General features: G+C 38.2%; 1 protein-coding gene across 1 annotated transcript; it reads left to right on the forward strand.

Annotated features, from left to right (window-relative positions):
- Positions 1 to 9,939: 9,939 nt before the first annotated feature.
- LOC308345791 (ubiquitin-conjugating enzyme E2 E2-like) lies at positions 9,940 to 120,724 on the forward strand (the record flags this gene model as incomplete). Its single annotated transcript, XM_080808283.1, has 5 exons — positions 9,940 to 9,960; positions 30,871 to 31,019; positions 39,219 to 39,351; positions 75,135 to 75,282; positions 119,397 to 120,724. 5 exons carry the CDS (start codon positions 9,940 to 9,942, stop codon positions 119,492 to 119,494), a joined length of 549 nt encoding a protein of 182 aa, XP_080664409.1. The 3' UTR covers positions 119,495 to 120,724.
- Positions 120,725 to 144,179: the final 23,455 nt, after the last annotated feature.

Raw genomic sequence — 144,179 nt, forward strand, 5'->3', positions numbered from 1 at the left:
ATTAAGGACAGGACAAGTGTTAAATGATACCTGGGCACGTCAGGTTAAGGAAAGGACCAGGCCAATTCTAGACCAGGAAATTGATTTTTATACTCTCCCACCTCATCTTTTGCATACTTTATTATCTCTTATACTCTTGGTCTTCCCTTTATAGCTGATAAAAGAGTTCTTGTAGAGCAATGGGGTAACTGTTATAATCAGGAACTCTGGAACCACTTGGCAGTGTGAGCTTGAGGAAATTATTTAACCTTTCTATGCCTCAATTTCCTTGTCTATGAAACTGGGATGGTGTGCAATGGTAATCCACCCCAACTGGGATGTAAAGTATATAAAATAGTGCCTAGCACCTAGTAGACACTACGGAAGTATTAGCATTAGTGATATTATAATAAATTATTCTTACTGCATGTTAGATGGTTAAAGCTATGTACGGGGGAGACCTACTACTCTCAATAAACAGGGCTCAATAAATGTTGCATTTCCTGATACTTTATTACTGAAAGACTTGCCTTTTCTTGTAAATGCGTCTTGCTCAAAATTAATTCTCAGTCTTTTTCCTATAATTCTTGCAGTGTACACCCTTTTTAGGGTACAAAGAGAGAAAAAATGATCATCAACTAACCCAAATCATACTGGGCAGGTACGAATATTGGCCCCACCCTAGCAACGTTTTCTATTTAAATGGTATTAATTGGCAGAATTACAGGAAACTTGGAATTAGGAAGGAGAATCAGAGCCTCTCTACCTGGAGGCCCGAATCCATTTTGCTTCTCACATCAAAGAGGATATTGCCTTACTGTAAACCATAAGAGATCCAAGACTCAGTTTTTATCATATATTCCTAGTAACGAGGAGTAGTCATAATCTGCTGGTTATGGAACATTAGGCCAATAGGACTTGAGATGGCTGACCTCCTGGGTCCCTAGATGCCAGATGTCTGCAGGGAGGGCCTTAAAGCGGCTTCTGGATCTGATGAGTTATTCTCTCTCCTCTACATTGTTTCTTTAAAATTTTTTGCGTGGGCTGGGGGTGGAGGGATGTGCACAGAGGAGATGCCTGGGTGGCTCAGTCAGTTAAGCATCTTACTTCAGCTCAGGTCATGATCTCCAGGTCCGGGGATTGAGCCCCACATCAGGCTCCATGCTCAGTGGGGAGTCTGCTTCTCCCTTTCCCTCTGCCCCTCCTACCCTTTCCTCTCAAACAAATGAATAAAAATCTTTTAAAAAGTAAAGTAAAATTTTTTGCTGGCTTCTTAAAAATAGTACATTAATAAGCTGCTTATTATTTATCTTTAATTACTACTACCCAGCATAATTTAGTAATCATTGATTACATCTTTCTACTTCAGATTAAACCCATTGTAAGTTTATTCCAGTATAGTTACAAACTCCTTCATGTTTAGTGGTTGTCATTTATTTTATTATAGAATGGTCCTCTGCTTTTAACTCAAAAGAAATAAAGAGCTTCATGCTAGCCATTTTCATTAACCCAATGTTAATATTTTAAAGATCATAATGTTCTTGATAAATTAAAATGTACAAAATATATGAACTGTGACATTGGACTTGATTTTAAAATAGCATGTTTGCATATCACTGTTGTGGCTGTTTCATACCTCTAATGGCCATAAAGTCCTGGCTTACATTTAACAGAAAGTCAGCAACTATGGCAGAGGAGCTTTGCCTCATAGCTGCATAAGTGAACAGTCATCTAGTGATAAAGTTGGTCTTTGAAGGATAAACCAGAACCTGACCTGCAAAGTCAATGGTATTAGCAAAGTGCCTTGTATCATTTATGGTAGATTAGTGTTTAATTCATTATTTAAATGTACTTACTACTTTTTTCCAAGGAGACAAAATAAACTCCAGTAGAATCAACTATTAACATAAATTTTTACATTTATTTTTAGGGCCTCTCAAACACAGCGTACTTTTCTAGAACCTAATAAGAAGATATCTGAAATTTTATTGTGCTGAAAAATACTTTGTCAATTCTACTTAAATCTAAAGCAATGCAAGTAAACAATAATCTTAAATCAGAATTTAATTATGTAATACCTATTTTTTTAAAAGATTTTATTTATTTTTATTTGACACAGAGAGAGAGAGATATCACAAGGAGGCAGAGAGGCAGGCAGAGAGAGGGAGGGGGAGGCAGGCTCCCCGCTGAGCAGAGAGCCCGATGCAGGGCTCAATCCCAGGACCCTGGGATCATGACCTGAGCTGAAGGCAGAGGCTTTAACCCACTGTAATACCCATTTTTTTATCCTAAACTGTTAAACAAGTAAAAGTTATGAGAGGCAAAGGTGATGTACTAAGAAAGTACTTCTCCACTTACTGTAACTATGGTAATTAAATAAATAGCCATTCTGAGTTTTAGTTTCCTCATCTACAAATATGAATTGTGCTTGTGCTGCTTACTTCTTGGGCTTTGTGGTGGGAATCAAATGACATAATATGTGAGAAAATACTTCATTAATTACCAAGTGTTTTTCAAATGTATGTAAATCTTATATACAAATAATGCAATTAGCAATATGTTCATCTGTATCTTAGAAAATAATTTGCTTAACATCCTCTGAAAAGCAAATATGTTGTAACCTGAGCTTTCTGGATACTTAAATTTTCATTTCCATTTTTGCTCATTAAAGGAGAAGTTCCTTTACATAATCGATAGCAAAATTTATTGACTTCTTACTATTATTCTACACATTATTTGTACTCTTCAACTATTATTTCTACATGTCCTATTATTTAATCCTCACAGCAATCCTATGATGTAGGTAATGTTATCACCATTGAAGGAACTGAAACAGAATTGCTTAAAGAATTTCCAAGGTCACACAGCTAATGAGTGACAACTAAGATAGATCTGCATGAATCCAGAATCCAGGCTGCTCTACCTGTAGTAGGCAATTTGAATCACACTAGGTGTAGTATAGTTCATCTCATTTTAAAACCCCCAAAGTCACAAATTTCCAAAAGACCATTGTCACAAAATAATTTTAGAATAGTTTATCATAACTTTTCCCCACAAACAGTCCCATTAGCTCTTGCTAATAACTAAGAGTATCTCACAAATTCATTTCCTGACTTTAAGATGAAGTGGGTGATCTTGTGGCTTCTCAGAGACCACCAGTGGTTATGCAGTGCCTGAATTGAAAACCCTTTAGCCAGAACAGAAATGTGGGCAGAAGGAATCTTCACTTTTGCTGTTCCCCAGGCCAGGTCGATAGAGCTCTATACTTCACATCTGCAAACCCTACTTACCCTTCAGCCTCCCAGCTCTAGCACAGCTGGCATTTTTCCTTAACTAATGACAAGTATTGTGACATATTTATAGAATTACTTAAGCCATTTCAATTGAACGCCTAGAAACGCCCTCTTGAACAATAGCTATCAAAGGGAAAATATATGTTTAACTGTAACTGAGAGTTAAGTAGTATGCCTCACTTTTTACAAAATTTCTGTTTTGACTGAGTTTCTAGTCTCAGAGCATAGCATGCATTTATTAGTATAGGCACATGTTCTTTAGAGTTGAGCAAATTCCTATAACAGTTTGCACAGTAATAGTAGAATCCTTTTTTTTTTTTTTTTAAAGATGTTATTTATTTGACAGAGAGAGACACAGTGAGAAGGGGAATACAATCAGGGGAAGTGGGAGAAGGAGAAGCAGGCCTCCCACTGAGCAGGGAGCCGGAGGTGGGGCTCCATCCCAGGATCCTGGGATCATGACCTGAGCCAAAGGCAGATGCTTAACGACTGAGTCATCCAGGTGCCCCAGTAGAATACTTTTTAACTGTCTTCCCCCATCCCATTCCCCGCCTACCACGTCTTAGGAGAGTTCCTACCTATTAAAGTGGCTTCCAAAGCATGATGCTTTATACCTGAGATGGGCAGGATGATTACAGAGAGTACAGAATAAACATTTTAAAATGTATAATTACCCATATTAATTTTAGTTTTTATTGGGAAAAATATAACTAGTAATCAGAACTGTGATTTCATAGTTTTTTTAATTGAGGCTAAACTAGGTTTTTATTTTTTTAAAAAGGCTTAAATAAGCATTTTGCTTCTTTAAAATTTTTTTTAATTTGAAGAAAATATTAAATGAAGGATACTACAGTTAGTACCTAAGTAGATAGATACCCATATAAATGGTAGGTGGAAAACATTGACCCCTTTTATGCACAATTAGTTCACAGCTAGTTTTCTACCAAGTACTATCCTATATAACAAAGTCTTTATGATCCTTGCCTATGTGACAATCTGTAATGATAACTTTGGATTGGTCATTCATTGCATTATAGTAAATTCTTTACAGAATATTTTATCCTGTTGCAAAATAATGGTTAACCTCTGAGACTTGTTTCTTTACTTCCCTTACAACAATATATTTATTATTTGCTTCCTCCTTCACAGTAGGAGAAGCTCCATAGAGTTCAGTATGTGTTTGCAAAATGAATTACAAAACAGTGATTATATTTCTTGGTAATTTAAATGAGATCTAACTACGGAAAGGTCTGAAATAAAAATTCAAAGCAGTTTTTCCCTGAAAAAATAAGGTACTCAATTAAGTTGGCTAAAAGGAATATGTAAGGGCTCTATTAAATATAAAATGTGTGCTCCATTTGGATTTCAAAGTCACTGTTGGTCACAAAATATACTTTATTACATGTGTTTATGTTTGCATTTGGCTGCATGAGAAACCTCAGGCTTAAAGTTTTTCTTTTCTTGGCTTTTTATCTTTTAACTATGTTTTTCCCTTTGTGGTTTACTTGTATATGGCTTATGTTGAAGGCCTAAGATTTGTGCTTTGAGAAAGTTTTTTGTTGTTTTATCTGTTGGTTTTATCAGAGAAACAACTGCCAGAAAATAGTGTGGATTTTGGAATCCAAATGATATGGTTTAGAATACTTATCCTCCACTTACTTTTCCAGTGACTTTTAAACAAGCTGCCTGACCAAGCCTCAGTTATACCAACTGAAAATGAGCCTAATAATCTTTACTTCATGGAGTTACAATCAAGATTAATGTGAAATACTAAAAGGGTTTAGTGCAGCATAGAGACAGAGTAAGTAGATAGTAACTTTTGGTTTTTAGATAGTAACTATTAGTTTTATTTTCAGCAGTCAACAATGACTCCATAAATCATGGTCATGTAAGCCTCATATTCAAAGCCTCACTATACTGGGCAGCCTTCTTTCCTTGAACTTCTCGTACAGAGCCTACCTACTCTTGCTCCATATAGACCATTCTGGATTTTGCTGTTCACCTACTGTATTTTCACGCCATGTTTTCTGCCTTCCCTCAAGGCCAGTCCTCCTTGTCAGTCCTATGTGTTGTTTGCCCTGATTTCATTCTTTACTGCTGTTTTATCTGGACTTTCAGTTGATAACACACAATTTAGCAATTGTTTTTCTCCCTCTACTTCGTCTATTCAAATTTTAATTTCTACAAATTGTAAGTATTTATGGATAAAGAAGACTATCCTATATTTTCCCCATATTATACACAGTTGTTTGGCTTAATGCCAGAAACAAACAAAAAGACATTGAAGCAGATCCATGGAGAAGAGGGGAAAGTGGTGGTCAGAATGTAAAAAGAGCATGACACATTGTGATAGGGATGTAAGTTATGATACGCAGACCATCCACCATTGTACTTTACTCATTGCAGTCACTAGGAAGTAGTCAAAGTCTAAAGTCAAAGAGATACCTAGCACTGCAGTGGAGAAGAGAAGAGGAAACACACTAAATCTCTGATGTCAGAAGACCTGGATTCAAATTTTATTACTCAGTTGCATGACCTTGGATAAGTCACTTAACGTTAGATGTAAAATTAGAGGGCTAAAGAGGGTTGGGAAACAAGCCAAACAATTAATAAAAAATTAAAATAGACTTGGACTCTGAAGCTTAATCCTGGCTCTGGAACTAATTGTGTATGTGTTCTTGATCAAGTCATGCATCTCTTATTTGCTCATCTCTAAATGGAGGGTGATGAAATCCATCTCACAAAGTTATTAGGATTAAATTAGAAAACGTGTATATATAATGCCTGGTATATTGTGGTTCCATACTAAATTTTGTGTTTGTTTGTTTATTTATTTATTTATTTATTTAAGATCTACCTATCTGTTTGAGAGAGAAAGAGAGTGCAAGAGCTGGGAGGGCAAGGGAGAGAAGCAGACTCCCATTGACTGCCAAGCCAGATGCAGGGCTTGAGCTCACCACCCTCAGATCATGACCTGAGCCATAATCAAGAGTGGGACACTTAACAGACTGAGCTACCCAGGCGCCCCTGTTGTGTTTATTTTTAAATAAACGTCAGTGGATCTACATTGACTTAATTATAAAATGAGGGACTTGAGTTAGAGGAGCACCAAAATCTCCTAGTTTTGACATTCTGCACCCTTTACCTTGGGAAGAAGTTAATGGGTAAAGGATGGATATTGTTATTTTTCAGCTCATCAGAGGATTATGAGGATAACTTAACCTAAAAAGAACAGTTGCTACAAAAAATGGATACATCTAAATTACATAAGTCACTAATAAAATGTATTTTCTTATTCGCATTATGGCTTTACCTTTATATTCCTATCAGTGGTCATCTGTGGCATCTTCACCATGGATTTTGACATTTCATTCCGCACAGTAAGAACTTTTGCATATTGTGCTTTTAGGATGATCAAGTACCTCAGTTAATAACTTAAAGCAAAGTTGAACCTGTCAAGTTGACAGGTAATTCACTGGCATATATATATTTTTAATATACTTGTCAAGTTTAACTTCTTAATATTATACATGATTAAACAAGTTCCAAGAGAATGTAACATTGATTCACTCTATTTTTCAGTGAAGGACTCTGCCTATTGCAGAGAAAAATGTAATCTGTTGACTGTGTGTGTGTGTGTGTGTGTGTCTGTCTGTCTGTCTTTTACTTGAGGGCCTTTAATTTCTAAAATAAACGCAAAATCAGTTTTCTTTTCCCTCATCTTCATAGATTTCTTATATACACAATCCTTGAATATTGTTTCAGTCTGGCAAGTTTCTGAATAAGGATTTATAGTGCCTTGTTTATCTGGCCTGCAACCGTGTAGGCAAATGTTACAAGGCCCAAGTAGTACTAATCTGAATCTTCTAGTAAAAGAAGCTGCTATCTGTCAGGCAGGTTGGAAAGTTTGAAAGTATTACAGTAATAAGAGGTTTCCTGGGAAGGCCCTGTTTTCCAGAGATCAAATGTGGAGGTCTCAAATGATACATTAGAATCCACCGACAAATCTTAAAACTGGGCCTTATATATCTCTGAAGGGTTACTGTTGCTGTGCCCCATTCTTTCTTTTCTGGTTTGCCAGAATTCTAAGATGGCTCTACCCTCCTTGCTTCCTGGGGAATCTCACCATCTAGGGAAATGAACATTTCTTTGCTTACCAGAAGGTTACGGATCTTGATCTCTTGGATCCAGGGGACTGACAGGTGGATCCATGAGGTCCAATTTCATGGGTATAGAGTATACTGTAGTATCTACCACAATGATTGGCCTACAAGGAATCAACAAGCACTTACATTTAGTGTCCTGTTTTTATTTTTTCTTAAGTTGTTCTTGTAAGCATTTCATTCATAACACCTTTAAGGGAAAATGAAATTTTAAATAGATAAGACAAAGTGGAAAAATTGAATTTGGTTGAACATTTTTGTGATTAAGCATACGTAACTTTAAATTTTCATATTTGTTCTAAGTAAATAGTTGGACAACTTAAGAATTATATTTGATACCATAGTTGAAATTGTTAACGGAAATGTAAAGGAATATAATAAATGCATACTTTTTCCTCAAGCCTTTGAAAAAACGTGAGGGATTATTGAAAGGTACTCCTTTTTTTTGGCTTGAATTCTGGTTGTAGTTCTTGGCTCAAATTATTTCTCTGAATACTAAATCTGTTTTATGACACTTTACTTGGGTTTTAAGTACTGATTTTATTTTTTTTTATTTTTTTCTTTCTAAGATTTTATTTATTTATTTGACAGAGATCACAAGTAGGCAGAGAGGCAGGCAGAGAGAGAAAGAAGCAGGCTCCCCACTGAGGGAAGAGCCTGATGCAGGGCTCAATCCCAGGACTCTGAGAGACCCGAGCCGAAGGCAGAGGCTTAACCCGCTGAGCCACGCAGGTGCCCCTTAAATACTGATTTTTTTTAAGAACTTTTTTTTTTAATTTTATTTATTTATTTGAGAGAGATTGAGTGAGAGAGAGCATGAGAGAGAAGATCAGAGGGAGAAGCAGACTCCCCAAAGAGCTGGGAGCCCGATGCGGGACTCGATCCTGGAAGTCCGGGATCATGACCTGAGCCGAAGGCAGTCGCTCAACGAGCTGAGCCACCCAGGCGCCCTAAATACTGATTTTAAAAGATGACTCCTGAACAGTGGTATTCAGACAGTTTTAACCATGTAATCGTTTCTTCAAACAGAATATTTCATGAAAGCTCAGTATCTATAGTGGATCCCCTCTGTTCAAAATGGGGTGAAGAAAGGAAAGCAGAGGTGCACCTACACACACGGGCATGCATACACATATGCGTAAATATCCCATGGTTCCAAGGACTACAGTTTGTAAATCACCAAAGTTTTACTAACTTTTTGTTAGAATGACTGACAGCCCCAATTCATATTATTCTGAAGCAGACTTTGAACAATAATTATTTTAAATAAAAAACACAAATTTCAGGAAGAAGATCCCTGAAAGGTTGGCAGCAGTGGCATTATTCTTTAATTTCTTCATAAAAACAGGTAGAGCAACTAGGATATCAGAATCAAAATCTATATATAGCAGCTATGTCAAAACCAGGTACCCCCTCTAGCCCCCAGATATTAGTTGGTAAGGACCAATTACCAACTACTACAAGATTCAGATGGTTCCAGTAACTGTGTGGGAGGGGGCAGAGGAAAAGAAACAGGACAACTGATAGCCCTGAGAATAGGAAATCCCTCAAATTGTCAGCAGCTACTCACTGGCAAGCACATTAAGCCAATCAGAGTAGATGCTGAGATTAGATAGGTGTTTTTGCAAGATCTAATTCATAGGTGAATACAAGGGGACTGAGAAGCAATTCATCTTGATGGTGCTGGATCATTCTGGTTCTTACATACTCTTGAAACAAGCAAACCAAAGCTCCCTTCCAAAACAAATCTCAAAGAGAAAAGCTACTTGAAGTAGAATCCAAATTGAGCAGTGCAGGACAATAGGGGAGGAGGGGAGGAAAAAGTCCAGATAAAAACCAGGTGATGGCACAATGACACAATAAGATATCACTTTAACACCTGTCAGAACACCTAGTATCAAAAAAGATAAATAATCAGTGTTGGCAAGGATGTAGAGAAAAGGGAATCCTTGTGCACTGGCAATGAGAATGTAAGTTGGTGTAGCCACTGTGGAAAGCAGTATGGAGGTTCCTTGGAAATTTAAAATAGAAATACCATACAATCCAGCAATTCTACTACTGGGTGTTTACCCAAAGAAAATGAAAACACTAATTTGATAAGATACATGCATAAATTAATAAACACATACTATATTGACTATAGCATTATTTACAATAGCCAAAATATGGAAGCAATCCAAGTGTCCATTAGTTGAATGAATAAAAAAAGATGTGAGATATGTATATGGATATCTATCTATATATAAAAGTAGATACATATAATATTCCATTTTATATCTATAGTAGAGATTATATATATGTGTGTGTGTGTGTATGTATATATATATATATATGTAGGGGATTATTATGTTAAGTGAAATAAGTCAGAGAAAAACAAATACCATATGACTTCAGTTATATGTGGAATCTAAAAAACAAAACAAACCAAAAAGCAGAAACAGGACTATAAATACAGAGAACAATTTGATGATCACCAGAGGGAGTGGGGTGGGGGAACAGGCAAAATGGATGAAGGAGAATGGAAGGTACAGGCTTCTAGTTATGGAATGAATAAGTCATGGGAATGAAGTTAAAACACAGGGAACATAGTCAATGGTATTACAATAGTGTTGTATGGTGATGGATGGTAGCTACACTTGTGAGCATAAGATAATGTATAGAGTTGTGAAATCACTATGTTATACACCTGAAACTAATGTAATATTGTGTGTCAACTATATCCAATTATATATATATATATACACACACACACACACATATATATAGAAAGCTCTTAAAAATGATAAACCATAAAAAATGCTTTCAATTCTTTTTATAAGAAGGTTCAGTATAAATAAAAAAGGTAAATTAATAAATAAGTAAACAGATAAATAGGGGCACCTGAGGTGGCTCAGTCAGTTAAGCATCTGCCTTATGGCTCAAGTCATGATCTCAGAGTCCTGGGATTGAGCCCCTCATGGGGCTCTCTGCTCATTGGGCAGCCTGCTTTTCCCTTTTCTTCTGCAGCTCACCCTGCTTGAGTTCATTTACCCCCCTTCCCATCAAATAAATAAATAAAATCTTTTTTAAAAAGATAAATAAAGCAGGTGGTGACAACAGAGGCAGTCCCACAAAGTAGAAGGCCATTTTTTAAAAAATCACTTTGTGAAAACAAGAGAAGAGAAAGTTCTAGAATCGTGAAGTTGGGAAAACTATTCTGGGCTATTCTTTTCAAAGAACAGGAAACTTATTTCATTAAAAAAAGAAAATTAAGCAAAGATTTTTAAGGGAGAAAATAAAGAACAAAATAATGTCCCAACAATGAAAACATGCCCCCAAAAGTCTACAAAATAGATGGAAACTACGAACTATTATTTTAAAACAAAGTGAAAGAAAATGTTTAATGCTATAGGATAGGAAAGAAAACATAAATTGGAATTTGAAAAGATTGAAAAATTAGTTGATTGAAGAAAAATCCATGAAGTACTATATTTAAGATACTCAAGGATGGAAAACATGAGCAACTGATTTTCTATCCAGCCAAACTTACCTTCCAGTGTGACTACCATAGATAAATTGTTATGGATATTCCAAGAATTGAAGTGTTGTTCTCTTGAGCTCTTGCTGAAGAATCTACTAAAGAATGAGTTTCAGACAAAAGCCCTCCCCCCACCCCCCCAAAAAACAAAATGAAACTGGAGAGATTTCAGAGTAAGAGCTAGTCAAATTCTGTTTCCTGGCACTAGGTAGTGGTCCGTATGACTCAGTTCTATCCGCTGAGGTGGGATGGCAGAAATACAAAGTACTTCCAGGCACCATGTACATTCTCTTCACTTATTGGCCTGCTGGGTGCAAAGGGTCTTGCACAGTGTTTCTTGACACCAGTAGAAATTGTACTATTTTTATTTCAGATACCTCAAAATAATATCTATGCCTCACTGCTTCAAGATTACAATAATTACTGAATTCACCAGTTCAGATTAAATTTTGTCATTGAATCTAATAAGGAAGCACATTTGTAACACCAAATTTTTAAATACTTGGACAATCATATTTTAATATAGTGTTTCCTTTGTAATACTATGCATTTTATAGATACATTTAAAAACATTATTCTGAAAAGAGGTCCATATGCTTCATCCAACTGCCAAATGAGTCATGGAACAAAAAGAGGTTAAGAACTTCTGATTTAAATGGAAAGAGATGGGGTCTCTAAATTAAACAGAGTGCCTTTTCCCCACTCTGTCAACACACATTGAAAATAGCTTGAGTAAGAAATAAACTTTTGTTATAGTTAAATGAAAATGATATTTAAGAAAGGAAATTTTAAAAACATAATGGAGGTAAGATCTTCCTTGATTTCATTTAAATACTTTTGTAGAAAGAACTTTAGTTTTTCTGAATATTTTAGTAGCTTCCTGTTACTCAAAATCAATTTACATGGTCTTTACTGATTATCTCCAGGAGTCAAAAGAAGCACCAACCTGTCTCAGTTTTTGTGGTTGGGCAGACAAGGCCAGACTGAACATTTCTGTTACATGCCTGAGCCACACAGTGAGTCTGGTTTTTTCTTTACAATGTAAGTCTGGTTCGAAGTGCTTTTGGCTGTGTGGATATCAGACAGAAGTAAGTCCATTTCTCTACATTTTAGTATGTTTTTATAGTCTTCTATCACCAACCCCCCCCCCAAAAAAACCCTCATGAGATTATAACCTAATTGTAATTACGGACTTTATTACTGAAGGGCACTTTAGAGGTTATCTACTCTACCATCCTCATCTTTAGAAGAGTAAACTGAGAACCAGAAAAGTTTCAATTTGTACATGGTCAGATTTACCCATGGTCACACAACCAAGGTGGCAGTCTGGGCACAAACTGTGCTGCTTCTACACATGTGTTGCTAACATTGTACTAAGCCTCAGTCTTCTATCTTCCTTCTCTCCTTCCTGTCCCGGTAGAAATTTCAATGCTCTGTCTATGATTTCATTCTCCCTCTTGCCTAATACTTTGTATTCATTCCCTCTTGAGTCCTCTTCAAGCCACATTCCTTTCTGTCCCTTTCCATCCAGACTTTGAGAGAAAGAAACACATTGTCTCTCTTTTAATCTTTTATTGTGCATTCTTCCTTAATCCACAACACGCAATGCCAGACATTTCACTTAAACTGCTCTTCTCAAAGTCACGAACGTCAGTTTTCACTAAAACTGATGGACCATTCTCAGTGTTATTTTCTCTACCATTCTGCAGTATGTTACACTGTTGACTTCTTTTTTTTCCCTTCAAGTGCTTTCCTCACTCTTAGCCTCTGTAATATCATGCTCTCCTGACTTTCCTCATTTGGTTCCTCATGTTAGGCCATACTTTTAAATGTCCGTGAGTGTTTCTCATAAGAACACCCTCCTAATATCTCCCCATTTTCACTGCTAGATTTCTCATAACTTGATCTACTCCTGGGGCTCCGAATACCCACTGTGTACTGTTTTTCTCACAAATCTAGTCTGCAACAGTTCTTTCACCTAAATTTCATACTTGGCTGGGCATTGGCACCTGGACATCCTATAGCCCATTCAAATTCAGCATGTTCCTTTTGTGTCTTGGCTCCAGAATTCAGACTTCATTCCAGGGCACTGTCATTACCACCATCATCTTCTACCTTGAGTACTGTAAAGCCTCCTGACCGGTCTCATGTCCCCAGTCTCCCCTTCCTCGCTGCTGTCAGAGAGGTCTATCTAAAACAAAAATATGTTCATGTTCACTTCTCTTTCTAAAACCTATTTGTGATTCCATTCCCTTCAGGGTAAGTCCAGTGGAGCACTGCATAAAGGTGCTTTCTTGGTCTGACTCTGCTTACCTTTCCTGCCTCACCCTTTCTCAAACACCATACAGCGCCTAGTTTTCTGCAAGAAACTTCCTCTTGTCTTTTGCCTCCTGCAGTTTGCCTGTGCTCTTCCCCTACCTGCCTTTCTCTCCCTGCCTTTCCTTCCACTTCCCGTACTCTTGGATAACTTCTTTGAATATCTCAGATCTCATCTCTCGAAAGCTGGTTGAGGGGCCTTTTCTCTCTGCTTTCATAGGTGCTCCGTACTTACTCCTATTACAGACAGCATTCATCATAGTACATTGCAATTGTCCCTGAACTTGTCTGTCTTCTCCCTTTATTTGTAAGACTCAAGAAGAGCAGCTGTGTCTTACCACCATGCCCCCAGGATCTAGCATCTACATTTTCTTTTAATGGATGAATTAATATACCCTTTGTTATAATAAAGACGTTTTGTTTTCTTCACTGAAGTAAAACTAAAGCTAGGCTACAACCAGCCTTTGGGAGCCACACCATATCCCTACCTTATAGGTGAGACTTAAGTCCTCTGAAAAACTAAATAATTATATAAGCTCTCTTGGACCTTTGAAATAAATAGAATAGTACTTTTCCAGTCTAGTGAGTTATAATAAGGGAACACAAATTTTCCGAAGTGTTAAATGAGAAGAACCTTAACTTCAATAATTCTGTGAAAATTCTAGGAAAACTTTCCAAGTTCTCTTTCTTTTTTTCCTTTAGAACCTGGGAGAAGATTTTCTTTCTTTCTTAAGGCTGTGTATAATTCTTTTCTTTACTTCATGCATCTGGTTCAGTGACTTTGAATTAATTATAATGAATAAATGAGAAACAAAAGGATCAAATGACCTTTATTATACAAACACATCTGTACTTAGATGTTGCCTAAGAACAGGTGGCTAAACCTCAGAAGACCCACAAATTTATCTGGTAGGCAAATTGTGAATACAAAAACATTATCTTACTATTTTTTGTTTTCTAGATATAATGCCTAAAATTCCAATTAACAGTTGTTAATCATCCTACCACTGAGATAAATGGCTTTTAAATCTACCTTTGTTACTTATATGCAGAGAAACATAACATTTTAATGTTCATGAATGCTGGCCATGAGTTGAAAGAAGTAATACACTTAAAAACCTCTCTAACACAATCCAGTGTGTGTATTCTTTAGGTGTTCTCTTTCACCTTCTTGGTGACCACCCATTTCGTAGGTTGAACCTGGACTCTCTCCTCAGTGTCCTTTTCTCTGTTTGGTCCCTTTCTGGTCCACATCAGCCTCTGGTTTCTTCCCATAAGGTTCCTTCTTAGGAGTAACCCTGTGATGATTATATTTGTTTCCTGGCCTTTACATTATCAGGGGTAGGTATCCTTTTATCTACTCACCATGGCTTTGCTCAGAGAACTGATGTTTTTTAAGCCCTCTTGATAACTCTGTTACAGTATCAGAAAGGTCAATCAAACCTAACAGGATCTCATCTAGATTTTTCTGTTCTTGTTATGCTTCTAGCTTCACTGTTTCTACTCCCTGAGAGTAAGCATTCTCAGAGGTTCCATCTCTGAAACCATTTTTCTAAATGAAGTCCTTTAACAACATTGTTAGGAAGAGTAATAACCCATTCTCTTTTCAGTTATCCCTGAGTATATTTCTCTTGGTCTCTGTTTGTGACTGCATTATTAATATGTAGCATAGTTAAATTGAACAAAATGAATTTCTTAAAATTCTAATCAATAAATCAAAACTTAAATCAGCTAGGGTTTATGTTGGAGCAGGAACCTGCCAAGATATGAGTTTGAGCTTTTTCAAGAGTTTATTTTTAAAGCATGATTAACTATGAAAGGAAAACAGATCTCAATTGTTTTGTGCTGGATTTTTCAGTTAAACATACAACTCTCTTTGAAATCCATGTGAGCCAAGTTTACAAACATAGTAGCAGGTCTTTAATATTTTCCTGGCATTGAGACTGTTCTAGTAAAAGGAAGAACACATTTATATATGTTTATTCTAAGAGAAATATGCTTATATGTGATAATATAACTACCAAAACATAGACCCTTCTCCTCAACTGCTGCTTACCTTAATTGCCATACAAGGCCACTGAGTTGGTAAGCTGAGCATTAGAGGTGAACCTGTAATACTCTTAATGTGTCTACAGCAAACTGAGTCTTTTTGAACAAGCATGAGTTGATTTGTCATTTGCCATCTAAATAAGAGTGTAAATTTAAAATTAGAGGATCACTTTCTCTGTGGCGATCTTTTGGGGATTTCAAAATGAATTACTGCCAATCCAGGCAGAAGCATGGAATACCCAAGGATTCCCATTCACTATATGAGTTATCACCTGTTTTATAGTATTTGAAGTTCGCATGCTTCTTCCTTCCCTTTCCTTATTGTTTTTGGCATTCCCCAAATAACCCAGCAAACGGATTTTCTTTTTAAAGTAGATTTTTGTTCCTTTCCCAACATATTTTTATCAATATTGGTTTGCTTTTCTGTCTGCTACCTGGTGGGATTATTTTAGCTGTCTCTGAGGTTCTTTTTTGTTGCTGTTGTTTTGAAATTTAAGAAATAGTGTTGTGTTTTGGCAGTTCAAATATTTTATTAATACTGATAGTGCTTCTATGAGCAAAGACATCGGATATATTTATTATACTTGATACTATACAATTTATGAAATTGGCAGTAGAAAACCACTAGATACTTACCACTAGATACTTACCCACAAAGATACTTACCCACAATTTAAATTTAATGAATCTAAATAATTTGATTTTTTATTTCTACTGTGTTCAATGTTTAATAAACTATTTTTATTATTATACATCCATGTATACTATAAAAACTGCTACCTACATCATATGTAAAGTTATAGGAATAATCAAACTGGAATGTTCTGACATTAACTGATAAGTTTCAGAGCTTATTATTTCCAGTTCTGTTGATTTAACTTTGGAAGTTTGTGTGTTAAATTCCTTATTTCTTTTACTAAAAACATTTTCTGTCTTTAAGATTTAGCTGAAGAGGTGTAATCTTTACCAAAATTGTCATTTAAAAAATTACATTGTGAATATTTAGCATGCTCTGGTCCTAAGCAGTATAATTGTATTTGCAGTGGATAAATTGTTAACCTGAAATAGAAAGAACTCTTACGTGGATTAGGATAGTTTTTCTTGATATTTTGCAAATCCTTAGCCAGCTATGAACATACAACTAAATAAGATTATAATTCACAGAGAAAAGAGTCTATCATGTGCTAACATATTTTTAGGAGCTTTTACATGATTGTTTTTGGAGTGGGAAAATACAACTTAATAGAAGTAGATAAATTTCATAAATTAATACCTAAATGTTCTACATATGTGTTTTAGGTTTTATTTTGTTTTTAAAAATAATTTGGAATCATTGCCTTTACCAAACCTGTTTGGTGTTCTCACCATCAAACTGTGTGTTTACTTTTTTATTTGCTTAGTGTTATCTTCTCTTCATTAGGATATGAATTCCATGAAGGTAAAGAGTTTGGTTTTGTTTGATGCTAAATCTGCATTACCTATGTGACCAACACACAGAAGGAGCTTAGAATATATTTGTTGAATACATGAATAAATAAGTAAATTGACTTCATTTATATCATTTTTCCTTTTTATTTGACATTTTAAGCATTTCTTTATATTATTAAAGAAGAAAACACCATTTTTAAGAAGAAGTCATGGTATGCTAAAGCAATTAAATGTAAATCAAATCTGGTGGAGATGTTTTAGTTACTGGATGGTGGGGCGGGCAGAGGGAGAAGAAGAGAGACTCCACAAGCAGACTCCCTGATGAGCGCAGAGTCAGAAGTGGACTCCATCCCAGGACCGTGAGATCATTATCTGACCCAAAACCAAGAGTTGGCTGCTTAACCAACTGTGCCACCCAGGTGCCCCTGCTTTTATAAATATTAAAGAATATATTCTATCTAAAAAAAATTAGATTTTTATACTCACTGGGGCTTGAACTGGAATAGGACAAGAAAATTCAATTCTGTCAGCTTTTAAAAATATAATAGTAAATTCTAAGTGTATTCTGTCACATTTTAGTGGTCTCAGACCTAGTTTTTACTCCTACTCTCTTATCTTTCTTTTATCTCCCACTTCCTTGTTTCTCCCTTTTCTTTTCTTCCTTCAGAGTAAATGAGGGGATAAATGGTCAAATGTGCCAGTATGCTGGAGTAACTAACTGTTGCTCAGTCAATCCCACTTCTTTCTCAGGTCTCTCAAACAATCCCATTTTTATCAGTTTACATTCTGTACTGATCTCCTTTATAACTTCATGGACAGGCATTTGATAGGCAGTTATAACATGGAAAGTTTGGGAATACGATATTAAAAAGTAGCTTTACTGCCTATTAGTAGTTATATTGGAGCTGTGGTGCTGTCAGCAATGCATTCTCCACTGCTTGCTTACCGGAAGTTACAAGAATGGACATCTGGACAGTTTGGAGTGTGGCAGAGCCTGCGGAACTAATAAATCACCACGGAGCAAATCTTACCTATTTCAGGGGGTGGGGATTGTATCATTTCTCTTGAATTCAATTGACATATTTGCTTCAAACAAAATCTTGAATGACACAGCCTATCCATAGTCTTTGGAAAAAGGGGAGATGGATTTTAGAAGGTATTTGGGGTTCCTAAAATGTCATGATCTCATTCACTGGAAAGTAGCCATTGGCATTTCAGCTAACTTTTCTTTTATTGGATATCCATTTTCGTTGAGCTTAGTAATGTGAATAAATAACTAATATACCATGGAAGGGTTGGGGGTCTGGGGAACAAAGGATCAAGCAAACTGAACCTGCCTATACTCAAACTTGAGTACAGAACAGATCTAGTTGAAATATCCCCACCCTCACTTTCCCTATGCTTCTCCTCCCCAGAAAGCAAGTAATTTTAATGTTGATATTTTACTGATATTTTTGGTCAGTACTATCCTATTACCAGTATGATTAATAAAATTAGAATATAGCTAATGTAAAGCATTTGGCAATATTTTGGGAAAACTTCCATGTAGAGAGATGAGTAATCATATACTTAAATTTAAAACTTAAACTTATTGGGGCACCTGGGTGGCTCAGTGGGTTAAGCCTCTCCTTTGGCTCAGGTCATGATTTCAGGTCCTGGGATTGAGCCCACGTCAGGCTCTCTGCTCAGTGGGGAGGCTGCTTCCCCCCTCTCTCTGTCTGCTTCTCTGCCTACTTGAGATCTCTCTCTCTCTGTCAAATAAGTGAATAAAATCTTTTAAAAAATTAAATAAAAATAAAACAAACATACTTTACAAGATGAACATTTGTACGTATAGGATTTTTTTTAAGGAAATTCAAGAAAGACATTGCTTTTGTTGTTTTATTGTTTTGTTGTTTTTGTTGTTGTCAGTTCTTAAATTAACTTTTTTTTTAAAGTATGGAACTCTTCACGAATTTGTATGTTATCCTTGTATGTTATCCTTGTGAAGGGGCCATGCTAATCTCTGTATAGTTCCAATTTTAGTATATGTGATGCCAGAGTGAGCACAAATAAACTTTTATTTTGGAAAACTTTAGATTTACAGAAAATTTGCAAAGATAGTACCAAGTATTTCCATAACACAGTTTCTCTACTTAAGTTTTTATTTTATTACAAGCATAGGTTAAAGATACTGTAGGTTTGATTCCAGATCACTGTAGTAAAGCAAATATAATAGAGTGAGTCAAATTAATTTTTTAATTTCCTAGTGCATATACAAGTAGTGTTTATATGATGCTATAGTTTATTAAGTGTGCAATAACATTATGTCTAAAAAAACAGTGTATATACCTTAATTAAAAGATATTTTGTTGCTTAAAAAGTGGTAACCATCATCTGACCTTTGAGGGAGTTGATCGTTTTGTTGGTGGAGGGTCTTGTCTTATTGTTGATGCCTGCTGACTAATGGATGGTGATTATTGAAGGTTGGGGTGGCTGTGGCAGTTTCTTAAAATAAGACAGCAACGCAGTTTGCTGCATCTCTTGACTCTTCCTTTCCCGAACACTTTCTCTGTAGCCCGCAATGCCATTTGATAGCATTTTACCCACAGTAGAACTTCTTCAAAATTGGACTCAATCCTCTCAAATCCTGCCACTGCTTTATCAACTCAGTTTATGTGATATTTTAAATCCTTTGTTGTCATTTCAACAGTCTTCCCAGCATGTTCACCAGCAGTAGAGCCATCTCAAGAAACCACTTTCTTTGCTTATCTGTAAGAAATAACTCCTTATCTGTTGAAAGTTTTATCAAGATATTGCAGCAGTTCAGTCCCATCTTCAGGCTCCACTTCTAATTCTAGTTCTCTTGCTATTTCCACCACATCAGCAGTGACTTTCCCCACTAAAGTCTTGAATCCCTCAAAGTCATCCGTGAGGGTTGGCTTACTCATGTTGATATTTTGACCTCTTCCCATGAATCATGAATGTTCTTAATGACATCTAGAATTGCGAATTCTTTCCAGGTTTTCAGTTTACTTTGCCCAGATCCATCAGAGGAATCATTATCTATGGCAGCTATAACCTTACAAAATGTATTTCTTAAATAATAAGACTTGAAAGTCAAAATGACTCCTGATTCATGGGCTGCAGAATGGATGTTGTGTTAACAGGACTGAAAACAACATTAATCTTACTAGAAATCTCCATCAGAGCTCTTAGGTGACCAGGTGCATTGTCGATGAGCAATAATATCCTGAAAGGAATCATTGTTTTCTGAATAGTAGGTCTCAACAGTGGAACTTAAAATATTCCGTAAAACATGTTGTAAATAGATGAGCTGTCATCTAGGCTTTGTTGTTCCATTTATACAGCACAAGCAGAGTAGATTTAACATAATATGTAAGAGCCCTAGGATCTTCGGAATGGTCAGTGAGTATTGGCTTCAGCTTAAAGTCACCAACGTGTTAGCCTGTAACAAGAGAGCCAGCCTATCCTTCAAATCTTTGAAGCCAAGCCATTGACTTTTTCTCTCCAGCTATGAAAGTCCTACATGGATTTCTTTCCAGTATAAGGCTGTTACGTCTACACTGAGAATCTGTTGTTTAATGTAGCCATCTTCATCAATTATCTAGATCTTCTGAATCACTTGCTGCAGCTTCTACAGGATCACTTGCTGCTTTACTTTGTTAACAGAAGGCTGTGGCTGGTTTGATCCTCTGTCTGGACCATAGAACTTTCTCCATAGCAGCAATAAGGCTGTTTTGCTTTGTCATCATTCCTGTGTTCACTGGACCAGCACTTTTAATTTTCTTTAAGAACTTTTCCTTTGCAGTCACAGCTTGGCTAACTATTTTCTGTAAGAGGCCTAGCTTTCAGCCTATCCCAGCCTTTGACATACCTTCCTCATTAAACTTCATAATTTCTAGCTTTTAATTTAAAGTGAGAGATATGCAACTCTTCCCTTTATGTGAACACATAGAAGGCATTGTAGGGTTATTAATTGGCCTAATTTTATTACTCTTGTGTATCAGGGAATAGGGAGGCCCACAGAGAGGGAGAGAGGGAATGGCCAATCAGTAGACCAGTCAGAACACAGTTTTTATCAATTAAGTTTGTTGTCTCATATGGGTGTGGTCATGGTACCCCAAAACAATTAAAATAATAATACCAGAGACCACTGTAACTATAACAAATATAATAATAATGAGAAAGTTTGAAATATTGGGAGAATTACCAAATTGTGACTCAGAGACATGAAGTGAGCTCATACTGTTGGAAAAATGGTGCTGACAAACATGTGAGGCAGAGTTGCCGCAGACTTTAAATTTGTAAAAAATGCAGTATCTGCAAAGTGCTATAAAGCAAAACATAATAAAAATGAGGTATGCCCGTATTTTTATAAAAAAGAAAGGAACATAAAAAGGCACAACTACTAAACAATATGTATCCGGGATGGAATCCTGGAACAGAAAATGGACATTAGATAAAAACCGAGGAAATCTCAATAAACTAAGGACAATAATAATAATAATGTATCAGTATTGCCTCATTACTTGTGACAAATGTACCATACTATGTAAAATGTTAATAATAGAGGAAACTGGCTATAGGGTATATAGGGACTGTGTACTCTTTACCTTTGCAATGTTTCTATAAACTTAAAACTTTTAAAATAAAAAAGATTAAAATAAAATATAATTCCATCCTTCCCCTCCCCCCAAAAAGTTAATCATATATTTATTCAGTATCTACTCTGCCCTCAATACTTTTTGGTCACTATTAAAATGTCAATTCTTTGTGAATTCACATTGAATCAAAAAATGTTCTCTGGGTATTTGCTGGGTTCCAGACACCATTGCAGCTGACAAGGATGCAAAGATGAGTAAGACATAGTACCTGTCCCCAAGGGACCCCTCTGCTGAAGGCCAAGAACAACATAGCCTGCCTAGGTTAGTGTTGTCAAGGAGGCAGAAGTCATGGCTTGTGGGAAACCAAGGGTAGGGATCATTTATTTTGCTGGGGCTGAAGTGTTAGAAAACAGCTAACTCTGAGAAAAATACAATAGACTGAATACCAGAGGAAATTTAAACAAGTATCTGACAATTTGAGAGTGCTGACAAGGTTGTAGTGACATTCAGAGGAAACTGGAGTAATGAGAACTCTTTCCAGTGGTGACTAATTACAAGTAAAACTGTGAAATTTTTAGTTCCAATAGGAAACAAGTTCAGTATAAGCCAACAGTTTTCCTATATCAAAAATTGATGTGGTACAAGAAAATATTAAGAATATAACCTACAAGAAAAAAAAATAGTATTCTTGTTCTCCCAAATGAGAAGCTGGTCTATACCAAAATAGCAAATCCAATTCTGTTCTCACTTGTCACCCTTTTACCTCTTATGTACAGAGAGTCATCTGTAAGTTAGACCAAAAATTAGAGAAGATTCAGAGAACCAAAAAAAGCATAGAAATGAAAACTAAAGTCATTTTAAAAGCCACAAAATTGCTTCATATAGAAGAACGGTTTCTATCTCCCTAATTCCCAGTAATAGAAATGTTATTAGGAGAAGGGCACTGACAATAATGGTTTTTTTGAACAGAGGTAAAGGAAAAGACCTTAAATTTAGCAAAATATAATTAAGTGCAAGAAAAACTCCCCAATTTGAAGAATCGAAGATACATGTTTTAAAGTCAGTAATAGGAGGAAACTGCCCTCCTTGATTTAAGGAGATGTCCTGCCCTTTGCTGGAGGTCTAGTAACAGAGATAATTGTTTCCAGCTATTCAGATAAAGAGGGTCGTCTTTGGTTTAAAATCGTATTAGATATTAACAATTATTAGCAAGTATATAAAATAGCAACAACTGTTTAGTGATCTTAACACATAAATATGACAGCTACATTAGATTTCGGTTCCCAAAGGAAAATGAAATCCATCAAAAGCAAAGAAGAATCCCAGCTGGCATAAGCACTTGACAGATTGAAAGAAGGTAGATATTTCCTGTAATCTATTCTATTCTCAATCTTTTGTTTCAGCTTTAACATTTCTATCCCTTTGAATGCTATTCCAGCCAGTCCACCTGTATCCAATGTATAATAGCTTTTTATAAGTAGTAGCAGTTTTTTCTATATGTAGACAATAAGAGTGCCCATCTTCAGGAGTAATTGTTTTTCTTTAGAATCAGACTACTCTTACTTTTTTCATTTTAGTTGATTACTGGGTGCTTTCAGAGCTTTTCTTTTCATATACTACATATATTGTAGTCACACTACGTCCTTAGCCTTTGTTTCAATTTATAAGGAATACAATTAGCCTTTTTAATGCTGTAGTCACAATTAAACCTCCCCTAATGGTTAGGAATTGGTCTTTCCAAGGCTGAGGAGGTGTTTCTAATTATTCATTCCTCGGTTTGTTTCTTACAGCAGCCTCAGCTGTGCATTATTATTCAAAGGTTAATGCAAGCTGAGAAGTGGGTAAATTAAATCTGCTTGGCCTCCAACAACGCTGTGTATTAGCAGACACTAAGATGGGGATGGGCAGTATAAGGTATTTCCACCATTGTAGCACTGCCAAAAGCAAAAACCACTAAATCCCTCAAAGATACCCTATATTGACAGGAATTATTACGGATACTACAAATGGGTTGTTCTTAAATAGCAGATCTTCAATAAAATCTGTGTTTGTTTTGCTTAAAAAGAGAGAAGGCAATGGCTGAAATCAGAAAGGTTATAATAGCTTCTGTAGAAAATTGATGTAGCAGGTGCCTGGGTGGCTCATTCGGTTAAGCAGCTGCCTTCGGGTCGGGTCATGATCCCAGGGTCCTGGGGTCGAGCCCAACATTGGGCTCCCTGCTCGACAGAGAGCCTGCTTCTCCCTCTGCCTGCTGCTCTGCCTATTTCTGCTCTCTCTCTCTCTGTCAAGTGGATAAATAAAATCTTTTTTAAAAAAAGATGTAGATACCATGACTAATGAACTTTGTATAATATTAAATCACTAAGTTGAGTGCGGGAAGTCACTTCTATAAATGTTTTACAAGGGCAGACTGCAGAAATCTCTCATGAAAGCAAGGACATAATGGGCTGTTCCTAGACAACTAGGCAAAATGAAAGTGCTGTCATAGCTACACCTGTGCGATTATTGTGAGGAACAGAATGTTTCTAGAGCCTTTCATTTGCTTCCCTTTTAAAAACATGTATTCTTTATAGCTATGGAATCAGGAATTTTGTAGATTCTTAAGGATGCCTCAGAAATGTTGGTACAAAGGATGTGGGAAGTAGAGGACATACCTCAGTAGATTTAATGAATACACCAAAAGCCAAGAAGTAACTTCTTAGTCTTCTGTTTGGTTACTCATTCTCTCATTTCTACTGAGGTGTTTTGTGGGGATGATCTCTTAAAAACTCTCCTCCAGTTGGGGCAGCACTTCTGCCAAGAACCCAGAGAGCTCAGTCAAGTACCTTCCATTCCTTCACTGGAGCAAACAAGCTAGATATACCTATGCTGCCTGCCCTGTCCTTATTTCCTTTGACCAAAAACCGGTGTATCTTCTGACCTCTGATGATGGGCTAAAGGGGAAAAGAATAGGAGATAAACTCTACTACGCATGTCACTGAAAATCTGGATTTTTTTTTTTTTTAACACAAGGCCTGACATGAAAGCCACTATAAGGTATTCAAAAATCCAGGTTTATGTATTAAATAGAGGTTTAAGGAGGAAAAAATGGAGTGATCTCATTTTAGAATAATCATCCCATCTTGCGTAATTGTGGTGAAGGTTAAAGACCATGATGCATATGAAAGTGGTTTGTGAACTCTATAAGCCTATCTAGAGATTAAATATTTTTAAATACTAACAAAATATATAAATATTAACTAAGCTGCTTAGTGTTTACATGATATCAGGATTTACATAACTCAAATCTGCTTTTTATTCATACTTGTCTGTAATTTTGGCCAATTCTAATCTCTTAAACAGAATTGTGAAGCTAATGCTAGCACCAGTTAGTTTATCATCAGTACTGACTTGTCTTCCGTCTCTCCCACTTCCAGTCTACACTGAGCCTTGATGTCAGAGCGTTGTGTGGGAAAGAAGAGAAGCTTTTGAATGAGACAGTTCTAGGTTTGAAATTTAGTTCAACCACTTACTGTGTAACCTTTGTCAAGCCATTGAACTTCTTTGAGCCTTAGTTTCATATAGCAATAATTTTGCAGGATGGCAATAATTTGAAGAAATATATGTTAATGGTAATAGTTACCGTTTTAAAAATGCTTTTTGCCAGGCACTGTACTTAACACTTTATGGATATCTAATTCTTATGACAGCCCCACAATGTAAATCAAGTTTCCTTTTCCAGATAAGAAAACTGAGGCTCACAGAAGTACAAAAAGTACCCAACATCACATCTGACATGTAGAAGATGACCAGTAAATCATATCACATGGATTTCATTGTGTGATCCCTACTTAGAACCTTCCTTCAATGCCTGTCAACCTTTAATGTACATACTAATCATCTGGAGATCTTCTCAAAAATGTAGATTCTGGTGATGCCTGGGTGGCTCAGTCGGTCAAGTGTCCACCTTCAACTCAGGTCATGATCCTGAGGTCCTTGGATCAAGCCCCACATCAGGCTCCCTGCTCCTCAGAAAGTCTGCCTCTCCCTCTCCCTCTGCCTGCCACTTCCCCAACTTGCATGCACATTCTCTCTTTCTCTCCCTCTCTCTCTCAAATAAATAAATAAAATCTTTTTTTAAAAATGTAAATTCTGATTCTATTGGATTGCATAATGCTGTTGCTCTCTGGACTGCACTTTGAGGCCCTCAGTGACTCCGATTAGTGGTTCTCAATCCTAGGTACTCGTTAATTTCTGATCGAATTAGTCTGGCATGGGACCCAGGTGTTTTGTTTTTGTTTCTGTTTAAGTTCCAGAAGCAGTTCAAACTTTTCTTTTAATACACTGGACTGCCTTTATTCATGAAATCATGTGCTGAATATATACATATGCATGTGTGTGTGTATAAACAAAGTGGAGTTTTTCTAATTGAAACTCGGGGAGGGAGCAGAGAGATTAGTGATCCCAAAAGACCTCACTGGAGCCCTGCAGCTCCTAGAAGGAACAAATTTGAGAACCATAGGTCTCCAGAATATATTTCCAATTCCTGTCATGGCATTTGAAGCCCTATAGTATCTAACCTCAGTCAGCTGGCATCTTTGCTGTTCTCCCAAAAAAGAAAATCACTTACCTCCTCTCTGCTTTTTTCCGTGCGGTGCCTTTAACCTGTTATGCCACATCTTCCCGTACCATGTTGAAATCTACTTTATATTTCCAACCCAGTTTAATTGCCATCTTTTTATGAAGCCTTTCCCTAGAGAAGGTGCAGTTCATGTCAGAACCACCTGTGGGATATGTTCAAACCATATGCTTACTCGGAGTAAATCTGATGTTTCTTCTTCTCAGGTCACTGCTGAAATGAGACCTGCTAGTGCTTTGGTGTAAGAACATCTACCCACCAGGAAATGAAATCATTCTTTTTACAGGGCTCCCATAGCATCCTAATTAGGAATACCATGAGCACATTATCTTGCCTTCTCCAGATATGAAGCCCCTTGGGGATCAGGGCTGATCATAGCACAGTGCTCTGCACATAATAAGCAATGAGGAAAAGGTGGGGAACTCTTGAAAATAAGTCTCCGCACCCAATAACCAGCATTTTGGTCTTGGTGGAAATCTTGATCTCCTGAAGTAATCATAGGGAAATTTTGAATTAAGTCCGCTAAATGCCAACTTTTATTGACAGTCAGTCAGTGTCTTTTAATGTGGGATTATTATTTACAGTAGGGTTTATTTTTTCCACCTAGCACCTTCCTCTACAGAGCTGACATTTAGCTTTTCTTCTCCTGAACATGGGGCGGGGGGGTGTCTCTATTTTGTTATTTGTTTTTGTTGAAGTGGTAATTTGTCTCTATCATAGAGAGGAGAGATAGATTTTAATTTTTTTTTAAGATTTTATTTATTTATTTGACAGACATCACAAGTAGGCAGAGAGGCAGTCAGAGAGAGAGAGAGAGGAGGAAGCAGGCTCCCCGCCGAGCAGAGAGCCCGATGCTGGGCTCAATCCCGGGACCCCGGGATCATGACCCGAGCCGAAGGCAGAGGCTTTAACCCACTGAGCCACACAGGCCCCCGAAAGCTTAGATTTTAAAGCTACTATTATATAGCATCTGAGAATTTGGACTTGGTGGCGTCTCAGATGTTGTTATGGGATGGAATAGGTGAAACTGAAGTTATTCTTTACTGAATTATTAACCAAGAAAGATGGGACTCAGCAGTTACTTGTCACTTTCTTTCATGAGCTCTGTATTGAGTAGGGAGAAGCATGGGGGACAGAGAGAGACATTAGCATACAAGGTGTCATACAGCAGATACAGAAGAGGGAAGTCAGACCCCCTAAAGAGAAACCCTTCTTATTTCCATGTCTTGGGTTGAGGAGTAAACGATGAGGTGAGCTTCAGGACCCTGATTCAGCCCTGCTAGTTTCTCACTTACCTGAAAATATTAAGAGCATAAATTGTATAACCCTTTACTATGGGCCAAGCACTGTTCTAAGCTGTTTATATATATTAATTCATTTATTACTCACATCAACTCTATGAAGGAGCCATTTTTCAAAAGTGAAGTAACAGTAGAAAACTAAATAACTTGCTTTAATTCACTCTGTTAGTGGCAGAGCCAGGATTCAGACCCCTGGCTGTCTTGATCTGAAGCCCGCTGTCTTTACTATTAAGCTATACTAACAGACTGGTGTTTTACTAAAGATGTTTGTTTATTATTTTTCAACAAACATTTATTGTGTATCTTCGTGCGCAGTTTACTTTTGCCATTGGCCTTCTCGTTGACCTGCTGGAAGAGAACCATGATGGTGGGTCTTAGAGCCAGATAGCAATGTCAGGGATACAAAGGAAAATGCAGGATATCACAGCCAACATTTTGGGGAATAAATTAGCCATATGAAGAAATTATTGCTTACCATTTTTCTGTCCAAAAACAAAAGATGTTCTCAGCCAAAGAAAAGTGTATCAAGTATATTGGGGGTATTTAATCTACTTGGAAAACAAACTGGCTTGGTAATAACTCTACACAAATAAACTGATAAACCGTAACTATCCTGTCTAAGAATAGTTAGCTCCTGCTAAGATCTGCCCCCTGGTAACTTTCAAATGGAATTTTTACTTTGATACAGTATTATAAATGTTAGAAAACAATAAAGCTGCTTTTGGAATGATACCAGGGAACTTTACATTCTGTCCTCTGTGAGTAGTAACATTTTTGAGAACTAAAAGATTTTGGGAAGGATGTGGCTTCCTCAGAACTCTGTAGGGCAACAGTGACTTGCACTCTGTCAAAAGCTTATTTAACCTGCCGGTAAGATTAATAGACACGTTAAAGTTCTACAGCCTTCCTAACACATGTACGGGGGAAATTTTTAAATAATAAAGAAACATTACCTGCTACATTGGGTAGCTCACATGCCAAAATTGTTCTTACATCGCAGGTAAGAGAGGCTAGTTCTGTAAGTCCTGAGTACCTTCTGACCTTTCATCTCTTACACAGAATAGAGAAAAGGCACAAGCATCAGGGTGGGAGGTGGGCAACAAAAGTAGTGTTGCAAGAAGTTGTAACGTTTGCTAAGGAAGTGGAGAGAGTAGCATAAGATCAGTATTTCGGTTTGAAAAGCTTAAAAAAAAAGAAGAAGAAGAAGAATTGGGTAGCTAAAATAAAAATGGCTTTTCACCAAACCTGAATCTAATCCTTGAAACATGCCCAGGATAAAAAGATAAAAGAAAACCTGGGTATTAGTGTCGATCTCTGGTCTCCTGTCTTACACCGGGCAGTTCATTATAATAGTAACTATATGGTTTTTCCAGGTGAGTCTTCTTATCTAAGTTGACAGCAAATTAAGATCCTCTCCTTAGGATCGGAAGGCTCAGGTTTCTTCTATGGGTGGGGTCTTGAGCAAAGCACTTCACTTTGTAGAACCTTAATTTTATCACTTTTGAAATGAAGGCTTTGGTAGACATGATTTTCAGTGGGAGAGGAGCTTCTACATTTTTTCAAATTATCACCGCCCCCAACACACACACACAAAATACACGCTAAGAATCACTGCTGAAGGAGGTACTTTTTTCTGTAAGAGGGTATGTTGAAAAGGGAAAAAAGGCTGCGAATAACTCGGTTAACTTATTTCTAGAGTCCTTTCAGCTAACTAAAGGATTAAAAATCCTATAGCAGTATTTTAAGTAATTCTGATTGATTTCATGCCCAGTTGTCTAACTCAGTGAAATTCCAGTCCAGTTCTAATGCTTCTGCTTCTTCTGTGTTATGAAGAAGTTGAACTAGATGGTCTCCCGAGTCTTTATAATTGTAATCTTATTTCTAACAACCCATATATATAAAATAAGATTTGGTTCTTTTTGACTATAACTGTCTTTGTCCTTATAAGTGAATGTGTCTTATAAAGATGCAGCTTGGGAGAAAAAGGAACTATCAGCAGTTTTTCCCTGTGGTCTTCCTTCCTGCTTCCCAATTTCTCTGTTTCTCCTTGCTCATTATTTCGTATAGTTACGTCTTAAAATTTTAAGTCTGTTGCAAAATTGTATACTCACTGCAATATATCCCACATTGGGCAAATTAAATACACACACACACCATACACGTAATATATAAAGAAGCAAGAAGTCTGAGGTGTCATCAAGTCACTGAGTCGTTCTTCAGTAACTTATAGAAGGCTAGTTTTACTCACTAAGGATGCTATCTTATTAGCTACTGCCTTCCCTGGGAAAAGGAAGTATTGTGATTATTAAGTACTAATTATTTTTTTGTTTAAAAACCTCTTTTTCTCCAGTTTCTTCATCTCTGCTAAGTTGTTGACATTATTAACAAAGATTACAAATTATATGACCATAATGACTTTAGAGTATGATTTGGGGGGCGCCTGGGTGCCTCAGATGGTTAAACATCTGCCTTCAGCTTAGGCCATGATCCTGGGGTCCTGAGATCAAGCCCCACGTTGGGCTCCTGAATCAGTGGAGAGCTGCTTCTTCCTCTGCCTCTCTCTGCCTCTGCTCATTTGCTTATGTGTGTGTCTATGTCTCTCTCTCAAATGAATCAATAAAATCTTTAAAAATAAATAAATAAAAGTAAAGTATGTTTTGGTAAAAGATACCTACAGTCAACTGAAATCATGTTTTGTTTTGTTTTTTATCTTCACATCTCAAATCTGGAAAATGTGATTGAGGACAGAGATCCTTCTCATTAATTAAGTACTCATTGACAAAAAGTATAAGATAATTTTTTCAAGAATAAGGACCAGACTGCTAACAACTAGAAAGAAAAATATATGAAGGAGAAAATATGAATCACTCAGTCCTCCTTAGAGCTTAGTGTACAAAGTGGATCTTTTCTATCACCGCTATTGTTCCTAACCTCCTAAAATGTGGTGGACTTTGGTGTCATTGGTCTTCAAAAAAAATTACCACATACAAATATAGAAAACCTCACGACTTTATGAAATACCATTCTTCATTTGTTCTCTCAAGAGCTATAATCCTGGCCTGTTTACTCAATACCCTTTTAGCTATAGAGGATGTTCTTTCACTATCAAAATGAGTCCTTTTTTTCCTATGACACAGATAATGCTGTTTCTTAAGATTTTTTCTTTTCCAAGTATTAAAGTCCCATAAGTGACTTTTTATAATACTGTGTTTGCATAGGATGTTACCACTTCCAAAGAAGTATTTAGCCTTTGATGGTAAAGGAGATGTACCAAGAAGAATACAGCTAACTTGAGGCCTAAAGGACATATAAAATGGTCAGACCTACAGAGCATCTTATCCAAAGCCAGGAGGCAGGAAAAAGTCCAGCTCTCTTGAAAGTTTTATAAGTAGGTCCAGTATGACTAGAAAATGGAGGTGGAGGATGGGTAAGTGGTAAGGGATGAGACCAGAGAGGTCAACTGGAGCCACATCTTTTTGAAAGACTTTGTATATTTCAAAGGAATTTGGGCCTGATCTTGAAGGTATTAAGAAGGCAGAGAAAGCAGGAAAACAGAAGATCCCACTTAAATGATTTTCTGGAAATTGCCCTATCCACAGTTTGATGGATGGATTGGAAGAAAGAAAGACTGGAGGCAGGGAAACCTGCGTGCTGGTACCATCATCAAAGTGAGAGCTAATGCAGCCAATAAACAGATTATAGAGCTAGAGTCTACAGGCTTTGGGGAAGAAGAGAAAGAGGAAGGAAGGTACAGTCAAGGATAACTCTTGAGTTTCCCACCTGATTAGAGGTTCCATCAGTTTTGTTAGGTTGATTGTCAGAGGTGGATAATGAGATATCTAGAATGAAGATGAACAAACAAGGTAACTGGCGGTAGAACCCCTAGGAGAAGTTACCCTAAAGTGTAGAGAGAGACTCTTAGAGAGATATGTGGGCAAGAGAGCTTTTTAGGAATCAGGTAGTAGAAGCTACAGTTTCAGTAAAATGAAAACAAAAGGCACTGTTGAATTTAGCAACAAATAGGTCAGCTCGTGACCTTGAGAAAAGTTTGAAAACATTTTCCCCCTTGAAACTCCCCACTTCCACATGTTTTTTCTCATTTCGTTCATACAGTTTGGTGGTATTTCCCCTCTTTAGCTGCCTTTCCTACTATCTTTATCTGTAACTGGTCTGCACCTTGCTTTCTTATTTTTTTAAGTGATGGGACTATGCTTTCCTTCCAGTTTGACATTAGAGAAACCTACATTATTGTATTATAAGCAAAAAGCTCAATATTCCTACAGCTGTTTACTTTGAAAGGGACTGTGGAGATATGTGCAGCATGTCATTTGCCTGTGAACATTGTGCTCACCACCAAAAGGGATGAATTCAGCTATGTGGAATCTGACATATAAGCAGAGATTTCCAGAGCTCCTAAAAAATCCCTTGTACTGTTTTCTCTTCACCATTCTGTCCCCATCAATTTCAGGTTAGTGTTGGCACATCAGACATTCTACAAAGGCAAGTTTCTTGTCCTTTGGAGCCAGGATCCCTACATTGCCTGGGCTGCCTTACTCTTTTTCTATCTCAGAGTCGATGTTAAATGTAAAGGCGACAGGCACAGCCAAAAACTCTTGGTCTTAGAGTCACATCTATGACACAGCACATCGAAAGTAGTCAGATGTATTTAAAATATCTTATGATCTTAAATAAAGACAGTGAATGCTTAGTCCTTTTCAGCATTTTTATTGTACATGTGTAATATTTCATTTGTGTAGAAGGGGTCATCCACTGTAGGCCACAGCATAGAACGCTGAACACAGTTTACAAGGTTGATTCTCTAACAGAATTCCTCCAAGGGGCAACTTTTGTTATTCAACTAATTAGTAATTTGCTAACTGATATTTGCATTTTAATAGATTTATCTAATTATATTTTATTTTTAAATGACTCTGTTAGCTGTGTTCATCTTTCTTCTTTAAAAAATAAAATCTGAAGGGACATCTGGGTGGCTCAGTGGGTTAAGCCTCTACCTTCAACCCAGATCATGATCTCAGAGTCCTGGGATAGAGCTCCGCATCAGGCTCTCTGCTCAGCGGGGAGTCTGCTTCTCCCTCTCTCTCTGCCTGTCTCTCTGCCTACTTGTGATCTCTCTCTCTGTCAAATAAATAAATAAAATCTTTTTTAAAAAATAAAATCTGCGGGACGCCTGGGTGGCTCAGTTGGTTAAGCAGCTGCCTTCGGCTCAGGTCATGATCCCAGCGTCCTGGGATCGAGTCCCACATCGGGCTCCTTGCTCCGCAGGGAGCCTGCTTCTCCCTCTGCCTCTGCCTACCACTCTGTCTGCCTGTGCTCGCTCGCTCTCTCTCTAACAAATAAATAAATTAAAAAAAAAATAAAATAAAATCTGAAAATAAAACTAAAGGGTATTTATCACTAAGGATGCTGCAAGTGGGAAAACATTGCTAAGTAACCTCATACCTAAGAATCCTGAAGTTAAGTAAACATTCCATTGAGTGCAAAATTGGATTTCCTGGAAGTGGCAGCTTTGATTTCTGAAGATTTCTAAAGTTCTGCCCTATCTACATACATATCCTAAGATTAGACTGCAGGATGATGATGGTGATAATGGTGGTAGTAATAATGATTATTAATGTCTGGGTCTTAGTAACCTGTTTTCTAGTTCTGGGATCTTAAAACCCTTATAAAATCACCAGGCAGTTAATCTTGTGAGTGTGTTGATAAGCTTCTGTATCATCCACGAAGCATAATAACATCTAGAATAGCAGCTGACATTTGGAAAAGTACTATTTGAGCCATTGCAGGCCCATTTTCCAAGCTCTGGGAGTACAGCTCTACTAAAATTTCCGTTGCCACACAAGGTTCTTGCTGTAGTTGCCTCATTTTGTGAGGAAACTAAGGCACTGAAGGATTATACGGGGAGATTACATATTCACCAGGGCTCTACAGGCCTTACATGGTAGGACTAGGATTCAGAGAAGGAAGTCTGACTTAGAGTCCAGTCATGTTCGTCATCATCACTCTATAATGCAGGTGTCCATGGCACTAACTTTTATTTGGTCAACTTAAGAGGGAAGTGATCGTTAAAAATATTAAATTGTCTGCAGCTTCAGCACCTCACTTTTTTGGTCCAAAGTATATAAAAGCCCATTCTTCTGTTTTATGTAAATGGATTTATATAAATTCAAATAATTCTGACATATTAAAAAAAAAGATTGATTTGGTCAGTATGGGCTACTGGAGCCTTTAGATCTGTATTGACCACTAGCCACATTGAGTTGTTTTGATTTAAATTCATTAAAATCAAGTGAAATTGAAAATCCACAACCTCATTCTCACTAGCTCCATTTCAAGTGCCTAAAGGCCTTGTGTGGCTAGTGCTTACCATACTGGATAACGATAAGAACTAAAACATTTTCATTATCACAGGAAGTCTTATTAGACAGCACTGCTCTAGAACAGTATTGTCAAATAGAACTACAACATGAGCCACATGTGTAATTTAAAATTTTCTAGGAGGCACATTAAAAAACAAAAATTCGGGGTGCCTAGGTGGCTCAGTCCATTAAGCGTCTGCCTTCGGCTCGGGTCAGGGTCCCAGGGTCCTGGGATTGATCCCCTGCATCAGGCTCCCTGCTCGGTGGGAAGCCTGCTTCTCCCTCTCCCTCTCCCCCTGCTTGTGTTCCCGCTCTTGCTGTGTCTCTCTGTCAAATAAATAAATAAAATCTTTTTAAAAATTAAAAAAAAAGGTGGTTACTTTTAATATATTTTTAGTCCAGTGTGTCTCAAATATTATTATTTCAAAATGTAATTAACAAAAAGTAGTGATGTATTTTATTTTTCTTTGCATTATCATTGAAATTTGGTATATATTTTACAGTTACAGCATATCTGAATAAGTAGCCACATTTCAAGTGTTCAGTAGCTACGTGGCCACCATATTGTACAACACAGTTCTGTACTTTTATTCCAGAATTTCTCAACTGGAACATATCAAAATGGAAGTGGAGCAGAGGGCTGTGTAGTTCAGGAACCACTGCTATAAGCGTTGGGACTGCAGGTGCTGTAGACATGACACTTCCAAGATGATAGACTTAATCTGTATATATTGGAGAAGTATTATAAGTTTTAGATGCATTTTAAAACACCAGTCTGGGGGCACCTGAGATGCCTCATCTCAGATGGCTTAGATGGCTCAGTTGTTAAGCATCTGCCTTCAGCTCAGGTTATGATCCCAGAGTCCTGGGATCAAGCCCCACCTCAGGCTCCCTGCTCAATGGGGAGCCTGCTTCTCCCTCTCCCACTCCCCCTACTTGTGTTCCCTCTCTCACCGTGTCTCTCTCTGTGTGTCAAATAAACAAATAAATAAATAAATAATCTTTAAAAAGAAATTAAAAAACACCAATCTGTGTTTAAGATAGTTTGTTACTACTAGTCTTTTTTAAAAGACACATTTGGACAGTATAAACCAACTCAGAGTGATAATGTTAGCTGCGTTAATTAACCCATTGCTCATAACTGTATAGATAGCTGACTGACTTAAGAGAACTAATAAAATATGATATTCTCACTGAGAGCCAAATAAAATTTAAAACGAGCACTAATTGAAAATAAATAACTTGGGACACCTGGGTGGCTCAGTTGGTTAAGCAGCTGCCTTCGGCTCAGGTCATGATCCCAGCGTCCTGGGATCGAGTCCCACATCGGGCTCCTTGCTTGGCGGGGAGCCTGCTTCTCCCTCTGCCTCTGCCTGTGCTCGCTCGCTCTCTCTCCCTCTCTTTCTCTGACAAATAAATAAATAAAATCTTTTAAAAAAATTAAAAAAAAAAAGAAAATAAATAACTTACAGGCATTGCCTGCTTTTGTGAGATATCTCTTCACTTCTACTTCTGAGTCCCTTCTGGTGGCACTATTTGGTGACTTCTCAGTTAACCTAAATTATATAACTATGTGATGACCATTCTTGGAAGGTCATCTTAAAATTTCTCAAAGTGACTCAGAGAAATTATATCTTGGTATTTGGGAAACGTGTCTACACACACTGTTTTATACTTGTGTTCTCTCTGTGTGAATTTTTTAAACTAAATTTCTTCATCTACCTTGAAGTAATGTTGTAACTACAAACCTATAATTTACTCTACTTTTAAGTTCTTCCTTCTGATAAACTTATCTATTCATATTGGGTCTAATTATAGCTCAGGGTGTCACCATGTATATTATTCATCTGAATGAGTGAGCTCGTCTGGCAACAAGGGGCTGTTGTTGCCAAAGCTTTATTGTCATCTGGTTTGAATACATTCTGTCTGTACCTCACTATCAACTTCAGGAGAGGTTAGGTGAAGAGGAACACGGGGCAGGAATGTTACACTCTGGCCCCTTGCCCTGCTTCTCATTATATTTCAGCACTTTGCAATAAACTTAGCTAACTATGATTTTATTTTTTCTTTTTTATTTCATCCTTTTTAAGTAAGATATCAAAACTAGGGATAAAACCGAACTCTTCTTTGTTCCCCTCTTTAGAGATATCCCACCACCCTACTCCTCTTTTCTCCTGTTCCCTGCACAACCACTGTCATGAATTTAGGCCTGTCTTTCTAGTTCATTTCTTCAAAGACTTTGACATAGATATATATACATAAACAATATAAAATATTATTTTATATTTCTAGTTTATAAATAAGATCACACCATACATATGCTGCAACTTGCTTTCCTCGTATAGCATTTTAGTAGACTTTTTGGGTGTACTTGTTCTTAATAGGAAAACTTGGCACATATGTAAGAACATATCTAACACATAAGTAAGTTATGAGATGTATAATAAAACCGGTAACTCCTGAATCCAACATACATACTGAAAAGTAGAGCATCACCAGAACTATTGAAGCTCCTGTATGCTACTCCTCCACCATCTGCTTCTTCCTAGGAAGCTACTCATTGGAGCTTTGTTCTCATTCATTTTCTTGCATGGGGTCAGATGTTCCCATGGACATATGTTCGTGTCCTCAATAAATTTTTTTTTGCTTGTTTTTAAACTTGGTGAAAATAGTATTATACTGTATATAATTCTTTAGGCTTTCTTTTTTATTCAATATGACACTTTTTAAGATTTATCCATGCTTATCAATATGTTTTCACTGTTGTGTTGTATTCCTTTGGGTGAGTTTATTCCTTTTTCTGTCAGTGGACATTTGTGTTGTTTCCAATTTTGCTATTAAAAGTAGTGTTTCCATGCACATCCTTGTATATGTCTTCTAGTACACATGTGTAAACATTTCTCTGGGGTATGTACATAGGAATGCAATTGAAATGTTATAATATAGGAGTGTATAGATTCAACTTACCTAGGTAAGTCCACATTCTTATCCAAAATGATTGAACACTCTTCAGCAACGTATAGCTTGTTTTTCCACATCCTCATCAGCACTTGGTCTTGTCACACATTTATCTTTGCCTAGATATTGTGTAAAATAATATTGAACTATAATTTTAAATTTCATTTCCCTGATTTAATGCAATTGGATATTTTTCTTACCCCTCATTGGCCATTCATGTTTCCTCTTTCTCAAAATGCCCATTTATTTCTTTTCTAAGGGATTGGTAATCTTTTTCCTATTGATTCATAGAAATTTGTATGCTCTGGACACTAAAATTTGGTCAGGTTTATGTGCTCCAAATATCTTTTCTCAGTTTGTGGCTTGTCAGTCTCTTTAGGCAACCTCTAAAACTTCTGACTTTTGCATTGACTGCTTAATCCATCCACAATAAAGGTTTGTCTATTGACATAGAAATCCAGTTTCTTTATTTGCCATATATAAAAACTGTTTTCTTGGCCCCATTATTTCTGACATAGATCAGATTCCTTTAAGTGTGTGGAAAAGTTTGAGGGATTTCTTTGAGTTTCCAAACACATTTTAGAATCAAATTGTCAAGTTTCATTTTTTTAAATAACTGTTAGACTTTTGATTGGAATTGCGTTGGATCAGTTTGGGGAAAATTGACATCTGTGGGATGCTGGATCTCCCTACTCATAAACTTGGTGTCTCCCTCCATTTATTTAATTCTCTTTGTATTTCAATAAATATAATTTCCTCCATTAAAATCTCTATGAAACTTATTCATAGGTTTTTTTGTTATTTTTAATACTACTATAAAAGATATTTAAAATATATTTTCTAATTTTGTTGGTGTGTTGAAATGCAGTGGATATTTCATATTGATTTTAATCTAGCCACTTTGTAAACTCTTTTATTAAGTTCCATAAATTGTGTATAGATTTTTCTGTACATAGATACTACAGATGCCCAGTTTTATTTTTTCCATCCCAATCTATATGCCTTTTGCTTTTTCCTTCCTTGTTGTGTCTTTCATACCTTGATGAATATGATTACTGCACTCTAGTGCAGTAATGATTAGAAATAGATATAGTGGGCATCCTTATCTTGTTCCTCAATTTTAAAGGGTATGCTTTTGGTATTTTGTCACTGAATATATTAGTTGCTGTGAGGTTTTTAGTGGATGCTCTTTATCAGGTTAAAGGAGTTTCCATCTATTCCAGTTTTGCTAAAAAAAATTTTTTTATCATGAATAGCTAATATTATTAAGCCTATTGAGTGCTTTTCCTACACCCATTGAGATTACCCATTTTTTTCAACTTTAATCTCTTAGGTAAATTACATTAATAATTTTCTATTATTAAATTATCCTTGCATTCCCAGAATATATCCCAACTTAGTTAAGATGCATGTTTTTTTGATACACTGCTTAACAATCAAGTTTTGTAGATATAAACTAATTTCAAAATAAGAAAGAATAGTAGCTAAATTTTTGTTGACAATAAAATCTTCCCCAAAGTGTTGCCCACTTTGCTACAGGGTGTGAGGGGAATTTATGGCTATTAGATGTAGGTATCAGCTTGATGTAGCAAAAAGAACACTGAAAAGCTAAATTATATCTCATTTTGCCCTTCTTTTCAATAGGGAGATTATAATTCAGTTGACTCATGTGGGCCTTATTTCCTCAGTGAGTTTGTCTGAGACTCAGGGACAGATGTTTACTACTAGTAGTCATGTGGCTTCACTTGCTTTCCTATTAATCCATCGTCATCAAACAAACATGTACTTACTAGGCCCTAAGACAAAGCAGAAATCTGTTCCTCAGGGACCTTCTATGGAGGGACAGAAAAGTAAACACTTTAAAAACAGTTATAGGGATGCCTGGCCGGCTGAGTTGGTAGAGCATGTGATTCTTCATCTTGGGGTTGTGAGGTCAAGCCCCACACTGGGCATAGATCTTACTCTAAAAAAATTTTTTAATTAAAAACATGGTTATAAAATGAAATGATACATTTTGTTTTCTATAGCCCACACTATTTGTGATACATGGGGATTGAGGGGGCAGAGATTCTTTGACTGGAAAGAGAGAAAAGAGGAAACTTGAGATGGGATATGATACTTGAGCTGAGTTTTATGGATGATGAACATTTACTGATCTCCATGAGCCTCATTTGTATTCTCAGTTGTTAACAAAGGAATTAGACTACTTTTTATCCAACTTTTTTTTTTCTCTAATGACCTTTCTGTCTTCAAAAATGTATCTCTTTCACCTTATGACTATGTCATCTTTTCAGGATCTCACAAATAATTTCATGCTTTATTAAATATTTGTGCTTCTACCTCTGGTCTTTGGCCCTAGGAATCTTTTGTTCAATAGGTACAGGGTTGTGAATGGCAAAACAGGATCTTCCTGGTTCTGTTTTATTAAGTAATACAAGCATCTTTTCTTTATAGAGTGTTGATGATATTGACAAATGAATCATCATATAGAATTACCCTATTTGTTATGTTTTTGTGGATTTGCTCAATTTATTGTTACCATAAATAGAATTTTTTAAGTTCCAGGGTTTACATAATCTCTAAGCACATTTGATTTGTATGTCTTATTTCAGTGCTGGACCCAAAGGAGACAACATTTATGAATGGAGGTCAACTATATTGGGACCCCCAGGATCTGTCTATGAAGGAGGGGTGTTCTTTCTTGACATTACCTTTTCACCAGACTATCCGTTTAAACCCCCTAAGGTCAGTATGAAGTATTCATCCATTTTTAGCAATATGTATTGTTGTATATGTATATACATATACATATTCTTAAATATACATATCTAGGAATGCATGTCTCTTCTGTTAACATAAGACAACTTCTCAGGGCTAATTATATGTGAAAGGAAACAATGTAAAAAATTACAGGCTATTTCCCTACCTCATCCCCTTACTCATATTTCATTGCTTTTTCTCATCCTTTCTCAGTGTCTCCTTTCTGTGGTTTATGTTGTAATATAACATAAAACAGCACATTATGGGTGGAACTAGGTGAGTGAGAATGGGTCTATGCCAGCCCTAGAACCCAGAAAAACAGACATAGCCTGAAGCTGGAGCCAGAGCCAAGCCCCAGAGCCAGACTAACTGCAGGGGGAGCCCCACTAAGGCAAGTCTCAGGGCACCAGCTATGGAGTTTTGATGCCTCCACAGTTCAGCTGCTCACAGGAAGTATACATGCACTAGAATGGAACGAATGGAACGTGTGACCTACAAAGACTTAAAAGTGATGCCAAGAACATTTTGTGAGAACGTATTTGTAATAGTTGATTAATATAAATGAACCATAGGGAAATTTACACTTACTTAAGACAAGACTATATACTTTAAGAATTCTTCACATTCCTTCCTACTGCGTATAAGTCAGTCATTTGATAAATTTAAATTTATTCTCTACTTTGGAAAGGAAAAGACCCTAAGGACACTGACTCTCTGCATTGGCCACCAGGAAGAAAATCTCATTTGACCCGACTTTAACCTCGCAGTGCAGAGGGAAATAAAACTTTCTTGAGTTGTAGGTTGGAATGGACAGTTTTAAAAAGCAAAAATAGGACCATACCTTTACCATGAATTTCTGTAATTCCCCTTCCTCCCTCTCACCCTCCCTCTCTTTTCTCACCTCCCTCTTCCTTTCTTCCTTCTTTTCCACTGATGCTTGGATATTGTTTTGTTACCAAAGCAAAAGTAATAACTATAATTTTACCAAAGAAAAAACCAAGGTGCAGAGAAACTAAGTAACTTTCCCAGCATTACATGGCAAGCAAATAGTAGTGTCAGTATTTGAACCCAGGACGTCTGACTTCAAAGCCTATGTTCCTTTCTACATTACATGATGTATTTTACCCAAGCTGACAGAGCTGGTGGCACTGGTGACCACCCATACCTGCAATAGGTTGATTTTCAGTGATGAAGCCATAGTACATCTAATATTTATTTTCTCCTTTTACTGGAAGGGAACCTTTTGTCTTTCATTCTGCTTGGGCTCAGTGCATAAATCACCTGGAGTACTTATTGCCCTGCCGGTGATGTGAGGACCTATCTCTGACAGCCTCTTCAGCAAAGGAAGTACAGAGTGGGGAAGGGGAGTGACAATTCAGATCAGGAAATTGTGCTGCTTGTGAGTTTAGTAGAGGCTGTTCTGTACATCTCGGAAGATGTGTGGGCTTCTCCAAGTTCTGCATGACAGAAACGTGTAGATTAAAGCTAGAAGGGGGAACCAATAGATTAGATAAAATAATTCAGTTTCCAAAAAGGTCCCAATGGACTGAAAGAATGGTCCAAAACAAGATGGAATTTAACAAAGCTAAATGTGTTCAGTGACAATCAGAAAGAAAGCATGATACATGATAGAAGAGACCTACTTTATTTTCATATAAATAAAATTTGTGGGCTTTTGGCTGACTAGAATTCTGTGGGAACTTAAGGTTCTTGAAGCCTTAAGGAGATATTTTTAGGACTATAATCCTCGGAACTCTGAACCAATCGCACCGTGTCTGGAGTGCTTCAGTCACTACTAAGTTCTTCATTTTAAGAACAAACAAGAATAAGTTGGGTAGAGAGTCATCTACATTCTTGAACTTCTTCACTGGGTGAAACACTACAGTGGATATCGGTTGTGTCAACTCATTTCTTTTCTAAAACACCCTACTAAGGCTTGACTGTTCCTTTCACAAATGAGGAAACTTCGATGAGGCTTAGACAGGTTTCCAATAATAGACAACCAAGGATTTACTCATTTCTGACTTCACAGACCATGTACTTCCACTGAATTAAAACAGTTAATGTGGAGATGTTCACTAGTAAAAATAGGGTGTAGGAGGAATGTGCTATCTGTCCTCAGATGTTTTAGGAACTATGGTGTGGGTTAGGATTTAGACCTTATTTTGGATGGCTGGATGGGACAAAAATAGAAGCAGGAGGGTGTCAGTTACAGGGAAGTAGATGTTAATTCTTATGAGGAAAATCTGACCCACAGCTGCATAGTCTGCTTTTGAATAGCTCTACTTCTGAGACAGTGGGCTTCATTTTACTCAGAGTAAATATTTGCCTATATTTCTGTTTAAAAAAAAAAAGAAAGCAGATTTAGTATCTGTCAAGAATAGTACCAGAAAAAAATAAGTTCCTCTACTAAATGAATTTGAATAAACAATCTCTTAAGATGAAGGAAAATCAAATTTTGGTAACTCAAATCACAATTTAAATGTACATTAATTAGAAACCTGTGGGAAGTTTTTGAAAGCAAATTATCGCCACCTAATTTATCAATTTTAGAAACCAGATTTTGTAGGCAGATATGCTGTTCTAAGTGGGGGGATGTTTGTGGGTGTCTTGAAAGCTGTTAACTAAAACAAAGGCATTTTTTATTAATACTTTTGAAGTACCATGTCTGTGCCTTTCTAATCTCTATTATTCTAAATAGGCTATATTTGGAATTACCCTTTTTTGGGGGGAGGGGGGTCTCTTTTGCCTTCATCCTTTCCATCAACCATAGTAGCTACATATTTTGATTAATGAAACATTTCTCAGTGCTCTGAAGAATGAACCCAGATAGCAGTAGGTGTTAGAATTATTGGTGAGCCCAGAGGTTCACCAATAAATCTGATTGGCTGTCTAATGGTTATCAGATATCCATATCATAAAATTAGTCTATAGCATAATGGGATCCATGAGATGACTTTGTCTAAACTCTTATACTTGGAATCCTTAGTGAGGATTTTAAATGCTCTCATGCTCAGATTAGATAATTCAATATATAAACCATTTAGCCACGTTTACCAGTTTAAAAATATCAACAAATAAACCTCTATGACTTAAAATGTGAAAAAAACCTCAGTTTGTTCTCATGGTCTATAATCCTGACCCCAAAATTATTCATGCCATTTTTTATAACTCTTCTGAGATTTTGTTCTCTGTGTTAAAATATACTGTATGCCTACACACAGATAATATACATAAATATTGAGCCATAGTCCCCCTGGTTTTAGAATTACTTTTTACCTAATATTCTATTTTCACCCAACACTCTTTATTTTCTAATAAACATATAACTGCATTAGAATAATTGAAGCTCCACAGTATTCCATTGTATAAATATACCAAATTTAATTTCCTGTTCTTGGACATAAGATTTACCAAGATTTTTGTTAAAATCAGTGATGTGATGAAGATCCTTTTAATTACATATTTTGTATACTTGCATAATTATTTCCTGAGACTAAATTTGTTTGCATGGAACTTTTGGGTAGATGGGTTTATACATATTTGTTGAGTTTTGTTAAAAGTTGACAAAGTGCCCTCCAGAAAAATTGCATCCATTGACATCATGGCCATCAACATAGTGATAGTACGGTACTTCCCTTCACTCTGCTCAGCTCTGAGGATTCGTAGTCCTTTTTAATCTTTGCCAACCCAGTAGATGAAAAGTAATATTTCATGGTTGCTTTAATTTTTATTGATTTGACTATCAATGAGATGTGGAAGGTTTCACATATACCATTTTCCCAATTATTTCTCTTTTTGTGAATAATATGAAAGTGTTTTTTCTTGAAAGTTATACACCAAATAAAATTAAGAAGCATACTTGAAAAAATAGAAGCAAAATAATGGAATTTGTTTTATTTCTATATTGTTTAAGTTCTATGTTATTTTTTCTACAAAAAGCACTTTGAAAATATGGTGACACCCTATGTCTCATATTTTGTGTCTCAGAGATTCTAATGACGTGCATACAAACTTAAGTCACGTTAGGTAACAGGTAGATCTTTATTTTTACAGTAGAAATGCATAGAGGTTGCCTATTCATAATTTAGCTTTTTCTGTCTCCCTGTAGATCTGGATATTTTATAAACAAATAAGTGAGAATTTTATTTAAGATTTTATCCATTTATTTGAGAGAAAGAGGGGGAGAAAGAAGAGAGATCATGTGCAGGAGCCGTGAGAGGGGTATAGAGAGAGGGAGAAGCAGGCTCCCTGCTGAGTGGAGAGCCCAATGCGGGGCTTAATCCCAGGACCCCGGGATCATGACAGCCAAGGCAGACATTTAACTGACTGAGCCACCCAGGTGCCCAATAAGTGGGCATTTTAAACAGATTTAAGCGTAGTTAGGTAGGAAAATGCAATATGTTTGTTATTTTAGTATTTCAGGCAACCCTTGTACAAGACAAACATACTCTCAGTGTTCATATCTATTACTGGAAAACATTATTATCTTTGGTAATGGTAAGATGGTAACTGCCAGTAGGTATTTTTCAAAAAAGAGTAACATTTGTGCCTAAAATGTTTAAAAATTTACATATATATGTTGAAGTATTTGTGTGAGAAAAAGAAATCTCTAATATTAATATCTAAAAGGTTTTTTAATATAGTTTGGTTTTTTTTACAAATTTTATCAAATATATTTAAAAATAAATCTTAAAGATCACTTCAGAATATATTTTATGGTTTATGGTTTTGTTTTATTTCTTTATAAAATCTAATCATGAATTACTTACTAATGAAATGTCATTAAATAGGAAACTGCTTTCAGACAATGAAATAAGTAATTTAGTTCCGTCAGATTTTCAAAATCTTTATTATCCTCATTAGATTTTAACCTTAAATTGACAGGCCAAGGCTAATAATGAACAAAGTTGTTCATTAGTTATAGTAAGAAGCAGTGATATTCAGCATTTAAAAGCCAGAGAGAGATCTTTAACTAAAGTTCAACAAGGAGTTCTACTTTTTATTTGAATTAGGTTGTTATTATTTACTTGTTTTTACTGTTGTTTATATTTCTGCTGTTGCTCAAAGACGAAAGTTGATGGCGTGTCTCAGGATTTTCAGAAAGAGCCGTGGTTTATGTGTGTAAATGCAGCTTCTCACTTATTTGCTCTGGCCTCGGGGTTGAGAGTATTCAGTTGTCCTGGAGTAACATGACTTGCTTTGTTTAACCTGAGATTATATGTTCATATGAGGCCTGGCTGTGGATTAAGTGCTTTCATACAGATTGAGTTGCCTTTTTGGCATCTCCAGTTTAACACCTAACAGTCACCTCAAAGTTAATTGGTCCAAAACCAAACTATTGATTGTGCAACCGCATCCTACTCCTGCCAAACCAGCTCCTCCAGGTTTCCTCTCTCAATGAATGAGAATTCCATTTTTCTAGTGGCTAAAGTTAAAAACTTGCACAGCCTAGCCAGACCCAGGTTCACTGGCTCAAGTTAAATATTCAAAATAAATCTAGACTCTAACCATTTCTCATTACCCTTCCCTAGTAACAAACACTCTGGCCCAAGTCTCCATTAGCGGCTCCCTTTCCCCAAATTATCGTGAAAGTCTCCTCTCTTGTCTTGCTGCTTCTGCCTTATCCCTTCTGCATGTACACCCCTATACCAAATAGTCCTTTTATAATGTAATATATGTTCATGATATGAACATTCATATGTTCATATATGAATGAACAGATATGTTCATTCTTTGCCTAAAGCTTTTCAGCGATTCCCTGCTCACTGAATAAAAACACACAAAACCCTGTTCACAGTATACTTTTCAAAATCACTGTCACTCTTGACTCAAGTACTCCAAGCGTGTTCCTTCCTCAGAGCCCTTCCATTTGCTCTTCCTTCTGCTTTCATTGTTTTCCTCTGCCTAAAATTCTCATAGCTCATTCCATTTTCCCCTTAGGGTGTCTGCTCAAACGTTACCTTTTCAGAGAAGCTCTGGTATGACAACTCCCAACCATCTTCTGCTCCCTGTGAAATTCCCCACCGCAACCACCATACTTGATTTTTCTCCATAGCATTTCTCCTTCCTGACATTATATATTTATTTGTCTAAGGGCTTATTATGTTTCCCTTTCTTCAGTTAGCTTGTAAACTCCATGAGTACAGGGACTTTTTCTATCTTGATGTCACTCCTAAATTCCTGGCACCTATAACAGTGCCTGGCGATTCAGTAGGCATTCAGTAAAAAGAGGTTGAATTAATTTAATCCGTACGACTTTGCCGTAAGGACAGTATTCACTACTACCATCACCCCCAGTTTTAGACTAGAAAACTGAGGCTCATGGAGGTTAAGTGGTCCATGGGTCACAAAGAAGCTAGTTAGCTAAACTGGAAACCAAACCCAGTTCTGAACTGGCCCTTTCATTCCCCAATTGTGGAGATGATTTAAATTGCTCATGTCCCTGGAAGAAGGAACACTTGTACTTAGATTTTACACTCTGATATACGTTAATTATATCAGATCATTCTCTAAACCAGGTTTATTGGAAGGGAGATGAAATTGATGATACAAAGAGGAAAGAATGTTAGGAGGAGATTTCAAGTGTCTATCTTTCAGTTTTGGCGAGAATCCTCTTTCCAAAGGCACCTGGCCCTTTTCTCCAGAGTATTCCTACTTCACAGACACTGAGGTATTTATTCAGTGTTGAACAGTAAATAACTGGTTTCTGGATTTTGTTAGCCCTAAGTGAAAGAGAGGTTACTTCCCATTTCACAGGTCATTCTCACACTTAATTACTGTCAAAACAGCCTTGTATCCTCAGTGTCATGACTGGGCTACAGTATTACTTGTATCTCATTAGTTAAGTTTTCTTTTTCAGTCCATTCTCCTTCGTAATAAAGCATTTTAAAATGCCCTGCTATAATTTAATGTTGTGTGAAATTTCAAAATGAATGGGATGAATAAAAATAGATCATAACAGTGGCCATTTTCTTCCTACTTTTAAAACAATACACATTGTATCCATTTGTGACTCCAACTACCACCCCCAACCATCACCAATTTAAAAATTACTAAGAAGAAGGTTTGGATTTTATTTGTTTGTTTTCAAGGCAAGGAATAGCAACTTTATTTGTTCTAAACCAAATTAAATATGCCAATAAGCTAAAAGGGAATCAGCCATTTGGGTGACAGGAAGTTCAATTTCATCATATTTTATGAGGATCCCTCTCTCTAGTTTTCTGTAGTCTAATGCAGTCCCACACTTCAGAGAAAGACCCTTAGTTTATCATTGTTTTCCCTGAAATGTTTATTGCCCAAGACATCTTAAGCTATTTGGGTTGGATCAACCTTTGGAGTTGGAGTTGATATGTAATCAGCCTCTCTGATGATCTACTCACACACCCCTATCAGAGTCTTGCTGTAGAAGAAGGGATCTCAAACAAGTATTTTGCAGTGTTCCTTCATACTCTGGAGTTCCTTTCTCTGTGACCTCACTCCAAGTGGGAGTTGGTATTTGTTGATATTACTGTCAGCATAACTAACTGAAAGGAATGGGCTGAACTAAATTCCTTCACAAAGGAAGTTTTTCTATTGGGGGGGGGTGCCCAGCGAACAAGGGAAATTAGAGTGAGACATTCAGGTGTTTAGAAATTGAGGAGCTTTCTTGCTGTCACAGCCAAGGGAAGACAGTAACTCACTTATCCGTGAGAGGTGAATTCTCCAAAGAAAGGTTTTCAGATTTAAACAAGTAATGCTCTCCCCTCACAAGGGTTTTCTGAAGAGAAAAAGATCAGATGTCTTCAAAATGAAATCTTCAGGATCCCAAACATCAAAGGGCAGGGATCCACTATTCCAGAAAACAGGGAATACTAGGAACTCTGAGAGAAACACCATGAGTTGCAGAAAGTTCGGGGACAGTAACGCCATGTTAAAGAAATAGTCTTGTAAAGAAAGAAACTTCTGCACAAATGAGTCAGAAGATGCTTCAAATTTGTAATTTTCTTAACCTTGTAGAAAAGAGCCCCTTGATGAGAACAGATTAAGACATAGAACAGACAGCTTGTGTTGATTAAGTGTCTGTAAATTTTAAAGCAAATTATTTTCTGTCATCCACTTAAGAAATGAGGTGGGGAAATGGTATTCTATATGTAAGAAAATATTATGATAGTCTCTACTTTATTTAGAGGTATTGTTTGTTCAGAGAGCTATATGTAATGCTGTTTTGTTCAAGGTTGCATAGAACTGGGAGGTCTGAGTTAATTTTTAAGACTACCAGCCAAGTATCAACTCCTTTATGGCAAATGATCAAGTTTCCTTGATTTTTTTTTCCATAGAGTTGGATCTGAATCTCTTGATAAGATAGCAGCCTCTTAGAGATTTGCTTAAACAGGTCCAAGGAAAAATTAGGCGGGGAGAAAGGAATGTTCTCAGTTCCCAGTTGGCCAAGATCATAGTCAGTATGTAATCATAGCTTGTCACTGAGTTAAGGGAAAGATATTATCAACTGGCCTTTGCAAGTATTATGCAGGTCTTCCCATGGAGAAAATGAGGAGGAACGAAGTCATACAAAAGTTCAAGATTATGAATAAAATAGACCTAGCATCAGATAGCTACACTAATTCAACAGGTATAACTATTCTAAGCAATTGGATACATTTATCTTACGGTTTCAGTATCTTAGCAGAAACTTGCCAAAGATTCCTGTAAGTTCTTATTAGTTGCTATTTAAAATGTCTATATTAAGTTTAATTTATAAAGCAAAGATTTATTGAGCCCTTACTGCTTTCTAGGCCTTGATATATAAAGATCAATAAGATACAGCCCCAGGGACCATGTAGACAAGGAGAACAGGCAGGGGCTAATACAAGTCCATGCTAGAAACAATGAAGACTGTGCTTCAGGGATAAAGACAAGGGGAATGGTATATGAATTCTTTTTTTTATTCCTTTATGCAGTAAATATGTGTGTGCTATGCACCATCCAGATACTGAACATACAGAAATGCCTCTTCTTGCAGAGTTTACATTCAATAAATGATAGAAAAAGTTTTCTCAGTTTCAGCATGATTGATATTTTGAACAAGATAATTCACTTGTGGAGGGAGATCCTTTGCAATGTAGGATGCATTGCTGCATCCCTGGCCTCTGCTCACTTGGTGCCAAGAATAGGCTTTCTCCTCCACTCTCAGCCCCCCAGTTTGTGACACACAGAAATGTCTCCAGATATTGTCAGATGTCCTCTGGAGACCCTCAGGAGATCACCCGTGGTTGAGAAACAGTGTTGTTTTTTTTTTTTAATTGAGTGTAGTTGACACACAATATTATGTTAGTTTCAGGTGTACAATATAGTAATTCAGCTTCTTTATACATGAGACTGTGTTCACCGCAAGTGTAGCTGCCATCTGTCACCATACAATGGTCTTACATTCCCTGTGCTGTGCCTTTATTCCCGTGGCTTATTCATTTCATAACTGGAAGACTGTATCTTGAACTCCCCTTCACCCATCTTGCCTATGTCTTACACCTCTTCCTTCTGCCATCCATCAGTTTGTTTTCTGTATCATAAGTCTGATTCTGCTTTTTGTTTGTTTGTTTGTTTAGAGAAGTCCTATTTTAGCAGTAGTATTGGTATCCACTGTTAACTAATTAGAGACATCTATGACAATTCTTCAGTTTCTACTCTGAGTAACCAAGACCAGAAAGGGTGGCGGGGACATGTTTCTTATGAGGAACCTACAGGACATTTGGGTGGGAAATGTTCATTAGGCCGCTTTACAGGTCTGGAATTCAAGTGAGTGATGTGAACTAAAGATACAGGTTTGGGGATTAAAACTCTAGAATAAATGACCTCACCCACAGAAATATGCAATTTTAAACCAAAACTGAGTTTTTGGAGCTAAAAATGTCCAGAGTGGGCTCCCCAAGGGAAAGACTGTTAATTGAATAGATTAACAAAACTCATATTTTCTCTTTTTCATTATGTGCTCGGTGTTCGGGGATTGGAGGTTATTCTCCATGCAAGAGTACATAATAAAGCCTCACAAAATACCCCATTCTTATTTTAAAAAGACTCATCTGTTAATAAATCATAAAAGCATGAACAATTATACCAAGTCAAATAAATTACTCTTCCCACAAGTGCCTAAATAAGGACTAAAATAAATCAAAATAATTACTCCTGCAAGGGAATGGATTAAATGACCTTCTTCCAGCTCTCCTTGAGCCTTTTGTTTCAGCTTCAAATTCTGCTGACGTTTTGGTGGTTATGGAGAGTTGTGTATTAGACATTACTGTATTTTTTTAATGCCTAGTATCTTGTGCTAACATTGTGCTGTAATTTTACATTCATTATCTCGCTTGATCCTCTCACTTTGAGAGATAGGTTTCATTATCAAGGAAACTGAAACTTTTAAGTACTGAGATTAGGATCACATAGCTAATAAGTGTCAGGGTCAGGATTAGAACTCCTGGCCTCCTGATTTCCATTTCAGCTGCCCCAGCCCTTTATAGTGAAGCGATCTTTGCTAAAAAATCAGCAATTGGTTTATCGCCAACAGCCATACTTTAGATGACCCCTTATATTCTTTTCTGTAATTGATGGGAAACATCCATTTTTCTTTGTTTTTGTGGAGAATTAGGTTAAATAAGGTTTTTTGCTTTGTCATCTGCAAAACTATAAATCTATGTATGTGTGGTATATTATATATTTTTATTTCTCCTACACATGGCCACTAATTTATTTTAAGCTCTTTAATTTATTTTAAGCTCTTTTTTAAGCTCTATATTTTTATTTCTCCTACACATGGCCACTAATTTATTTTAAGCTCTGTATAGATTATATAAAACAGTAGTTAATACAAGGAAATAATACATAAAGCAATATGTTTATTTCAAATTTTTGCAGCTGTTTTCTTCATTTCCACATTTATTCTTCCTTTCTCACTTTAAAACATCTCTCTTCCATAGTAGTTTGCTTTTAAAACCAACTGTTTTGTTTTTTAATTGAATTACACTTGACATTACAATATTAGTGTCAGGTGTACACCATAGTGATTCAACATTTATATATATTACAAAATGCTCACCATTAGTGTAGTCACCATCTGTCACCATACAAAGATACCACAGTGTTATTGACTATATTCTCTATGCTGTATCTTTCATCCCGCTGACTTATTTATGAGTGGAAGTTTGTACCTCTTAATCCCCTTTGCATATTTTGCCCATCTGCCCACTCTCCTCCCCTCTGGCAACCACCAGTTTTTTTCTGTATTTAAGAGTTCACTCATTAATTTGCTCTGTTTTTAAGATTTCACATATAAGTGATGTCATTTGGCAGTTGTCTTGCTCAGTCTAACTTATTTCACTTTACTGTAATACGCCATGTCCATTCACGTTGTCAAAAATGGCAAGATTTCATTCTTTTTAATGGCTGAGTAATATTCCATTATATATATGGAGATATATAGATATATATTTCTATGTCGATATATATCTCTCACATCTTCTTTATCCATTCATGTGTCGATGGGTTGACTCCATAACTTGGCTATTGTAAATAATGCTGCAGTAGACATAGTGGTGTATATATCTTTTTGAATTAGTGTTTTCATTTTCTTTGGATAAATACTTAGTAGTAGAATTACTGGGTCATATGGTATTTCTATTTTTAATTTTTTGAAGAACCTCCATACTGTTTCCAACAGTGGTTGCATCAGTTTTTATTTCCATCAAAAGTGTATGAACCTGAATTCCCTTTTCTCCACATCCTTGGCAACACATTTTTTTGTCTTTTTGTTAGAAGCCATTCTTACTGGTGTGATAGCTCATTCTGGTTTTGATGTGCATTTCCTGATGATGAGTGATGTCAAACATCCTTTCATGGGTCCATTAGCCATGTGTATGTCTTCTTTGAAAAAATGTCTATTCAGGTCCTCTGCCCATTTTTTAAATCAGGTCATTTGTTTTTTTGGTGTTGAGTTGTAGGAGTGAGTTCTTTATATATTTTGGGTATTAACCCTTTATTGAGTATATCATTTAAAAATATCTTCTCCCATTTCGTAGGCTTCTTTTTTTTTGTTTTGTTGATGGTTTCCTTCATGTGCAAAAGCTTTTTATTTTGGAATAGTCCCAGTATATAGTAATATATTTTTTTGAATAGTCCCAGTATATACTAATATATTTTTGCATTTGTTTCCCTTACTTTTGGAAGCATATCCATAAATAAGTTGCTAAGGCCAACATCCAAGAGCTTATTGCTTGTTTTCTTTTAGCATTTTTATGATTTCAGGTGTCACATTTAGGTCTTTAATCCATTCTGAGTTTATTTTTGTGTATGGTATAAGAAAGTGGCCCAGTTTCATTCTTTTGTATGTAGCTGTCCAGTTTTCCCAGCACCGTTTGTTGAAGAGACTTTCTTTTCCTCATTCTATATTCTTCCCTTCTTTGTTGTAGATTCGTTGGCTCTATAAGCATGGGTTTATTTCTGGGCTTTCTGTCTTCTTCCATTGATACATGTGTCTATTTTTATACCATAACATTTTGATTACTATAGCTTTGTAGTATATCTTAAAGTCTGGGATTGTGTTACCTTTTTTCTCAAGATTTCTTTGGCTGTTCAGGGACTTTTGTGGTTCCATATAAATTTTAGAATATTTTTCTAATCTATAAAAAATACTATTGGTATTTTTTGATAGGGATTGCATTGAATCTGTAGATTGCTTTGGGCAGTAGGGACATTTTAGCAGTATTCTTTTCAATCTACAGTCATGGTGTATCTTTTCCATTTATTTGTGTCATCTTCAGTTTCTTTTATCAGTGTCTTATTTTCAGAGTACAAGTTTTTCACCTTCTTGGTTAAACTTATTCTTAGGTATTTTATTTTTTTGATGCGATTATAAATGGGATTATTTTTCTTACTATCTCTGCTGCTTTGTTTTTAGTGTATAGAAATTAAACAGATTTCTGTGTATTAACTTTGTATTTTACTGAACTCATTTATTAGTTCTAATAGTTTTCTGGCAGAGTCCTTAGCGTTTTCTGTATATAGTATCATATATCATATATCATATATCAGTTTCTATATATAGTATCTGCGAATAGTGGCAGTTTTACTTCCTTAACAATATAGATGCTTTTTTTTTCTTTTCTTTTCTTTTTTTTGTCTGATGGCTATAGGTAGGACTTCCAGTACTATGTTGAATAAAAGTGGTAAGAGTGAACATCTTGTCTTGTTCCTACTCTTAGAGCTTTAATAAAGCTTTTTACCATTGAGTATGATGGTAGTTCTGGGTTTGTCATAGATGACCTTTATTATGTTGAGATATGTTCCCTCTATACTCATTTTCTTGAAAGTTTTTATCATGAATGGATGTTGAATTTTGTCAAATACTTTTTCTGCATCTAGTGAGATGACCATGTGATTTTTATCCTTCATTTTGTTAATGTGGTATATCACATTGATTGATTTGTGAATGTTGAAGCATCCTACATCCCTGGAATAAATCCCACTTAACCATGGTGAATGATCCTTTTAAGGTATTGTTGAATTTGGTTTGCTCATATTTTGTTGAGGATTTTTGTGTCTGTGTTCATCAGGAATCTTCATCTATAATTTTAAATTTTTTTGCACTGTATTTAGTGTTGGTATCAAAATAATACTGGCTTCATAGGATGGATTTGGAAACAGTCCTTCATCTTCTATTTTTTGGAATAGTTTGTGAGAGATAAGTATTAACTTTTTTTAAAGTATTTGATAAAATTCACCTGTGAATCCGTATGGTCCTGGGCTTTTGTTTTTATGATTATCAGTTCAATTTTGTCATTAGTTATCAGTCTGTTCAGATTTTCTATTTGTTTCTGATTTAGTCTTAGAAGATTGCATATTTCTAGGAATTTATGCATTTCTTCTAGTTCATCCAGTTGTTCGTGTGTGATTTTTTTTGTAGAAGTCTTTTATAATCCTGTGTATTTCTGTGGTGTTGGTTATAATTTCTCTTTTATTTCTCACTTTGAGTTCTCTCTTTTTTTCTTTGATTAATCTGGTTAAAGGTTTATTCATTTATCTTTTCAAAGAACTTGCTCTTAGTTTCATTGATCTTTTCTATTGTTTTTTATTCTATTTCATTTATCTCTGATTTGATCTTTATTATTTCCTTCTACTAACTTTGAGCTTTGTTGTTCTTTTACAAATTCCTTTGCATGTAAGGTTAGATTTTTTTAATTGAGATTTTTCTTCTTCAAGGTAGGCCTATATCACTCTAAACTTCCCTCTTCCAGACTATTTATTTTTAAAGATTTTATTTATTTATCTATTTATTTGAGAGGGGGCAAAGGGAGAGGGAGAAGCAGACCCCCTGTTGTGCATGGAGCCTGACACAGGGCTTGATCATGACCTGAGATCATGACCTGAGCCAAAGCCAGAAACTTAACCAACTGAGCCACATAGGCACCTCCAGACTATTTTATTTTTAAATAGTTTTAAATAGGTGTTCTATAAATACACACACACACAGAGTAAAAAATTCAAACAGTACAAAAGATATACAGTAAAATTAAGTCTTCCTTCTTGTTGCCTGACATTTTAATTCCCCTCCAAAACCATTCTTTTTTCTACAGTTGCTCTTTTCATTTATCGTCTTCAAGATTGTCCTGTATTTGTATATGTAGATCAGCTTCATTATAATTATATAGTATTTTATTGGATGAATATAACATAATCATTGAACCAGCCTCTGACAATGGATATATAGGTGATTTCCAATCTTTTGCCATCATAAGTAGTGCTTCACTGAGAATATTTGTAGATACTGTCTTTGTGAATTTGTGTGATGGGTAATTTCCGAGAACTGGATTGCTAGGAAAAAAGACTATATGCCTCTTCAGTTTTAATAGGTTTTTCCCAGCTCTGTTTTCAAAGAAGTTGTACCAAGTTGTACTCCAAACTTACATGTATGTACCTGCCTTTTTCCAGTTTCCTCACCAGTGCTATGTGGCATACCAAATATTTGACTTTTAACAATCTAATAGGAAAGAGTGTTTAACTATATGCATTTGTCTTATTATGAGTAAGAATAACACCTTTTCATGTATCTGAAGGTTAGCCTTTTTCTTATTAAAAAAGAAACATTATAGTTACCTATGCTTTTTCTACTTTCCTACCATGGAACTTTTGATGACACTAAACTCTGGAATTTAGCACCTATACCTATATAAAGAGGATGTTTAACAGTCTCCAACATTGCCCTAATTTTGTACTGTCAGTGATTGGCCACTGCCCATTTAAAATCTTTAGTGACTTCCCACTGCACCTAGAGTAAAATCCAAACTTCTCATGGCCTACAAAGCCCTCATGGTCTCTCCACCAGGCTCACCACACTGCAACTCTCTTTGGTGTCCTTTTTATCTTCAGGACCTTAGGATTTTTCCGATCCCTTTGCCTGGGGGGCAAATTCTTCATGTGGCCAACACCTCGTTCTTTAGAGCTCATCTTTAATATTATCTAATGAGAGTTGTATTTTCTGACCACCTTATATAGATAGTTCCATACTGGTTGTTTTCTATCACATCAGATCATTTCTTTGATGAAACTTTTCAGTCTGACATTTTTACTTTTTGTTAGTTGGTTTATTTTCTACCTACCACACTAGACTCTAAGCTCTATGAGAACAAAGATCTTGTAGAACCTAACAAATAGTAGGTTTGATGAAGCAAGTGAATATACATTAATTTTGTCATATTTTTAATACTTCCAAAATCTTGTTTCTTCTTTTTTGGTTTTTCATATTGAAAAGTTCAAAATGAGCGAGAGAAAGACTCTGTGTGTGTGTGTGTGTGTGTGTGTGTGCACGTGTATGTGCACACATGCTCTCATTCACTCCCACAGAATTAGATATACCTAGAGGGTAGGGTCATTCTTTTAAAGATTTATTTATTTATTTTTTTAGAGCGAGAGAACGAACAGGGAGGGGCAGAGAAGGAGGGAAAGAGAATCTCAAGCAGACTGCCCCAGGGAGCCTGATGTGGGGCTCATCTCACAACCCTGAGATCATGACTTCAGCCAAAACCAAGTTAGATGCTCAACTAGTTGTGCCACTTATGTCCCGCTAGGGTTGTCCTTTTTTATGAAAATGTTTATCATAAGGGCATTTAGTAGACCAAGTAAAAAGTAATACATTTTTGTTAAAACAGTGAATGGTAATACAGTTTATCTTAAAATGCTTAAAATTAAGTGCTACATATATTGGCATGACATTTAATGGCAAGAAATTAATCTTTGTTAAAGAAAAAACTTAAGTTTTTATTTTCATCTTGTTTGAAATAGTATATTCTTGATTTTATAAAGTATTGAGGCTATGTTTTATGCAGACCATCTGTCAACAAAAATTATAAGCAAATAATTTGCATCTTCAAATGTAGGTTCACATAAGGCTAAGTATACGGGCCAATTTTTGCAAAACAGGAAAATACTATAATCTAAGAACTAAGTACTTTTCCCTATAGATATCCACCTTCAGTAATGTAGTATGAACATACTCACTTTTCTGTGCCATTTTTAGAGCATCAGAATTTGAAGTCATATCATGAAAGCCAGTTCAATGCATGCTCTTGTTTTCCCAAGGCATACTTAGGCAAAGAAAGTATGTAAACTCTGTCTTTGCTGCCACTTTGTCACACTGCACAACTATCACTTCTTAAACTGTATTTAAACACAAGATTCCTGGGGGAAGAGTTTGTGGGTAATAGAATGAATAAATTGTAGTGTATTCATACAGTGGAATATTATATATTTCTGAAATTTAGAAATAGAACAATGAACAATACATATGAATCTTATAAACATGATATTAAAAGGTACAAAAGATCATATGTTGTATGATTCCACTTATATACTATATGATTCCATTTATGTAAGTTACAAAACAGAACTATTATGTAGAAGTGGAAGTCAGAATAGTGGTTACATTTGGGAGGATGGTTGTGACTGGGAAGAAACAAGTAAGATTTCTGAGGTTCTGTCAATAGTCTATATCTTGTTCTCGGTGGTTGTTACCTGAGCTTGTTGACTTTTTTTTTTTAAGATTTTATTTATTTATTTGACAGAAAGAGAGATCACAAGTAGGCAGAGAAGCAGGCAGAGAGAGGGGGAAGCAGGCTCCCTGCTGAGCAGAGAGCCCAGTGTGGGGCTGGATCCTAGGACCCTGAGATCATGACCTGAGCAGAAGGCAAAGGCATAACCACTGAGCTACCTAGGCACCCCTGAGCTTATTGACTTTTTAAAAACTCATCAAGCTGTGTATTGATGATCTGTGTACTTTTCTTTATATACATTTTTCCAGTAGTTTCTATTCAAAAAGCATTGTACTGCTACATTTAGGTCAGGTCTCCTCTGTCTTATGAAAATTATAAGCTTTGAGCCTAAATATACATTGTTCTTTTTTCTTGATACCTTTGTATTATTTCTTTTAACATATAGTTTGACCTCTTTAAATCTTTTTATTCTTAGTTTCTGACTTGTGTATAAACGATCCAGCTTTATATTACCTGCAGCTTGGATAAACATGTCTTTTATATCTCCATTTAAGTCATTGATAAAATGTTGACAAACACAGGACTGATGACACATTATCCCACTGAAGAGCTTTTTTGTGCCTATTTATTTGGTCATATGGCAAAATCTGCTAAAATTTGCTTATTGAGCTTATTGTGCATCTACTAAACTGAGTTATCACCCAGCCTGGGATTCTCTCTTGCCCACAAGGAGACAATCAAAGTGAGGTTTCCCATAGTGAAGTTTGCTTTGGGGCCCTACTTTTTTTACAGTCTCATTGGTCATAAATAATACTTCCCCACATGCATAAAAGTCGAATTTATAACTGCTAGTCTGCTGTGTCTATTTTAGCACTGGGCCAGTGCCATTGACAGTAATAAAGGAAGAATACTTCCAAGAGTTTTGATAGTGTATATGCCTAAGCAGAATAGGAAGAAGTTGTTAATGGGAGTAAACAAAGAATGATGTGATTACCTCAGAGATATAACTGGTTGGCACAGCACCAGCATTCAAAGAGAATCTGCATATGACCCTCAGTTTATGCCTTGACTTCATAAGATTTTTGAATGACTTTTAAAAGAGTTCATCATAAACCATGCTGGAGTTCAAATTTGTCTTCCCTTAATCTGGAATTTAATAGCCATATTGAAAAGGAAATGGAGTGACCTATGGCACATTGGTTTTGGTATATCCATGCTTAATCCCATTGATCACCACATCATTTTCTAAGTACTAGCAAATCTTCTGTTTAATAATCCTTTCTAGAGGTTTGTTAAAAATTCTATCATTCTCCTTGTTAACAAAAGAAATAAAATTTAATATAATTGAATAGAGTTGAAGACTTTGTCTTCACACTGCTATCTGTTAGAATTCACTTCTGTCTACTCCAAGGAGTGATTCTCTTTCTTAATTTGCTACATTCTTGCTTGGATAAGCCATATTTTCTTTAGTTGTTTTTTGTTTTGTTTTAGTGGTGGTGGTTTTTTGCTTTATATGTCTAAATCCATGAATTGGTTTTAATGGTAGGATTTTAAGACAATTAAAAGATAAAGATGGGAGATAGTAGCCACTCTGGAATAAAAGAGACACCCCCCCCAAAAAAAAGGGTGAGACCCGGCCCTGGCCTTTATGGATCTTGGACAGACATACCAGTAACTATACTAAGGATAACAATACAGTGGAAACATTGGAGAAGGAGAACTTGAAGGATGATAGCAGTATCCCCCCCCCCCCAAGAAAAATCTGTATTTCTGACAAAATATAGCATATACAGAGGACTGCAAGTGTGTGACCTTTTCAGGGTAGTGTGGTGCATCCAATAGGGATAGACAGATGTGCCACCTTAAGGGATTTATCCTACAGGCAGTAGACAATTGATGTGTTTGCATGCTAGACAGATTACCCTTGAAGTGATACAGTGCATGGTGGAAGGAAGGAGAGACCAAAGAGAAAGTGTCATGAAGGAAGCTATTGTAATAATTTCATCTAGTGATGATGAATGCCTAGAGTAGTGATAAGGAGAATGAAAAGATAGAGAAATTGAGGAGGTGGTGTCTACTCATACATTTCTCTCATGTCCACGCTCCACATTTCTTGCAGGATGCATTAATATCACTGTGTATTTTTTCTGAAGATCTGAGCTTTTGTGCACAATCATTGCTATCAGCTGAGAATATATGAAGTCAATAACTGCAGGTCAGTATGTCATAACATAGAAAGAATTTTTGATGTAGACATATTTGAAGTTATCTATCTTCTTCTTGGTGAACAATTTCAGGGAAGGAAAAAAAAAAGGTAGTCATCAAACTCTCCTTATCCCAGTCCTTCATAATTCAATCTGTACCTACCTCTTTTCTGATACTTTCTGGGATTTTTCCCAACCAGGTATTATCTGTTCTGATCTGAAGCCTAGAGCCTTGTGTCCTCACATGTGACATTTCTTCATAGTTATCTGTATGATTCTCTTTCTCTGCTAGATGGTCAGGCATCTGAGGGTCAGGACCTAACTTGTATATCTTAGCTTCCTCTCCCACCCATTAACCCCATTCTCTTCAGTTCCACACAGTGCTTTGAAGGTAGTAGTTAACAGATATCTACTGAATAAGCAAAAGTTTATCCCTTTTGTTCTTTATTCTAAACCAAAACCTTTTTTAATAATTGGCAGCGAACATTCCTCAGAACCAGACAATATTTATACTTTTGTATCTTCCCTAGAACCTAACATAGATCTGTTTAGACCATAGGCATCAATAAATACCTTCTTGGTTTATTTTTTTAGAATTGATTATTTTGAAATTCTTGACAAAGAAGAAAGGGTTAAAATGCATGACATATTCATTAATACATCTTCTCAGAAAAAGATTCTGACCTACTAGGTTGTATTTACTTGTATAAATGCTGACAAGTGAGTTGAGTTATATTTGAGCAAGTATTGGGGGCCTATAGGAGGACTGGTAACTATCTAAAATAGTTGACTGTAACCAATACGAAAAATTGCTGTCTGATCATGTCAACCATATTTCTGGGATTAAACATCCTAAAATTTCCAAATTAAATTAAAATTTAAATACAAATCAAATAGAAAAGCAGTAAATTTATTCAGAGAAAACTTTTTCTTCTTCCACACTTACTCCTACTTCCTATTTGGGGGTTGAGGAGGAAACACAAGCATTTGATAGCTGAAAGATTTTTATAGAAAATTACTCTTTACTCATTCACTCATTAAATATATATCCAAGCCCTATTAGATGTGTGGCAGTGCTGGATATCACAGAGATTGCAAAGAATCTCCCACATGCCTTGCCCTCAGATTCCCTTCAGTCTAGGAAGGAAAAAAGAAATATATATATACACACAAAAGGGTAAGCTTAAATGTAAAGAAGTTTAGAAAAAAGGATTGAGTACTATGACTGGAAATGGCTGGGGAATGCTTCATAAAAGAACTATCCATTAAAGATGGATAGCATTTTCATAGGTAAAAGAAAATGTCAAGTTATCAAGATGGAGGGTGGCAGAACTTTGAAGTGTGGAAAAAACAAGTTTGCTCTACCAACCATGTCCTAAGCTTCGTAATCTATTACATATATGGAACTTGAATTTAGAGAAATATCACATTTATAGCAATATACTAAATGTGATATATATTATAATTTATTTATAAATATTATATATAATATGTATTCTTACATTTTAGAATATAATATATGCCAATATTTGTATATATAATATATATTATATGTCTATAAAAATATAAATCAGGGTAACAGCATTATGTTTGCTTTTAAAAATATTCAAAAACATCTTAAAACAGTACATAAAACTTCATTTATGAGATTACTTCAGTGAAATTGCATTATCACTATGGACCATATCTGTAAGACAGATTGTTGAAAGGGAGCCCCATTGTTACCTTTATCAGTTACTATTACAGAAGAAGAAAAGCTTAATAACTCTATAGCAAACAGTATCTTATACCAATAGTATCTACAGATAACAGTATCTTGTTCTTCCACTAAGCTAGGTATAAAGTAAGCAAATGTATATTTTGACAATCAGCAGTGTTCAAGAAAATGCTATTCCTGCACTGTAATATCAAACTGAAGATTCAACTTAAAATTTTTCGAGTGTGAAAATGTACTAATAATTAGAAATTTGGATAAAATACTTGGTTTGTTCTTGTATCTTCTATTCTTAACATCTTTCATGAATTGATTCTTACGGTCAGTGAAAAAAAGTTACTCCTAACCAAGCCAAAAATAATCCATTATGTGACTATAAAGTAGTGATAACAGTTCCTAATACATACCTGAGAAATTAATCTTTTTAATTTACACTTTTATGACATCCAAGAAGTTCAAACCATCTATCTGTTAGAGATGTGGGGCCTCTGAATGCATACATCTTTGAAGACCTTAGAACATGTCAGGGTGATGGTCAGTATAACTATCATACTGTGATGATATGTTAGTTTCTGCTGCAAACAAGAGGTTGTTGTCTTTGTCCTTTAATCTATGTATCACTAAGTAATTCTGACCAAAAAAAGGAGAAAAGTCATGAAAAACTGACCGATTCAGGCCTTTGAAGAAAAGTAAGTTATCTTAATATTGTTAGGACAGAAGTACATGAATATTCTTATAAGGGGGGGGAAGACAGTGTGTTAGTCACTTTTACTCAGAAATCTCAAATTTTTAAATTCTTTCTACTATTTATTTGAAGTAGATACAATGTAGGACTATGTGTTGTACTTCTAGGATGTCTGTTAGTTCTGTTTTCTGATCTGAAGGGTCTATGAAATATTCTTGATCCTAACTCTACAGTTAGTGTTTGAGATTTATAATCTCTACTGTCTAAAATATTAGTTACAAGACTTTGAAAGTTGCCCTACAGCAAAATTTGAATAACAACACATTTCTTATCTTTTTTTTTTAAGATTTAATTTATTTATTTGAGAGAGAGAGTGAGAACACAAGAAGGGGGAGCAGCAGAGGGAGAGGGAAAAAACCAGGCTCTCCACTGGACAGGAGCCCGCCATGAGACATGGGGCTCCATTCCAGGACCCTGGGATCATGACCTGAGCTGAAGGCAGACGCTTAACCAACTAAGCCACCCAGGCACCCCCAAAATAACACATTTCTTTATAAACTTTATATATCAGGCAATTATTCACTCCTACCCATCCCCCCCGCACCTCCCCACCCCCACCCCTTTTCTATGCCCCCCACCCCACAGTAAAAGTCACTTAATCCTAACTGTTGAAACATCAGAAGTTCTCAGATGGTTGTCATTTTTAATTGTGGTATGTATGACCTCTTTTTCAAATGTAAATATTCTGTATTTCCCCAGTTCATTGTTTACTGAACACATATATGCTGACATCCCACTCTCCCCTCTAGGGGATTTAAATCAATATCGGATAAAATCCTGTTCTTAAGAATCTTTTATAAATTTGTTCCCTTTATAAGTAAACATTCATTGCTAGCTTGTCTACAGAAATTCATTTCTAAAATCTTTATTTAGCTATATGTACAGTTATCAGTTTTGTAAAATGAAATTGGCACTATTTATTTAAAAAGCCACATATGGTGTAGCTGTTTGTTTTAAAAAGGTAGTATTTGTTGTTATACCACAGCAGCCAATTTTCTATAGTATGAAGTTGAATGTTACAAGTTATAGGGAAAAGAAAAAAGCAGCTTACAGTTTTTATTTAAGATACTAGTTCAGATGGTTTTTTAGGGATGGGAGATTCAAGCAACAGGAATAGAGCGTTAGGAAATACCAGTATATTTTTTTTCCATGCAATTCTGAATCATTCCTATTTGACACTTCTTTTTCCTTGTTTCTATCAGATGTGTTTTTACAAAACCTTAGGGGAAATTAACCTTTTAAGTCTTTTTAGGGCAGTACTCTTACATAGAATTCTGGAGGGGAAAAGGCAAATTTAAAACTTCAGAAGTTCTGAGATGTGAATGAAGTAAGATAATCCAGAAAGTGGAAATAGAGACTAGAGAAATAATGTTAGAAATCACAGAATGGTAGCAAAGATTAGATTGTAGACAAGTGAAGATTGGGAGAGGGAAAGAAGGAAAAAACTTGCCTGGGATAATAGATAAATAGACAAGAAAATTAAAAAATAAAACAAACCCTGTGTAATTATCTTTAGGAAAAAAAATTTAAGGAATTCCTCTTAGGGGCGCCTGGGTGGCTCAGTTGGTTAAGATTCTGCCTTCCACTCAAGTCATGATCCTTCCATTCTGGATTGAGTCCTGCATTGGGCTCCTTGCTCAGCGGGAAGTCCACATCTCCCTCTGCCTCTGCCCCTCTCCCTGTTTATGCTCTTTCTTTTGAATAAATAAATAAAATCTTAAAAAAAAAAAAAGAAAGAAAAAGAAATCCCTCTAAATATCAGATACTCCTTCAGCAAAACTAGCAAGTAATTCTGGAATGGTTTCCTGGAGAGCAAACAGAAATATATTGGTGGTAGTTCTTAATATGAGGTAAAAGTCTTATGTACCCCTTTTTTGCAATGAGAGAAATGTATTCATCCTTATAAGGATACCTTAATCCAAAGAATCAAGATAAGAGTGACTACCTTGGACTGTCTATTACATATTTACCATTTACCTTTTCCTCCCTCTGCTCTTCTCAGCAAAGTGGGTTCCAGGAGGTGATTAGAGCTATGGTCAGAAATGGTTCTTCAGGGGCACCTGGGTGGCTCAGTGGGTTAAAGCCTCTGCCTTCGGCTCAGGTCATGATCCCAGGGTCCTGGGATCGAGCCCCACATCTGGCTCTCTGCTCAGCGGGGAGCCTGCTTCTCCCTCTCTCTCTGCCTGCCTCTCTGCCTACTTGTGATCTCTGTCTGTCAAATAAATAAATAAAATAAAATCTTTTAAAAAAAAAGAAAGAAAGAAATGGTTCTTCATCCATTTCTGGTTCTTTGCCTGTACATCTGGTCCCTCCTTTCCTGCATACCTGCTGCAGATTGTGGTTTGAGTTGCCCATCTTTTCTCCATTTCCCCTTTTTTTTCCTTTTGTTTTGTTTTTTAAAGATTTTATTTATTTATTTGACAGACAGAGATCACAGGTAGGCAGAGATGCAGGCGGGGGGCGGGGGGGGGGGCAGGCTCCTTGCTGAGCAGAGAGCCCAATGTGGGGCTCAATCCCAGGACTCTGAGATCATGACCTGAGCTGAAGGCAGAGGCTTAACCCACTGAGCCACCCAGGTGCCCTTGTTTTGTTTTGTTTCACCTGTATTCATTTATCTCTTGGTTTGGTCACTATCCAAATCGTGTACAAAAAAAAAAAAAAAAAGACAAAAAACCTCCCACGGTGTTAACATACCTTTCTATGAACTTAGGAATAAGTAGTGTCATCAGCCATAAAGGGTTCATTTCATGCATGAGACGTTAGTTTAAGAAGGAATGCTGTGTTGGGGCATCTGGGTGGCTCAGTCGGTTGTGTCCAGCTCCTGACTTCAGCTCCAGTGTGATCTCAGGGTTGTGAGATGCAGCCTGTGCGAGACTTCATGCTCAGTGGGGAGTCTGCTTAAAGATTCTCTCTCTCTCTCTCCCTGTGTGCCTCCACCCCCTGCTTGCACACAGGCAACACGCTCTCCCTCTCTCTCTCTTTCTAAAATAAATGAAATCTTAAAAAAAAAAAAAAAAAGGAATGCTGTGTAACAACCGTCTTACAGATTTTTAAATACCCCATTCGTCATTGCACTCCCATGATCAAAGACTACAGAGTAACAGACGACTTCTTATTTTATCATTCAACACCCACTCCTTCATTCTCTCGGTCAGACTTCGACCTTGTTTTACTTTTGAAATAAACTACCTGGCTAGCTGTCTATTAATAGTGTACAGTATCATGAGTATCAGGTTGGTTCATTGCATCTGTTCTCCACAGATGTCTAAAGATTACTCACTAGGATATTCTAAATGCTGAGATTTAAATTATTCAAAGATGGATAAATCTTAGTGCCAATTTTCAAGTCATGTTAAAATATTATTTGTTTACCTTTTTTTAACTGACTTGGTTTTTCTTATCTTCAGTAATCTCAAAGATGACAGGTCATCTGGCATAAGAACAATGGTAATAATAGCAAATATCATTAAACATTTCTTCTCTTTGCTTAACACTTTACATGAATTCTCATTTTACCAGAACTTGATCTGAAAAAGCAACTAAATCCCTACAACATTAGCTTTTCTGTGTGAATTCAAACTGTTAGATCTAAAAATCACATAAATTTCTTTATTCTCTTCCTATTTTCTTTCCTGTTTTCAAAAAACTCTGTGGGGCTGTGGGGTGTGTGTGTGCACGCGCACGCAGCTGCGTGTGTGTTTGTTTATTTTGTTTCCTTCCTGCTTACAACCTCTTCATTTAGTATTGAAATTGCCTCAATTACACACATTTGAATTCCTCTGAACTTGTGTCTCAGTTTCTTTATCCATAAATGAAGAAAATAATAGTACCTCCCTCACAGGGTGATTGTGAAGACTAAGTTATGTAATAAATGGAGATTGCTTAGAATAGTGCCCAGCACATAAACATTGAATAATTGATAGCCATTTTTAATTTTTATTATTTTTTGTGTTACAATGTTCCATGATATACCTGTGGTATTTTTTTTTTATTTCATTTCATGGTATAAACAGAGAAACCAGTACCTTTTCCTCTCTAGCATGCATATGTGCAAAGTTTGGAAACTTTAAACACCGCCACTTTCAAAGAAGACTTTCAAAGAATGTCTCTTTTTAGTGTAATATAACACTCACTAAGAGAGTGGGCATTCAGCCAACTCTGTAATTGCTGTTAATTTACTGTATCATTAACAGAATTAGTCATTGTTTCATTTTCAACTGTGTTAAAATATAGTTTACTTCAACACTGTTGTGGGCTATATGAAAAATCAAATTGTCATTTCCAGCAAGTTATGATGAATACTTTGTATTGTGTTGTGTGTATATTGAATTATTAATCTCTTAAATAAATAACTGCCACTTCATATGTCTACAAACATAAAATGTAGTACTTCTTTCCCAAAGGATAAAAGAAGCCTCTATATTATTTCCATTTTACATTTAGGAAATCTGTAAATATGCTACATTTTATATAATTGCCTTGGGTAATGTGAGACTTATAAAAAATGTGAACAAAATAAAAGGAGGGTATTCTCCTTATGTTTATGTTTATGTCACTGTCTCTAATTTAATAGCAAGTGTCATATGGTTGGCCATTTATTATCCATTAATCCATTAAGTATCTCAGCTGTTGTGCTTCGTAATTAATTGTCGTTATGTATGAGACACTTTTGCAGTTATAAAGCAGAAATGAATCATCTTGTCTTAGAAATGTAGGTTCATTGGACATCTGTTAACTTATGTTTTCTCTGTGCAGTACTAATTAATAAGTAAGTGTTGTTGGATCAACATAGCCCCATATAATCGTTTTAAGTTCAGTGTTCAAGAGCAACTGTTCTAGTATTTTATGAGGGATGGTGGTTGAGGAGTGAGGCCTCTGGTGGAAGTATTAAACTCAAGAGAGCTTTGGGTTTTGGTTTTGATGGACCCCCAGGTATTGATTGAGGACCTGTTGTGTATATGCTCAATGAATTAAAATAATGGGAATGCTTAAGTGATATTTTGTGTACATATGTAAGTTTAGATACCAGATCATCCTTTGTCCCTCAGTTGCTGGGGACTCAGCAGTTTTTGAATCCATATATAATTATGTTACTAGAAAAATTGTCCAAGCCGTGAAAACCCATTTGTAGAAAACTGATAGAACCAGCTTTCCAAAAAAAAAAAAAATCCTTAATTGTTTTAAAGTACCATATTACTTTTTCAAATGGCCTTTAAAAGACAGTTAAAAGCCAAGCCTTCAAATGATAAAGTTGTACTCTTAACAGTGTGCCACTTCTAGAGCTTTGTTAAGTTTTTTTTCTTTTCTTTCTTTTTTAATTGATTGAGGAAGGAAACCTCTATATGCATGCCAAACAAACATTGATTGAGCTGGTTTCAAGCTACTGTGTCTTTAACAGATAGTATTTTGTTCAAAATAAAGTAATTGAGACAACATCTATAAGAGATTTTTATACAGATTTAAATATAAGTCAGCTCTTCCTAAGGATGACTCTATATTGCCTTACATTTTGGCATATATGATACAATCTGGTCTCAAACTAGTGTTGTCCATGAGGCCCATGAAGAAGGAAATGCAGAGCACCACAGTCTAAGGTACATGAGACTTCTACAGAAAAATAAATAATACACACTGAGAATGAACTCTTACTCAGATTGCAGTGCACTCATGATATGATCCTACCATAAAAGAGAATCAGCTGGAGTACCATTTCTGAAACTTGAGTCAGTAGAACAAGTCAAAAGAGATGAGATAATCTTTTGAAGAGAAAAAGATGGAGGGGCACATGGGGGGCTCAGTCAATTAAGTGTCTGGCTCGATTTCAGCTCAGGTCGTGATCTCAGGGTTGTGAGATCCAGCCGGAGATCCAGCCCGGCATCGGGCTCCTCACTGGGCATGGAGCTGCTAAAGATTCATTCTTTCCCTCTCCCTTTATCCCTCTCCCCCAAAAAAGATTTAAAAACGGAATAGGAAATATAATGAGAGAATAAGTCACTAATAAAAAAGAACACACAAATTTGGAAAAAGAATGAAATTGAACCTCATTTAATATAGATATATTCCTGAAACTTTCTATATAAATTTAATTTTTATAAGTTAGATAAGAAGGAATCTAATTATTGTGCCCTAATATAGTCATACCAAGTATTTTCCCTTGCAGGGCTTGGGTATAATCAGGTGTTGCACAGTGAGAAAGGGCCCTGAGGATTGAGTATGATGTTCCTGTCTTCAAGAGATTTACTACTCAAGATGGGGGTAGTTGCATGTTTTCCTACATCTGTACTTAAAAGGAACTGAGAAAGACTTTTTAAATTTAAATTTCTATACTCGAAAGTTCTTTTCTTTTGTCATTCACCATTTAAATAGTATTTGAAATCTTTTTTAAAAAGTGGCTCTATGGGGTGCCTGGGTGGCTCAGTGGGTCGGAGCCTCTGCCTTCAGCTCAGGTCATGATCCCAGGGTCCTGGGATCGAGCCCCGAGTCGGGCTCTCTGCTCAGCAGGGATCCTGCTTCCTCCTCTCTCTCTACCTGCTTCTCTGCCTACTTGTGATCTCTGTCTGTCAAATAAATAAATAAAATCTTTAAAAAAAAAAAAAGTGGCTCTATCCTCTAGTTAAACATACCATACTATACAGTCATGTGTAACGGAGTGGGCATCATCATTACACACGATAGTTTCTAAGTAATGTTTAATTTTAATTCCTTTACTGCCAGTTAGAAGAAATATATTTCCAGGTTTTTTGTTTTTGTTTTGTTTTCTATTTGGGAAGGGGTTTGGTTTTATTTTGCTAATGTGTATTTCTTAGCGTTCTTTAAGATTTGTGATTTTCCAGGAACCTGGGTGGCTCAGTGGGTTAAAGCCTCTGCTTTCGGCTCAGGTCTTGATCCCAGGGTCCTGGGATCGAGTCCCGCATCAGGCTCTCTGCTCAGCAGGGAGCCTGCTTCCTCCTCTCTCTCTCTCTCTCTCTCTCTCTCTCTCTCTCTCTCTCGGCCTGCCTCTCTGCCTACTTGTGATCTCTGTCTGTCAAATAAATAAATAAAATCTTTTAAAAAAAAAAGATTTGTGATTTTCCTCACTTATGATGGATTATTCCAGTTTTTATTTTATCTTAGGATGTGGTAGTTGCTGGTGCAGTGCTCTTAAGTCCATTCTAAGAAAAGAGCACTTGAAATCTCAAAAAGGCTAGTAGTACTGACATTTTTTAAATGTGTACTAACAAATTGTTCAGATAAACTAGTTTCATAGTAAGCCTTCAGCCAAGATCCATTTGAATGATGTTGACCCTGCTATTTTTGGACCTTTGTTACATGATTCACTGATTTATGGCACAGGAGCTCCAAATATTTCCTCTCTGCGTCTCCATGGAAAAGTATTTTTAAGAGGAATGTATTTCTCACTGATCTCATACTTCCTCAGTAAAATCACTGTGTCATTTATGTCCTGATGAAAAGTTTTTTGATGGGGCGCCTGGGTGGCTCAGTGGGTTAAAGCCTCTACTTTCGGCTCAGGTCATGGTCCCAGGGTCCTGGGATTGAGCCCCATATCATCGGGCTCTCTGCTCAGCAGGGAGCCTGCTTCCTCCTCTCTCTCTGCCTGCCTCTCTGCCTACTTGTGATCTCTATCAAATAAATAAAATAAATAAATAAAATCTTTAAAAAAAAAAAAAAAAGCTCCCAAAACCACATATTCTTTTCATAATATAACTCTTGGATCTTGGAACTAGAATGGTCCTGAGAATAATCTAATTTAAATCCCATTTTGTCAGGAAATAGGGGCTCGGAGTAGTAAAGTGACTTTTCTCCTAGATCATTCACTACTTAGTAGCATTGTTTTATGCTATAGTCAACATAAAGAATTCTGTTAACTCTTTCTAAAATTATTTTTAAGGGCAGGTGATTGTGTGAAGTATAGAAATAGCGCAGCTACATTTTAAGTTACATTTGTAAGCTAAAGTAATAATGCAGCTGGAAAATATACATACATGTATTATTTCCTATTACTGCTGTAACAAATTAACACAAACTTAGAGGCTTAAAACAATATGAATTTCTTGTCCTACGGTTCTGGATGTCAGCAAACTAAAATCAAGGTGTCAGCAAGGCTGCATTCCTTTTTGAGGTCTTGAGGGGAAATTCATTTCCTTGCCATTTCCAGCTTCTTGAGGCCTACTCTGTTGCTTAGATCATGGCCCTAATACTCTGGCTTCTTGCTTTCTCACCTCACTTTGACTCTTTGACATCCCCTGCCTTTCTGCTTCCCTCTTACAAAGCTCTTGTGATTATATCCAGCCCACTTATATAATCCCAGAGTAATCACCCCATCTCAAGAGCCTTAACTTATTCACACATGCAAAGTCCCTTTTACCATGCAAGGGTAACATTATTCACAGGTTCCAGGGATTAGGATATGGACATCTTTGGGGTAATAGGGCATTATCCTGTCTACCACACACATACACACCCACATGCCTCTGTTGTGTGTTTATGTATTATACAACAATCAAAACACTTCTCATTCAGAGTCATCTAAGAATTAGATACTCTGGATAAATAAGTTTTCTGTATCACTATATCCAAATCATTTTTAAAATTTCCTTAATATATGGAAAATGTTCTAAAACGTGCTGTCTTCCCTGCCTTTGAAAACAGTATTCTCAATATAATTGTGCTTCTCCTTGAGGAATGATAGCTATCATTATAAACATCAGTATTAAGCTGTGCTTCAAATACAGCAATAAATGCAAATGCAGGTGTGGGTTGTGTGATACACAGAACTCAGTAAATATTAAGCCCTGCGTGGAACTGGAATTTTCTTTTCGGACATTTTTTATCATTTGTTTTTTTGTCAGAAGGGTGACATGAAGGATGTACTGCTGTCCAGTCCCCTAAACAAGATAACATGATGGTCTTTCTATAAAATTGAGTCAGATGTGAACAGTCTTCTTCAGAATGAGGGTGGGAGAAAGGTGCTTTCTCAGTCTTTAAAAAATCTTCTAACGTGTACAAACCCCTTGATATTTGTCAATATTCAAAACATCATTTTCTGTTTCTGTATCACTAAAGTCTAAAAGGACTACAGACAATTCCTTACCAGTTTGCATATATTCTTTTTCATTTCCCCTTTTTGTTGTTAGCATCTGGAAGAGAATGCTAACTGTTTCAAGAACTGTTATTAGCAAGTTTTTGGCTTGATTGTGGAACACTTATGCTGATCTGACCAGGCCACATGTTTTTTTTTTAATTTTCCTTATTATTAGGCAGTAGTAACAAATATGTCTTACTTTCCAGATTATTCTTCCCAGTTTCCAGTCTACAATAAGTTGTGGCTGGAAACTGTTTTTACCTAAAGAACAATAAGATGTTATAACCCCTGAGAAAGATACTTGTCTCTGAGCACTAGCCTGTGATTTGGCAGCATTTGTTCAATAAACAATGGGCTTTTTTTATGTGCCAACACTGCATTAGACATCAGTTGAAAGAAAATACTTTCATGGGTAACTGACAGTTTGATGAGGAGGTCCTGTGGCAAATGTGATACTAGAAATAGGAGTATAGTAAGGGAACCCTGAAGAGGTCATAGCTTACATTACAATAGGTAGATGTGTGACACTTCTTAAAACTCTGATCATCAACTTTTTCTGGTTCAAATGGTGGTATTTGTGGAAAATAAACTCAAAATGTATTAAAGACCCAACTGTGAGACCTAAAACCATAAAACTCTTAGAAGATTCTGAATGTAAGCAGTAATTTCATTGACATTGGCCTTAGCAGCATTTTTCTAGATATGTCTCCTAAGAAAAAGGAAACAAAACCAAAAACAAACTGTTGGGACTACACCAAAATAAAAGCTTTTGCACAACAAAGGAAATCATCAACAAAACAAAAAGACAACTCACTAAATAGGAGAGGATATTTGCAAATGATCTATTCCATAAAGGGTTAATATCCAAACTATATCAACCACTTACACAGCTCAACACTAAAAAAATCAGACAACATGATTAAAATATGGACAGAGGACCTGAAAAAAACAGTTTTCCCACAGAAGACATACAGATGGCCAACAGACACACGGAAAGATGTTCAGCATCACTACTCATCAGCCAATGTGGAAAACAGTATGGAGGTTCCTCAAAAAATTAAAAATAGAAATACCATATGATTTAATAACTACTTTTGGGTATTTACCCAAAGAAAAAGAAAACACTAATTTGAAAAGATATATGCAACCCAAGAGCTCATCAATAGATGAATAGATAAAGAAGATGTGTTATGTATATACACAATAGAATATTAACCATAAAAAAAGGATGAGATCTTGCCATTTGCCACAATGTGGATGGACCTAGAGGGTACTGTGTTTAGTGAAGTAAGTCAGACAGAGAAAGGCAAATACCATATGATTTCACTTGTGTGTGGAATCTAAAAAAACAATCCAAATGAATAAACAAAAACCAGAACCAGGCCTGTAAATGCAGAGAACAAACTGATGGTTAACAGAGGGAAGGTGGTTGGGGAGTAGGTAAAATGGGTAGAAGGGAGTGGGAGATACAGACTTTCACTTAAGGAATGAATAAGTCACAAAAATTAAAGGTACAGCATAGAGAATATAGTCAATGATATTGTAATAGTGTTGTAGTGTGACAGTTCTAATAGTATTGTATGGTGGGTACACTTGTGAGCAGAGCATAACATAGAGATGTTGAATGACTGTGTTGTACACCTGAAAGAAATGTAACATTGTGTGTCAACCATACACAAATAAAAAAAAATATTTTAAAGTACTGTTTCTGGAACCCTAGAGCATTAAAGTGTAGGAACAATCGAACTACCTGTTTGATTCGTGTGGTTTATTTATGAACACCTTTTGGGACAAAAGTTAACAAACATCACCAAAGTAGATCCTTTAATTAATATCATAAAAAATTAAGGTGTAAAGCATTCTCTGTCCAAAAAACCCACAAGATTCTTTGCAAATTCATGCTTTATTTTTTATCCAACTGTACTTCACTTTTAATGAAATATCGCCACTTAAAATAGAGAGTGGACAGTAAAAAACAATCTAATTAGAAAATGGGCAAAAGACATGAACATCCTCTTTTAAGAAAGAGGGTATTCAGATAGCAAATAAGCACATGAAAAGAAGTTCAACAACATTAGCAATTAGGAAAATACAAATTAAAACCACAATGTGGGGGCACCTGGGTGGCTCAGTGGGTTAAAGCCTCTGCCTTTGGCTCAGATCATGATCCCGGGGTCCTGGGATCGAGCCCCGCGTCGGGCTCTCTGCTCAGAGGGGAGCCTGCTTTCTCCTCTCTCTCTCTCTCTGCCTGCCTCTCTGCCTACTTGTGATCTCTGTCTGTCGAATAAATAAAACCACAATATGGGGCGCCTGGGTGGCTCAATGGGTTAAAGCCTTTGTCTTCGGCTCAGGTCATGATCCCAGGGTCCTGAGGTCGAGCCCCGCATCGGGCTCTCTGCTCAGCAGGGAGCCTGCTTCTCCCTCTCTCTGCCTGTCTCTCTGCCTACTTGTGATCTGTGTCTGTCAAATAAATAAATACAATCTTTTAAAAAAAAAAAACAAAAACACAATATGTTACCAACCACTACACCCAATCAGAATGGTGAAAATAAAGCATAGTACACTAAATGCTGCAAGGATGCAGAGAAACTGGTTCATCACTCTGCTGGTGGGAATGTAAAATAGTTCAACTGCTCTGGAAAAAATTATGGCAGTTTCTTATAAAACTAAATAGGAGCTTATGATACAACCCAACAGTTGCATTTTGGGGCATTTATCTCAGAGAAATGAAAACTTATGTTCACACAAATACACATACATGTTCATGGCAGCTTTATTTGTGATAGCTAAAAACTGGAAACAATCCATTTGTCCTTCAAAGAACATCCATACCATGGAATACTACCCAGCAATAAGAAGGAACAAACTCTTGATAATGCAACAACTTAGATGGGTCTGAAGGGAAATGTGCAAGTAGAAAGAGCAAACTTCAAAAAATGGCGTTCTATATGATTCCATTTATGTAACTTTCTTAAAATGACAAAATCATAGAGATGAGGCAGGGAGTAGTGGTTGTCAAGAATCAAGAGGGAAAAGTGGGAAGGTGGCTGCACCAGGTAAATGGTAGCACAAAGGATGTTTGTGAAGGAACTGTTATGTATCTTGGCTGTGATTGTGGTCATACAGATCTACATCTGATAAAATTGCATAGAAACACATATACATGAGTGCGTATAAAACTGGTTATAAGTGGAAAAAGTCAGCTGACTATTTCAGTGTGAGTTTCCTGTGATACTGTATTACAGTTCTGCAGGAGGTTACTATTCGGGGAAAGTGGATGAGGAACATATATGATCCATCGGTATTATTCTTAAAACACAGTATGAATCTATAATAATCTCAAAAGTTGGAAAAAAAAAAAAAAAGAACAGAGGCATTGAGGCTAAGTAGAAGAACATGAGGTTTTGGCTCAACAAAGCTATGTTCAGATTCTGACTCCTCCACTTACCAACTGTGCAACCACATGCCAGTTCTTTAACCCCTCTGTGCCTTCATTTATTTTTTTTTCCTGCCCTTTTATTGAGATATAATTGGCATAGAACATTGTATTTATTTTAGGTGCACAACATCATGATATGATATATGTATGTATTGCAAAATGATTACCACAATAAGTTTAGCTAGCATCTGTCTCCTTACAGAGTTACAGTTTCTTTATTTTAAAAGTAGGTACAGATACTCTGGTTTCTCTTCAGATCGCATAAATCTTTCGCCTTTTTAAAAGTAGGTACAGGGCACCTGGGTGGCTCAGTGGATTGAGCTGCTGCCTTCGGCTCAGGTCATGATCTCAGGGTCCTGGGATCGAGCCCCACATCGGGCTCTCTGCTCAGCAAGGAGCCTGCTTCCCTCTCACTCAGACTCCCCGCTGAGTAGGGAGCCAGACATGGGGTTTGATCTCAGGGCACTGGGATCATGACCTGAGTTGAAGACAAGACACTTAACTGAGCTACCCAGGTGCACCAGAAGGGCAGTTCTATCAGGAGTATTAATGAAATGAAAATGGTACTGTGTTGTTCAATTATTGTAGTAAACAGGATCTGTCTGTCCTTTCTGAGTCTTGATTTTACGAATTAAGTAAATCTGATGTTTGAGTGGATGCTGGATGCCCTGGTGAGGTGACAGCAAAGATCTGCCCTTTTTTTTTTTTTTTCAGTTCATAGCCATTTTAAACTTAGGATACCAGAAGACTGGTCTTTAACACACCAAGATTTTTTTATATTTCAACTTAATTTTTGAGAATACTAATGTACATGATATTAATAAATGACATTGAGATCTTATTATTGCTTATATAAGACTTTTATAAAACAGAGTTTTACCAGAGTTATAAAACTGATTTAGACTTAACTTTTGAATTGAAGTTCTTTAAAAATGTTATAAACATGTTTCAGAATTACACCTAGACAGAGTGCAGTGGTGATCTAGCTATCATAGGGCAGACGTAGGCTATGCTAATATTATATTCAAGATACAGAATTTAAGGAGGAAAGGGTTCATAAATTGTAACTAATACAGTTTTTTATAAACTACATATATTATTTACATACATGCCTAACTTATGTTTTTAAACCATAATGAATAATATTTATGTTCTTTTATAGTATTCCTATGCTGTTTTGAACTCTAAAATATACAAAATTCTTAAAAACAACTAGATTCCCAAGTTGCCTTTGAAATTTTTATTTTTGAAATTGTTTCTTCGAAATGTTTTTGGAAATCACAGTTAGTTTTTCTCTTATGAACATTCCTACAATTGCACTAAGAGCAAATTCAGTCCCCAGAAAACTGGTTAAGTGATAGGACTCTTTATCAAAAGCAAAAGGACATGATTTTGCTATTGGGGTTTAGTTCTCTATGTCCAGAATAACAAATTCTAAAATAATGATTTTGTTTCGTGATTCTTCTCATGTGCCTAAGGAGAATTTAAGTATGTGGTTCAACCAGCTACCCTTGGATTATTTTGTCCAATAACAAGTATGTCTGTTTATAACAACTTTACCTTTTCTTCTAGGTTACCTTCCGAACAAGAATCTATCACTGTAATATTAACAGCCAGGGCGTCATCTGTCTGGACATCCTAAAGGACAACTGGAGTCCTGCCCTAACCATTTCTAAAGTTCTCCTCTCCATCTGCTCACTTCTTACAGATTGCAACCCTGGTAAGAGACTTTAAGTCTAATACTGAATTCAAGTCTATTCAAGACATAAAGGTCAGACCTTAGTGAATTATTTACTATCACCACCACTACTACTACTACTATAACTACTACTATTATCATTATTGATTTTAAATTTCCATAGTATGTAACTGCTTTCTTTTTAAATTGGGTCTTCTCATTAGTCTTTTTAAGACCTATTATTTACCAAGAAGGAAAAAGCATAGTGTGATAAAAATTAATGAAAAATCATTTTGGATTGGGAAGTGCATTTAAAGAATGCATTACATTCTGCTGCCAAATAATAATAAAAATTCAAATTGAATGGCTTAATCTTTAATTAGATGCCTACCAGAAGATGTTAATTTGAGAAATGTGGGCCATTAAAATCTGATAACAACCAAGCAGCACCATGCAGACATGACCTTGTTGGCATTTTAATAACCATGCGTCCTTTCAAGCTAATAGAACAAAAAAACTGAATGGTCCTCAACTAGGAAATACAACTTCCCAGGAAAACTAAAAGAGCCTATGGCCAAGCCTTTGTGGCTTGCTGGTGTGCTTAATGCTGGAAGTTCTTACTTTCTGTGTTGTCCTAGATGTGTGATTATGTGTCTTTGACCAGTTTATTTTAACCAGAAGACAAACCAGCTGCCAATTTTTTACATATTTGGGTTTATTTTAAAAACTACAGAAGTTCAAAGGTAACTACAGAGTTTTCATTGATTTTTCAATGAGAAATTCTTTGAGTATTTAATTAGTAGTGTTAATGTTTTGTAAGTTTCTATCTTCCACATTTAGGAATAAACTCTATTCACTAAATACATGAAGTTTTAGACAAGAGAAATGACAAAGGGGAATCAGGGTCTCTCTTAAGCTCCTGGCTGGTTTATAAAACTTGAATTATAATTATAAATTATCTGTTCAAATTTTGTGTGTTTGTTATTTTTCAATAGTAGAAACTTTTTAAAATAAAGATAAATAAAAATACTTCAACCAAAAGGAAAATAAAATGTAACTGTACAAGATCATTATAAAATGTTTTTAAAATTATTTCATACTTTTATCCCAGATAGTGAAGTTCAGTAATGCTGCACTAATTTAAAACTGAATGACAAATACTGTGTTCTATCTTATTATTCCTATTTCAATCCCATTTGTCTGTATGACTGTATAATTTCATTTTAGAGGTAATGTCATCAAAAGACATTTCTTTGTGTGATATGAGGACTAACCCACGTGGTCCTTCTGGAAATGGTGGAACATGGAACTGCATTTGCCTCCCCACTTCCAAAAGAGTACTTCTGGGGTTTGCTGAAATTTAGAGGGGTATTTTAGGAGAAAAATTTATTTTGAGAAGTAAGTCACTTATTCAAGAGACTTTTGATGTGAGGTCGTCATGCCATACCCCTTAAACTTAGCAGTGTTCAACTCAAATATGTCTCACTAAAGCCAGGGAGAGAAAAGAAAGAAACTTTTGAGACCGTACTATTAGGTACTTCTGAGCACTAGATGAACATCCTTACTTCTTACACATGGAATAAGGTGTAGCTTCACACTTAGAGAAAAAGCTCCATGCTGACAAGCATTCCTTATCCCGGTGATAGCCAGACCTGCTTGGTGTCCCAGTCAGCTGAACTGGGCCTGTCTCTCTGAATCAGTTCCTATGTGGGAAACTGTTCTCTTTACAGGTCTTCCCTGCTTAATATATTCATCCCACCAAAACCTTCTCTCATCAATCAAAAGGATTTCTATTGAGTAAATCAGACTTTTCTTTTGTTGTGTCTCAGAAAATTACAGATACATTCTGCAAAACAATAAAAATAAAATCACCTAAACTAAAGCAAAATCACATAAATAAAATAAATAGATTTTGAAAATAATGCTATTAATAGTAAGAATAAGCCTAAAGGATAAAGAAAAAGTAAAGAATAAGCCTAAGATAAAACCTCAAGTTTTACCAGTTATAGCCCATCTGATAAAAGAATAGAATATTGTTTGTAAAATACATGCCAACAGACTAAATGTTTATTCTTTAACACGAATAAAAATGTTTCCTAATTGGCGCATCATCTATATGTGTGTTCACACTTTCAGAGTCTTGAAAAGAGTTGTTTATCTTAAACAAGTCATAATGTCCATTCTTTTGTTTCACACTCTTTTCTGGGTCACTTCCAATCTGCAGATTTCTCCCCCCCACCCCCAGATTTTAGTTAAACCTCAGTCTAACCTATCTTCAGATTATCACACATATAAGTTTGATAGAATACAAATAAATAAGATTCTCCTATAATTTTCCTATACTGAATACATAGAGCTAATTTAACACCAGAGTGCTGTCAGTTCTGAAGTAGGCTCTGCATAAGGATATAAATTTAACCAATTTTAAAAGTGTTTTCTCACTCTTCTCCCTACATAAACTGATTTTTTAAATCAGTTCTCATACTTTTCTCATAATTTTCCTTTGTCTCTTTTAAGACTTTTTGGTCTGTTCATAAATGTTAAATGTTTGAGGGTGCGGCCACACATCCTTACTGCATGGTATTTGTAGTCAGCAGTTACAGATTTTAATACCAGCCCCACTGTTGGGTGACTTGTACTGGCCTCTTAACTTTCCTCAGACTCAGTTTCTTATACAACGCAGAGGTAACCATCAGCCCGACCTAAATCACAGCATTCCTATGAGGTACATATGCAAGCCCCTTGTAAACAGTCAGGGACTAGTGTTGATGTCATTTCCTAGAGTATTTAAGACTCCAACTAACCATTGATTCGATGGCTGATAAATCCCTACTCAGTCAAATTTCGTGAGAGAAGAGAGTATTGAATAATCTCGAAACACCACCTCAGCACTGACACTCTTGGATTTAAACTCTGGAAGAAGCCTAACCTTGAATTAGTAGTCCCTATTGCATTATTTCCTAGGAAGGATTATCTCTCGGGTGGCAAAATGTCCAACAGTTACCAGCCAGTGGACGGGTGCACCAGTGATAATCATTCTGATCCCAGTGCAGCAGTCTAGGTAGGTCTAACTGCTGGCCTTTCTAGGGCTGTTCACACTTCACAGTGATGCTTATTGAGCCTGCCAGAGCACTCTTACTTGTCACACATCACCTGGCTGCCAGAGTTTGACTGAGGAACAGAGTGGCAGCAGAAAGGAGTAGAGGATGATAAGCTCAAAAGGCCAGGACCAACCTTCCAGGATCTCGGAATTTAGTCCTCCTTCGTGAACATGATTTAATCCATGAATTGCTGGAATTTAAAGTACTAATCAGATTTCCATTTTTCATGGAATATTTTTATTTGTCAATACTCTCCTCTCAAGCATATATAAAATTTAGGCTCTGTTCCTTTTGATTTTATCTTTTGAGGTTTGTTTTTGCTCTTTTGTGGTTTTTTTAAACTCTTATTAGATATGTATTACATTCTTTATATGAAGTCTCTTTATTATTTAAAATATGCTTATCTTATGGTCCTCAATCCCAAAAATAATGGGTATTTTGCCTCATGCAAACTGAACTATCCTGAGAACACTGACAATTATGAGATAAAACAAGCAGGTCAACAGTTTTCCTTTACCAGATGCTTTATTTACAGAGTAATTTTGAGAAGTACTTCTAAAGTACTTCTTTTTTTCTCTTCTTTTTCCAAAAAGTATATAAATCTGGATGTCATCTGACATTATTTATCTCAGTTCTACTTTTCTACTCTACTGCTGTTGCTATCTAAAGTATTAGAAACTTGTTTTATTCTGAGTGTAATTCTGACACTGTGTCATTAAAAATTATCCCCCAAATGTATAGATTTTATGAGATAATTGGAAATTTGTAAACTGAGCATTTGATACTAAGGAATTATTGCCAGAAATTTTTAGACATAATAAAACAGAAATTAGATTATGAATTTTTTATACATCCTTACCTTTTAGAAAAATGGAACTATTCGCAAATAGAGTTCTTTGATATCTAGAATTTGCTTCAAAATAATCCAGAAAGATCAGAAGTAGATAACGATGTGGAAGATATGAGATTGACCATTATAAGTGTTGAATGATGAGTGATAGGTACTTGGCGGGGGGTTCATTATACTGGTCTACCTTTGAGTATGTTTGAAATTTTCTGTAATAAGTATTTCTTTTTAACTGCCTAAGACGAGCAGTGATGTAATCTATAAAAGGTGTGTTTTGCTCTTTTGTTCTATGAGGGAATCATCTGGGCTCTGACCCTCACCCTTTGTATTTCATTCCTCTGTCATCTGCCTTCAAACTAAAAGCTGTCTCGTGGTTCGGCCTGGGCCATCAGGGTCCTGCATTCATACAACCATGAAGTCTTTGCTGACCACTCTTCAAACAGGCAGAACTGCACAGGCCAGTTCATATGAAAATGCTCTGAGCATACCCACAAATATCAACTCTCAAGATGGGTGAGCTCTTCCCTGTACCTCCCAGTACCTTCCAAATAAAAATCAAGTATTGGTTACTCCCAGTCTTAGATTTATGCATATCTTTCTTAGAACAACAAATAGAACTAAGAATGGCAGCTAATTAACCCTCAGCCTTACACAGTGATTAAGCCGAGGGTGAGCACAGCTGCAGCTTCATTGCTAAGAGCTTTATTCTTCTCAAATGGACTGAGCAAATGGAAAGAGGAATTTGCTCCCAATGGCTCTTTTATAGTGTTCTGGAAAAGGTCAGAGAATGGCCTCTTCCTCATTCTCCAATGTCCCAGCCCTTTGTTTCAGATCACTTATGGCCTGTTTTTTAAACAACTGGTAGAATCCTTATCCATAAATTGTCTCAGATACCTAACTGTGATTGTTATTTATTGCTTATCTTTGACCTGGTTATGATTGTATAATAAATTGTGTTACTAAGCATGAAAATTTTATAATTGATAGCGACTGCTAGGGAATGGGGACCATAAAGTAGAATTAATTATTTCAACACAGGTATATTTGTGTAGCTTATCTACACTAAGCTTGTGAGCTCTTAGACTGGTGAAAGGCACATAAATGGACTTCTAAGAGGATCCTACTGCCTCCTGTAACAGCATGGACCTGGCTTCTACACATCCTACTCTACTACACTTGAGAACTGGCAAAGAACAATTTCTTTAATTGAAATTCAGATGAAGCTCTAAAAACAATAAACCTACCTGTTTTCAAAGCTGACTATCTTTGCAGTGTTGGGTCCTCAATATTGGGTGCCCCAATAATGGGTCCGTGATTAAAGGAGCGAGACTGATACAAAGTGAAGGTCAAGCAAAGCTTTATTTCCCCGCCAAGCATCAAGAATCAAACCGACGGGCCGGGGCCACGCCTCTTACAGAGAGCGAAACCCCTCCCTGCCTCACAGACTAACTTTTATAGAGCACAGGCCATGTGGTTGGGCCTGGCCACACACAGGTGGCGAATGAGATTGTAACATACAGAGAAAGCTGCACAGTCCTGCTAATTGGTCACACATTGGTCACACATAAGTGACCAATTGAATTACAGTTTACCCTATAGTAGACATTTGAACTAGCCTATCACCTTGGTGAGAATTGGTGCCCAAAAGGCGGGGCCCACACTCCTTGGTAGCTAGGAGACAGTATGTGCGCTTTACTGATTGGATGTCTCCACCTGACCCCACTCATCCCTGCATTCGGGCTGTTATCTCTACCTGACCTGACCCACCCTTGTATTTGGGCTTTGTTACCTGGGACTGGTTTCCCCGACTTGCTTTTAAATAAGTTCCCCTGGGGGTGGGGGGGGGGCAGGGTCAATTTAAGTTTTACTGCATAAACAACAAAATGGCTGTTCAACCAAGGTGGGGCCGCTCTGGCTAAATAGGCCCTTACAGCAGGAATGCAAAAATATTTTTTTCTAAAAAGACATTAAATATGGGTGCATAGGCATAAGGTTTCTCCTAATACCTGTGACTTTTTTAAGTGAGAAAATTGTGAATTAGAAATATATGGTACAACATAAAGCTAACTTCAAGCTGTTCTCTTTGTGAAGAATTGGCTCTCTTCTAAAATGTCACATTGATAAATTCCAGAAGTCATTCTAATCAGTACTTTCAAATGTGGATGTAGATAGGCTATAATTCATTGTCTTAACTTCCCTGACACCTTATGTAAAGGAAAGCTGTATTTATATGTAGGTAGTCAATCTCTCTGGTATTTTAAAAGCCAGAAGAGTAAGTGAAGTCCAAAAAAACGTGTTTGGGCTCTAACTCAGTATTATCTGCAGAATCCTGGCACACTGCCCCCTCTTGCACCACAGGTTCCCATAGGCTAATTCAGATCTATTTGAAATAGCCATCCATGATGTGTTGGCCCTGGAAGAACTGAAGATTCATTGAAAGGATGAACAAAATCAGGGAATACACATCATTAAGGAGAAGAACATATCTGTTTTGTGAATTAAAGAAGTTTCACAGAAGTGATTCTATACCATCATACATAGAAAAAAAACAAAATATCAGAGTGCCTCAGTCTGTTAAGCATCCAACTCTGGATTTTAGCTGGGGTCGTGATCTCAGGGTCATGGGATCAAGCCCACAATGGGCTCTGTGCTCAGTGCAGAGTCTACTTATCCCTCTCTCTCCTCCTCTGCCCCTTTCCCTCCTCCTTTGCCCCTGGCCCCAGTGGCTAATGGATCTCTCCTCCCCATCTAAAATAAATAAATAAATAAATGAAATCTTCTTTAAAAAGGTATCGATTCTGGTACCAATATATTTATAAATGTGTTTCCCTACCTTGTTATTCTGTAGAAAGGAACTCTTTAATTGTCTTACAAGGGATACTAGTATATAATAATGTAAACTAAAAGATCCAATTTTATGGTACTTTATCAAAGTATCATGATTTTCTAGAAAACACAGAATGAGAAAAGAAAGCTAAAATTATCTGACCATGGATTTAGGTTTTGAGTTGCCAGGTAGTGAAACACGTAGAAAGAAGTTGAGTCAGAGTTGCCAAGAAGGAATTAGTGGCTTCAGGATATAGGGGAGAGATGACTCCTTGACAAAGCAGGTATCCTAATCAACACTTGATAGTTCTGCTTTGTGTAGGCAAGTCTTTATTTAACATAACAATCAGTTTGCTAGGTTACCTGAACATCCAATTTGTCTAGATCAAAAAGAATATTAGCAGTTTATTATTTTTTTGCTATATCATTGTCCAAAAGTGCTGACCTACAAAAACTTTGTTACTTTCTTAAATATGTATCTCCTTGGTAGATTGATTCTTTTAAAGATGGTAAAAACTATACCTTATTCGCTCTTATATGGGTTGCATTCAAAATGTGCCTGTTAGGGGCACCTGTGTGGCTCAGGGACACCTGCGTGGCTCAGTCATTTAAGTATCTGCCTTCAGCTCAGGTCATGTTCCTGTGGTCCTGGGATCCAGCCCGCTGAGCAGGGAGCCTGCTTCTCCCTCTGCCTCTGCAGCTCCCCCTGCTTATGCGTGTAAGTGTCCTCCCTCTCTTTCTCTCTCTCACACATTCTTGCTCTCTTTAATAAATAAATAAAATCTTAAAAAGGGTGGGGAGGCATTGAAGAAATTGCTCCCTTTTGGTAAAGAAGAAAATACAAGTTTGTATTTATCATGCTTGTATTTATTTTTCTCACTTGTTTCCTTACCTCTGAACCAGGTAACAGCTATGCTACCAGCATTTTTAAAGCAGGAAGATGAATCCCTAGGGTGGTGATCTATAATATCTTTTCCAGGTTTGTTTTGTTTTTCATCACTATAGATTCTGGTTGGTGTGTCCTACAATAGCACTAAAATTTCACCAGTTCAGTGTAATTAGGATGTCAACCAGGTTGGTAATTTTTTAATGAATTGTAGGAAATTTTAAGTAAATGAAGACCTAATATGTTTAAGCACATGTAGGAAATACTAGTAAAATGTTTATTCTTGATGGCTTTAGACTCTGCTTTACCAAGGACAGAGAGGAAGTGGGTTTTTCACATTCATAAAGTAGAAAAAATGGTTGTAACAAATCCTGATATATTCCTCAGTCAGCTTCAAAACTTACCTCTATTTAAGGCTTGGGTGTTTTTATAGGCTATCAAGGACTTTTTTCAGACAGGCTAAATATTCTTAGATAATATTGCTTCATACTTATTAACTTTCATAGCAACCCTTTTTAAAGAGACAATAAGTAAACTTCAGAATAAGTTGCTGTGTTAGAATTTCTATTAATATTTGTTACTGAAGGGTGCAGGATGTGTTGCTGTGGAAAGTAGGCTACTGGTAGTCTTGGTTTTCTTTTTAAGGAGAAATGAAGATAAATTATTTAAACAACACGTTTAAGTAATATGTATTTGAAATCATAACAATGCTCTATGGTGTTTTAATATGGAAATTTGAGAGTTCGAAAACAACATAATAAAAATCCTCTAATTGTCCAGGGATTTACTTGTATGGACAAAATATCTGGATGATTGAATAACATGTTGCCTTTTTAATTTGGATATTTGAGATCATACTGTGTCTTAGGAAAAACATTATAATTATGGAAATATGAGGATTTAATGTAACCCTACCAATGTCTGAGTCTGAGACCCTTAATTACCAAGCAGTTGTCTTTATATTTCCTTACTTTTTAAAAAACCTTCCATTCAGTATCTGGCCTGGGCAGGGTGCTTCCAGTAACAACGCTCACAGTAATTCTTATTTAAAAAAGATGTCTGTCATGTCATACTAATCATTCCTACACAACAGCAATAACTTCTTTCTTGTGTCCTACTCCTTATTTTTGTCCTGTAAGAGATCCTGGAGCTTAATGCTTCTTACAGGTGTTGAATTTTTGGTCATGTCGTATTGGTGAGGAATTTGCATAATAAGCAGCACAGGAGTTCCTTTAAACTACAGGCATATTTCTTTCCATGACAAGTAGTGTTCCTGGAAAAAAATCATAAATCAAAATGTTTTAGATATATTTGAAGAATTTTCTGCTTAAGTATGCTATGGAGGGACCTATTGCCAAATAAAGCACTTATAAGCTTGAATATTGAATGCCCCAATTTATCTTTTCTTGAAAATATAAGGATATTTTCTCCCTAATTCAGCACTGCCTTCCCTCTGAAAGCATTCCCCAAATAAGTCATATTTTTTGTGATACTCAAGTGCTGAGGGCAGCCTACAAAAACCCATATAGCTGGGTGCCTGTAGGCAGGTGTAGATAGTACCTTATGATGCAACTGCACACATCAGCAAGGTACACAACCTTTTATTCAGAGCATTGTGGCCACACATGTACTCCAGTGACTGACTCTGTCTACATTGGCTCCCGTGATGAAAACATGTTCATATACAGTCTAATTTAAATACATAAGGGAAGTAAGGACAAATGGAGACCTAGAGGAGATGGCTTTGTGGTTTATCTAGCTTTGAGTTAGATTTTTATAAGAAAAGCTCTCAAAAAGATTGCTCAGCTACAGTGTGTGAATAATAAATAATCCTGCTCCATTGGGGGAAAAGGCACGTAAGAGTGCCAGCCACCCCTGGTCCTCTCTAGGGGGATTCATCTACCTGAGGAATGTATACACTTTCATCTAGGCAAGGGTCTGATAGGGCTGGTGTATTTTAACATTAGCCTTATTCAGAATGGTTCCATTCCTGCAGAAAACGCATTGTTTCAGTGGATTCACATTCAGAGTATTGTGGATAGCTTCAAGTTAGGATTCATCACATTTGAGTTCAAAAGAGTCTGTGTCCAATTTGGTGAAAGGTGATTTAAAGTTGCAGTTATCATACGAGACAAAGAAGCCATTAATTTATATATGGGAGTTGCATTTGGGGAACTCTGGCCGTGTTGTATATTCATAGTTTTCATGGTGGAGCAAGGATATCTTAAAGGTGAAAAAGGGTCTAGATGTACTCCTTGATAATGTCTCAGTATTGGGTTTTCTTTTTTGTTTTTCAAAATGGAAATATCTTTCTTTTTTTCTCATAAAAATAGTATGTACTTATTAAATTTCTCTTAAATCAACTATCCTTTAAAGATTAAGTATTTAATTTTCATTTGAGACTCTGCTTTGCAAACTCAAATTTGATGGGACTCAGCAGAGTGTATTTGTCAGTTACGTTTGTCTCATTATAATCTTGGGTAAATTTAGACACACTGACCTCAGTGTTTAGCCCTGGCTTTGACCTGCTTCTCCTTAGCATTTCCCTATGCATATTTTTTGCCCCTTAATTAATATAAATCTAGACACAGGGATTAGCCTTTGCTACAAGTTTTCTGTTTAAAAAGTCTATTGCTGTCCCTGCAACAATAACCTCTAATTTATTGGTTTGGAAGTCGATCTCACAGCTGCTGTATATATTAATTTATGATGAAAATTCTCTTCAATTTACTTTTTTAGAAAATGTCATTTTGGGATTTTCCTTTTTAGAAATCACCAATGATCTCTTTTTTGTTTAGAGAAACACTAATAAGGAAATGGATGGACTAGATCAGTACTTACCAATTTCTACATTCTCCCAAAACTGCCCTCTTCCTCCACTAATATCAATTAATCAGTGTCTTTCTTAGTTTAAATATAGCAAATTGTATTTGAGGTGTTTTTCTCCTGTGAACCATCTTCAACAGCATCAGATGTCTTTGGCATCTGATGCTGTTTAGTGGGGGGACTGGGTAAAACTGTTGAAGCTACGTGTTTCTTCTGTTGTTGTCAGTGGAAGGCTCTGAAAGCACAAATAAGAAATTGAAAAGTGAAGCAGACTCTCAGTATAAATAGGCACCATTCCTTCCTCACATGGGAATGCGTATTTCCCTCACAACTGTTTTCCCAAGGAGTAATTCAAAGACTATCTTTCTTTCCTTTACTTGAGGAATTTCTGAAGAGTCAAAAACATTTAGTGTAGATTTTAATTAACTTTTTCTTTATTATTTCTTTAATGAAGATGATTTTAAAAGATTACAATGGTAAAAAGGGACCAAAAGATGACTTTTTCTCATTCTAGAGTAAAAAGTTTTTTTTTAATGATAGGGATAGAATTATGCAAAAATTGTATATTTTAGGTCAAAGGTCTTTTCTATTCCTCTAATTTTTTTTTCCTTTCATTTTTTACAGCTTAGGACCAGTAGTAAGTTTGTCACTTTAAAATTGGTCCTCTTCCTTCTGTAGTCACTTTTTTTTTACCATAGCACTCACTATGTGGGTTTATTTACAGCTTTTGTCAGGAGAGAAATAACTGTGTCAGGCTCTGCTAAGCAATTTAGTTCCAACAGGAAGACTTACTCTTTCTGTGTCTGTTGTCCAACTGTTCTGTAGTCTCTTGCTCTCCACATGAGCAGAAAGGTTTCAGCTCTTATTCCCAGGTAGGCATTTGCCACAGGTGTCTTTTCTATCATTTAAAATATGTAGAAGTGATGACATTATTAAGTAGCTGAGTATGGTTCATGTAATTCTCTTAGATCCTCACTGTATGCCACGTATGAAACTCTAAATGCTATTTCTTTGTTGGTTAATTTATTTTGCAATTTACACTTCTGTCCTCATTTAGTCCATTTCTATAATGTGGTGGTTTGTTAATATAATAGGTTTGTTATTGGTAAATGGAACTGTTCTAATAGTATTTATTAGCGGTAACACCTGTACCTGGTTTATAAATGGCATAGCATGGATTTTAAGTGAATACATTTTTAAAAATTGCTAACAGCACACTGTTTTCCGGAGTGGCTATACCAGCTTGCATTCCCACCAACAGTATAAGAGGGTTCCCGTTTCTCCACAACCTCTCCAACATTTGTTATTTCCTGTCTTTTGATTTTTACCATTCTAACTGGGCTAAAGTAGTATCTCATTGTGGTTTTGATTTGTATTTCCCTGATGGGAGGTTCCTCAAGATGTTAAAAATAGAGCTCCCTATTACCCAGCAATTGCTTTACTATGTATTTACCCCAAAGATACAGATGTAGTGAAAAGAAGGGGCATATGCATCCCTATGTTCATAGCAGCAGTGTCCACAATAGCCATACTGTGGAAGGAGCCGAGATGTCCTTCAACAGATGAATGGATAAAGAAAATGTGGTCCATATACACAATGGAATATTATTCAGCCATCAGAAAGGATGAATACCCACCATTTGCATCGACATGGGTAGAACTGTAGGGGATCATGCTAAGTGAAATAAGTCGAGCAGAGAAAGTTCTAATATGGTTTTGCTCATATGTGGAACATAAGGAATAACATGGAGGACCACAGGGAAAGGGAGGGAAATCTGAAAGGGTAGAAATCAGAGAAGGAGATGAATCATGAGAGACTGTCGACCCCAGGAAACAAACTTAGGGTTACAGTGGGGAGTGGTGTGAGGGAATGGAGTAACAGGGTGATAGGTACTAAGAAGGGCACTGGGTGTTACACTGGCTGTTACACGCAACTAATGAATCATTGAACCCTACATCAAAAACTTATGATATACTGTACAGTGGCTAACTGAACATAATTTAAAAAATTAAAAGTAATTTTTAAAATTGCTAACAGCATAAAACACTGTACAGAATGTCGACTGCCCATTGTGCACTCAGAAGGATCTCTCCGCCTAGAGACCGTGGTGCCTTGATCTCTCCTTCCTGTCTCAGTACAATTCCCATGTGGCTGTCACATTCCCTCTTCAGGTGACCTTTCAGGGAGCACCACCTTCTGAGACCACTCACATCACCCATGTAGCACTGAGGATCACACTCTATGATCACACTGACTTTTAAAGAATCTTTATGTACAGAGGAATTGTTCATGAAACTTCTGTATTTTGTTAGTATTTGCCTAATATCCTCAGAGACCAGTTGTGGAGACTGGAAAGAATAGTGATCCTCTTAAGGTGAAGCATTGGGTTTTCCTTCTGACTGCAAATAGAAATAGTCAAAGCAATGTGAACCACTGGGCTTTTGCTTACATTCTCACATCAGCTTATTCATTACTGCCTTCTACCGACTGCCTCTTTCACAAATTCCAAGAGAAGAAACAATTAAGAGAAAGAGAATGAACCACATCAGAGGTCATCTAAGAAGTAAAGTAATTGCACATCATTTTTTGAAAGAGATAGTGACTAGAACTTCTTATATATAGTTGTTTCCCAGCCTTTGTGACCCTGCAGTGCTTTCGTACTCATCTTTATCCTGTCCACATTAGCCCAGGGACTCTTTAGTGCTTTACTTCCTGTAGTGTGTAATATAAAAACAACTGATCTACTGTATGTGTTTTCAGAGTGCGTGCATACAAACTCCAGCTTCACCCCAGGCTCTTATTTGACTCCTCCCTCAAGCCTGAAGTGTATCCTTCTCCTCCATAAGAATCACTGAGCTGGAGCTAATGGCCAAGTGAAATGGACCAGCACATATTTATTTCCTTAGGACAGAGCTTTGTGGTGTATCTATCCTTGGTTAGTCTTTCTCCTTTCTCCCTTTTCCTATTAGCCAGTCTCTTCTTTTTTCCTGTATTTTCAGCCTCTTTGTTTCTCTGCTGCTGCTTCTCTTTTTCTTTTCTTTTTTTATTCTAATTTGTCACCTGCTGCTCTCTCTTTTCTTTTAAACTTTCTTTCACCCAGAAAAATGTTCTTTAAAAAAGAAAGAAAAGAAGGATATCCAAACTATTTTTTATTTGGTTTTATTTTAAAAGAACTTTATTTGGTGTTATCTCTATAACCATATGACTTAGCTCGTAGTGTCTGTTGACCTCCAGTTGAACAGTTGCTTTTCTGTTTATTTTTTTTTTAAACAGTAGCTTTTTAAAATCTAGTTTGGAAACTATATTAAAGCCCTGTGCTCTGTAAGTAGCATTGCCAAAGCAGTATCACATGCATAGGAAAATTTCTTTTTTGATGTTCTGAACTTCTTTGTCCTGTGTATGGATGGCAAGGCTTTAAATGAAACCACTGGAGGGACACCTGGGTGGCTCAGTCGGTTAAGCATCTGCCTTCAGCTCAGGTCATGATCCCGGAGTCCTGGGATTAAGCCCCACGTCGGGCCCTGCTCATCATGAGTCCTTGTCTCTTGCTCCTGCTCACTTTCTCTCTCCTCTCTCTTAAATAAATAAATAAAATATTTTTTTAAAAATAAATAAAACACTGGGGTTCGTCTACAGTGTAAGATGGTTAATGTTGTATAGCTCTAAGCTGTTGTCCCTCACTGCATTTATGCCTAACTTCTCTAAGTAGTACTGGCATACCTTTGCATGCATACATCTCTTCAGCAAATCTTATGTTGCCCCTTGCTAGATTGACCAATATCAGGTAGATCATGAGCACAATGAAGGTTGTACCTTGCCATGTTAAAAAAGATTAAGTCAAAGGAGCTAAATTATACTGAATTTTGAAGATGTCAAGAAACCTAGAGCTCTGCAAGTTGTGGTGAACCTGGCCTCTGAGATGTCTTTAAGAAAAAAAAAAAAAGCCATTTTATTTCTCACACAAGATCTTTTTAATGGCTTATTCATAGTTTTGTGAGTTTGGAGTTTCATATGTGATGGAATTTACCTTCTAGAAGGAAAACTAATAGGAAAAATGAATTGTAATTCAAATTTGACTTAATGATTTCAGTTTGCTTTAGGCTCCTATCTTTATAATCTAAAAAATTTAAATATTTAGTGTTATCTTCTGTCATCTATAAAATGAAGCCTGTTTCTCTATTCACAGCCCACAAAGTGCACAAACTGTGTGCCTGTATGCAACCCCATCTGGCCAAAGAACTTCCCAAGAAACTTGCCTTATTTCAAGTCAACTGAACTTTTTAAACCTTTACTCCCACTCCTTTTGTTCTTTTGCTTTTACCCTGTATAAAATATGTCTCAGACCCCAAGACAGCTTAAAATTTGTCAGGATATATCAACTGACAGACTCCTAAAGTTCAGAGACTATGTGCTCCTGAGGTAGAAGTGAAACCTAGCTATTTTTAGGCAGGATTAAGTAAATTTAATTACTGAACTAGATCTACTTGATTATCTGGATTGTTTGTAATATTTTTCAAATACAGCAGAGTGGACCTCTGCTTCTAGCCACAAAGGAAATAATAGGAATTAGATTTATACTCTTACCTGAACAGACACTGAACTGTTGTTCAGCCCAAGACCAAGATCCCTGAGAAGGGAGAAACAAATGTGAACCCCACACTTGTCCCAGCTCACTGCCTAGAGGTAGTTTCCAGGATGCAGTACAGGGAGGAGGAAACCAAACAGAGCACCCAGCAGTCTCACTGAGTTGAGGAGACAGAGATAGGGGTTTGGGAAGACCCAAGTGGCTTATGTTTGTGGGGGCAGAGACCCAGAGAAGAGGGACTGTGCAGAGAGAATGCTCCAGAAACTGAAAAGAGAGCCCCTCAAGTCTGGCTAAGTTTAGATCTTTGCATATGTCAGAAAAATCCACTTGGGGCCAGGGAAGGAATCTACACAAAGCAGTAGGCCGAATAATTCCTAAAGCTCACACAAGGCTGTCTGTGAGGGGAAAGACCTCCCAATAAGTAGAAATTTATGTAATCCTCAGAAAATGCTGCCTTAATATATTAGGAGGAAATTATCTCTGCACTAAAAACTGCTTTGGATCTACCCTAAAAAAATTTAAGAGCAAGCTTGAAAGAATCAAACTTTGACTAAATAAAGACATGTTAGATCAAAGTACAACATTCTTTAAGGGAATACAACAAATATCAACACCCAACAATGTAAAATTCGATGTTGTACATCCAATAAAATATTACTGGGCATTTGAAAAGCAGGAAAATAGAATCCGTACCAGGAGAAAAATTAATCCATAGTAACAGACCCAGAAATGACAGAGATGATGGAATTAGTAGACAAGAATGCTAAAACAGTTATTATAAGTAAATTCCATATGCTTAAGATGGTAGGAGAAAACACAAACATGGTGAGGAGAAAAACAAAATATGAGGAAAACGGAAATGAAACTTCTAGAGATAAAAAATATAGTATCTGACGTTGAAAGTACATTGCATACAGTAAAGGAAAGTTGGAAAACGAAAGTGAACATAGTGATAGAAACTATCAGTAATGAAGCAAGATAAATAAAAGTCTAAAAAATAAAATGAACAGAGCCTCAGTGAGCTGTGAGATGACATCAGGCTATTTAAAATATTCATAATTGGAGTCCCAGAAAAGGCAGTCAGGAAAGAAAAAATATTTTAAAAAATAAAGGGAGGAACTTCCACTTCCAGTAACAGGGACAACCATATTTACCTTACCTCCTGAAACAACCAAAAGAGACAAAATTTATTAAACCATGGTTTTCAAGACACAGAACTCAGGCAGGAAAGGTTAGTGATCCTTATACCCGGTAGGAAACAAAGACTACTGCCCTCTCAAAGTTTCAGTCTGTAGTGCTAGAAAGGGAACCAGGGTGGACTCCAGCCGACTCTCCAAGTTGAGCAAACAAAACTGAGTCCAAGAAAATTGAGGCAGTGAGAGTTCACTACATAGAGTACAGAGTGGAGAGAGCTGCACACACAGAGGGAACTCCAAATATCCTGGAAGCAGTCAGGAAGAGAATGTGTGGTTATGCCATTTGAAGCCTTCCCTGTTTGCCTGAGATGTTGAGGCAGTATATAATGCTGAACCTTAATTTTAGGTCTTATACTATAAGAACCGTCCTGAAGGATTAAAGGAAATAGTGCCTTTCCTGTCAGCCAGACTAGAAAAATTCATAATTCATGGGACATTTGGATACACAGGACAGAGTTGCTTTGGATTATGGAAAATAATTAGCCCTAGGCTAAGTAAGCACTGCTTCAGCCTACCTACCTGGTCATAAAAGCAAAACCAGACAGGGTTAAAATGTCTCCAGGAACAAAGCTCAAGAATATTTATAAGAATACAAAAGTAAGGGGCACCTGGGTGGCTCAGATGGTTAAGCATACGACTCTTGATTTCGGCTCAGGTCATGATTTCAAGGTCATGAGATTGAGCCCAGTGTTGGGGCTCTGTGCTGGTCCTGGAGCCCATTTAAGATTCTCTCTCTGGGGAAAAAAAATTCTTTCAAAAATAAAAAACTTAACAATTAATTTTTTAAAAGAATATGCAAAAATAGCACCCAACAGGGTAAAATCCACAGTGTCTGGCACCCAAAGATTATCATTATACAAAGAAGCAGGAAAAGGTGACACGTGGTAAGGAGCATAACCACTCACTGGAAACTAAGCTAGAACCAACACAGATGTTAAAATTAGACTGAATAATGGTTGGTAATTTTCTGAATCTGATGAGAACTTTCAACACATATCAAAGAAGCATGATGAACCTCGTGCAGAAGAAACATGAAGAAAACCACACCCAGGCACATCATATCAAATTGCTGAAGAGTGATAAAGTGGAATTTTTAAAAGTAAACCCATCCCCCCAAAAATGGTCATTTTATTACAAAAAACGCAAAGATAATAATGACAGCTAATGTCTATTGAAAAATTGTGCAAACTAAAAGATGGTCAGACTATATCTTTAAAGTGCTAAAAGAAAAAACTGTAAACCTAGAATTCTATACCAAGTGGAAATATATTTCAAAAAAGATATTTCCAGTAAAACATACCAAAGCTTATGCACATTATAAAGTAAAATTTGGCATTGGAGAAAGGCCTTCATAAGCAAGATAACAACCAAAAAAAGCATAAAGAAAAAAGATCAACAGATTTGACTATGTAAGAATTGTTTAATTCTATATGGCAAAAATACCTAAATTGTTCACAGATAGCAGTCTTGCAACATATGTAATGGGCAGAGACTTAATATGCCTAAAAGAGGAAGAACTATAAATCAACAAGTGAAAAACCAGCAACTTGGTAAACAACTGGGAAAATGATCTAAGCAAGCAATGCATGGAACTCAAAATACAACCAGGAAACATAGGAAAAGATCTTCAAACTCCAGTAAATACCAACTGGATATTTCCTTTCTTAATCACTGAATTGACAAAAATCAAAAGATGAGTGACACAGTTTTTGTTTTTTTGTGTTTGTGGGGTTTTTTTTCTTTTTTTAAAGATTGATTGATTGATTGATTGATTTGACAGACAGAGATCACAAGTAGGCAGAGAGGCAGGCAGAGAGAGAGGAGAAAGCAGGCTCTCCACGGAGTGGAGAGCCCGATGCGGGGCTCGATCCCAGTACCCTGGGACCATGACCTGAGCCGAAGGCAGAGGCTTTAACCCACTGAGCCACCCAGGCGCCCCTAGTGACACAGTTTTTAGGAATGTAAACTGGTACTAGTTTTTTTAAGGAGAATTTGGAGTCACCTGTCAAAATGTAAAATGCACATAACCTCTGACCAGCAATCGCACTTCTGGGAATCTATCCTGTAAAAATACTCACAAGTGCTTTAGGATATAGTTACAAGGAATACTCCATGACATTATAATATATAACCAACAAACCGGGGAATTCTTACTGGTGTCATTAGGGAATGGTTAAATAGATGCTCTGCAGCCCTGAAAAAGAGAAAAGGCAAATAAATACACAATACTATGTAGTTTGATCTATTAAAAATTAAAACTGGCCATGTACACATAAACATCCTCACACACACACACACACGTATTTGACTATAACATGCATAGAAAAATTTTAGAATTTTTAGCTGTTAAATTTTAGAATTTTAGCTGTTAAAACACAGTTACCCTCTGGGGAATTGGAGTTTGAAAGGGTAAGGTAAGAGAAGATTTTCATTATTTACTTCTATATTTGTTTTATTGTTTGAATTTTTAAGGGTTAGTACATAATTTAAAATTTTTATATAATTAAAAATTGTTTTAAGTAAGTATTAGTAAATTAAAATGAGAAAGCCTAAAGTTAGATTTTAGCTGATGAAAGGGCAAGCTTCTAAGTTAGCTTCTGAAGCATTAGTAATTTTTAATTATTTTCAAATTTATCCAGGTCCTAACCTTCATGTAAAGTAAATGCCTGAGAATTGACTAGTATGTCTTTTGCTTAATAAGAACCAAAATAGGGGTGCCTGGGTGGCTCAGTGGGTTAAGGCCTCTGCCTTCGGCTCAGGTCATGGTCCCAGGGTCCTGGGATCAAGCCCCGCATCAGGCTCTCTGCTCTGCGGGGAACCTGCTTCCTTCTCTCTCTCTGCCTGCCTCTCTGCCTACTTGTGATCTCTGTCAAATAAATAAATGAAATCTTTAAAAAAAAAAAAAAAAAGAACCAAAATACCATAGGTATTTTTTTTTTTAATACCATAGGTATGTTAAACCGAGCAGAAACTTACGTTGTGGTAGAAAGGTGCAAATAACTATTCTATTCAAACTTTGCAGTAAATTGTTGTTACCAAGACTGTACTTTATGAATGTTCTCTGTGCCTCGTTATGGTTTCAAAGTATCAGCCTGTTTCCATTCACTCAAGTCACTGATGATTCATTCCTAAAATTATAAAGTTTCCCCTCTGTGTCTTGAGGAATTACCTTTTTTATGAATAATTAGTAATGTGTGCATTTACTGCTTACTTGTACTATGTTAATCTACAGAGCCTTAGAAACTCATTAGGAAATAAAAATAACACATTTCAGAAATACATGAGAATTAATTTCCACTTTTTTCACGGGGTTTTAGTAAAGAAGTGTTGCTTCAGCTCCTCTTTGATGTCAGCAAAGTGATTCCTAGAGCTGTACCCTCTTGAGAACAAGGGAGCATAGGAACAGGCATCATCTTTCATCTATGAGGCATCAAGGGAAAATGTACCCCTCTTATTTCTTCTGTGGTCTTCCTAATAGAAATTAGAATGCTTTTTGAGAAATTTCAGTTTTTACTTATAAAATGTGTATTGTGTGTTTATTTTAATACATTATTTCAGTGACATACATGGCCTTTGTAGTAATGAACCAAAAGATAGGATGGAAAAAAATTTGTTAACACCAAGGAGGAAATTCTTAAATGGCTGTGACGTTTTCCTCTTTAAATGTTCTCTAGTCTAACATTCTTTAAATAGTTATAGAGGCAGTAGGTGTTATGCAATTTAAGTAGTCAAATAAGTGATAACATTATTATCCCCCATGCTGTCATCCCACCCCCAGACAATCTATTTACAGTGTAGATTTTCTATTTGTGGCCCAGAAGATAAAAATTAGATCTGACTTCATGTCTTAATTATGAATCCACATGACCACAGTTGGGTTCTCACCAGCCACCATTTAATGACTTCACTGCCCATGAAAACAAATGTTTTTATGATGGAAAAAAACTTAGACCAAGATCTGAGTACATCTCCGTTAGTACCAAGGCATGGAGACTCATGTGGGGCAGTGTCTGAACCGAAGCAGATCTTTAGGCATCACCCAGGCAGCCCCTGGTCATTGTCAGGGTCTTCAGTAGACTCCAGGGGGAAGGAAAATGTCCTATAGGTCATCCCTGGGGAAGCCATAAAATATTGCCCTTCAAGAATCACCATCCAGGGATGCCTGGTTGGCTCAGTTGGTTAAGCGTCTGCCTTCAGTTTAGGTCGTGATCCCAGGGTCCTGGGATTGAGCCCCATGTCACTTCCCTACTCAGTGGAGAGCCTACTCAAAGGAGACCCTTTTCCTCTGCCCCTCCCCCGCTTGTGCGCGCTCTCGCTCGCTCTCTCTCATGCAGAAATAAAATCTTTAAAAAAAAAATAAAAGAACCACCACCCAACAACAGTGTGCATGCACTTAATGCCACTGAGTTTATACTATTTGAAAACGGTTGAAATAGTAAATTTTATGTATATTTTACCACAATAAAACAAATTGAGAGGATCACCATTGACTTTCTAAAAGCAGCTGCCAGGGGACGCCTGGGTGGCTCAGATGGCTGAGCGTCTATCTTCAGCTCAGATTTGGTCCCAGGGTCGAGGGATCCAGCCCCGCATTGGGCTCTCTCTCCCTCTGTTGCTCCCCCTGCTTCTGCTCTCTCGTTCTTTTGTCAAATAAACAGATAAAATCTTTTATAAATAAATAGATAATTAAATAAAAGCAGCTCCCTAGGGACACCAAACAGCTTAACCTGAAGGTTGAGTAACAGTTTGACCCAGGATGGGAAGGAAAGGAGTGTTGAGAAGCAAGCCCTCTCTGCCTGCCAATGCAGCTGAAATGGAATGAATGCAGCAGCATTAACACCCAGGCAGCAGTGAGAGGGTAAGTCATGGCTGGTAACTTCTCTCCTATTCTTTTGCCAAGCTTCTCAGTGGTAACAATAATGAATATGGTGCTAACAACAACAGCTGGCTAAGTTTGAGCCTACCGAGTACCAGACACTATATTCAGTGCTTCTCATTAGTTTTCTCATTTAATCTTCTCAACCACCTTATGAGGTAGACACTAATGTTACCTGCTTTTTGTAGATGAGAAAACAGGTTCAGAGAACTCAAGTGATTTGCCCAGGTAAGGATGGTCAGAACTTATTTACAGGTAAGGAGTTTGATTCTGGAGCCTAATTCTGAACAGTCGGATTACATGGCCCCAACCATGATCTGTGTGTGACACATCTGAGTTGTGGCTTCTATGCATGGACACCACATTGATGCCTTAAGTTCAGTCACTTGGTTATTCAACAGATATTTACTAAGCTCTGGTTCAGGCCCAAGGCCAGGGAAAGAAAGAAGGAATAGTTAAAATACTCAGGTTAGGGGCGCCTGGGTGGCTCAGTGGGTTAAAGCCTCTGCCTTTGGCTCAGGTCATGATCCCAGGGTCCTGGGATCGACATCAGGCTCTCTGCTCCGTGGAGAGCCTGCTTTCTCCTCTCTCTCTGCCTGCCTCTCTGCCTACTTGTGATCTCTGTCTGTCAAATAAATAAATAAAATCTTTAAAAAAAAAAATACTCAGGTTAAAGTCCCTCTGCCTTTGAGAAGATTTAAATACAAGAGTCTGACAGTACTCACATTATCACAAAACCAGAAGTTGTGGCCAAAACATGTATTCATTCACCATGAGGGCCATGGTGACCAATGATGGAAGCCCTCTGCCTCCGGATGCCTGCTCCACCAGGATGTCCTGCAGCTAAAAACCCCTCTACCCATACAATCCTGTGGCTAGGGTACATGGTGCTCCCTTGTACAGAGTCCAGAACGCTTTTATCAGCTTTTCTGAAGTGTCCAGCCCTTTGTCTGGGTTGAGACTCAACACCCTTCATTCAAGGGGTAGAAGCATGAAATGGGGCATGATACAACAGTAACTCCACTCTTTCTCAGTCATCAGACATCCTTACCAGGGTGGGTCCTTAATAGCCAAACACATTAGACCCAAGAGGTGAAGTCAATACATTCCACTCCCCTTCCATCTGCCCCAAACAAAGATGCCTTGTCTCCTTGAAACCCTCCCCCCATTCAGAGGGCCCTAGCAATCTGTACAAAGAGATCATGAAGAGAAAGAGGAGAACTCTGCATGGGTAAGATTCCAGAAGCTGGTTTAAGACAAATCACCCTCAAACACAGCATTGTTCTTAACTGATTTATTCATCACCAAAGTCCATTGTAGCACACTCACATGCACATTTTATAATGTACACACTCACATGCACATTTTATAATGTGCACATCACCCAAAATCTCCTCTAGGAACGCAATTTAAATTGTGGGCTCAGAATTGCCCAGCTTAGGGTAAGGTAGAGGAAACTAACTTTAGTTCTGAAGGACTTCAGAACTTTTACACAACCTTTATATGTGTGAGTGCTCCCTTCATATATTCTGTGTAGCATCCATTTTCTTCTGTTTAGTAGTACATCTGCCAATATTGACATTTGGTGATTATAAGGTTCCAATATCTTTTCTAGGATACCTCTAGCTACAGGATAGCTTGCTCTTGGCATTTTAACAGTACTCTGCAAGTCTCTCTTGAATGAATGTCCAGGGGTTAGCAGTCTTTTCAAATTATTCATCTACCCCAATGTTTTCACAGTATTCTGTTTACATACTTGCCTTCACACAAATTATTCTCACAGATTTCTGAACATAAAATCATTTTCCTATTCACTATTAAAGTAGTCATTTAAAATTGGCCTATTAATAAATAGCCATTGCAATTATTATTAATTACTATAATTTTAGAGAATCCTCAGGCACTCGATTCAACACATTTATTTTTAGCGCCAAAACTTGGAAAGAACTGTTCTAGACACTACAGGAGATTCTATGAGGGCTATGATCACTGCTACTATGGGAAATATTCTTCTAGCTATTACAATCTAATGGAGGGTGGGTCAGGAATAAGGGAAGTACTTAAATAGCATATTGTTTGTTGGAGCTTGGAGGGGGTGTGGCTAGCAAGGTTGGGGGCAGCTGGAGAGGATTATTCTGAAGGAGTATAGGACAAAAAAGAAAAAAAAATGTATGGATGAGAATTTGAGAAGGATAGCTGACCAGAGAGGACTTGCATGTCAGGAAAAGAGGGTGGAGGTGTTAAACATGGCTTCCTATCATTGGCCCCCAGGCCCAGGAAAAGCAGCCTCTGAGGGTATGCTATTCACTGAACTGTGTCCTTTCAAAATTCATATGTTAAAGCCCTAACCCCATGTGAGTGTATGAGAAGATAGGGACAATAAGGAGGTATTTAAGGTTAAACGAGGTCATGGGGTGTACTAGTAGGATGAGTGTCCTTACACGAGGAAACACCAGAAAGCCCTCTTTCTTCTCCCGGTCTTTGAGCACACAGGGAGAAGGTAGCTGTCGGCAAGGCAGGGAGAGAGTCCTTACTGGAAACCAAATTGACCCACACCCTGATCTTGAACTTCCCAGCCTCCAGAACTGTGAGAAATAAGTTTTTGTTGTTCGGGCCACCCACTTGATGGTATTTTGTTGAGACACCCTGAGCACACTAGTACAGGGTGTATATAAAGTTTCAGTCAGAATGTTGGTAAAAATACTCTACATTGTATACTAATTCCTATGGGACTGTGGGTGTTGACTAGACCTGGATTTCCTTAATTTATTTAAGATACAGCACTGCCCACTGGTCTTGAAGGAGGACCAATGTTTGTTTTATCCCAAATTTTAGACAGAAGGGCAGGAAAACATCCTTACTCCTAGCAAGATGTCCTGCATTATAGAAGGCTGATGGTAAATATCTGTTTGACTGAATTAAGATGTTGCTATTATTGAGGCATAAGGGAAAGAGGGCCTAAACAAAGAAGTCACCAAGAAGAGGCTTTGGGTTTGGGCATTTCTACAGTCCTGAGAACTAAGTAGGATGTACAAAGAAAAGGTTGTATGTTCACGTGTGTATTCCCACCCTGTGGCTCAGTGTCTGCACAATCAGGAATTCTGGTTCTCTTCATTATGAATAGTCTGGATCACTGTTTCTTATTTTGTGATGACATTTTTACAAATCGTACTTCTGAACGCTTAAGAATCTAAGGTTTTGTGGCATCTCTACTAGCTAACTTCATCTTTGCATCACTTTTCACCATATGAATGAAGCACAGACTGAAATGCTCTTGAGTTACCATTCAAGGCTTTGAATATGTAGCCATGGTCATAAATCATCCAGAAAAACACTGACCTCTAGGATAACTAAAATTCTAGAAGCCTGTTTTCCTCCATTTTCTGCTGTTTTCAGCCAGTTGTCTTTTTTTTTTTTTTTAAGATTTTATTTTATTTATTTGACAGAGAGAGAGATAGAATCACAAGTAGGCAGAGCAGCAGGCAGAGAGAGAGGGAGAAGCAGGCTCCCCGCTGAGCAGAGAGCCCGATGTGGGGCTCGATCCCAGGACCCTGAGATCATGACCTGAGCCGAAGGCAGAGGCTTAACCCACTGAGCCACCCAGGTGCCCCCTCAGCCAGTTGTCTTAACTACTAACACATTTACATGTTGCCATAGGAGCTAGTCATTTTATAACAAAATGAATTTTCCAAAATATGTCAATAGTGTTTACCATATAAAATTATTAATGTTGGGGCGCCTGGGTGGCTCAGTGGGTTAAAGCCTCTGCCTTCAGCTCAGGTCATGATCCCAGGGTCCTGGGATCGAGCCCCACATCGGGCTCTCTGCTCGGCGGGGAGCCTGCTTCCTCCTCTCTCTCTGCCTGCCTGTCTGCCTACTTGTGATCTCTGTCTGTCAAATAAATAAATAAAATCTTTAAAAAAAATTATTAATGTTTAAAAAGTCCTTTCTTTTCTGAATTTATAATAAACATTTTCATACTGATTCTTAATCACCTTGATTTATATCCACCCTAAGGTCTTCATATCAATTTGAAAATGTTTCCGGGGGGGGGGGGATGTTCTTTTTTGTATAAATCATAAAATTAATCTATGTTTTCCATAAGAAAGTTAGCAAAATCAGTAAGTTACTTGACAGGCTTCCATTGTTAAGATAGCCAAAATGCTCTACATTTCCTTTTTAATGGAATGATAGAAACCTTTGGTCACACATTAGTAAAATGAAATGCTAGAGTAAGGATCAGTGGTATTACAAAGTTTATAACCCTTTGAGGCAAAAAGAGGATAACTACAAAGAAGCATGACTTGTGAGCATGGAGTGAAGTAGTTTTCCATTACAGTGTCTTAAGCTTTTTTAATGTCTTGTCAGAGTACTTCAGTATGCTTGTAGCCATAACTTTGGTGCTTTTGTTTTGGTCAATGATTTTTAACCTTCCATTTACATGAATAAACTGACACAGCTTTTAAAATGGATTGTACATAGCCACCCAAAATTGGACATCTGTTTCTGGAGGAAATGGTTTGTTTTTCTAAATGCCTCTGTTCCATTATTTTTTTTTTCCAATCATTAACAATAGTTCTTTGAATTTTTGAGACATGAGAAGACTTTACCAAAAGTGGTACCTGACAAAACCTCAGAATAAACACAAAAAGAAAGCAGATTAAAATTGTTGACATTTTATCAGTGTTAAAAAACCAGCTGATCCTAGATTTAAGATGAAATTAGTGTTAGACAAAATTCAGCTGAGTAAATTACTTTATTCCGTGATTCTTGAATCGAGCAGCATCCCATCTAGCAAATAGAAAGGAGTTCCAAGGAACTGAACAAAATGGAAGGCTCTCATAGGCAGAAGGGGGCAGAGATAAGGAAAAAGCAGATTACCCCAGCTTTTTCAGGGGAAGAAAGGGGTCTGTCAGGTGGATTACCTCTCTAGTACTGACCAGGAAATTTCAGACTGACCAGTTAAGATTCCATTGCTAGGAGGGACTGAAATGGCAGTTAGGTTAGGTATTAAGTCTTCGTTTGCTAACATTGGGCTTAGCACAAGAGACTCCATTTTGGGCCTGTTATTTCTTTTTTAACACTAGTGTTATGTACATTCATCAAATTTATATGAAGTTAAAGACTCATCCTTAAAATATGTAATACAAACTTATGTTTTTGAATTTTATCTTTTATGCCATTCAAGTGACTAAACTGTGTGTATCTTAGGAATGCAACATTTCTTCCTCAATACCATCAAAATGTGTGTGTGTATGTGTATAAATAAATGTATATATATCTATATGTACATATAAATACATATAAATAAAATCTTAAAATATATATATACGTATATATGTATTATATATAAAGATTTTATTTATTTGACAGAGAGAGACACAACGAGAGAGGGAACAGAAGCAGAGGGAGTGGGAGAGGGAAAAGCAGGCTTTCCGCTGAGCAGGGGGCCTGATGCGGGGCTTGATCCCAAGACCCTAGGATCATGACCTGAGCCGAAAGCAGACGCTTAACCGACTGAGCCACCCAGGTGCCCCTATATATTTTTTTAAGATTTTATTTTTAAGCAGTCTACACCCAACTTGGGGCTCAAACTCATGACTCTCAGATCAAGAATCACAGACTCTACTGGCTGAGCCAGCCAGGTGCCTCCAAAATTTATATTTTAAATTAACTCATTAAAATCCTACACAGGGGGCGCCTGGGTGGCTCAGTCAGTTAAGCATCTGCCTTCAGCTCACATCATGATCCCAGTGTCCTGGGATCGAGCCCCATGTTGGGCCCTCTGCTTGATGGGAGCCTGCTTCTCCCACTCCCTGCCACTTCCCCTGCTTGTGCTCTCTCTCTCTCTCTTTCACTGTCAAATGAATAAATAAAATCTTTTTTTTAATTAAATAAATAAAATCCTATACAGTTTTAAAACAAATAGTAACATTTTGTGATTCTGAAATATTGCACACAGAATCAGTGTGTTCTGTAACATTATTCCTTTCTTTATCAGTAATGTGTTTCATATTGTTGGTGAGATTCAACTTCCTGGTCATTTACTCAATTTTCCGAAGATAAGGAGCCTAGCAGACCTCATCCACAGCTTCTTTCAAAAGTAAATTCTCAGTTCTTTATTAGCAAGTTAGTCTGTCATTTTATTTCTCTACCCTCTTGTACACAAACGAGGCTTAAGTAGCCTTCCTTGGAGTTTATAAGGATGTGACAAATTCCTTTAGAAAGTCAATCTAGTTTTTTGTGTCTCTTGACATCAACGCACTAGGTCAGCCTGTGTCTGAGAGGAGCATGTCAAAATGGCTGTCTTACTGCATTTCTCATTGTTATACTCTAGGTTGATATCCCTTGAAGGTTATATTATAGATCATTTTATCAAAGGCAGACCAACAATAGTAGCTACTCAAAGGTTGGTTCCGCCTAATGAGATATGTCCTCCAAAGCCACTAATGGCTTGATGCCCTAACAAAACCTGGTTGCCTAAATACTTCACCATGACTTTGAGCTAGTATAAGACTTACCATGTCCGATCTGCACATTCATTCTCAGACCTCAAAAATACATTGCCTAGTATGTTCTATTCTGTAAGTATAGGGTGAAAGCCCAAATAAATTCAAGAATACAAAAACCGTTATTATTGCTTCTCCTCTGCCTCTGATTTGTATGCACCACAGCAAACACATACACAGACTTATCTGTAAGTATACATGTATATGTTTTCAGCTTGATGCCTGAATCTCAGACTCACTTAAAAATAGTAAGGGTGCACCTGGATGGCTCAGTCAGTTGAGCATCCAGCTATTGGTTTTGGCTCAGATCATTGTCTCAGGGTTGTGGGATTGAGACCTATGTCATGCTCTGCACTTGGCACAGACTGCTTCAGTTTCTCTCCCCCTGCTTGTGCACACATACTTGTTCACTGTCTCTCTAAGATAAATAAGTCTTTTAAAAAATAATAATAATAAATGTAGTGTGATGTTTGGACCATCCCAAAATTAGTCTCCTGGAAAAAAATTTCAAGGTACCATCTTATCAGATTTTCCCAAAAGTGGACTCACCTTGTAGCCAGTTATAGAACTTCATCCTTCCTCTAACTTACGGTATATTGTAGGTGAATGGAAGGATTGATGTGTATCAACTTTTTGAATATGACATAGTTTCTTAGGATCCATTAGTTAGATAATGCCATGCCTTTTCAGGATGAGCATTTTGGTTTGCCTGTTTCCACACTTCTGTTCACCAAAATCTCATCGAATGTTATTTTTTTGACTAGTTCAAGTCTAAAACCAAATTTTTACAACACCTTCATTCCCATGATAAATTAAGTACCATTTCCTAAGAAATTCTAATGAGATCAGTCAAATAAATCATCAGAAAACTAAGTCTCAACACGAGTGTAGTGTAATGAGTTGGTATAGGTATGGGCTAAACATGCTGCAACTCATGGACTTTAGTTTTGATGGATTAAAAATAACCAGCTAATGAAATAAAGCACTGAAGTTCTGTGTTGGACCTGGAGAAACAATGACTCATTTTTATTTTGGTTTATAACTTCATTATAAATTTGAAGGTTGGCTTGTTAGTACAGCCAAGCACCTTTTAAGGAATCCAAGTGCGTTTCATTAAACATTTAACATCACTCCCAGGGACAGGCAATTCTAAACAGCCATTGAGCATGGAAGACATTAAACATTCATTTTTCTGCCCTGTAATCAGCCTTAACCATGACCTGTCACCCCCACACTAGATTACCTGAGGGTCTTTCTGTGTCAGATATTATATACTAGAGGCTTGAACTTAGTACAAATGAGAATTAGACTTAAATTACTAAGCTAATTTTCATTTCCGATTTTAAACAAACCTTAAATACCTCCCTCCAGGAATAAGATATAGTCATGTTTAATACCAGCAGTCTGGTCTGTCCACCATGAGCAATATATACATCCTTCCTTCCTTTTTTTTTTTTTTTCTTTTTTGTACAATGCTGAATAAAGGACACAAATATCTGCTTGTCCCTCCCATGAGAATTTTTAAAGTTTGGTTAAAATATTTCACATGAGTTGACATCACAGTGGTTTGGTTGTATGTACATTAGAAATAATCTCTACTCAAGTAAAATGCTTATGCTTAAATCTTTTGTTATCTTTATAAGAATAGTTCTTTAATATTATTTTGATTTATTACCAATTCCTACAATTATCCTGGACTGAGTAATCTAATGTAGAAAGCCCTATAGGTACTGGCTGGACCTAATTTGCAAGTGAAAATATAGTTATTGTTCACGCAAATAGTGGGCATATTCTCATTTAGAGGCCAAAAGGCTATTCAGTATCCCTCTGTATCTGTTCATTAATATGGAGCTGGAAGTCTCTCCTAGTGCGCTGAGCAGGCCATATTATTTTCTGTAATGATTTTCTTTTTGAAACTTTTAACTTATTGTTTTATCTGGAATAAAAATTTTTTGAAGAATTCAGTAAATTTCAAATTGATTATTTAGGGATGTAAACAAGAATCCTTGCTGAAAGTATTCCATAAGGGGAATGTGGCAAGTAAATATAATTAAAAGGAACATCCACTTTATTAATTCTTTTCATCATAAATAGTCCTTGAGGTATATATTTTCTACAGGGCTGTATTTGTGGGGTTTCTGGGTTTTGAGTGGTTTCGTTTTGTTTCGTTTTGTTTTGGGTTTTTTGGTTTTGTTTTTTGTTGTTTTGGTTTGGTTTAGGGGTGGTTTTTTATGTTTTGGCTTGTTTTTTTTAGACCTAAGTAGGACAGTATAGCATGTATGAGGACCAAAAATTTGTTCTCATGACCTCTGACAAAATGGAGCAAAACTAACAGGTCTAGAGGCTTGATTTAACCTTGCAAAAGAAAGGTGTATTTTAAAAGTGTATTTTAAAAGTATATTTTTCATAATTCCTAATAATCACTATATGTGTACCTGAAGAATGGCTGTTTAAACTAAGAAAACCTTATAGATACAAATGGTACCTAATTTGCAAGTGAAAATATAATTGTTTATGCAGATGTGAGTTCATTCTCATTTAGGGGCAGTAGGTCTATTCATTGCCTCCCCCCACACACACCACCACCAAAAAATGCAGCTCCAGACCTATAATCGCTATGCAAATCTAGTCAGCATGTTTATATCCGAAACAAATGTAGCCAATTATAGAAAAATAGGTGGAGCTGTTTTAAGCATTCATTAAATCTCTCAGGGCAAGAGAGTAAATTAAACTTTATAGGGCTGCTATAAAAATAACTATTTTAGAATATAAGTATGGTTGTATAATTTCGTAGTTGTTACCAGATTCAATTTTAACACCAAAATTTTGTTTCAAAAAAATACTCCAAATGAAGCCTTGCGTCTGGGGACCTGTGACTGTGCCCACCACACAGTATTTAAAATTTAGGGCCTCAGCATGTCCCATTTCATGCTGACTCAAGAGTGGCCTTTGACTTTCCAACAAAAATCCCATGGTTTGACCACTCTTGAATAAATATAGTGGTGGGGTGGGTTAAGACCCCTGTCAGTGAACTGTTGTCAGCATCATCCACAGGGTAAAAAGTGTGGTCCCTCCCACCCATTAAATGGTCTGCATGATCACAGCCAAGAAGCCAGCTTTCTACAACCTGTTTTCTCAATTTTAACGATAAATCTTGGAGAAAGAATTAAAGTAGTAGAACATGAATGTTAAAATGTCATTTGAAAAGTTAAAGCATCAATGCAGGTCAGATTTCCATGAAGAATGACTAGCGCAGCTAGCTACATAAAACGTAGACATAAAAAAGCAGGCTTCTGAGAAGGGGATGGAAAAGATACAGTTGTGTGTCAGACACTGTGCTGGGCCCCTTAGTGGCAGAGTGAAGGGTAGCTTTCAACTATGTGATCTGAAGAAACCCAGATTCCTTTTAGTTAGAAAACAGAACGAAATTATGCACATACTCTTTTGTTCAAATTTTTTTTTTTAGTTTCATTTCTTTGTGCTAAATGTGGTCTCTACAATTCTCTTTGAAAGTGTGTATACCTGTGGAAAAGATGGCACCTTAGATGACTGTTACATTATGTGAACGTTTCCTCTGGGAGAGAGGTCTTTGCGGGCCAGGAGGGGAAAATATGCCAGGAAATCAGCCAAATGGGGAGGGAGCCAACTAGATACAAGCTGGATTTCCCCTGCCTTACAAAGGTGCTATGCATTCAGTTAGAGAGGCCCAACTTGGAATTACTACACTGTGGTGAAGAGTGGGAAAGTTGGAGAGTGTTGATGTATGTCCTTGTCTCAAAGTAGGTTTGGCGTTTTTTGGCTTTTGTTTTTTTTTTTTTAAAGAGGCTAGCAGTTCCGCTGAGAAGTGTTAAGGTAAAGAAAGATCAGCAGGTTAGAGAGGCCAATGCAATGGGGCTTGTTAGAAGTAATCAAAGACCTACTTAGGGAAGCAGCAGGAAGCAGAGTTGGGATTTCCACCCTAGGGAAGTTACAGGGGCCATCTGGTGAGAGAGAAGTTGGCTTAAGTCTGAAAAGGTTTAAAATCCAGTTTAAAATGCTAATTAGAAAAATCCCACAATGAGCAGTTTGATCTTTTTTTCCCTTTCTCACATATGGGACAAGGTGATTGTGCCCAAATAATTCAACATTATTGGAGCACCTGGCAGGCTCAGTAGAGCATGCAACTCTTGATCCTCAGGGGTTGTAAGTCCCAGCACCACATTGGGTATAGAAATTACTTTAAAATAAAATCTTTAAAAATAAAAATAGTTCAGCATTATTTTTAAGGAGTTAATGTGTAGACAGATAACTTTGTTAAGTGCCTTTGTCTCACCTCTTTTCTTTCCTCCTTCTGTGTTTTAAAACACAACCCCACGCCACCCCCACCATGAGATAAGTGGTTTGTATTTTCTTCTTCTGCACGAATTGATCTCCCTAGGGAAAACAGGGACAATATAGACGACCAAACTGTTGTCAGGAATTGTTGCTCTAAGCGATTAAGATGGAAACCACTTTGCATTGATGCATTGTTTTAATATGTAGGCCAGCACTTTATACTTAGCACAAAGTTTTTTATCATGAATTATTCTTTAGGGATAATGATTTCACAGTAATCTATGTTATAGTGTTCTCTTGCATTAATATGTCTCCTTCTTTTGAAAACATATTTCCTTCAGAAACTATAAAAACTAAATAGGAAGGAAAGCATTAGAACAGCCCCCTATTGAAGAAAAAAGTATAATTAAAATATTGAAAAATCAATATGTAAAAACAATCTGGGACATCAGACAAGTTATTGGCAAAAGTGCATCTTTGTGCATAGTTAACCTTGCCACTGGGGTTCTCATGGAAGGATGGGTATGGTGAAGGAAGCAAAGTTAGACAGGAATAGAAAGTTTTGAAAGAGGGACCTTGCAGAACCAGGTTTGTGCCTTTAAAGACTAAAGTTTAGTTCATCTGAGAGTAGAGAGACTGAAGACAGACGTTCAAGAACATATTTTGATGGTCCAGGTAAGAGATGACAGAGGCCATGAAGAGAAAGGGGTGGAAGGGCCAGGAGATATTTGGGAATCAGAGTCCCCAGCACTTGGTTTCCTAGCCACTGTGACAGCATCACTAATGACTATGTGAACTTGGCTGTACCTGGTTTCCCAAAGATTTCTAAGCCAGTTTTGGTGAACAAGAAGGATGCATTCTAAGACCAGTGAATATTATTTAGTCAGTTTATGGTAGCCAGTGGGTTACCAGACAAATGGAAAATAATTTACCACTTATGGTATATTAGAATTTGTTTGGACATGGTTCTTTACCTATGTTAGAAGGATACAATAAGAGTTTGAGTCCTAGAAATAGACCTGCCCATTTGGCTGAAGCAGAAGTAGGAGAGAATATGTTGCCCAAGGGATTAAAACAACAACAGGTTCAAGTTCAGGCAAGTTATCAATAAAACAGGAAAACAGGAAACTCCTGAATACAGACTAACTATAAGAATCTTTATGAATTGTAAGAATTGAAACTTCAAGGACTAAGAAAAGGAGATAGGGAAGCCTGAAGAAAGCAAGAGAACAGTTATAAGAAATAGATCATATTGCCTGCTCTAGACTCAGAGCAAAGATAACTAAATATTAAACCACACACACACACATAAAATGACACTAGGGCTGCCCAAATGTTTATTGTCTCAAGTCAGCAACTTGGAGAGCTGCTGATCATCTAGGTATAAAAATGTTATTTAGGCTTAAGCATGAGAAGGAAGATGCCAGGAACTTGATGCCATTACAAACCAAATTTCATCCTTATCATTGGGTCTGATTACCCATTAATTCACTTATTAAATATTTATTGACTGATCCTCCACAGTGCCCCACAGTGCCCCCACAGTGCCCCAGACACTGCTGGTTTTGTGGTAGAAGACTGAGAAAGAAAAACTGCCTACCCACACTGAGAGGGGAGTTGGCAAGCACAGTGAGAGACAGAGGTAATGGTTGGGTTCTAACATTAGCAGAGAATGCAACAACATCCCTTTTGGAGGAGAAGATAAGAGCAGCCTCAGCCCAAATCAAAGCTTACACCCTCAGTGTCATTCCTCAGCAGGGACAACATCCATATGGCTGCCTCAACTACAAATTTCCGGCACTCGAAGGCAAGAAGGATGATCTGGTAAACTGAAACCCCTGAGATTCTTGTCCAGCTCTGATTCTGAGCTGGGGTTATTTATATCCCTGGACTCAAGTCCAGATTCCCAGATGCAGTGGAGACCATGGACATGTGTGATAGTATCTAGGGGAAGATTGCAGTACTCACACTCACTCTGAAAGCCATCTCCTGTCCCACTCTCAGCTACTGAATAATATAAACAGAAAAGACTGTTTGAGGGAAAAATTGATCAGTTAGAATACATGTTTGTAGTGCGTGGACTACATTTAGGACTATGGAATAAAAATATATCTTTTATTTTAAAGAAAAGATGTGCATCGCAAACAAGTTTCACTAGATTATTATTGTTATTTTTACTTCCATCAGGGTTAGAAGTAGAAGACAGGATCAGGATAATCTTCAGTCTCTCACAGCCAGAGACCATGAGAAGAATACTCTAAAATAATATGTTTTCCATGCTTGGTGGAGAAGAATATATATTTTTGAATAACTGGATACCTGACTTGGTTGAGCATCCAACTCTTGGTTTCAGCTCATGTCATGATCTCAGGGTCCTGGGATGAAGACGCATATCAGGCTCCCTGCTCAGCGAAGAGTCTTGTCTCCCTACCTTCTGCCCCACCCTCACGTCTGCTCACACATGCTCGAGCTCTCTTTCTCTCTCTCTCAAATAAATAAATCTTTTTTAAAAACTAACTGGGTGGCTCAGTCACTGGGCATCTGCCTTCGGCTCAGGTCATGATCCCATGATCTTGTCAGATCAAGCCCTTTATCAGGCTCCCTGCTCAGCGGGAAGCCAGCTTTACCTCTCCCATTGCCCCTGCTTATGTTTTGTTGCTCTCGCTGTCTCTGTCAAGTAAATAAATAAGTAAAATTTTTAAAAATAATAAATAACTGGATACCTGGTACATATATAGCCAATAAGCTATTCTCTCCTTAAAATCTACCATCCTCAGATAATAACAAATGTTGATGAGGATGTGGAGAATTGGAACCCTGACACATTGCTAGAAGGGATGTACAATGATGCAATCTCTTTGGATAGCACTTTGGCGGTTCCTGTAATGGTTACACATAGGGTTACCATCTAACCAAGCTGTTCCATACTTAGGTATATATCAAGAGGAAGGAAAACATTTTCAAGCAAAACTTGTACACAAATGTTCATAGTAGTTTTATTTATAATAGCCAAAAGTGCAAATATCCCACATGTCAATCAACTAACGAATGGATAACTATAATGTGGTCTTTTCATACAATAGAATATTATTTGACCATAAGAATGAATGAGGTCTGATGTATGCTACATGGATGAACCTTGAAAATGTTATGTCTTGTGAAAGAAGCCAATCACAGAAGATTCCATGTGTATGATTCCATTTCTATGAAATGTCCAGAACAGACAAATATATAGATAGAGACAGAAAGTAGCTTACTAAGAGATTTGGGGAGATGAGGAGTAACCACCAGTGGGTACAAGGTTTCTTTTTGGGGTGATGAAAATAATTCTAAAATGGATTGTAATAGTTTCATAAATGTGAATGTACTAAAAGCCATTGAAGTATACACTTTAACAGGGTAAACTCTATGAATTACATCTCAGTGAAGCTGCTTTTTTTTTAAAAACCCAGCTTTAACATCTTGGTTTCTTTGACTCTTTCCTGCTTGTTGCAGCAACAGCTCTTTACAATGGTATTTTGGGGAAAGCAATGTGTGAATCTCTGATGTCTTAAACAAGTGCTCTACTGTAAGGACATTTTCTTAGAGTTCATTAGAAATTATTGCTTAACTAAGCCTGGAATTGTAACCCAATCGCTTCTCAGTAGGAATGCACCATCTGTGCCATTCTTTAGAGGAGTCTATTCTAATAAAACACTTTATATTTCAAAACACACATTGATTTAATGTACATAGCACTGCTATGTAGACATACAGGATGAGGTTTTAAATTTTTAAAGATATTTTATCAACAGTATACGTTAGATTATAACCAGTATATTTTGTACTGTTTATTGAGCAGTCTCAATTCAGTAGGTATTAATATGGAATGGTTTTAATTTTCTCCCGTCACTGCCTTAGGCCCTGTTTTGTTGAATCTTGCTTTTCGATTCTTTAATAATATTTAGCAGCTCTCACAGCATCCAGGTCACTTTCAGTTATTAGAAGGTGAATCTGGTCCATTTTTAAACTCCCCTCTCACACCTGATTTAAATTCAGTTTCCTCCTCCATTCCCATCAGGGTGGATGGAACATGGCCTGGCTCTCAGATAGTGCCTTCTCCCTTTTCAAGGCCTAACTCCTAAGCAGTTGGGGGCTAGGTAATGAATGAAAACAGTTTTTCCTAATTTCCCGTGATTATTATTTTCCCTGCTTCTATAGCCATCCTATGGTTGCAACTGGCAAATGAGTGTAGTTCTAACATGAATGTTGGATGATATTTTCATTTAAGAACTAAGACAAAAATGAAATAAAGAAGGATGTTGGAATTTCACTTGTTAATGTCCTGAACAACTTCTTTGCTGAATTAGTTTCAAAAACTGGAAGAATATATCCTCCAGTTTTTATGTTATTCATAATGTTAGGACTCTAGACATGCTACCCTTTTTGGTTTAATCTGCATTAGTAGCATTTTATCCATCACTTTCTTAGCTCTAGACAGTCAACAAAACAGTAAACCCAAGTGGTAAATTGTAGCATTTGCCAACTTTGGAGTACATGCATGACCTTAAACTGATAGCACATGATTTTTTGGCACCATATGGATAGAGTAGGCATAAAAAAAATTATGAAAATAATAATCATAACAATAAAATAATTAAGAAATGAGTTTTAACTATTACCCTTGTTTATAAATAATTTATTTATTATAACTTTAATTTTTAATAATGGCTGTGTTTAAATTCCTAGAAATTTAAAAATTGGTTGCAAGCAGGTTCCAGATAGCATTCTCCTAAGAGCCTCTTAGTTTACTGGGGTCCCCTCCTTTGGGAAGCTGCCTTCTTGATAGGACCCCGATGAAACAGCAGGGACAGTTTAGACCACTTCCTTGGTGCTCCCTCTCTCTAATGAGATAGACAAGGGCAAATCACCTCATACCCAGTTTAAATCTCTGGCCAGGGATGACACTACAGTCTGCTTCTTGCAGACACCCCAGTCTTGGTGGGTCTCTTGGTACCCTTCTTGCATGGCTTGGAGAGAAAAAAGCCATCTTCTTCCCCTTTTTTGTGATGCTGAGGAGGAGGGACACAGAGATGCTCCACTACCACACAGCACACTCCCAAGGTGGTAGCTCAGTATTCCCACAAACCTTCTTTCTCTCTTTTCCCGTATTTTGTGATAGGTACTTGGGGTTGTCAGAGCCAGCTCATCTTCTCTAAATAAGTCCTATGGAAGGTATTGATGGTCTCTCTAGAATTTGGGATACTCAGTACCTCTTTTACCGTCACTAGATATTAATTCTGGAGTAACAGCATATCCTGCTAGACTTGTATGCAGTTCTGTTTAGCATTTTCAAATTTAAATCTAGTTTGGTAATATCCACCATTTGGTTTAAATCACAGATATGATAATTTTTCTCCTAAATAACTTTATGAGTCTCTCTCTCTCTCTCACACACACACACACACGTACGTGTGTTTTTTCAGGGTACTTAACAATCTTTCTGGTTTGGGCTAGGCTATAATTAGTAGTCTGGTTCCCCCACATTCCAAAATACAAAAACCTTAACTCTGTCCTACTCACTTGATTTTTAATTAGTAGAGTCAGAGGAATTCAGATATTCCTAAATCTTGATAACACTCTTCAAAAGAAACATAAGATTCCTATACCCGTGGGGTGGAATAGCTTTAAATCCTCGTAGTCTTAACCTCATCAAGATTAGGATTCTTCAAATAAATTTTAGTGAAGGAAAAAAGGGGAAAGGGTAGGAACTTACCCTACCAGATATGAAAACATGCTATAAAACTATAGTGAGAAAAGCAGGAGGAACAAATAAAGCAAAAGGCAAATTAATCTATTGAAAGAACATCAGTGCAGAATGCAATCCAGATATGTATAGAAATTTTGTGTATGATAAATCTAGCTTTGCGCATAAAAGTTACTATATGTAAATGGAATACTTTTAAAATACTGGGGTGGATGAAGAGGGCCTTAAAGGGAAGATTGACTTATTAAAAATTTTAAACTTATGTATGGCAAGGGGCATTATAAACTGGGTTAAAGGGCAAATGATACACTGAGTGAAAGTATTTCATCCACATATAATGGATAAATAGTGTTATTCTTAGAGATGCACCAAGTTTATTTTGGTTGAATACTGAATAGCCAGTGTTAAAATCAATGAGCAGCCTAAGGCAAGGCTGATTATTCCTATCATAAAATGATCCTTTTAGATACAACAATAAATATGAAATTTTATTTTAAGAATGTAAGTAATAGGGGCGCCTGGGTGGCTCAGTGGGTTAAGCCTCTGCCTTCGGCTCAGGTCATGATCCCAGAGTCCTGGGATCGAGCCCCGCGCCCGGCTCTCTGTTCAGCAGGGAGCCTGCTTCCCCCTTTCTCTCTGCCTGTCTCTCTGTCTACTTGTGATCTCTCTCTCTCTGTCAAATAAATAAAATAAAATCTTTTTAAAAAAAGAATGTAAGTAATATTATAATTTTATTATTAAAAATTCAGGATGTTTAAATTTAAAGTTTGTTATTATGATGTAGTAATACAATTTCTCAGCACTGCCAGCTCCTAGATGGGTCCTCTGTGTATTTGCAATACTTAAATGGATGTTTCACTTGATGAAAAGCATGAATTGGGAGGGGAGGCTTATTTATGCCAGTGTAAGTTGCCGGTAATGGAGATTTTGCTGTCGAATCAGTGAACTTTCCTTTTCCTCTATCTATTACAAAAAGGTAAACTTACCTTCTCAGCAACCAGATTGGAGATTTGGCTGGCCGTGGCAGTGCGTGTCACTGAAGTGCTCCCATGAACTGAAGCTGTGTGCAGTGCTTGAAGGAAATACTTCCTAAGTATCTAAGAAACAAACATAAGGTTTTTTTCCCTCACATTTTAATTTCTATTATTTGTACATAGCTTGCTGGTTCCCACAATCACTGGATGTGGCTTTCCCAGCAGCCACTGGTTGTTACCTATCCCGTCAGTATCATTTTATGCAGCGGACAATGCTAAGACCGATTTTGTTCCAGCAGCTTTTTCACATGTGGTAGCTGCTGTTCCATCTCACTTTGAACATTTGTTTGAATACCTGAGAAAGCAGTTCCAGATTATTCCCTTGTACATCATATTGTTTATCTTTGGCTGAAGGAGATTTTCAGTCCCAAGTGACATCCATAATGTTTACTGAGACTTTTGAAACCAGTATTCAGATGGTGGCATTGAGTACAAGTGATGGTATCATGCCTATTAAATATGATGATAACTTGCATGATCTTTGATCTCCACAAGTCCAGTAAAGCTGGAAATGACATCAAAGGGGGCATCTGTCTGTTCAGTCTTCCATAGACTAAAGCAGATTTTGGCTGAATACTGAGGCCAAAGCTAAACTTTAGTGCATGCTTGATATTTATAATGTATAAAGTGCTCCTTCATATTGGTAGGGGAAAATGGACAAAAGACGTGAACAAACAAATCACAGAGAAAGAAGTAAAAACAGTAAACAAATAGGAGAAATGTTAAACCTTAGTAAGACATCAAGTTAAATGCAGTTACAACAATGACAGATTTTTTTTGTTAAGTAATAAAAATTAAAATGATAGGTAATGCAGTGTTGCTGAGAATGCTTAGCAATGGGGTAAGTTGTACATCCTTTGAGTGACAGCAGTTTGGCAGTATTTACTGAAGTTTATAATATGCGTTCTCTGGTCCAGCACTGTTACTTAGAGGAATCTACCCTCCAGAAGTACTTACCCTTGTGCTCAAAGACTTACACAAGACTGTAATACTAGTTGTAATAACAAAAAATCAGATCAAATCTATGTGTGCATCAGGAGAAGAATGTCAGACTGCTGAATAATCACAAAGGAATGCCCTGTGATTATTAAATATAATGAGCTAGGTCTGTTTGTACTGCCTCAGAAATGCAATTGCGGTGTATTGTTACTGAGGAATATGCAAGTTGCAGGATGTTTTTTATGTGCTTTCTATTTGATTTAAACATACATAAAGAAAAAAGTATGAAGGGATGAGTATCAAACTGTTAACAGTGGCTACCTTGGGATGGAGGACATTAGAGGGAAGAAGGTAATGTTTTTTACACCGTACATACTTCTTTGTTATTTGAGTTTATTATGATGAGCATCGGTTACTCTTTCGTTTTATAAAAGATTTAAAGAAAACTAAGCTAGACCAAACCACCAATGGAAAATTCCATGAAAGACAAAAATCATCACAAGGCAGACACACAGAAAGCCTCCAGTGACTTGATGGGTAGCTAAAAGAATAGTGTTAATTGCAGGTATAACGGAACAGCTGGCAAAGCAGTCATTTATAGCCTTGAAGAATCCAAAAAATGGCAAAATGCAAACCAAAATTTCAATAACAAAATAATTTTTAAAAAAATAACTGGAGAAAAGTGAAAGAAAGCCATCACAGTCACTGTCAGGTCCCTTTCTCTGACTTGCTGATAATTCAGGTCTAGAGAAGAAACTTCTGTGATGAACCAACTTGTAATGCTAGTGCTACACAGGGACACATGCCATATGGAGTAGCTGCTATTTATGGTTGCTATTTTGTGTGTGTTCCTTACTTGTCTTATGTTCTTCTATCCATACTTACATCCACGCAATAAATGGAGTTAACAAGAGGGAAACAGAGTGACAGGCAGAGTCCCATGAGGCAGGATTTACTTAATTCTTATAGCATTCTAGGGAGTATTGTCGCCATTTTGTAGCTGGGGAAACTGAGGCATAGAGAAGTTAAGTAATTTGCCCAAGGTGACCGGCAGAACTAAGATACACACCCATGCCATATATATCCAAACCTCATGCCCTTGTCCACTATTCTGTACTATTTTTTGCTTATGGTTTTTTAAGAATATTTATGTTTTATTAAGGAAATTCAGGGGTGCCTGGGTGGCTCAGTTGGTTACGCATCTGCCTTTGGGTCAGGTCATAATCCCAGGGTCATGCCCCATGGAGAGCTCCTGACTGAGCAGGGAGTCTGCTTCTCTCTCTCCCTCTGCCCCTCCCCCTGTTTGTGCGTGCTCCCTGGCTCACTCTCTCTCAAATAAATAAATAAAAATCTTTTTTAGAAAGGGAGGGGGGAGGGGGAATCCAATTTTTTTCCATGTAATTTTCCCCTATCACCTACCAACCAAGATTGAATGTTCTTTGATCTTGCAAATAGAATCACTCAGCAGTTCAGTAGTCTGCCTGTCTTTTCCACTCCCTTCTTGCCATACAGCTGCTGCTTATCCCGTTTAGTATTGATTCCTGTCTCCCACCTTTTCTGGACAAGATTTAAGCCCTTTGGCTTCCAGAATATCCAGTGTAGCCCCAGCCAGGAAAGAGGTGAGCCTAGAGATGAAGTTGCAGGAGTTGTCTGAGCCTTTCTCTTCCAGAATTAAAGGTGCACAGACCACCGATCTCCAAAAAAAAAAAAAAAAGAGAGAGAGAGAGAGAAGAGAGGGAGCAGAGTACTCAGTACATCACCTTTTACTCACTTGCAAATAATCCTGATGGTTATTCAGTCAACAAGCACTTACTAAACAGCTTCTCTTTGCACCTGGAGCTGTGTAGGGAGGCAGAGGTGAGACAAGGAAGTAGAGAAGAGGGAAAAGGAAGATGTGCTGCCCCTTGTCAAAGATCTTTCAGTCATGGGGCGCCTGGGTGGCTCAGTGAGTTAAAGCCTCTGCCTTCGGCTCAGGTCCTGGGATCGAGCCCCGCAGCGGGCTTTCTGCTCAGCGGGGAATCTGCTCCCCGCCTCTCTCTGCCTGCCTCTCTGCCTACTTGTGATTCCTATCTGTCAAATAAAGAAATAAAATCTAAAAAAAAGGGGGTGGAGGGGTCTTTCAGTCTTAGACTTTCATTCAGGCTAGTATTTCATAGCTAGTATGATGTCAACAAAAGTGACATTTTTATTAAACAGGTGAGGTGATGTGGTTTTGAGGTTTAGTTAATGAAGAGCATTATATACCAACTCGCACTCCTCTGATTTTCCATTGCCCATGCTGTAAATCCTGTTCCTCAGCCTCAGGGAACCTCTAATACATGCAGCATTGGTATTTGGGAGAATGAACGTCTTATAATCATCTAACCCTCTGTTGTAAGCATAAACACACTCCTCTTTTCAAAAATTCAAATAATTGCTGAGAACAAGGCAAAAAATATAGAAGACTTAAATTTTAATTATCCACTGGTAAATTTTGTGAGTTTTCTTTAGTAAAGAGGAGGAAGACTGATAGAGGATAATATCAAAGATTGATGAGGATTTGGGAAAGTAGAAACCCAAAGTGATGGGAATTTTTTCTTCTTTTTTTAGAAAGAAATTGTTAGAGAAATAAGCAAGTAATATGTTTAGAGACTGTTATTCCATCCCTGGCATAACTGTATCCATGAAATATGAAACCTGTGTAAGGAGATTCATCTATACTTAGGTTTGTAATTATAAATACATACAAAATTGTAAATACTACAAAAAGAGTGTGTTAGTCCATTAAATTCACTGTGATAGTCATTTGCTACATATATATTGCATAGGTTTGGTTTTGGTTTTTTAATGGTTTTGCTTTCCTTTTTTTTTAAAGATTGATTGATTTGACAGAGAGAGAGAGAGAGAGAGAGCATGCCAGGGGGGTGGGGCAGAGGGAGAGAGAATCATCAAGCAGACTCCCTACTGAGCATGGAGCCCATTGCAGGACTTGATCCCAGGACCCTGAGATCGTGACCTGAGCTGAATTTGAGAGCCAGCCGCTCAACTGACTGAGCCACCCAGGCATCCCTCTGTTATATAGTTTTGATTCACTAGCCTATAATCTTAATTTTCTATTCAGCAAAACATTTTAGCACTGAGAACTACTTGGTTAATAACATGTGATTTTTAAATTCCTTCATTTCATTCTTTTACATTATTCATTTATACTTTAAAAAAAATTCCACGTTTGCATAAATTTGTGAAAGTGTATGCACAGTAATGTTCACAGCATTGTTTATAAAGCCAAAAATTGGAAAGAACCCAAATGCCTGTAAACGAGAAGTTGGCTATTCAGGTTAATACTAAAAATGATGAAGTAGATTTTTAATTATTGATATAAAAAGTTACTTACCATATAGTGAGTTTTTAACATTATAAAAGCAGATTATAAATAATAATCTTTTTAATTGTGTGTTTAGAGAAGTCCAGGAAGATTTATAAGGCAACTGTTAACAGTAGTTCTCTCTGAGTAAATTTACAGATGGTATTCACTTACAGTTTTCTGTCTTGTGTATTGTTTGAGGCAGTTTTTATTATTAATATTGCATTTATAGTTAGCATGTATAATTTTACAGGTAAAAAATATTCTTTTTAAAATCAAACTTGGAAAGATAAAAGGAACTCTGAAAGAAATCTAATCTTAATTGTTTAAGCATACTAAAAAATTTTGCACAATACATGTTAATTTTAATCAGTGCTCTAACTTGTTGTGAGATTTTCCCCCTTCTTCCCCTACCGAAATAATATTAAGACTTGATTGTAACACCTTTTCCCACCCACAGCGTCCTGTTCCCTATCCTTCATCTGTCCCCTTCTTCCTCCTTTGAGCTGGAATGACAGGCCTGTCTTGTTCCCCATCTGCCTACACTGTTAGAATACAATTTGAGGCAGAGCACGAACGTCACTGGTCATTCTGACATTAAGCCTGTCCTTTACCTTGATCAGCGAGTTAGAAAGCACAGATGGATGTTTAGTGCATTTCCCTAATAGAGATTCTGTTCAGTTAAACACCTGTCTTGAGTGACATAGACTCCAGCTCTTGAAGATATTTATGTTTTACTCAAACTTTTGCATTCTAGACTGCCAAAAATTAGAATAAGATCATTTTTTTCCAAGGGTGGAGAAATGTGACTCAGACCTCTCTTTGGCCCTTTAAACTCTGAAGTCATTACTTAATCTGAACTGAAAGACCACATTTTTCAAGTATCTTAGCCAATTTTCAGGCATTTGGTGTTACTAGTTTAAATCCTCTTGAACCTGTTTCTGTGATGGTTTCAGTTTCAACAGGTCTTTGCTAAAGTGACATTGTTCCAGGTTAGAACAGCAGCTCCCTACCACCTCCACATCTCCTCCTTGATCTTGGGCTATTTCCAGACACTCCTTTTCCCCTACTTTGAAAGAGGAAGTGCCGCTGGTATTTACTGACTCCTGACTCTGCTTCCCTTCCAGCTGACCCTCTGGTGGGCAGCATTGCCACACAGTACATGACCAACAGAGCAGAGCACGACCGGATGGCCAGACAGTGGACCAAGCGGTATGCCACATAGGGGCCTGCTGCTTGCTGCCCCCGCCGGACCTGTGCAAGCACATTCACCAAGTGCATCAATAGCCCTACCCAACCCCCCCGCCCCGACCTCGGTTCTTATTTTCTTATTTTTATTAAATTTTGAACCTTTTTCTGATGGTATGTCATCCATACCCTACTCCCTTTTCCCTCCCTCCTCTTCCTCCTTTTCCTTCTCTTTTCCCTCTACCCACCCCTCCCCCCTTCTCAATTTATTCCCTTTTTTGATTTCTATTAACTTGAAAGATTTGGAGTTTTTTTTCCCACCTCAACATGGATGGGAATTTTGTTTTCAGTGCAAACAATGTTGGATCTGTAATAGTAAGAGCTTTCTTACAAAGCTTTGTATTACTGTGTGGTTTTGTTTTTTGTTGTTTTATTTTTATTTTTTTCCTTTCATGTGATCTTTGGGAAAACACGAATTCAGAATTATATCTCATTTCTACTTAAATGTAGTGCTTAGGGTTAATTTTTTGTACTGAAGTCTTTATTGGTGGGTGCATGCTACTGGGAACAAGTTTTTTGTACAAAAGCTTCAATCAGAATCACTGTGCATTACTAAGACTCTGTTTATCACTGGCCTTCTGTCCCCCACACAGAAGACTGTTGGATTGAACAAAATAATATGTATTTTGATTTACTTAAAGTGCTTGTAAATTTCTTAGGGACCTGCCACTTTTGACTGTGGATCAGTTGATGTACACTTGTATTATTAAAGCACTCAATAAATCACTGTGGCTGGTAAATGCACTTCTGGTAACCCAGCATTTGCTTTGTATCCCGGTGACCAGCATAGCCCTTCATGCAGCAAGGCTTGTCTAATTCAATTAAGATTCAAGTGTATTTTTCATCTGAAACCTCTAGTATTTCTTTGTAGCTGAGTTGCTTAGCATGTGGAATTTCTCCAGCTGTCAATAACCTGATGATTTTACAGTTGTTTCAGATCACAATCACTTTACATATTAGCTGGACATTACTTTCTCATAGACATGCTTTCTGTTACAGCCTTCTTTACTCAACAATTAAAATATGAGATTCCAAAAATAGCTTCTAGTGAAAGTCAAGTCTGAGCTGAGCTATCATTGCGTTTGACCACTTGAATTTATTTCTCTCCTTTTTCCTTTTTACAATTGTTACAGTGATTACCTTTGAGTTTTGGTTGTGGGTTTTTTTCCATAATTTTGGTGGAAGAAATAAACTCAGTTGTATCAGTCATGGTCAACACATTCACTGACAAGGGTATGTATATCTGGCTTTAACCTTCAGACTATTTTAGGTATGTTTTGTTTTTTTCTCCATGTTAGTGGAAGAAATAAACTCAAATGTATCACTCATGGTCAACACATTCAGTGACAAGGGGATGTCTGTGTGGTGCAATTTGAAAAACACACTGATAACACTGACCAAAATTCAGGGTTCTTTGTGTTACAGGGCATGTTGGAAACTCCTGCTTTCACTAATTACAGTTACAAGCCCACCATACCACTTGGTCTCATTGAAGGAACATCTTTACTGCTAAATAGTGGGATTTACAAATGGAAATCATTCACCTCTAAATAGTTCTGATTCAGATTTAAAATCTTTATTCTAAAGGTGCCGTTTTTTGTGGTTAGAGAAGTCCTAAAGAAAATATTGTTCAAATATTGAGAAGGTAACTTTTTTAAAAAGATTTTATTTATTTATTTGACAGAGAGAGAGACAGGGAACACAAGCAGGGGGAGTGGGAGAGGGAGAAGCAGACTTCCCACCTAGCAGGGAGCCTGGCTTGGGGCTCTGTCTCAGGACTCCAGGATCATGATCTGAGCCACAGGAACATGCTTAACAATGGAGCCACCCAGGTGCCCTGAAAAGGTAACTTTTAAACCAGAGTACCTAGGGGTATTTTTTTCTCTTTTTAGTAATGATTTTACCATTCATATTATTTGAAAACATTTTCCAGCATACCAGACACCGTATGGTCTCTGTTGCAACTATTCAACTCTATGCTTGTTGCAAAGGGAACTATAGACCATTCATGTGAATGGTCATAGCTGTGTTCCAGTAAAACAATTTAAAACAATTTATCATAACAATCAATAGCCAAATTTGGCCTGTAAGTTGTAGTTTGCCAGTCCCTGATATATAGAACACTAAAGACTTGGGGCGGGGGGGAGTCTGATACCCGTTGTTTAACATCTCTTTCTTTTAAAATAAAATTAATATAATACAAGAGTAATTATTGGAAAATTACCCAGAATGTGTTATTTTCTATAGACTTTCTAACCACAAAAGTTTGTGTTTACTTTAATACCTTGGATTTAAAAATTCAATCCTAAAAGCACTGAGCCATATTAATGTATTACATTAATATATTATAATATAATAATATTAATTATTAAACTGATTTTTTTGCTTTTGATTGTTTAGCCAGACTGGTGATATTAATACTGACTTTTATTGACAGTGTTTAAATTCAATTTGCTTTTCTACTTTTAAAATGTCAACTCCAGTTGGATACATTTTAAGTGATATATCCAATATATTATATCTACATCTCATAACTGGGTGTACTTCAGATCATTTTAAAATGTGTGCTATTTGGAAGCCAGAGATCATAACAGTTCTAGTAGGAAATCCTGTCACAAATCTGTGCTTGCTTTCCCATGAGTCATCTTTAGATTTTATGCCAATTTGATAGGAAGTATATAAAATTTCTTTCCCCATGTTTATGAAATCTAAATACTTAATGACAAACAAATGTACCCTTCCCTCAAAATGTGAAAGCTAGAGAAACATCAGAGACAGCAGCAAATCCTTAGTTGAGCCTGTTGAGTCTAGATTCCAGATAACATGGTAATTTTACTTGAAATCTATAACCACAGCAGCAATACAATTCCAGTAAGTTTTCAAAAATGTTTGTAAAATAAGATTTGGGAGTAGTTTAGCACTGAGAAAGCTTAAGTCATTTCACTAATGATCATGGGGATAGCATTTCTAAAATTCAGGGTGATTTTATACCTTAATATTTGACTTTCCATGCCAGCTATTGCTAGTTATAGTATTTTTTTATAGATTTGTTTTAATAAAATGTTGGCAGATCCTTGACAGAGGAAAGACCACTGGTCATTGAGAAAGTGTAGTTTGAAATCTTAAATAATTCAGAAAGTTATGTCCTTAATTTGTCATAAAACTACAAATAAGTAGAACAGTCCTCATCTCTTCTACAGGAATCCATTGTAGATAGCAAGAGTAGAAGTAGTCAATCTTCTCTTCTTATTCCAAGATTAGAGAGTCAACCTAGAAGTTCATCCTATAACACTGGTTTGGGAATTAGGAAGAAAGGAAATATTTATTCAGAATAACTGTGTACCAGGCCGTAAGTTACTTAATAAAATCTCAGCAAAGCCTTCGAGGTGTAGGCTGTCATGGTCTGAATAATTGTATCCTCCCCCTGACCACCCAACCCCTGGTCATTCATATGTTGAAATCTTATTCCCAAGGTAATGGTATTAGGAGGCAGGGCCTTTGGGAGGTGATTAGGTTATAAGAGCAGAGCTCTCATGATTGGGATTAGTACTCTTACAAAAGAGACCCCAGAGGGCTCCCTGTCTCCCTTCCATCATGTGGGCACACAGTGAGAAGTCAGTGGTCTGCACCCAGTCGTGCTGACACCCTGGTCTTAGACTTCCAGTCTCCAGAACTATGAAAAGTAAATTTCTATGGTTTATAAGCCACCTAGTCTGTGGTGTTTTGTTGCAGCATCCTGGACAGACTAAGACAGTGGCCCTCATTTATGCACAATGATCATGGTACCAAAGTGAGATTTCCACCCAAGTATGTGACATGAGAGGCTTGCTAAAGCAAAACCACAGGCACCTTTCTTCTAACTATGAGATCATACTGTAGAAACACAGTGTCATAACTCAGTCTTAGAGTCAAGGTGCCGTACACTTTCTAGGTAGGGGGAATTTTGCCATCTTCAATAATTGGAAAAAAATGTTGAAGGAAATGTGCGGAGTTGATATTACATGGGAGATCAAACAATACTTCTAATCTTAGAGATTTGTGACCATCAAGACTTGACCACTGTTGGAAACATGTCCCTTGGAAGACCCTGAACTTCTCTGCATCTCAGTACTGCAATAAAAGGGGCGATTAATTATTGCCAGGCATGGCAGTTTTTAAATGTCTCTATAAGTTGTGTTTTAAAAAGAGGTATGTCCATAGTTGACACCAAAAACAGTTGTACAAAAAGCCCTCCCAGAAGATCCTGACCTACCTATATGCATTTTATTTCAAGGTGGCTTTATAACACTGTCAAGATGTCCCTTCCATATGGGGCCCTCTGGTATGTGGGGCGGAACCTCTCATGCCATGGGGCACACCTCGTGACCTAGGGGAGTCCTACAGCTGTCCTCAGAGGAATCTGGAGCAGAATATAGGGTGACTGTATTCTGAACCATAGCACTGAAAGCTACATCAGATCTGGAATCTCTTGGAGTTGACGCTCTCAGGGGCTCAGGGCAGCTTGGCCTCTGAGGACCTGCCTTAGTACTACATCCGTACACCTGTGGGGAGCTGACCCCCTCTCTGAGCCTGGAAACATGCCCTCTCCACGAGGCACCTTTCACTCTCACATTCATCATGTGAATTGGTAATGTGGGTTAGGGTGAGCAACTCAATTCCGGTTTGGCCAGGATTTACCCTGGTTTTATTTTATTTTATTTTTAAGATTTATTTATTTGAGAGAGAGACCACCAGTGGAGTGGGAGGGTGGAGGGCAGAGGGAGAAGAAGACTTCCCCCAGAGCTGGGAGCCCGACTTGGGGCTCGATCCTAGGACCCCAGGATCATGACCTGAACCGAAGGCAGACACTTAAGCAACTGAGCCACCCAGGCACCCCCCCTTCTTTTTCTTTTTTTTTCTTTTTTTTTTTAATTTTTTTCTTTTTTTTATAAACATATAATGTATTATTAGACCCAGGGGTACAGGTCTGTGAATCGCCAAGTTTACACACTTCACAGCACTCACTATAGCACATACCCTCCCCAATGTCCATAACCCCACCACCCTCTCCCTTTTTTTTTTTTTTTTTAAGATTTTATTTATACCTTGTTTTAAAATAGAAAGTGCTATGTCTCAGGAACGCCCTCAGCCTGGGACAAACCAGGGCTGTTGGTCATTCGAGCTTTTGTGCTAACACTAAATTTTAGCATCACGTCTCAGGCGTTGCACAGAGCCAGTTTGGAGGAGTGTTTTCCCTGTGGTACAGTTATCCTTTTAAAAGAGATACACATCCTACAGTCTGAAGAATCCTCACCACTCTCTATGGCTCTCACACCCAGCCATCTTCACTCATCCCCTGGTTCGGAGGCGTATTAGTGATTTAAGCCGCCTTGCAATCTTCCTTTATGTCTGCAAACATGACTCAAGGTATGTATGCCTTTCTCTGAGGTACTCTTATGCATAAATCACTTTTTGAGAGGATTTTCTTTGAAGGGAAATTCCTGAATTTTAAAATCTCTTACTGTATCAGAGCCACACAGGAAAATGGAGGGCATAATGAGATCATCTGTCTCTTCCCTGTTCGTAAATCCACATCGTCAAAGTGGAGACGAACCCCAGCTGCTCTGGGTCTCCTGGTGTTGGTGCTTTCAGTGCTGGTTACAGAATAAACCTTACCCAGTCACCTCGGCATCTTTTGGAGCTGGCAAGATTCCTAACCCCACCCTCACATCGTCCCCTCCTCCCATACAACATTGGGCTCTCAGCCATCTTTTTAAATATTGGATGGGAGGTCAGAGTTCAGGATGACAATCATGTCCTGGTTTATAGGAAATCTGGACCTCCTGAGAAATTCTGTCAAGCTATGCAACAGAAAAGTAACAGATGCTTTCCAGTTGGTGCCACTGAGCACACTGAGAAACACCCAGCCAGATTCTTCTACTTAATCTGTCGTGCAAGAACAGTACAAAGGGGCAGAGAGAGGTCACGCTCGCCTGGTACAGCCCGCCTCTGTCAGGCTTGTCTAGAAGCAAGATGATAACATTCTTCATTGTTCAGCCTCCCCCTTGGAACTACTGGCAAACAAATAAATGAAGATGGGCGCCACCGTGCAACTGGAAGTTTGAGCCTCTGTCCTTTAGACGGACAGCTCGTGACTACATGTTCACCAGACAGCTTCCTACCTCCATGACTTAAAAATAAGAGCAGCTTATGGACAGTTATTCAAAACCTAGGATGAGAAACTCCAGAAGCTGTTATTAATCCCTAGGAGACCCCATTCACTTTAAACAATAATGAAATTACTTTAAATTCAAGCATGACTGTGCATTTCTACTTAAATGTAAAACATCTGTCCCTATTAAAGAATCCCCAAATTGTTCTGTGTTCTTAGTGGTTTGTAATAAAATACCAGGATGTACTTGTCAATCCAGATTTGGTCTGTTCGACTTTGGAGGAATGGTAATGGTATTGTTTGGGATTTTTTAAATAGTGGAGTAAAATAGAGAAAAAGTAGGTTCTAGGTTATTTGTCAGAGAGAGAGAGAGCGAGAGAGAGCGAGCACAGGCAGACAGTTCTTTATTTGTCAGAGAGAGAGAGAGAGGGTTCTAGGTTAAAAATACTGCTTTCCCAGGCACTTCAAAATTAGTCCAAAGACTAGATGTATTAAATTCTCAAAATGTTTATAAGCACCTTAATTTGATTTGTTTTATGGACTAAGAGGTCAAGGAGTAAGTTGCTAGATCACCAGAGTCCAGGGAAATTGAAAATTTGTGCACTAGTTAAGAACAGAAATTTTGTCAGAATGATAATATTATTATTTATAGCAAGAGATTGAGAGTGTAGCTTCCATTTAGGGAAGATGAATAGGGAACTATACTTCCTTCTGAGGCAGAGTCTATAAATTATCCCTAATACCCATTCTCCCTTTCTTACTTTTATAAATGGAACCATCAAGTTTTTGCTGGGCACGTGACCTGGCTAGAAACTAAATTCCCCAGTCTTCCTGTGATAGGTCCACTATAAAAAATGGTCCCAAATCTCAATCCTTCCAGTATTCACATTTTTGCAGCTTCTTCCATGGGAAAAAAAAAAAAAAAAAGTCCTTTTTTTTCCCTTGCCCCTTGAATTGGAGCTGGCCTCACAACTTGCTTTGGCCAGTAGACTGTGGGGAGAGTGATCTTGTGCTGGTTTCAAGCTCTTGGAACCCTTCCTTGCCCTGAAAATACATCCCAGGCTAGGCTGTCAGAAGATGAGAGACCACGTGGAGATGAGCTGAGGCAATCCTAGACCAGTCCATCCCCCAATGGCCCAGACAGCTGAGCCAACACCAGCAGAACCACGTACCTGTGCTGATAGCAGTTGCATGCATCAGCCCCACTGAGACCAGGAAAGCTGTCCACCTGATCCTTGTATTTGTGAGCAATGATAATGGCATCGCTTTCAGCCACTAAGTTTTGAAGTGCCCTAACTACACAGCAGTAACGAATACCAGTGCCAAAGGAAGTGAGCAAAAGGGACAGCAGCAAATTCTAGATCTCATCCTGTGAAAGGAAGCTGCTGGCCTTACACTCCCTCTTTGCACGTTCCGTGGTCTGGAATGTAGGTGTGGTGCCGGTGAGCCAGCTGGGACCACGTTGACAAGGGCCACACCCAAGAGAATATGGAGCAAGAACAAGCAGAAAAAGTTCAGTTTTGAACCTGTTGAGATCGAAGTGCCTCAGATACATCCATCTAGAAATGTCAGGCCATTGGACATACCAGACACATATACAGGAAAGCTCAGTATCCAGAATGTAGCCGTGAAGTTGGGAATCCATGTATGGAAAGAAATGTGATTCCAGGAGAGGATGATGTCACGAAGAGCAAGTGTAAAATGGGAAGAGAAAGATGGGCAGGAACAAGCCTTGTGGATGAACCAAATGGCTGACCAAACAGTCCCAATTGAAATATCCAGAGATGACATTTTAATACGTTGATTTTAAAACATTTGTCTTAAAAAATAACGTAATCTAGGGGCGCCTGAGTGGCTCAGTGGGTTAGGCCTCTGCCTTCGGCTCAGGTCATGATTCCGGGGTCCTGGGATCAAGCCCCACATCGGGCTCTCTGCTCGGCAGGGAGCCTGCTTCCCCCTCTCTCTCTGCCTGCTTCTCTGCCTACTTGTGATCTCTCTCTGTCAAATAAATAAAATCTTTAAAAAAAAAATAACGTAATCTATACATTGGTGGGGGAAAAATGCCATTGGCAGATGAAATATTCTGAGGAATTACGAGGTTGACAGAGGAGCTGGAATGATAGATGGACCATAAGCAGAAGTGTGGACAAAGTAGAGTTCACCCAAGGGAAACCTCCATTCCACAGTTCAATTTCCTTCCTGCTGCCGAACTGCGAGATCTGGACCTGCTACCTTAGACAGCGAGATGCTGGGGCTCCAAGACGGAGAGGCCTGGGTCCCCGATACCACAGAGCACTGAACAACCATGACATCCAGACTTCCATGCAGACAGAAGTCCATTTCTGTCTTCTTTAGACCCTGCCGTGTTGGTGCTCCTGATGCTTGCAGCTGATCTGGGCCCGATAAACGTGCACACCAACCTCATGCCGATGGCTGCCTTTCAGGAAGGGAGGGAACAACACTAGGGAGACAGATAAGACTTCAGTCTTACCTCTAATGACATGCTTCTTTTTTTAAGGAGTTATAAAGCCAATAACTATGACAAATGTTAACACATTTTGGGTGGCTGAAAACACAGGATGTCTGTTATATCATCATCTGTACTTTTCTATATGTAAATATTTCTCCAAACTAAAAAAATTTAATGTGAAAAACAGATTGTAAGTAAGCCTTACGTAAGAGGGAATGAGGGTTTAGTTTCTGTGTGATATATTTTGATAAGCCTAAGTTTCGTTTTTTTTTTTAATAATGAGTGTGTATTACTTTTAAAATCAGAAGGGAAATCAAGACATAATAAAGGAGGTGAAACTTGAATGGATATAGGCAGCCTAGGTAGAAAATTCCTTCAATAAGAATTGTTTTAGGGGCCCCTGGGTGGCTCAGTCGGTTAAGTGTGGGGCTCTTGATCTCAGCTCAGTCTCGCTCTCAAGGTCGTGAGTTCAAGCCCTGCATTGGGCTCCATGCTGGGTGCAGAGCCTACTAAAAAGCAAACAAAAAAACAACTAACTCCCTTTGGGGTGCCTGGGTGGCTCAGTCAGTTAAGCTCTTGATTTCAGCTCAGGTTATAATCTCAAGGTCCTGAGATCAAGCCCCGTAATGGGTTCCAAGCTCAGGGCGGAGTCTGCTTGCCCCTCCCTCTGCTCTTCCCCCTGCACACTCACATACTCTCTTTCACAAATAAATAAATAAATAAAATCTTTTTTTAAAAAAAAGAATTGTTTTGAAAGGAGATATAGAAAATGGGATGGTAGTGTGGGAGATCTGATCAAAAGACGGGTCTTAAAACTGAAATATGCTAGAGCCTCCTTATGATGATGAAAATGACCAGAAAAAGAATGAAGGGATAAGAATCAGTCTTGCTACTCAGGGCACTGGCATCACCTGGGAGCTTGTTAGATATGCAAACTCTCAGGCCCAGACCTGTTGGACCCGGCTCTGCATTTAACAAGCTCCCCCAGGTGACTCATGTGCGCCCTGAAGTTGAAGCAGCACTTAGACGGAGCACGTGGTGGCCAGCCTGCAGTGGGAAGGGCGCTCTGTCATAGCAGGAGGGAGGATCCCGGGGGCTGGTGCAGAGGCAGGAAGATCACTGATTTGGCGACAAGGAGCGGAGGGAGTCACCGTCAGACAGCTTCTGTTTTCAGAGTAAAGAATGAAGCAGAATCACTTTCTAGGAGGCAAAGAGGGAGCGTGGGAGGTTTGAGAAGAGAGAAAACATGAAATGGTCATCTCAGAAAGGAGAAAGTGACCAGTGTGGGACGCCCACGTGGAGACGGGAGCTCTGAGCCTTTTAAAAGAAACTGAAACTAGTCATCCAGCTTGAATGGCTTTCTCCAGCAATGTTCAGCTGCTCAGGCGAAGGAAGAGAAGGCAGACATGCGGCCAAGAATGGACTGTGCAGGGCCACATAGTCCGGAGGTGGAGAGAAAGGCCAGAGGATTACGGGCATTCACAAGGAACTGATTAAATGAGGGACACAGACCTCCTTCCTGGTGGTGGGGTTCCAAAGGCAAGGGAACGATAGAAAGTGGTGATGACAGGTTAGTAACAGACAGTGCAGCATTGATACATTTCACCTTATGATGATTTTTTGAGGCTAGCTATTAACAACATAGTCAAGTTACTGTAATTGGAACGGATCTCCTACTTTGAATGCGAGAGTTTGCTCTCCGCATGATTCAGGTGCTGCCTGCAGTTTGGGTATGTGTGTCACTGTTTCTGTCTGCTAGTGGTGAAAACTGCAGTAATCTATATTCTGAATTACTGGTAAAGATTGCACCAGGTGCTCTGAGAAGGGGAAGAGAGGAATCTCCAGTGCGTTAACTCCAGGCCATTCAAGGCCATTCATGTCCTTTTCTCACCTCTATCCCAAGGATAAGCCCTGTGGGAGAGACATAATCAGCCCCAGTTTACAGGCGAGGCAACAGAAAGGTTCAGTAACTTGCCCAAGGTCACCCAGTGAGGGAGTGACCTTGTCAGAGTTCTGAATCCTTCCTCCTAAACCTTCCTGCCACTCCCTGTAAGATGAGCAACTTCGCTGACAATCACGTGGGCAAACAGGTGCACTTGGGCCACCACACACATTCCAGGGTTCTTGCCACATTTTGTTTAACTAACAAACTAACAAGACCCCTGAGCATTCTTGGGTGGTGATGTGACTTGCCTAAGGTGGGGGCTCTCAAGCATATGATGGCATTTCTTATCTGCAGATTTTTTTTTTAAGTTAGCATTCTAATTGGGAATAAAATTCTTTTAGAAGTACTAATGTCCAAGGCTTGAAATTTTAGAAAGCTGAAAACTATGCATTTGGGCAACAAAATAGATTTCTGTGGCAGAACATTTAGGACTTCTTTTTCTCCTTTGTTGGGGTGTGTGTGTGTGTGTGTGTGTGTGTGTGTGTGTTTAATGAATAAAAAGGGTATTCTACTAGGACAAGATACTATATTACTATTATCATCATCGTAATAATCATCATTATCACCATAATCACTACCACGATCACTACTATGTAAATACTCAGCACAGGGCATGGAACACACTTATAAAAATATGTGTATTATATGTATATGTATCATCTCATTTAACCCCTCCTAAAACCCCCTGAGATGTGTATTATCTTCATCATATGGGTATGGAAACTGAGACCCAGAGGTTTTAATCAACCCAAACTCATGTAACTGCTAGGTAGCTGAGCTGGGTCTCAAACCCAGATCTGTGTGGCCACAAAGCTCATGGGCTAAACCACTGTGGGATCTGACCTCCCAGTCCAAGGAAACTTGATATACATAATTGGGGATTTACCAGTTGATGATGTAGGAAATTACTGGGTTTATACAACCCATACCCCGGTAAAGCAAAATATTGCATACAGCTCTCTTGGATTTAATAGCCCCTCAAATGGAAAAGCAGGAGAACAAAGCAGGAGGAAATGTGAGTGAGCCTTACAGGCTGAGGTATGTGGAAGAAAGCAACACAGATCGGTCTCAGAGAGCACCGAGTCATCTCTGTCCTTCACGAGCCCACCAAAGCCAGCTCCGTGCCCATTTCTTCTTTTCCCTTCAGCAACAAGTTTCTGCTTTTTATCTCTTTTCTTTCTTTCCCCCCACCCAATCCCCACAGGAAGATTTCTAGTCATTTTATAGCTGAATTCAGTAGAAAAATAATATTTATTCACTTCACAGCCAATTTGGGCAGAACACATCTCTATTCCATAAAATAATGCATTGATACATTTATGATTCAGAATTGCAGGCACATTCCTTGCGTTTCAGGTTGAATAAACTTAAAATATCACTTTGCTTTTTCTTTCCCGTGGAAAAAAAACTCACTTGAGTTGCCCTCATTAGGCAGAACAGGTGCTCTTGGGAGAAATGCCAGGCTTCAGAATAGAGGCTGGTGAATCTAACCTCGTAGAGTTGCAGTGGACCAAAAACAAGACACGAGGTGAACGTGAACATTATGTGGACTTCTGTCTCCCTCTCCTGCTCTCTTTTTCTCTCCCTACTCCCGCCTTACACACACACACACAGTCTCGCTTCATTTCTGCCACTTTTCTGAACCCACTCTTCCAAATATAAAAGCCAGTAGTGTCCTCTAGAAGCTCATCTTCAGATTCTAGAGTATTCCATGCCAAAACCCTTCTTCCTGAATTTTCTCCCTTGGCTCAGGTTTGAATCCCGCAGGCCCCGAAGGCAGCCTTTCACACCCACCGACTGAATCGGATTCCTGGTTTTCTGGCGTGTCTTCTCACGTTCCCCCTCGTTTGAGGATCTCGTGTTTTCTGATGACTTCTGAACCACTCACCTGGAGTCTCTCACAAACGTCGGCTCTAGATTTCCCACTTTCCACTAAAACTGGGTGCCTGGGAATCCCAGCAGTACAGCCTGCTCTGTATGTTTTTGTGTTGAACCCATTCACTCAAGATGGGTTTATCACCTCTCTCGATCACGTGCAATTGCAGGAGGACCACAGAGATCAAGACAAAGCATCCTGCAAGGAACCAAATCTCCCCCAGACCATGCTCATCTGTCCCTCCCGGTGGAGTCACGGGTCTGGCCTGCCGCAGTTCCCGCTGCAGGACAAGCACGTTCGAGAGAGCTTGGGAAACAGACAAGCTGGGACTTAGGCAAGTTACGTAACCTCCCTCACTGCTGTGTGCCTGTCTACAAACTGGAAATAAAACACCCACCGTACAAGGTTGTATTTTCCAGTGCCTGTCGAATAGTAGGTGCTGAATAAATGCTATTCCCCACCTTCTCTTCCTTCCCCAATCATCATCCTGCCAAACTCACCTAATGTGTGCAGTCAGAGCCTCCTTTATGAGCCAGTGGTAGTGTAGTGGCAGAAGCTGCCTGCCTTATCCCTCTCCTGAACTCTTAACCTAGAAATACAAAAGGGTTAAAATTTAATTAAAAGAGGATGAGAAAAGGAAGAATGTGAGTTACACAAGGGGCAGGGTAGAAACACTGGATCAGTGAAGATTGAGCGGTTTTTCCCAAAGTTATTAATTCTAGTGAAATTTGTTTCATTTCAGATAGTACACTGGTGCTTACGTGTAAGCTACCCCTCCGCCTCCATAGCTCTAGAAGGATCCGTAAGAAACAGTGACGGCCGTTACCTCTTGGGAGGGGATTTGGGGTATTAAAAGTTAGAGTTAGGAAAACAACTTTTTATCACATACTTTTAGCACTATGTGAATATTAACCATGCGTAACTACTATAGTTTCACCAAAAAAAAAAAAAAAAAAAAGTTTCCAGTGTAACAACACAAAATTCTCTCCAGCGAACAGTTTGAGGACTATTAAGAGAATTTCCTTCATTCAAGGCATACCTTTCTCTTGATAACAGTAGATCAAAATTAGCTCATAAGGATGCACGATGACCAAAGAGTTTGAAAATGCTTATGCATCGTCATCACCCACAAGGCAGAGCGCATGCAAACTCATGTTTAATTTAAAGCAGGTCGCAAAGAAACTGGCTCTAGCCCTGGGCATTGGAGCTTCCAGAGTACCAAAGGGGTTAAGTAAACTGAAGAGGCCCTGGGAAGTCAGAGGATCAGGTTCCAGCCCTGGCCCTGGCTCGGACTGCCTTTCACCTCTCCAGGCATCTCCTTTTTCTCTTCTATAAAATGTGATTTGTGAGGTCGCTCTGATCCTGGGACCTGTGGTGCTGGGTCAGCAGAGCAGTTAGACCTTTTACTCCCGCCCGAGCCCCAGTAGACCGCAGCCGGCTACCCAAGGGCCTGACATCCTCGTGCTGAGAGTGCCTTTTGGGCTTGCGATGTTATTTCTAGAAACGCTCCCCAGCCCCCATCCAGATTAGACGTGTGCGTTTTCCAAAGGGCATTCTCAGACAGAGGGATGCAAAAATGATTTGGGACAGTATATTGACAAACACTTATTTTAATGGTTATATACTTATGTTTCTCATACTAGCTATGTTTATATTTATGTATTTCATGTATTATGCTCACCACTAACTTACTTATGCCATTTGACACCGGGTTTATGCTACGGTGTATTATGGTCTTAGATAAAGACACAAGAGCTAAATGCAAGTTAAGTAACAGTATAGGTGGCATATTATGAGAACAGTCACAAAGGTGGTTTAAAAAGTGACTAACCTGGGGCGCCTGGGTGGCTCCGTCTTTAAGCGTCTGCCTTCAGCTCAGGTCATGATCCCAGGGTCCTGGGATTGAGGCCCACATCATCGCATTGGGCTCCCTGCTCGGTGGGGAGCCTGCTTCTCCCTCTGCCTGCTGCTCCCCTGGTCGTGCTTGCCCTCTCCCTCTCTCTGTCTCTTTCTCTCTCTCTCTGGCAAATAAATAAATAAAATCTTTTTTTTTTTTTAAGTGACTAACGTATGAGGAACACTGACTATGATGGGTTGAATTGTGTACCCCCAAAATTCATGTTAAAGTCCTAACCAGTACCTCAGAATGGAGCCTTATTTGGAAATAAATTGCAGATGTAGTTTGTTAAAATGAGGTCATACTGGAGTGGGGTGGGCCCCTTGTCCAGTACGACTGGTGTCCCTATAAAAATGATATACACGCAGGGAGAACACCCTGTGAAGACTGCAGTGACATAGCCACAAAGCCAAGAACCACCAGCAAAGTGGAGACAGGCCTGGACCGCAGCTGCCCCCTGAGCCTTCAGAGGGTTGCAGAGCCTGCCAACAGCTTGATTTGAGCCTTCAGGCCGCCCAAACTGTGAGACAGGACGTTTCTGCTGTTCAAGCCACTCCGTCTGTGACACTTAGTCCCAGCAGCCCGAGGAAACACACACACTCATGCAGGGCACTGCACTTCCTGGGGAAACGGAACAAAAGGAACACACGCAAGTTGAACCAACTCCAGGAAGTAGGGAGCTAGGTAGGGCTTGGAGATACCCTCAAACTGCCAGGCAGCCTATCTGCCTTGATGTCTGGGGCCCCAAGGAGGGCGTCCATGTCCGGGACAGCAAGAAACAGCTGACTCAGAGAGCCTGACAAGCAAGATTTTGCTCCTCTTCTGGGTTTGATTCCAGGACCGTGCACCTCCAGGTGGACTCACTGCCGCCCTACAGAGGCTTTCTCCAGTCTCCTTTCCAGGAACCAGTGTGGCAGACCTAAAGCGGGGTTCTTTAGAAACTTGTGGCCTCATCCCTAACATTGCCAGGACAATTAAGAATTAGTAACCATTTTTAAAAGCATTTAATTTAATTTAATTTAATTTTAATTTTATTTTATTTTAGAGAGAGTCTGGGGGTAGGGAGAGGAAGGGACAGAGGGAGAGGGAGAGATAGAATCTCAAGCAGACTCCCCGCCAAGTGCAGAGCCTGACACGGAGCTCGATCTCACAACCCTGAGATCAAGACCTGAGCAGAAATCACGAGTGGGATGCATAACCTGCTGAACTACCCAGATGCCCCTAAAAGCATTTTAATAAGCTAACTACAACCATCAATGGATGTGAGGTTTGTGACCATGCTCTTTTCTCACAGCAGTAATTTTTAGATGCCATGAGCCTCAGCGCTGCTTTCCCCAATCTGAGTTACCAGGGAACACCAGGGCTACGTCCTGGCTCACTCGTGCCCGGATGATGGAGGGAGGGTAGCAAGTTAGAAAGTCTGGCTGGGGGCTCAGGCTAGCTGTGTGGCTTTGCACAATCTTCCCTCTCTGTGCTCAGTCTCCTCATTTATCACAAGCAGGTCAGATGCCTTTAGTGCCTCAGATTGTTGCTGTGAGGATCTCTGGAGATTGTCTTCATGAAAGGAACTTTGAAGTTTTAAAAACAGTAAGAGATCTTCACCAAACATTTGACGAGGACTTCCTAAGTGGATGGCAGTGAGGGGAACACAGGAGTGCTTCAAATCCTTTCCCTCATGGAACATTTACTCCACGAAGGTAACACTTGCCAAGAACAACCACCAAACAAAGATTTAGATATGCTGAACAAAGTAAAGTTGAATTAAATAAAGAGCTTGAATGTCCAGACCAGGGAGGAGTCGCTGCAGGCCAGAGGGTCAGGGAAGGCTTCCCATTCCCAGGAATGGGAGTGTTTCATGTAAAGAAGAAACTGTGAACAAAGATGGAGGGCTGGGGGTGGCCAGGCATGAGCCAGACCCACAAGAATTCCAGGTCAGCATGAACCGGAAAGAAACCAGACTGGGAAGAAGCCTGGATAGCAGCAGGAGGGTTCTAAACACAACAGATTCGGAGGCGGTTGGACTGTAGGCACCAACACCTTCAGGCAGCGGAACCCAGGGGGAGGCACCAAAGACGTTCAGTGCGGGGAGAGCAGGGCCTGACCTCAGCTGTGCTGGAAGGTGCTGCAGCCAGAGAGACCAGAGGGCAGAGCCTCTGAGGGGGTTGGGGCCCATGAGGTGAGGGCACCAGGAAATGTGAATGGGGACGCCACCAAGTACATGGGGGCTTCCATGAGAGACCTTAAAACTGCTCAGGGAGGAAGCAGAACATTATACCTGTTCACCAGTTGCTGAGAGCTTTGCAGGCAATAGCCCATTTCCCACACAATGCTTGGGGTTGGGGGGACTGTTTTCATCACCATTGGTGATGAAACTCGCCCCGTGTCCTCCAGCTGGGAGAGAGTTGTGGAGCCAGAATTCAAACCCAGGCCCCCCAACCCCAAAGCAGGTAAAGTTGATTCAAAGACATTTAATAACAATTTCATTTAAAGGACTCTTTTTTCTACTTATTTCAAACTTTTTTAAACATACAATTAAAATGCGCAGATCTTGGTTGTTGAGGTCGATGAATTTTGACAGTTGCATACATCTGTATAACCACCATCCAAAACAAGATACGGAACATTTCATTCATCCCAGAAAATTCCTTTATGCTTCTTTCCTGTCAATTCCCTCCCCAACCCCCAGGGAACACATTCTGATTTCTATCTCTGTGGATTGGTCTGCTTGTTCTAAATTCCATGTAAATGGAGTATGTGTGCTGTTGTGCCTGGCGTCTGTCACTCAGCATCTTTTGGGCATTCATCCATGTTATTGTGTGTATCAATAATTCAAAGCACTATTTTGCTCGGGTCCCCTGAGAACCAGGTAAGTACTGTGTTGGTAATACATCTCAAGCCCATTGAAAGTATTGATAGGCCATTCTCTTTTGGCTCTCTGCAAATGTGACCTTCTCTCTAGTCCACCTGAGGCATCCACTTGCCTGAAAGGAAAGTAGAGCATCAACTGCTAAAGAAAAGCCAAGAGAAAGACCAAGGTAATCAGAGACTATCCTTACATAATGGCTGTGGAATTAGCTTTACAACATAAAACCACAGTTTTGGACAATGGCTTCTTTTTTTTTTTTTTTTCCCTGCCAGTACGATAACCTTTTATCCAAAAGCACACTAAAGAAATATATTAAAAGCAGTGACATCTTGACAACCAAGCAGGCAAAAACACACTCAGCAATTTAGTCAACACAACGGTGTCTTGTCAAAGAATTGCACGCCATGTCTGCATGAACCCAGCTAGCACCAGTGTAAACCAGGCAAGAAAGGGGGACAAATACATTCCCTACGTCTTCAGCTTGGTGTAGCCTTGTCCTGCTCCCACATTTCCAAGAACTCTTGTGTTCAATGTTCTAATGACAGTTATCTGCCTATACCTTAAGAGCAGCATGACAACAAAATAATGATGAGCCCAAAGGCTGAAAACTTAAGAAACCATGAGGAAGAAACCATGAACCTCCCTCCCAGCCCTCTTCCATCAATCACTCTTGCACCTTTGGTGAGTTCAAAAAAACTTCTTTTTTTTTCCTTTAAAGATTTTATTTATTTATTTATTTATTTGACAGACAGAGATCACAAGTAGGCAGAGAGGCAGGCAGAGATAGGGGGGGAAGCAGGCTCCTCGCTGAGCAGAGAGCCTGATGCGGGGCTCGATCCCAGGACCCTGGGACCATGACCTGAGCCGAAGGCAGAGGCTTTAACCCACTGAGCCACCCTGGCGCCCCTCAAAAAAACTTCTGTTACATTCCATTTTATGTATAAACTAGATTTATCTACTGTCACGTTGTTGTTTATTACTTGTATAAACTTTCTCATTGTTCAATTGGTAGAGTTTTCGATCTGTGAACATTACTGAGGTATCTTGGTTAGGGAAAAAAATACATCATCATTTTTTCCCACCATAATTCAGAAGGAAAAAAAGTTGTCATTAAATGACTTATCCTTTAGTAGCAAAATTTTCAGGAATGAATTATGTGGTTAAGGAGGGATGGGTAGGTTCAGACTTCTGCATTTCGAAACTGGGGTTTTTAGCAAGACAGCAATCTTGAATTGTTTGCACCCCTTTATCACTCCTGTGGTCTATCAGTGGGTGGAGAGTTCCATAAAAGCAATCCAGACAGAAAGGGGAGCTAGAAGAACAGCTGGTCCCTCCACCAGCCCTCGGTGGGAAGGAAACAGGGAGAGAAGAAAGATGAAGATATACAAGAACTATAGTTTCCTCTCACAGGCTTTTGCTTAGAAAAGGGACCGTGACGCCAGGCAGAGCAGCCAAGCTGGGCCTTAGCTCGGTGGGAGAAAACCAGGGATGGCCAGAATGAAGGTGATGAGCCTCCCCAGTCATCCTCAGATGCCGCCGCTGGAGGCTGTGGGCCTGGCTAGCACCCAGGTTGGCCGGACCGAGGAGTTTACTGCCCCAAGCAGGTCCTCTGCTGGACCCCAAAAGTTTGGGACACTCAGTGACAGTGGCCCCAGACCTCTGAGGACATTTCCTCAGAGACCCAGAAGGGAATGCCCTCACCGTGAAGACCCTGCCTCCAGGGTAGACCCCCAGATGCTCCTCAAAGAGCCACAACCTGCCTGGGCCCTTCCTCTCTCCGGCCCCAGCCAAAGCCCCTTGAAGCCCTGAGGACAAGCAGCCCCACACAGTACCTGCTGACTCAGACTCCCCAAGTCCCAAGGCGAAGGGAGCATGAGAGGAGAGTGAGCGGATGTGACCAGCCAAGTACAGGTTTGGAAGCCCTCCAGCCTAAGCGAGGTTCTGCAACAGAGAGACGAGGGGAAGGGGTGGGGCAGCTAGAAATTCAGAGCAGCCGGCCGAGGAATCGAATCTACCATTTGCCGTGTATGGACCCTATCTGGATTCTCATTTTAAACAATCTGTAACAAAAACATTTCTTAAACATTAAGGCAAATTTAATGATGTGAGGAAGCATTCATTGTCTTTGGTATGTTAGTAATATTGTGGCTTGTTGGTTTGTTTTTAAAGAATCCTCAGAGGTATATCCTGAAACGTTCATGGACGAACTCTGGGATTTGCTGTAAAATGATCTGAGGGAGAGCAGTCGATAGAACAGATGAAACTCCACTGGCTGTGGGCTGGTATTGTTGAACCCAGGCAACCAGAACACACGAGTTCCCTGTACTATTTTGTCTACTTTTGAATAGGCTTGAGGTTTCCTAAATTAAAATGTTAAAGGCAGGAAAGAGGGTGGGTGGGAGGGAATGGAAACCGGAAATGGGAGAGGTGTCAGTAGGGTTGGGGGGAAGTGGGGAAGGTCATGAGGGAGTGAACAGGTATCTGCTTAGCAGGATCCTGACCACAGCGGGAGGGAGGAAGGGCAGGCCTTCAGGAAGTGGGGAGAGCCCTGCCCGTGAGAGGAGGGAGCCCAGTTGCAAAGAGCTCTGGGCCCTTGCCGTAGGGGTTGATTGTGTGAGCCGCCTGAGGGCAGGCAGAGTTTTGGAGCTGGACACTTCTCTCACCCAGCAACATGGGGACAGGCGGTGTTGTCCCTTGTCTGTCTCCCTACCTGAGTCCATGCTGCAATTTGGTCTGAATCACCCATATTATGGCCTGTAGCTGCTGGCGCCCCCACAGCAGAGCAGATGTAGCCAAAGAGATAAAACAGATAAAGATGTACAAGGCCTGAAGGAGACTTAGGTAAAACGACACCAGATTCGTGGCATGGGGTGGGTGGGGAGCAGGGGGGGATAGCGGGAGCAGCAGAAAGCTGGTTAGTTAGTTGCTCTCAGAAGAAGAAGAAAGAAGCTACAGCTGAGCGGACGGGACCTCACCGTGGCGGGTATGCAGGGCCTGGAAGTCAGGGTGTGTGGCTGAAATCTCCCGGGAGGGAGCCCTACATCTGCATCTGTATAAAGTCTGAGGAGGGGCTGTCCTGTTTTGGTTTCTCCTATTTGTAGATTTAGGATTCACTCACTGCTTCTATTAATAGAACAGAATATTGATGCTCAGGATGACGGTGTTCACAAATATGTGAGTCCTTTAGGCTCCATGGGGTGTTTTTTTTTTTAAGATTTTATTTATTTATTTGACAGAGATTACACGTAGGGAGAGGGGCAGGAAGGGAGAGAGGAAGGGAAGCAGGCTCCCCGCTGAGCAGAGAGCTCGTTGCTGGGGCTTGATCCCAGGACCCTGAGATCATGACCTATGCCGAAGGCAGAGGCTTTAACCCACTGAGCCACCCAGGCGCCCTGTCCATGGGGTGTTTTAAATAGCAAGGTAAGAGAGACAAAGAAATTAAGGGAGAAATTGTTTTTCCACTCAAATTCTTCACAGCCTGAAAATCACCAGCTCAAGAACTCAAGAGTGACAGTGGGAGAAAACACACCTGGGAAACACCTCCCTTCCAGAGACGGCACAGCCTTCCACTGAGCACAAAGGAAAGAATCCTGTCTTGGAGCTCCAAGAGTAATTTTGAGTATCTACTGTGGGAAAGGCAGACTTTGCTTTCCTCCGATACCAATTTCCCAATTGATTTTCTTTCTGACATTTGAGAGAAAGTGACGTTTCCCTTACCCTTTGACCTGAAGAGGCGGGCATGTGGCTTTGCCATTTCTCTGCACCTACGACTTCACTGACAATGACAGCCCTCCAGTGACCAAAGGGCCTGGGCTTGTAAGAGCCTTTGTAAGTTCAGTCGTCTGGGGATTTGAAAGTGCAGGGCCCCAGGGCCCTTGTTCTTAGGGCCCCAAGCCATATGCCTGAGAGAGAGTCCTCAGTGGGTTTTGGATTCCAACAAAGCTTCCTAACTGGTATGGTTTTGGGGTGGTTATTTAACCTCTATGAGTTTATGAGGATTAAATGAGGAAATTTAGGGTAAACACTTAGCCTAGTGTTGGGCTCATGCTAAGTGCTGAGTAAACGAGGTCTACTGTTGTTATTAGTATTCATTGTTATTGCTAGCATTATTATTTTATGGGCAGAACGAATGAGCTGGCAACATGAGTACAAACTCTAGCCAGAATTTGACAAGGACAAAATAAAAGCAGACCCAGCCACCCCATGAAGGAGTCTGTGCTTCTCAGGCCTTAAGAATTCATACCCCAGGGACACCTGGGTGGCTTAGTCCGTTGAGCGAACAGCTGGGCTGCCTTCAGCTCCGGTCATGATCCTAGGGTCCTGGCATGTGCCGCGTGTCGGGCTCCTTGCTCGACTGCGAGCGAGCCTGCTTCTCCCTCTGTATGCCTCTCCCCCTGCTTGTGCATACTCTCTTACTCTCTCTCTGACAAATTAAAAAAAAAAAAAAAAAACCTTAAAAAAAAAAGAATTCATACCCCAGCTCCTGCCACCCCTTCTCCCCTCAATGGCCTTTAGATAAAGCTTCTTTGAAGCCAGGAACTCACTGTTGTGCCTAAATGGAGGCACAGCCTCCCAAGGTGGTGTGGTCTTAACTGCTGATTAGGGGCGCCTGGGGGGCTCAGTGGGTTAAGCGTCTGCCTTTGGCTCAGGTCGTGATCCCAGGGTCCTTGGATAGAGTCTGCTTCTCCCTTGCCTCCCTGCTCCTGCTCCCTCTAGCTCATTCGCTCGCTCTCTCCAATTGATCAATAAAATCCTTAAAAATAAATAAATAAACTGCTGACAGACAGTCTGCAATATACAAATCAGCCAAACTAGGTGTTTTTCCCTTTCCCAGCTTGCCAAGGAGGGCCTGGTGAAGTCCTGTTAGGGAATGAGGGGGTCTTGCATTTGAGAAGGAGCATGTTTCAAGGGCAAGCAAGTGAGTGTGAAACTTTCTGCCAAGGAGGGGAAGGAGCAATTTCTTGAACTTTGACACATGCTGTTAATTGTATAACATAGAAAGAAGAATCCAGTGATTTTGCTTCCCTGGAGAAGGCAAACAAGAACAAATGAGTTGGGGTTGGAGAGGGTCAGAAGGAGGTGCAGCTGGGTCAAGAGGGAAACATCTGCCCCTCCTCATATCCCAGGGTGGGTTCAAAACCAATGTGGACATCGGTGCTGCTGCGGATCTGCAGGTGTGGCTGGTGCAACCTGACAGGGAGTCCGAGGTGTTCAGGAAGGGGTGGGGAGTCTATGTGAAAGGACTCAGGCCAAGCGGCCCCCCTCCCCTGGTCCAAGGAGACTCCTTTGTCCCTCAGGCAACAGACCTTGCTGGGCTTATTCCGAGGTAAGTAAGCCCACACCAAGCTGGGGGTTGGTTGTTCAGAGAAAATTCCAGGGTCCTACACCCTAAACAAGCTGCCTCTCCTCAGAGCCAGAGGGAAAGGCAAGGAGAACTCTTTGTGTTCCTGAGTGTTTGAAGAAAGCCATGCTGCCAGTAATTCGGTTCTGTTTAAAAAAAGAGAGAGGCCGAGAGAGAGAGAAAAGCCTGAACACAATTCATGCTGGGAAAGTAGGCTCACACTTAGCTTGTTTTGAAAGTGTATAAATACAACTTCTTAAACAGAAATTTAGAATTAAAAAAAAAAGAAAGAAAGAAAGAAAGCTTCTGGCTGCAAATTGTGGTATGGGGAGGGAGCAGCTCCAGAGAGGAACATAGGGGTGTGACTCCTGGTATCAGCAATCCCTACTCCAACTGTTCTTCTCATAGGACCTGACAGCTCTTCCCCTCCTGACCGGAAACTGAGTTTATTTCATTTCAAGCTCTCACAAATGAAAAGCAACAGGGCTATAACCCTTTTATGGAGTGAGTGAAAAATGTTTTGTGTAGGGTAATTTGAGCACCAACTGGAATTCACCAGGTAATTTTATATCATTTCCATAAACTTCTATTGAATTAAGATAATAGTGTTTTGGATTTACATGTCACATTTCTTTAGAGGGAGCAAAGCACACTCACATATATTTCCTTGATTTCCAAAAATCCCTGTGAAGTAAGATCTAGCAGGCACGATCATTCCTCTAAAATAAAATCTACATGCAAAATGTTTTTGCCTTTCCCTTTAGTCCACCAAGATATGGTTGAGCCCTTTAAGAAATTCTTTCATACACAAAAGAATCTCCTCATAACAGTTACAGACACTTTAATTTTATTATGTGATACTGCTTTATAACTCCCGTACAGCTTCATGAATTCCGGCTTTGAAGCCGTAACTTCTGAAATCCTCCTTTCTCCATTTAAACATCAGTTTCAGAAATAATCTTTTTGAATATTTAAAAGATCAGAGAACGGTTTAAGCCCCTCTTTAAGACAGGAATATGATTGAGTGACAATCCCCTTCTTCAACAGATGCCCCAAACTATAAAAGAAGCTTCTTGCCTTTTCATTATAAAAAAGAATTTATTATACACCATTCCAATGACTCCAGTGAGCAATTTAGAAGGTGTAGTATTTTTCTTCTTTCAGGTTTTGCCAGAGAGGGGGAAAACGTATTATAGAAGACCCTGCTATCACAGTCATCAAAGAGTATGGAGCAGGGCTGTAAGTTTGAGTGCAGATGTGCTCTTAAAGACAGTGCCTTTTTGGGTTTTTATGGGTTTTTTTCCAAGATTTATTTATTTATTTTAGAGAGAGAGGAAGAGCAAGAGCTGGGGGCGGACAGAGGGAGATGGAGAGAATCTCAGGCAGACTCTGCACTTGGAGCCCCATGCTGGGGGGGGGGTCTCTGCTCAGCGGGGAGTCTGCCTCTCCCTCTCCCTCTCTCTAGAAACTAAATAAAATCTTAAAAAAAAAATATTAACTGAGCTCTTGACCCCTCATTGGTGCTGAAGGTGGAACACTTAATCTCCCCAATCCAAAACAACTGTTTGCTTCTAATTTAAAAATCACGCCCTTTGGGGGCACCTGGGTGGCTCAGTCAGATGAGCGTCTGACTCTTCATTTCGGCTCAGGTTGTGATCTCCGAGTTGTGAGACCCAGCCCTGCGTCAGGCTCTATGCTCAGTGCAGAATCTGCTTGAGATTCTCTCTCTGCCTCTCTCCCCGCTCACGTGCTTGTGCTCTCTCCCTCTCTCCCCATCTCTCTCTCTCTCTCTCTCTCTCTCACTCTCAAAGAAATCTTATAAAAACCATGCCCTTTTGGGTACCTCAGGTGAGCAACCTCGGATCCTCAGGTGATCCAAGGGCTGGGAGGCTGCAGAAAACGAGCCCACTGGTCTCTCCTGGCCTCTGTGAATGGGGCCTGCAGTCATGTCAGCCTCTCTTCTGAGATCCTGGCAGTGGTCAGGCTCATGCCTTCCTTATCCTCTTCTTCACAACCACAGGCCTTGGCTGGCCCACTGGACCTCTCCCTTAGTACTGGGAGCTCTGAGCTGCTCTCCAAGCACCACAATCATGTCCCCTTGGCCTCTGAAGCTTCA

The sequence above is a fragment of the Martes martes genome (genome assembly GCF_963455335.1).
Source record: "Martes martes genome assembly, chromosome: 1".
NCBI classification, from domain to species: domain Eukaryota; kingdom Metazoa; phylum Chordata; class Mammalia; order Carnivora; family Mustelidae; genus Martes; species Martes martes.